The following is a 117,613-nucleotide window of genomic DNA, read 5'->3' as shown; positions in this document are numbered from 1 at the left end:
TATTAGGGAAAACATACAGAGGATGAGGAAAGGGGAGGTGATGAGAGAGCAAAGGAAGAGAAGGGGTGTTGAGGATTCCCAAAGTTAGTGTGGATTAAGGTGGTGTAATAATACTGTTTAGTAAGGAAGATGGCAGAGGAGGAGAGGACAAAGTTGATCAGCCCTCTTGTTCTCCCCCAGAGCTATTAAACTGAATGAGAGCATGAGTTAAGATAACAAATGGAGATGGTGAGCCAAGGCTGAGAATTAGAAGAAAGGAATAATTCATTGCAAGAGTGGGTTAAACAACTCAAGAGTTGAGGATAGGACATGTTGAAGATAGAAATGACACAAAGGAGTAGGCAGAAGCAGAAAGAATGGAATGGGCAATGTTTCTGAAAAAGCTTCTGCATCAAGTATCTGCAAGACACAGAGAGAACAAAAACCAAAGTATATATTCAGGGGGCTTCCAAATTCGCTATTTTGGGGTGGGATTCAATCACATACCAGCAAATTGAGGCTGCACAGTTATAGCTGAATGAGAGGTCTTGCAAAACCTACTTCCCTGAAAGATTGTACTTTCTGCAATAAGCAACCAACAAGAAAATGCACTGGAAGTGTGGGATAACACTTGCTTGGATGCAACACCATCTAACCTTCCCACAAACAAATCAGAATCAGGATGAATGCTCAATAAATGGTTAAAGAGGTATGATGATGCTCAGGCAGGGAATCCAGCAGCAAAGAGGTTAGATACAGAGCAGTTATTAATGAATACAAGATTTTGAGTGAATCTCTACTAAAGACAGAGACTGAAGGAGGAGGTTAGGGAGGGGAAAGGAGAGGAGAGATGGATTAGAGTGATTATCACCAAGTAAGATGTTGTTTGTTTGTTTATTAAGAGCATTTCATAAAATGTACCATGGCTTATCACAATAAACAGTAAAATACAGTATATGGATTGTAAACAGGTAAAATACAATTAACAAATTAAATCATTTTCAGGAAACTACACATTCCCAAACTATGCTGAAACTCTTAAGATAAAAACGGAAAGGGAAATTATGTGCATATGTAATCAGCAACACTGAGATACAAAGGCACTGACATTGGTATGAATGAACAAGTCTGAGAAGCAGTGGGATGAGCGGTATGGAATCAAAGCCGCAGGTCAACACCTGTGGAAGGAAGTGTGTGGAAGAAGAGACTTCCAAAATGTAAAACACCAAGAGTAGGAGTGTTGGTGAGGAGAAAAGGGAAATCAGAGATTCAGTGAGTACAAGTAACTGATAAGACTGAGAGACAAAAGGTCATGGGGCATGACTGCTTTTTCTGGGTGAGGGAGCAGCAGATCAAGAGGAAACAGGAGAAGACAACAACAGTAGGAGAGAAGCAGCAAGTGGGGATGAAACTGAGAAAGAGAGGGTAGGTACTTGTAATTATGCCAGAGGCATCCAGCAGCAGGTATGCACTACCTATTATTTTATGAGTAGTGGACTCTGAAACTTGCTCTGTGTTTCATTTATGGATCACATCAGAGCTTGTTTCTGTCTTGGGGGAAAAAGTCAAGGCTACATTGTTTATTGGGAAAGAGTCAAGGCCATGAGCCACAATACTAGGCTGCTGCCATTGTCTGGCAGTGCAATGACAAGAGCTACGGAACTGGGCTGATGTGGCACACCAATCCAACAGAGGTAGCTCTGTTATCTATTATTCTCTGTTTCTATCTGAGTCTGCATATTTGGATGGAGAGGAAAAGTAAATTCATATCTGCATGGAGAGGGCAAGTAAATTGCAGGTAAGCATTTGGCGGTCAAAATGACACCCCTAACTCCCCCCCAAACTAACTCGGGCTGTAAATAACTGCCACCAGAACTTTTAGAATGTGAAGTAAAAGCTGCTCTGAAAATACTTGGAAGAAACAAATAACCAGGAACAGATGGCATACCAATAGAGTTGCTACAAGCTACTGAGACTGAATTTGTCCAAATTTTGACTAAAATTTGTCAAGAAATATGGAAAACTAAACAATGGCCCACAGACTGGAAGCGTTCAATATATATTCCAATTCCAAAGAAAGGGGATCCCAGAGAATGCAGTAATTATCAAACTATTGCCATAACATCCCATGCAAATAAAGTAATGCTCAAGATTCTACAACAAAGGCTCTTACCATATATGGAGCAAGAAATGCCAGATGCCCAAACTGGATTTAGAAAGGGAAGAGGCACCAAAGATCATATTGCAAACATAAGTTGGATAATGGAACAGACCAAGGAATTTCAGAAGAAAATCACCCTGTGCTTTATAGATTACGGCAAAGCCTTTGACTGTGTAGATCATGAAAAACTATGGAATGGTTTAAAAGAAATGGGGGTGCCACAGCATCCGAATGTCCTGATGCTCAACATATACTCTGGACAAGAGGCTACTGTAAGGACAGAATATGGAGAAACCGATTGGTTCTCCATCGGAAAGGGTGTGAGACAGGGGTGCATTTTATCACCCTATTTGTTTAATCTGTATGCAGAACATATCATATGGAAAGCGGGATTGGACCAAGATGAAGGAGGTGTGAAAATTGGAGGGAGAAATATCAATAATTTAAGATATGCAGATGATACTAAACTACTAGCAGAAACCAGTAATGATTTGAAACGAATGCTGATGAAAGTTAAAGAGGAAAGCACAAAAGCAGGACTACAGCTGAATGTCAAAAAGACTAAAGTAATGACAACAGAAGATTTATGTAACTTTACAGTTGACAACGAGGACATTGAACTTGTCAAAGATTATCAATACCTCAGCACAGTCCTTAACCAAAATAGAGACAATAGTCAAGAAATCAGAAGAAGGCTAGGACTGGGGAGGGCAGGTATGGGAGAAATGGATAAGGTCCTCAAATGCAAAATTGTATCACTGAACACCAGACTCAGGATCATTCAGACCATGGTATTCCTGATCTCTATGTATGGATGTGAAAGCTGGACAGCGAAAAAAGCGGATAAGAGAAAAATCAACTCATTTGAAATGTGATGTTGGAGGAAAACTTTGCACATACCATGGACTGCGAAAAAGACAAATAATTGGGTGTTAGAACAAATTAAACCAGAACTGTCTCTAGAAGCTAAAATGATGAAACTGAGGTTATCATACTTTGGATACATCATGAGAAGACATGATTCACTAGAAAAGACAATAATGCTGGGGAAAACAGAAGGGAGTAGAAAAAGAGGAAGGCCAAACAAGAGATGGATTGATTCCATAAAGGAAGCCACAGACCTGAACTTACAAGATCTGAACAGGGTAGTTCATGACAGATGCTCTTGGAGGTCACTGATTCCTAGGGTCGCCATAAGTCGTAATCGATTTGAAGGCACATAACAACAAAACAAAACCATCCCCCCAAAATCTCTGAAATATCCCTAGCAGCAAAGGCCAGCACAAAGCTGAAGGGATTACATGTGTTGATTGAGAAAAACAGGTGCAAGATGCTGCTTTTCACCAACAGAAGAAGCTACAAATCCTTCTCCCCAACAATTGCATCTGGAGGAACGAAAGTTGAACCCTCCCATCCCCTTTGAAAGGGATTTCCCCTGAAGCTCATATCCCACTATGAATTTTGAGGGATCCCCATTATTTGTATATCACATTGCACCCTCCTTTGAAAGAGCCCGAGGTGGCATACCTATGTTTATCCAATTTTTTGCAAGGTAGACTAGGCCTTTCTTTGCATTTCAGATCTCCTTAAATTTGAGTAATAAACTTGACCCACTAAAACATCCAGGATCATTTGGGAATGAGTGAGGAGCAGAAATGAAGTCCCATAATTCGATTCTTTCTGAAATACTGTATAAGGTGAAAATACTTCAAAAATTCCTTGTGGACTAAGGAGCATAAACCATATTTGATCTTAAAAGGTCAATTGCTTAATGACTAGTCTTATGGTAAATGCTAATCGGAGTGCATTTTATCAGTTACACAATCTAAAGTACTGACACTTCTTTATCACTGAACAATGACTGATAGCAAACTTTGGTTTATTGTTATATGGCCTTTAAGAAAGCTACATTCTTAATATGAGATATGCTTTGATTAGTAAATTGTAGCAGCAGGGATGATCAGCAGGGCTGGCCCAAGACATTTTGCCGCCTGAGGTGGAACAGCAAATTGCACTCCCCTCCCCCCAAGTTAAATTACGTAGTATGCAAGGCCAGCCAAGTTATTTTGATACTTGTGGCAGAAAATCCCACAAGCACCTCTCCTCCTCCGTTAGTAAAAATACAACAATAATCAATCAAGTAACTATTTCTTGCCCTTTCATGACACCCCAAATCTGCCACCTGAGACATCAGATTCACTCTGCCTAATGATAGGACCAATCCTGATGATCAGTCAGTAAATGAAAAATCAGAATATTCTGAAAGGCATCTAATCACCAGTGCTGATGACCTCTAACTTCCTTATGAATATGCTTCTACCTCTCCTCTTGTGGTAATGCAGCAGAGGGAATGCCCTCTGCCAAGGAGGGAGTGGTGACAGGCCAGAAAATGGCGTTCCTAGAGATGCTTGAGGATTTTGTCCTATCCACATTTTTAAAATAACCAACCTCATTCAAATGTTCTGGACTAATACAGAGATCAGACCACAGGTAGCCTTGCTTCTTTGCAATTCTCTGAATGGTGCAATACAGTTCCCAGCTCAAAATATATATCACAATGCATATAAAATACATATTTTAGGATAAAATGTGTGCAAAGCAACATATTTTAAGGCAGAATGAGTGAAGGAGAGGAAATGAGGTTACATTTGACTCTTTCTGAAGTATAAAGGTGAAAGTCAGTCAGTACTTCAGAAATTCTTTGTGGACTGAGGAGTGCAAACATATTGTTATAAACTATATTTAAAATAAAATGCATGCAAAAATAAGATGAATGCTCATGTACTTTTTCAAAACATTGCAGACTGATGCAGAAACGGGTCAGAACTGGGGACAGGTTATGGTCTGAAGCCACATGAAGCCACTGCCTTGCTGAAACTAAGCAGGTCTGCATCTGGTTCCTGAATGGGAGACTGTGTAGAACCACATGTACACTGCCCTAATATAGTAATACCTCAGTTAACAAAGGAGATGCATTACTTCTTTAACAGAAACTTTGGTACCAGAGGTAGGAATAACATGGAAAGAATAGAGATAGGTTCCTACACCCGCTCATAGATGATGGGGGCAGCTTCAACAGGGGCTTTAAACGGTGACAATCTGGCACCCACCCTTCCCCCTCCCCTCCTTCCCCCTCCCCTCCTTCCCCTTCCCCCTCCTTCCCCCTCCCCTCCTTCCCCTTCCCCCTCCTCTCCTTCTCCTCCTCTGAATTGTATTGGATCCTTCCCTCCCCACCCCTGGGAGAAGGCAAGAGATTTCTTAATGCAAAGCAAACACACAGGCTTATCAGTTTCACCCTAGCAAAGCAAAGGCACAGGCTTGAAAGTTTATCCATAGCAAAGCAAAGACACCTGGTGGTCAGTTTCACTTTAAACTTGTATAATGACCAGATGGGACAGAAATACATAAACATCATCTTCAAATGAAGAAAGTATGGCCTTTCTTCTGCAAAACTATCATTTTAATCATATGAAAAATTATGCAGCTTTGGATTAATCAAATTAGTGAAACATAAGCAAAAGAATGTAAAAACAAAATAATGGATCAAAGCGAAGCCCATCTAGTTAGGCATATTGTTTCTAGAAGACTTGGGAAGCTCACAAGCCACTTGTGAAGGGAGAGTTCTGTCCTATTAATTGCCCCCCAGGAACAGATATACAGCCTTTGTAAATGAAGAGCTATTCAGCTATCATGTCTAATAGCATTGATTCAGATTTATTATTACATTTGTATTATATCTTTTGTCCTTACAACAGCCCTGTGAGGTAGGTAGGTTGAGAGATGGTGACTGACCCAAGGTCTAGTGAGCTTCAAGGCTGAGCGAAGATTTGAACCTGAGTCTGACATTCTAACCACTACCACACTAACCTATCCTCCATGAATGTAACCCTTTTAAAAAGCTATCTATGTTTCTGGTGGGGAACTCCATTAGTTAATTAAAGGTTGTGTGAAGAAGAAGTCGATTATGAAGCAACACACATGAAAGAAAGAATCAAATGATGCAGTAAAGGCAGCAGACTGGAATACCCTAACCAGAGTTAGCAAGGCAGAGATAGCAAGACAATGTACAATAAGAATAAAAATGAAATTAATGGGGAAAATACAGGAAGAAACAAAGATAACACACATATCTACCAAATTGGAAAGAAGTCATAGAAGGCCCTGAGTGGAACAAAGAAGCATGACATTGTTGGGGTTAAATTGAAATCCCCAGTGCTTGTAAAACTATAGTTCACTTGTCCTATCTAAACCAGCTTGGGCTTTATGGGAAATAGAACCAAAGTGGCCTTTATTTGACTTTTGATATAAAATGTCGGTTTATTTCCTGGTGACCTGACCCTTACCTACATTCCAGTGGCTCGCATAATAAAAGCCGGTTTAAGCTGGAAACTTCCCTACTATGCATTTCTGTATCTCATGTATGCTTGTGGCCTTGCTTATTGCTGCTAATGTGCCTTACATAGAAATGTCAAATGCTGTTCCATTGCCCCTCATATCCTTGAGTTGTACTACTCCCTTTTGATATGTAAGTAAGAATGATGCCATGTCTGTGTTTGGTTTAGGGGGCGCCCGGTTGCAACTGGGCCTCCTCTTCTCATCTGCCTTTGTCTGTTCCTGCATAGTGCTTATCTCAAGGACATGCGAAATATGAGGACAAAGAGTCTAAGAGATAGTCTTGATGTTTCCACTTTGTCCTTCCCCCTGTACCCCTTTACCTCCTTACATATGCCCTAAAGCTATGGCAGTTAGCAATTGTTTCTTTTATATTTTATGACGTGAACCCAATATTGTAAACTTCGGGGTAAGCCTATATAAACCCTTGACCACCAATAAACGAGGTTCCCATGCTCGCCTGCTTCGGCTTGTAAGTATTGGGTCCCCTTTGCAAAGGCTTTGTTTCGTGTTATTTGATCTCTGATAGTGGGTTCATTTGCACTCAGCTCCGCACTCTTCCCGGGTGTAATAAGCGAGTTGGGGAGACAGGGTGGCTTGCGTGTTGGGTTTGGACCTAACAATTGGGGGCTCGTCCGGGATCCCTTGTGCGGACCCCCTTTTTGCCATTGCACCCCTTAATTTGATAACAGGCGCCACGAGAGAATTTTCTCGGTTATCAATAAAAGCGGGCGGCTTTGACATTTTGGGGATAAAGCACAGTTGAGGAAAACCCGCTATCAGACGTCATGGGAAATAAAGGGAGTGTGCCGGTAAAGGACAGCCCTTTGGGAATAATGTGTATGCTGTGGCAAGAGGAGGACTTGCCTGTGCGTAAGAGAGGCCTGAAAAAGAGAAAGATGATTGAGCTCTGTGCGGTAGCGAGACCGCGGGTAACTGCAGTATTGGCACCAGGTGAACGGTAGCCAAAGAGTGGCTCCTTTAAATCCGTTCCTTTAAGAGGAGTAGGGGAGCGGATTGAGGTAAAACATTCAGATTAATTGCATTTCTGGCTCCTATGGCAGATGGGAGTGCAGAGATTGCAGGGTTTTTACAATGCTGAAAGACAGATCTTTGACCGGTGAGGCCCCCCCTCCAAGTTATTTTTCTGAGGATGACTCAGATAGAAGAATGATTTTAAGTCGTTCTATTATGCTTTCCGCGCCAGCACCGCCTTCCAGCCCCGAAGGCGGGGCTCCTCGGCCGGCGCGGAAACAAGTCTCTTCCGATTCAAGTGCTGAGACGGAAGAGAAGGATCCAGGAGAGGGGCCCTCAGGGGGGAACGGTCACGCGCTTGCGAAAAGGAGAAAAAGAGAAAAAGAGAAACGGTTATTGACTAAGGAAACGCCATTGATTGTGCGAGACCAGCCGTACCTGGACGCCCAGGGACGGGTCAGACTCCTAGGTGTGTAAGGCTTGTGTTTTCCCGGGAAGTAAGAACGTAAGAATGGTAATAGGAAGGATTTGCATAAAAGAAATGTGTATGAGTTGGGTACCCAAGTGAGAGGTTGTATGCGTATAGCTTTTTTTGAGTGTATGTATGAAAGTTTTTCTGTGGGTTTGCTTTCAAGGGAACTTTCCTTCCATTACTGTCGTTCATAAATCATGCTGATTTTACCTTTTCCTCTTTTAACTGCTTGGATCAGCTGCGCTGCCCACCTGTTCTCTTAGTAGTTCTTAGCATTTTTTTTTATAGAAAGTATAGGATTTGAACTAAGCGATTCCTTTTAGAATGTCGGGGTTTCTTTTTCTTTTGTTCCTGTACTGGGTTAACTCCTTCTTCCCTTCCTCCTTATTTGATATGAATTTAGATTATTAAGGCTTTTTTGTGTTTGTCTGTCTTGCTTGCTACAGATTACTTGTGTGCATCTTCCTTCCTGATGTAATGTTTTATATCTTCCTTATCTCAGTCCTTGCCATTGAGGAACGTTTTATTTCTTTGGAGCTCCCTTCCTTTTCAAGCTTCTTAAAATTGTTTTCTCCAGTCTGTTTAAACAGTGGGATGATTGTTTTCTCTGCAGCAGTTTTATGCTTTAAGTCTAACGTGATCCCTATGGTTTACTATGTTTTATATAAAGACGGATTGGCTGTGTTTTCCTAATTATTGTGCTGTCTGTTATGTGATTGTAACTTATTAAATATAATTTCTTATTTCAGCCCTTGCCGTTTGACATTAATCCCAATAGCAGATGTTCACAGAGGGGGGGATATTTGTCTAGAATAAGTTTTGCTTTTCATTATTTGTCAGTTATTTCTTATCTTGTAAATGTTACGTTTCTTTTGACGTGGTTCTGTTTTTTTGTTTGTTTGTTTGTTTGTTTTGTTACTGCATGTTGAGCCAGAATTACAGAAAAGGGAAAGAGATTGGTTCCCCCCCCCTTGTTCTCTAGATCTAGCACAAACGTATTAAGCATACATCTTGAAATCAGGGGAAGATACTAGAGTTCCTTTTGTTTAGATTAGACCTGAACCTTTGGCTGTTGCTTGTAGATAAAAGCCTGGCACAGTTAGTTTTTCTGTCAGTGGCCAAAGGGGCAAAAATAACAAAATTACTTTTGAAACTACTCTACCCATTTACCTGTATATAAAGGGAGGCAATTGTAAGTGCCAACTAAATTTGTATGTAGTGCCTTGTGGGTAGAAATGTTTTCCTCCCCCCATACACTTTGACAGGGAAGAGATACCCATGAATTAGAAAGGTTGTAAGTAAAATGAAGGATTCTAGGAAATAAGTTATTTTGATGGTAGAGGAAGAATAGTTTGAGAAATAGTTATTGATGGTAATAAGAAAAGGGAAAAATGACAGGAAAAGGGAAAAATGACAGGAAACAACAAAATGTTGTATGTGGGTTTTTTTCTCTCTCTTCTTCATCATTGTTGCTAGATTGTGGATTAGAACCTATACCTGTTTAAACTTTTGAACTTGAGTAAAATATATATATATATATATATATTTGGAAGTCAACAACAAAACTTCTTGAAGGTTCTTTCTTCCATAAGGAAAATAAAACCTCTTCTTGAGGTACTCGATCCCAGGTAATTGTTTTAAATTTGTCTGTGAAATGTATGATTTGCCCATTTCCTAGATAGGCAAAACTGAGGCCACCTTGCTGTTTAAACCTAATGTGATGCCCTCTTGTGACTAGGTAAATTCATTAGCAAAAGGGGACCAAAATGCAGAGCTTCCAGCCACAGTAATTGTCTACCTCATATTAGAATTCATATTGGGAATCAATATTACTTTGCTTCCAAAACAGAAACTCATCCCCAGTTGCTCTTTGACTGAAGATGGACCCGGACTTTCAACAGGAAAATGCTTTCCTCATTGTCATACCTTGTGCATATAAATCACACTATTACTAATGAACTTTTTTCTTTTAAAATGATGTTCACAATTATAACGCATGTTAGTGCATTTATTCCTTGACAGGCACTTAGAGCAACTGCTCTACATACAGGATGAGCACCATTGGAACACCCTGCTGATTTGGAACAGAACTTAATCTATTTGTGCCACTAACATCTCTTTGTTTTGCATTCATAGCAAGAGGTATAAATCCTTTTTCTCTGCTTTCCGTGGCTACTTTTCATGAGCAAGGCTCTACATAGCCAGAGGATGGGGAAACTCAGGAGTTTAGAATATGTTGTACTGTTGTGTGTTTTGTCTGTCTGTTGCAAAAACAATATTTTGGTTTTGTCCACTTTGATCAGAAGTCTCATCTGTGGCCATGGATGTTTTATTTTTATATTTTCCTTCCTGTACTGAAGTGTTTTCTCCCCAAGGAACATTTTCCTTTTGCGTGTGTATCACAGAAGATTTTTATTTTGAGACATTTTGGACTCTATCTTTGAAGTGCTCCAGGACCAGAACACGATATGCAACTGGCATGCTATTTTCCTGTATTGCTGCAATAACAGCATAGAGGCCTGCTTCATTCTACCTAACCACAGAACTATTTTGGGGCCTATTTTGGCCAGCAACCTGAAATGGGCACCTTGTGCAAGTTTGCAATCTTTTCATACAGTCCTTTCTCTGCCTAGCATCAGCAAAAGACACACATGTTCAGTGGAAGCTGTAACTGAACATGAACAGGAACAGGATGAACTTTGTGCAAGCCATCCCACAGTGTGTTTATTTGTTTTATTTACTTGTTTTCTTTGTAATATTTCCATTGTAATATTGAATGTAACTGTTTATGCATTGTGCTTTAAGAATGTGTTGTTGTTATTGTTTTCCCTCCATAATTTATATGTTATGGCTGTTTTGTTCTTTAGATGTTTTTACTTTTCAAATCCTTCTGAGTGATTCTGTAATAGGGGTTTACTGAATTTGGCTACTTCAGATGTGAGGTTCATCAATGTGAAGTTTTGACCCATTTGTTTATTTTCTCACTCTGTCATTACAATGGCTAGGAATAGGTAACAATTAATGTGAATGGATGTCAACACCATAAGAATCTAGGAAGATGATAGTTTGGAATTCCATCAAGATTGCTTTTCTCTCAAAATGATTAATGTATCTTATGGCTTTTTCATGCTAAGAAATGAATTAAGTTCAACTATTGTATATTCTGGACATGGGTGCATGTGCCTTAGAACATTTTGTGATTATGATGTTATTGATAAGTACTATACACAACCTATGCTAACATTTAAATAGATGCCTTTGTGGTATTAAGGAAATGGTAGGATGTGATTTTCCATTTAAAGTCCCTATATGGATCATCCAGAGAATATTAGTTAATCCAGATTTGTTTCAACACCTCAAACCCATCACATTAGGTTATGACCTAGCTGATCTTCAGACACTACTTTCTCATCCTATGTACAGAAACAATTAGAAGCAGTTAAACAAATGGGGGAGCAAGTACACTCTAGATAGCACATGATTGCCATACAGTCATTTACATTATAGATAAGCACTCACAGATATAGTAACATGGATGCATTTGGAATTCCCTGTTTGGCTGGGATAAGGATGCCAAAGAAGGTTTAACCCTTATAATGCACCCCATTGTGGTGATTTGAATTCTGATCTTTGTCTAATTAGCCCTTGTAATGTGTATCCATCTCATATGGCACAGTCACACCCTGGAAGTCAGTATTGGAGCCAGGGGGCAGAACGGTGCTTGCTAATATGTGAAAGGTCATCTGTGTACATCTGCCTTTCACATAAAAGGAGGGAGTGGTACGGCTTGGCTAACCCCGTTTTGGTTCAAGTGGAATCTAGGAGGTGCAAAAGCCAAGAGCTATAACTTCCACCCCAACTCACACATACCCCCACGGCTGGTAATGCGTTCCAGAGGTTTTGTGCATAGAAAAACAAGGGCAGAGTTAAACGCTGTCGCATAAATGTTATCTTAATCCTTGGCGGATACACCCCTATCCACAGGGAATCCCATTGCTCGTTAGAAATAGCATTAGTTTTCCTTTTTTCTTGACTAGAAGCACACATATCGGAAAATATATACAGACATAGGGGGTCTTCTTATATTGAGACCCCCCCACTGGCCTGGACTTTACAGGAGACAGGGACAACCAAAACAAGGAACACACACTTCACCACATGGATAAGTGGGAGTTCCCTTTGTTACTTAAGGAGTACAGTCTCCTTTGCTTCCTGCTACAGCTTAAAGGAGGTAGAGGAGGGCTGGGTGATAAGAGGTTTAGTAAGAGGTGAGCTCTGTGTGACCAATACATGTGATATACCCACTTGAAAATGGCAATTGGACTTTGAAGAATGGGACATAAAACAGTGGGTAAGGTAATATTACTGTTGAGATGGTAGCATTTGTTGCATTTGATTTTCCTTTGGTCACTGACTTGTTCTTTTCCTATGGGGCTTAACGGGTCGCCAAATGCCTGCTGGCCCTTGGTGGCTCTGTGAATTTTGGTCTAGCTGGCAGAAGATATTGTTTTATGTGATTATAGTAATAGTTTTTTTTATTATTATTATTACTGGATGTTGTTACTTGCAATGTATTTCTAATGTTATTCAGTTAATGTCTATAGGTCTCTGAGTTTAGTTTTAGGGACCAAAACCAAGCAAACGGGCCATTCTAGTAGTATCAAAAGGTCCAGTCATACTTGACAGTTCCTTGGTCGATGTACTGAAAAGGAAGTTGAGCAGACTGATGCAAGATTGTGTTTTATGTTGTAATAGTTATAGTATTATTAATAGCTGTTTGTTGCTGTATACAATGCATCCCAAATTTAATCCAGCTTGCTTCCGCCTGCCTGCATAGGCTGATTTCTTCATTTTCTCGAAAGCCTCAATCTGCTATTCCAAATTTAATGCAATTGGCCTCAGTCTGTATAAACAAGCTCACACTGTCATTTTTCCGAAAACCGCAACCAACTTACATGGAAATGGCTTTGAGACCGATTTGGCAACCCAAGCAAGGTAATACAGCTACCTGAGAGACTAGTTAGTCTCTCAGGGCTGAAAGGGGGGACTGTTGGGGTTAAATTGAAATCCCCAGTGCTTGTAAAACTATAGTTCACTTGTCCTATCTAAACCAGCTTGGGCTTTATGGGAAATAGAACCAAAGTGGCCTTTATTTGACTTTTGATATAAAATGTCGGTTTATTTCCTGGTGACCTGACCCTTACCTACATTCCAGTGGCTCGCATAATAAAAGCCGGTTTAAGCTGGAAACTTCCCTACTATGCATTTCTGTATCTCATGTATGCTTGTGGCCTTGCTTATTGCTGCTAATGTGCCTTACATAGAAATGTCAAATGCTGTTCCATTGCCCCTCATATCCTTGAGTTGTACTACTCCCTTTTGATATGTAAGTAAGAATGATGCCATGTCTGTGTTTGGTTTAGGGGGCGCCCGGTTGCAACTGGGCCTCCTCTTCTCATCTGCCTTTGTCTGTTCCTGCATAGTGCTTATCTCAAGGACATGCGAAATATGAGGACAAAGAGTCTAAGAGATAGTCTTGATGTTTCCACTTTGTCCTTCCCCCTGTACCCCTTTACCTCCTTACATATGCCCTAAAGCTATGGCAGTTAGCAATTGTTTCTTTTATATTTTATGACGTGAACCCAATATTGTAAACTTCGGGGTAAGCCTATATAAACCCTTGACCACCAATAAACGAGGTTCCCATGCTCGCCTGCTTCGGCTTGTAAGTATTGGGTCCCCTTTGCAAAGGCTTTGTTTCGTGTTATTTGATCTCTGATAGTGGGTTCATTTGCACTCAGCTCCGCACTCTTCCCGGGTGTAATAAGCGAGTTGGGGAGACAGGGTGGCTTGCGTGTTGGGTTTGGACCTAACAACATCATGTGAAATGAAACATGTCTCATGTAAAAGTAAAAGAGGCTTAAATATGGTTAATTCCTGGAATTAGCAAAAACTTTCCAAATCAGATTCTTTCTAATACAGTGGGCATTACTGGCAGTCTGTTCAAAGGTTTCTCATTTTTAGGATAGTTGCGTAACATCTTATGCAGCAGTGAGTGACAAAGGTTTTATTTATTTCACATCATTTTCTGTTGACTTTAAAGGCCTAAGTACCAAAAAATGAAGCAACACTTAGTAAATGATTAAACTGATAAAATAAGCATGTATACAGTACAGTGTTTGAAAGAGGTTTTCAAAAATGCATAAATGTTCTGCTGCATGTGGGCCTACCCACTAATAACTACTGAACACAATTACACACACACAGATTTCAGTGCATATTCCCATCTTACCACTGTCATATTTAATTAACCTGAATAATTATTTATATAAAATTATGATTCTGATTTTATACTGTAAATTTATTCTTCAGTCAGGTTTACAGCATTGAGGAATTCAGAAACTGACAGAGACCCCAAGCATTTGCAGATGAGCAAGGCAAAAGCAAAGGAAAACTATGATTGGATCGGTACTTCTTTGGTAGACTCTGCATGAAGCTAACCTATCAGGAAAGGAAATAGCACAATGGGAACTGCAGCGTATGTAGAGAGCCTTGAAAAAACTAAATATAGGCCCTCAGCAATCTTATGAGAAAGGAAAGGACACAGTGTAATAGGATGTATAATCTGCAGCAAGTAAAGCAGAGGGTGGCTTAGAAATGAGGAAAAACAGGGCTGGGTCTGAGGAAAATGTATTTTTGGTGTGCATATCTGTTTGGGATTTTGGCCCAGTGGAGATTTCCCTCTCAATAAAAAAATATCAGATTAGGGAAAGGGAAAATGTGCACATTGATTTCAGTTATGGAACTAATATCATGCCTAGTTTGACCCCTTTGATTTCACTGGGTTGTGAACAACCAACTAATGTGCTATCTGAGCATAGGACTTGTTTGGGGCATTAAACTGATATTTGTACATGCAATAGACATAATATTGTCTGTAGACACACCACTGCACTTCATGTTGACACAACACATTTTAAAAACATACAATATAAGACACATTTTAAAAATTATAATATACACCATGTGGTGAGTTCAACGCCTCTAAATTATGGTGGTTTTGGGTATAGATGCCAAAATTATTTGATTAGTTCTTTAAAATAATTAAGAACTAAATGACAAGTTATGTGATATCAGCATTTCTCCTCACTAATATTTCATAATTCTATTGCTCTCCAAATATGTAAACTAATCAACATCTGCACAACATAAAAATGTCAGAACGTGGGAGTTGATTACAAAGAAGACACTGGCAAAACTAGTTATCACTTAGTAAGACTGTAATCCTAGACTCCCTTACCTGGGAGAAAGCCCCACTGAATAGCTTCACTCAGGCTTCTGAGTAGCCATATATAGAATTATGCTGTAATGTATTAATGTTAGTGGCACAAAAGCAATTATTTCTTTAGAAGTTCTTACATTCTCTATGATCTTTGAGGAAAGAACTTCCCTAAAGATATATTGATTTCAGCTTATAGCGACACATAGTGGGAAAATATCCCGATACACAAATGTTTTGCTCACTGACCTTATGAACCAATGAAGAGCTGTGCCAGTACAGGACACATGTGACTCACTTAGTCACAATGCACAACAATGCTTTCAACTCATAGTTTGTTGCCATTGTATTTATACACAATAACAGGCTGTTGGTATACACTACCTGAAATTCCACCATTCTTGTCTTGTATAGATTTCCAAGGATGCAGCCTTATCTGTTAAGATTACATGGCTATCTACATTTTATAACATTTACAGTTAGTTGGCAATAATTTGTCTAATGTAAAAAAAAAAAGAATGTCTTTCTTTCAGAGAATGTTTTACAATGATATTTTCATCGGTGCCCAATCTTCAGACAAGATTGCAGAAAGATCTTAGGACACAATCTAATTTGCATTTACGCTAGGCTGAGGGGAGTTGGATGTGGCAAGTCTCCAGCTGAGCTAGCTAGGTCCCTCAGTCCGGCTCAGCTGAGACTGGGACAAGTGCAGCTGGCATAAGCCAGTGTAAGGCCCAAAACAGGGTATGTCGGGGGAGAGGCCAAGGTGATGGGACTTAGGCCACATCCAACTTGTGTTCAGCGCACTCCTGCAGGTCCCAATCCAGGAGAAAGTTATGTCAGGAAAAAGGTCAGTCTAAGAAAATAATTGCAATAGAAGTCAATGGAGAGGCTTACTCCCTGGTAGGGATATTTCATAGAATCATAGAATAGTAGAGTGGGAAGAGGCCTATAAGACCATTGAGTCCAACCCCCTGTTCAATGCAGGAATACCTCCAGTGTTGGAGAGTCCACCACTTCCCTATGTAATTGGTTCCATTGTTGTACTGCTCTAACAATTCAGAAGTTTTTCCTGATGTTCAGTCGAAATCTAGCTTTCTGCAGCTTGAGCCCATTATTTTGTGTCCTGCACTCTGGGATTTGCAGGCTATTACTTTCTGGTCCCTCTGCGCAGCTCTCAGCTAAACTGTCATTCAGCCAACCCAGAGGCTCCTGAATGGCAATTGGATGTAGCTTGGGTTGCCAGGCTCAGGGCCTGAGAATGATCCTGTATCTTTAGGAGAAGAGAAAGTCAGCCAAGTGCAGGTGTTCTTGCAACACTGTAATGAGAAAAACCACAAGGTGGAATTATTCCTTCCCCCTGCACAACTTTTAAAGATACAGAAGACCTCTTGGTGGCACAACTTACGCCAGCTTCCCCTAAGCTGGATTGCTCTGGCCATGCTTTTTTGGGTGGGAGGTAAATTTTGTATGTTGAATGCTTCACAGGCCATTTTAAAATAAGTTTTACCTGGATGTCCACAATGCAGCCATATTTTCTGTTTTTCTCCTAAAATCATAAGCTCCGCCCCTTGATGCAGACTTCAGATTTTCATATTCCCTGGCCTGCTGAGGTACTCTGGGAGGCAAAGGAGCTATGTAAGTTTAATTGCATAGTTATATGGATGAACCCCTGTAGTGCCCGTGGAACGTCTTAAGGATTCAATAATAACCTATAAATAAAATGTTATGTAAGTAAAAAACAAACAACCCTCCCACTGACTAGGGATGGGGGAGAAATTTGATTCAGTTCACATTCAAAACCAAATTTATCAAATTTGCACTTTTTTAACACTATGAGAATCAAAACACAGCCATCCTTGAAATTTACACTTATCCGAATTTTGCAATGCAATTTTGCAATTGTTCCAACCAGGCAATGAAAGTGTGCCCAAAATGAATATATTGGTGAAAATAGCATAGAAAAATGCATTATTAGGACAAATTCTTGCAAAAATGTGTGCGTTAGTCAAAACTGCATACAAAAATGTATTTATTAGGAGAAATTAGCATTAAATGCGGAAGAATTTTATGTGTTTTTTTAAAAAAATTGCAAATTGCTGAGGATTGTGGAGAACTGAATTTAAGATTAGAAAAATGAAAAACGGAGAGAACCAAAATTGACAGATCCTTCCAGCACTACCACTGACTTAAATAGACTAAGGGCTCATTCACACAGGAGCTGAATACTGTTTTAAAGACAAAGCTTTTTCCATCGCGATGGGAGTTTTAAAATCACACTTCCTACCTTCCAATTGCTGTTTTCCATTCATACTGAAGGGAAAGAGTCAATCATGCAGCTTCCTAATGACCACATCCTTTTAAGGTCAAACTTTCACTTTTGCTGGTTACATTGGCAACTGAGCATGTTCAGTTTGTTCCACAATAATTTTATTAAAAAAAAGAAAAAATCCTCAAGTTTGATTATTTGTATTTTCAGAATCCAGCAGAAATACAAATATTTGTTTGAACAATGTTATGCTTTTTTACACAAGTTAGAGGGGAAAGAAAAAAAATCACTGTTTGCGGCAGGCTTGCATAACGGGAACCAGCAGGACATGACATAACAATGGGTGGAGGAGGGAGTGCGTGTGGACTCACAAAAGCATTGAAGCTAAGCTTCTACAAGCCCCTAGAGATATGAAGTACAGACAGCTTCCTTCCCTTTTTGGATTAAACTTGGATTGATTTGCTGCAGATTAAAACCTAAAAGCAGCAGGACTCCTTCCCTTTGCCTCCTACGTCATGTGATCACTGCAAATTAAATGGGCATGCAAGTAGAACCCATCAAAAATTAAATCGCCATGTGAACTGGCCCTAAGAGTGTAATCCAACTTCATTTTGTGCCAGGCTGGGAATAGTTGGATGAGGCAGACCCCCAGTTGAGTTGGCAGGCTCCCAGTGCTGCTAAACTCTGTCAGCTTCCACCAGCAAAAGCCCCCCATGCCGGCTGAGCCATGGCACCACCAGGACTCTGTCAGCACCACCAGAGGTCTGCCGGGGATTGCTAGCCTAGCAGACAGAGAGCCGGTGGAAGCCAGGGGTAGCTCCAAAAAAGGGGCATTCCAGAGGCATGGCAGGGGAGGAGCTGCAGGAGGGATTTAAAGTGAGATCCAAGTCCCCCTTGGAGAGCTCCCCTGGGTCCTGCTCCACACAACAATTCCACTGGCAAAAAGGCCGGTGGAGTCAAACAATTACAATGTTGGTCTGTGTGATGTTCCTATATTAATGTATATATGGTAAGTGTTGGTTGTTTAGAAGATACATGGTAAGTGGAGTGAAAGAGGAGGGGGAGTGAATGGGCAGTAGAATGCTAGATGATTGGCTGAGTGTTTAAAATGTCTGAACGTATAAAAGGAAGAGTGAGAGTGGAATCTGGGGGGAGAAGAGAGGGTTGCTTGGTGGGGTTTGAGAGAGTTGTTTGCCAGGAGAGAGTGGAGAAGGAGGGGGGTGGAGTTCAGATTAGTATTGAGTAAAACCATATGCTTATGTGCCTTAAGAAGAAATCTTGTTAATCTTGTTAGCTTTGTTATCTTTAATAAATATTTAATTTGGTTTACCAAAGGCCTGATCCTTGGCTGGGGTTTCACAGACCAGAAGGGAGGGTAAGGTAATGACCAAGGCTGAAGGGGAACTGTAACAAATGGTGGCAGCGGTGAAGAGAATAACAATATCAGTATTCAGAGTCTCTGGGAATATTAGTATTAGGACGTGACTGGTGGTTGCCTAGCAGGGGGATCTGTTGAGATCTGTGCTAGAGCGGGGAGAGAAAAAATAAAATAAAGGGCAGTCCGGACTGGTGGAGTCCCTGGTGGTGCCTAGAGACAGGCAGTAACCACGAGCAGGTAGGAACCTGACAGGGAGAGCCAGGGAAGGACGCCTCACAGTCTGCGGGGAGCACTTATTTCCCAGTAGGTCTATTTGTGGGAGCTGTCCCTTCCCGTCCAGCTCCTGCATGGGGCTCCTAACAGAGCTTTTGTTCAGCCAGGCCGGCAGCTCCTGAGCGGCAAGTGGATGCAGCAGAGCTTCCCACCAGCTCATTCATATCTGCCCCTCCTGTCAGCTGCTGTCACTCAGTGTAGATACTGAACTAGACAGATGAATGATCCGACTCAGTATATTATTTTACTATAAGGTAACTTCCTATGTTCTTAGTAACGGAGTCTTTACTGCTTCCATAATGTTATCACGTGTAGATTAGCTCAAGCAAAGTCGCCTCCTTTATCAGAATTACACATATTATTTATTTATTTACATTGGGGTCATTGTGTGGGTAAATACCCCGCCTCCTGCACTCATGATCCCATCTGTGCTCCAGTTTAGGGAGAAAGGAGCAAAACAGTTATAAAAGCAAAACCTTTTAGCAAGGGGAGGGTTAAAGTGACAGAGCTGAATCCTAGAAAGGACAGACTGACCATAGAGAAGAAAACAGCTAGAGCACAATCTATACAATGGCTATATAGTCCATAACGTGATCAGAATAGTCAGGATTTGGGTCACAGAGAAAGTGCACACCTATTCCATTAAGGTAAATAAAGCTGGACTTTCTGAGCTATGAAAAAAAGCCAAAAAACAAAAATGGAACAGAGGAAAAATGAGAGGGGGATGCTTTGTTAATTATATTCTGCAAATGCCCTATAAAAAGTGAGTGAACAAAGCATGGCTGTTCCTTAGTAAGTGCCCAGTGTGGAAGCAGCCTTGAACTGGAGAAATTAGCCATGCTTTGAGCCAAATCAAACACAGTAAGAAATATCGTGCCCTTAAATGAAAGCATAGATCAGCCTTTCCCAACCAGTGTGCCTCCAGATGTTGTTGGACCACAACTCCCATCTTCCTGACCATTGGCAATGCTGGCTGAGGCTGATGGGAGTTGTGGTCCAACAACATCTGGAGGCACACTGGTTGGGAAAGGCTGGCATAGGTTGTCTCAGGCCCACTGGTGTTAATGTATGGATTTCTTGCACACTTTGCTACAATGGTAGATGAAGTGGCTTGATGATTCCCTTTTCCTATTGGTATTTTAAGATTTTTGTCTGTGATTTTGTCATATGGAGAGCTCGTCTACAGGACCATCATGTGACTCAGAAAGTGGTTAACTGGCTCATGGAAGCTTCACATAACCTAGTCACCCTGAGGAAGAATAATGTTGGTATGATACATGGACAGGGCAGGATATGTGACATAGAAGGGGGAATTACCACATAAAAACTCTGTTGAGTCAAGGAAGCGTGCCAAGTCTGGGCACAAGGCTTAAACATTCAGTTAGACTAGGAGGCAGATAATACTGCAGTTACAAACCTGCAGCCCTAGCCATGTTTACTCAATAAATCCGGTGAAATTCAATGGGGTATACTCCCAGGTAAGTGGGATTAGAATTGCAACCTAAATTTTCATTCTGTGGTCTTTTGCTAACACCTCTTGAAAGAGGTGAGACTTGTAAACAAAGAAATTCTCAAGAGCCACAGTTTGTCAATTTGGGGGGGAGCATATTTGCTAGACAAATATAAATACTAAATGACCATTATCATTTTTAGTTAGAATTTGGCCTTAGTATTCTGTTTCAGCAATATTATTGTAACGAGTTTGTTTTCAGAAGGTTAGGGTTAAAGTGCTTCATTGACCTTGTGCTGTAGAAACGGAAACTTCTCTGCTTCTTTCGGTACGAAACTCCCCTTAGCTCTGCGTTCATACAAGCCACTGTTTCATTCAAGAGAAGCAGGAGCTGGTACTTGACCAATGTGCTTTTTGTTGTCTAGTGTGAAGTATCTCCCATCCAGGATTGTGCTCTCTCTAGTTTTTATAAAGTTCCAGTACTTCAAGTCTGTTTAGATAGTTCAGCAAAGAAAGAACAGTTAATGAGTAATCTTTGTCCACTACAGTGCTGAGCCAATGAAGAGAGAACTAAACCTAAAGTTAGCCTGTTATCGCTGAAGGCTTCTGCAAAAGCGAGAAAAGCAACACAAAAATGTTCTTGTTTTGAACATCATTAGGAGTTTGAACTGAGTACAGAACCACTGAGTCACACAGTGTGTACCAGACTCCAGGACACTGAGCGTAAGTTGCTGGTCACTAATTTTAGTGGATACTATATTTTGGATAATGTGAATATATAGTTTCTTTGATATGTTACATTCAACTATGTGTGTGTTCTCCCCTGTTTGTACTATTTTATTGATTGACTGTATATTTTTATTGTTTTATTGGTATTGTGCCCTGCTTTGGGGTTAATTTATAATGAAAAATGGGCAACAATGTTATAAATAAACAAATAAATTTATCATGTCACATCTCTTTAACTAGTGAAGGAATTTAATGAAGAGCTTCAAAAGCAAATCCTCAAGAGGCTAAGGCTGCAGTCCTAACCCCACTTACCTGGGACTGGAGTAAGTTGCATTGAGTTCAATAGAACTTCCTTCTGAGTAGACATGGTTGGGATTGTACTGTTAGTTTCTAAAATATGGTGTTTCATAATAAGCAGTCTCTTCTGCCATTAGTATGTTCATAGAAATAGATGCAATAAGGCAAAGAAAAAATAATTACTGGTGATTTAGCATAGCATTTCCTGGAAACTCACTCTTGGGATTTCAGCCGATATTAATCTGTAGGGATCAACTGTTTTTCCCCCATTGTCAGAATATACCATTGTAAAATATTGATTAAATAATTACTATACAGGCAATTTATAGTTTACAAATATTAAACTTTCTAATTGGCTTATTGTAATTACTTTTCAATTACAGTTAAAGATAACAAGCACGTAAGTACATGTTTCATATCTGTTTTATAACAGTAAAATGTGCAGATTTGCCAATGTACCCAATTTTTTTTAAAAAAAGTATGGATGAATAATTCATTATTAATATTACTGTGGTACCTGAGTGATACAGCCCCTAATGTGGTGGCACTGATGACATGTACTATACAAGTGCCTGCTTTGAGTGGGGAGAAAAGGAAGACACAAACAAATGCACTTGTCCAAATTTATATTTTTATTTATAAATGTATTTTATATATATACTGCCATATCATAAAACATCAGAGTAGTGTACAATGACAAAATTTTAAATACCATTTAAAACAATACAAAATACTAATTAAAGTGATTGGCTAATAAAGAATATCATTAAGCATTAAGGTTACCAGCAAAACTAGAATGGGTTCTCATTGCTATAAACCTTCAAAAACATGAACAACTGAAAGTTGTTGTGTGTAAGCCACTCTGGGAGCCTCTTTGTCTGAAGAATGGGGTACAAATACAATAAATAAATAAAATAAAAATCCCTGAGTTATATTAACTAAGTCCTACTTAGAGTATATCCATTTAAATTAGTGAAGTTAGTCAAGCCTATTAACTTTAATGAGTCTACTCTGAGTAGGAATAGCACTGCATACCACCTAATTACTTCAATGAAAAATATTCTTGATTAGAATTGGGAGTCAATGACTTGACTGAATTCTGTTTACTTGCTCTTTTTTGCTTAAACAAACTTAGGGTTTAAATTAATTACGCTGTCTTACTTCCTCCCAAAGATCTTTCATAGCATTCTGCTGGACTAGTAGGTCTCCTAATAGCTCTCAGCACCCTTAACAAACTATAGTTCCCAGGATTGGGGCAGGGAAGCCATGACTGTTTAAAGTGGTATGATACTGCTTTAAATATATAGTAAAGATGAGACATTAACTGGGTGCATTAAAAGTCTAAGACAACCAATCTATCTCTAATTCTATTCTCTAGTTAACATTCTTGATACTTACTGAGAACATATCCTCTCTTCAAGGTTGGATGAAAATATTTTGTTGCCTCAGGCAGAGCAGATAATGGTGCCCCTACTAGGGTTGCCAGGTTCAGGGCCTGAGACTGATCCTGTATCTTTAGGAGAAGAGAAGGTCAGCCAAGTGCAGGTGTTCTTGCAACCCTGTAATGGGAAAAACCACAAGGTGGAATTCTACCTTCCTCCTGCACAAGTTTTAAAAGACACAGAAGACCTCTTGGAGGCCGGGCCTGGCAACCAAGAGGTCTTCTGTATCTTTAAAAGTTATGCAGGGGGAAGGGAGAATTCCACCTTGTGGTTTTTCTCATTACAGTGTTGCAAGAACACCTGCACTTGGCTGACTTTCTCTTCTCCTAAAGATACAGGATCAGTCTCAGGCCTTGAACCTGGCAACCCTAGCCCCTACCCATAAATTGAGGTACATAGTACCCAAGACCTGTCAAGTTGTTTTAGCACCCAAGGAAGAAAATCTCATAAGCACCCCCCCACACCTGTGCCTGGCAGTAAAAATACAACAATAAATAACAAACAAACAATAAATAAGAAATTGCTGGCCTTTAATGACATCCCAAATCAGCTACCTAAAGCCTTGTTCTAGTAGAGTTGGTCCTGTTCACTTTTGCTAGCTGTCAGGTTATAGAGATGTTATTACACTTTCTGTAGGAAGGTGAAAAATGCCCCATATATTCTAGTACATAACTCTACAAGGCAGAATCCTAGAGTATTTTCATAAGCATTGGACAGGAAGCTAGACGTGGCCATGCCAAGGAGGCTGTTTGGGACATCTACACCTTAGCAGGTAATTGTGTGATCATGCATCTCTGAAGTTTAATCTGACAATTTTCTTTTCACATTGTTTGCCAACTGAAGGGGCCCCATTAGTATCTAGTGCATGAGACATCCTACAAATATGTTCAACATTTTAAAATAAATTGTTTGTTTTATCCATGCATGGTTAACCTCAACTATATTTTAATTAGGGAGCCTGGGGTTACATTAAGAGCAAAAAGCATAATCCCAGTGAATGACTCTTTCAACTTTTTCTCATATCTAGCATAAACTACTCACCGATTACCATTAACAACTGGAATTTCCAACATGTTGACAATTGTCATGATAATTATCTTGTGAGACATACAACAGAGCAAGGCAAGTTATATAGTATTGGTCTGGTTGATGCATTATAACAAATATTAGGTAAGATACTGACCCAGAATATGTATTAGTAAATGAATGATAATTCATTACCTGACATTACCAAGGGAATAATTATATAATATAATTCTATGGATGCACATGTAAACATATAACTATCAGTAGCAGCTGGATGCATAATAGGAATGGGTGACCACTTGAAGTGGATGGTGGATGTCCAACCTGTTCTGGATGGGGTTGCACTCCTCCTGAAGGAGCAGGTTTGTAGCTTGGGGGTTCTCCTAGAACCATCTCTGTCACTTGAGGCTCAGGTAGCCTCGGTGGCATGGAGTGCCTTCTACCAACTTCGGTTGGTGGCCCAACTATGTCCCTATCTGGACAGGGATAACCTGGCTTCAGTTGTCCATGCTCTGGTAACCTCCAAATTAGATTACTGCAATGCACTCTACGTGGGGCTGCCTTTGAAGACGGTTCAGAAACTGCAGCTTGTGCAAAATGCAGCGGCCAGATTGGTAACAGGGACCAGATGGTCCAAACATATAAAACCAATTCTGGCCCGCTTGCATTGGCTGCCTGTATGATTCCGAGCTCGATTCAAGGTGCTGGTTTTGACCTATAAAGCCTTACATGGCTTGGGACCACAATACCTGATGGAACGCCTCTCCTGATATGAACCCACCTGTACACTACGTTCAAGATCAAAGGCCCTCCTCCAGGTGCCTACTCCAAGGGAAGCTCAGAGGGTGGCAACAAGGGAGAGGGCCTTCTCAGTGGTGGCCCCCAAATTATGGAATGATCTTATTGATGAGGTGCGCCTGGTGCCAACACTGTTATCTTTTTGGCGCCAGGTCAAGACTTTCCTCTTCTCCCAGGCATTTTAGCATGTGTTTTAAATTGTTTTTATATTGTTTTAAATTTTAAAATTGTGTTTAAAATTGTTTTTAAAATATGTGTTTTAAATTGTATATTTGTTTTAATGTTTTTGATTGCTGTAAACCGCCCAGAGAGCTTCAGCTATGGGGCGGTATACAAGTGCAGTAAATAAATAAGTAAATAAATAAGTTGTTTGCAGTGTAATTGTCAACACTTGTTGCCACCACCCAATCTATTTTATGGGTATTTTTGTTTATTCCCCCCCTTCTTTTCCCTGAAGAAGATAGCTTGCATGACCTCAGTGTATGAATGCTCTGAAGCCACTTGAGGCTGCCAGGTCAAGGCCTGGGATCTTCTGGGAGCCTAATGTATGCCATCTTAGTTTCCATGATGAAAGGAAGGTGGGATATAAATGTAAGAAAATTAAAATATGTATGCTGCTAAACTAGCAGATGTGTATCAGGCTGATAACAGCATATAAATGCCAAATATATTTAGCACAATGCATACTGACCGCTTTAATCAACTTCACACATTTCATGTAGGGGCAAAGTGTGTATAAAGGAACTGTTGCTGCCCCCTTTGATCCTGCCCCATTGAAGTACAGCAACTCCTGCCCCACATCCACACATTAGCATGGGTATCTGAGGCACAGAGGTTTACCTGTGTAGACCTCTATGTGCAGGTCCTGGAACCCTGGAGGGATAGGAGGTAAATACCATGAGGGCATAGATAAAGGCAGAGCCCCTTTTTACATGCTTTGCCTCTACACACAAGTAATGGCCCTCCACCTACCAGTTAGGGTTCCAGGATCCTTGCAGAGATCTATGTGCATAGGTTTTCCTTCTTCAAGGGCCCACACTGACCTGTGGATGACTGAGATGGATCCACGTGTTGGCAGAAGCTGTGCAATGGGCATCCCCCCCCGTGCCTTTCTACATACTTTTACACAATTAATGTGTGAAAGGGGCTTATTTTGGTGCATTATCACAGACTTTGCCCTGATTAAGACATTCCAATGTCCTCCACACAGAGTGTCTCTGTGGATGCAGCCACTTTGGGTGCAGCAGAGGAGAGAAAGTTTGACTTAGTACAACTATGTTGATAGGGGCTTTCACGTGTAAGTATGCCAGCTTTAAAAAAAGGTTGCTCTGCTGCTCACATGAATCACAACTGAGAAGCAGGCCTCTCAACATGGAAATAATCACACATTTCTTCCTCATGACAGCTGCATCAGTGAGGATGCTCTATATAGAATATTTCAGAAAATTTGGACAGGCCATTTAAAACGACTGTTGCAAGCAGATGTACCTACTTGTTTTTCTTTATCTTCTTAGGTTTCCATCAACACTTGGCTTAAATTGTTTCAAGTCATCATATTAAAGACTCTATGGCATCGGAGATGAACCCAGTAGGGCATTCCCAGCTACCGTCAGCTGATGGATTTTCTCTTTCTGAAGCTCCTCATTTATTTGGTAAATTTAAAAAATGCACTACAAGCAAAATGATAATTCAACCCATAATGTGAAAATAAATGCTGGCATTTTCCTAATAAACTCCTATAAGCGACTTGCTATTTCTAGAAAATACTCAGCTTTGCTAATTCCCCACAATACATTTTTATGTTACAATTTGTAACACATCTACTTGTGATAACATTCTAAATGGCATAATAAAGTCAAAATGTAGCAGCAAACAAAGGGCCATAGCTCAACAACAGAGCACATGGTTGACATGCAAAAGCTCCCAGGTTCAGTCCCCAGGACCTCTAGGTAGGGTAGGAAAGACTCCTGTCAAACCCTGGAGAGGCTCGGTATAGACAGTACTGAGTTAGATGGACCAATGATTGGCTGTGATATGTCAGTTTGTTACTACTAAGCAAACCTACTAATTGAAACCAAATGAGAATAAAGTCCTTTATAAGTATAGGACTTCCAGAGGGGCAGCTGTGTAGTCTATTGCAGCAAAAATGACAGTCTTGTAGTATAATATATTTGAGTGGACTCTAGCCCACAAAACCTTATGCCAAAATAAATGTCTTGGGCTACAATCCACTACCCCCAATTTGCCAGCCTATGCGAGGGGGTTAGATTGAATGGAGGCAACTCTCCATTTGCTTCTGCCAGCCTCTTGCTGACACTCTGCCAGCAGAAGGCCCTCTGGTGGTATTCCTGTCAGCCCAGCCCAGTGGAAAGCCCAGAAATGGGGCATTCTGAGGGGAGGCATAGGGCTGAGCTAGCTTGGGATGTGCTGGAACCCAAACTGCTCTCACAGCAGGACTGCCTGATATTGGGCACCCAGGACCTGGTGTGAGATGTAAGCATTGTTGAGCCATTTGGGAGCAGTGACTACAGTGCTATTAAATTAAACATACATGGAAATGGCCAATTGCCAAGAAAATCCAACATAGTCACTTTTGACTTCATAAAAGGAAACTACCCAAAAATGAGGGGACTAAAACACAATATTGAAAGCTCTACTGAAGTCTACACTACAGATGAGGAAAGATACCAACAAGGCCAAGAGGATGGTGTGGTTAACGAGCAGAGTCAAAGAAGCTACTAGAGACAAGAAGGCTTCCTTCCAAGAAATGGAAGTGTTGTCTGAATGAGGAGAATAAAAAGGAACAGAAACTCTGGCAAAAGAAATGCAAGAAGACAATAAGAGATGCTAAAAAAGACTTTGAGGAGCACATTGCTAAAAGCATAAAAACCAGCAAAAATTATTTTAAATACATTCAGAGCAGTAAAACTTCTAGGGAGGCAGTTGGACCCTTGGATGAGAAGGAAGTCAAAGATGTGCTAAAGCAGGATAAGGAGATTGCAGAGAAGCTGAATGAATTCCTTGCATCTGCCCTCACAGAGGAGGATATAGGGCAGATCCCTGTGCCCGAACCAACTTTTGCATGAAGAGAGTGTGGGGAACTGAAGCAAATAATTGTGATGAGGAACCAAGTTCTAGGCTTAATAGATGAAATAAAAACCGACAAATTCACCTGAGAGTTCTCAAATAACTCAAATGTGAAATTGCTGATCTAACAAAAATATGTAACGTCCCTCAGATCCTCCTCCATACCCGAGGACTGGAAATTAGTCAATGTAACACCAATCTTTAGAAAGGGATCCAGGAGGAATCCCAGAAATTATAGGCCTGTAAGCTTAACGTCTGTCCTGGGAAAACTGTTAGAAAGTATTGTTAAAGATAAAATAACTAAGCATATAGAACAGTGGGCCTTGCCGAAGCAGAACCAGCATCAAGCATATTGATAGAGGTGATCTGGTAGACATAGCGTACTTGGACTTTCAAAAGGCATTTGATAAGGTACCTCACCGAAGACTGCTGGGTAAGCTTAGCAGTCATGGAATAAGATCTTGTGGTTCAGGAACTGGTTAAGTAGCAGGAAGGAAAGAGTAGGAATAAATGGACAGTTCTCCAAATGGAAGGCTGTAGAAAGTGGAGTCCCACAAGGATTGGAAAGTACTTATTCACACAGAGCAAAGTTAAACTATGGAATTCATTCCCACAAGAGGTAATGATGGCCACCAACTTGGATGGCTTTAAAAGAGGATTAGACAAATTCAGGGAGGATAAGGCTATCAATGGCTACTAGCCATGATGGCTATGCTCTGCCTCTATAGTCAGAGGCAGTATGCTTCCAAATACCAATTGCAGGAAACTGTAGGAGGGGAGAGTGCTCTTGCACTCAGGTCCTGCTTGCAGCATCTGGTTGGCCTCTTTGAGAACAGGATGTTGGGCTAAATGGGCCACTGGCCTGATCCAGCAGGCTTTTCTTATGTTCTTATGGGCTTGATCCAGCCCCAACCACTGCACAAGCCTGAAACTGGTGCAGGGATCGAACCTGATCTGCCTTCCTCCCCTTCTGCTGCTGCCACTGTGGATGGCTGGGCTGTGGTTGTGGCAGTACCTCCACTGCTCTATAAGCGGAAGCAGCAATCACTTTCAACTGCTGTGCTGTCATTAAGGTGCTATAATTCCCTCCATTGCATTAGTACAACAGAAAGGCAATTAGAAGAATCCAGAGATGTTCAAACATGTTTTCATTAAATGCTTGGGAAATTGTTTTTAAAGGGTTTATTATTTTTTCTCCCCTCCCCCAGCATCCCACCTTCCAAAATATTGTAGGGATGGATCTCAATGGTTCTCTTTCAGCTATTACATTCCAGAGCAGTGGGGTTATCACCCCAAATGCCTTGCATCCACTTTCTCACAGTGGAAACTTTAAGGAGAATTCTCATTCAAGAAGATGTGACCTGGCTACTGAAAGAATTGCACTGGCTACCTATTAGCTACCGGGCTAAGTTCAAGGTTCTAGTTTTGGTATACAAAGCCCTATACAGCTTGGGACCAGGATACCTGAAAGACTGTCTTACCCCTTGTATACCCAGTCAATCACTGTGCTCTGCAGGTGAGGGCCTCCTGCAGATACCATCTTATCAGGAGGCCCGTTCTGCACAACATAGGACACGGACCTTTAGTGTAGTGGCACCTACCCTTTGGAATTCCCTCCCCTTAAATATTAGACAGGCACCATCTCTGTTATCTTTTTGGTGACTACTGAAGACCTTCCTCTTTCAACAAGCCCTTTAAGGTGAGACCTTATCCCAGTCTGCATCTGTGTTGGAATTGCTTTTTAATAAGTTTTTAAACCTTTTTTTAAAAAAATAAATGTTTTTAAACCTTTTTTAAAGATGTTTAAATTTTTTTAAAGGTTTTAAAGATGTTTTGTTTTAATATATTTTAAAGTCTGTTTTTATGATGTTTCAAAGTGTTTTTCGTGCTTTTGTTTGCCGCGCTGGGCTCCTACTGGGAGGAAGAGCAGGATATACATCAAATAAATAAATAAATAAATAAGAAGATATTGAAGGTTCTCCTAGAATCTGGTTAGACATCCCACAGTGGTCTTCATGTTTAGCCCTTGTGCATAGATAAGGTCACTGAGTTTATCAGTGTTGCATAGAAATTCTGTAAGGCTTAAGCTTTTGAGAACTTTATAGCCTCTGAATTTTGCCTAGATGACTACTGAAGACAGAACTTAAAGTGGTAGTGTAATGTGGCACTTTGTGGATTACTCTGTCAGGAGGCACACAGCTACACTTTGCAGTAGCTGCAAATTCAGAACATTTTCCAAGAACAGTCTTATATAAAGTTCCTGGTAATAGACCAGAGGTGTAGAACTATTTTTTCTGTTGAGGGTCTTATTGCTTTTGGAGTAATCTGTTGAAGGCTGTTAGCCAGTGGTAGGTAGGGCTAGGCCCCAAAGTGGACATGATTACCCTTTTCTCTCTTCCACTCCTTTCTCCCTCTCAGTCTTTCACACCTTTCAATCAGTTGCTAGAGGAGGGACAGATTGTTCTTGCTAGAGGGCTGAACTGAGAGCAATCACTTCCAGAATGGATCAACTTGCTGAGGATAAACTCACACATGAAAAAATCAGGAGCAGAGCTGCCCCACTGATACTGTCATCACTTATCTGGACAGTTTGTAGGCAGGCTGATGGCGAGGTCAGGGCTGTGTGGATATACCAATAGGAGTGCTGGATTGGCTCTGCTGCTGTGGCCACAACCCTCTCACCTTGTTGCCAATCTGCTCCAGCCTTGTGCCATTTAGGCAAGTAGCAACATCGGTAGTCGGAGAGCGGCTGTACAGCATCACCCCACCATGCTGGCCACTCTTGGCAAAAATAGCTTGATTCTCCATAGAAATCTGTCCTTGTGTATGGAACTTATTGTGTGCATCGGTGATTCCTGCAATTTTGACTGCACTTTTTGGATGATATTTGGAAATATTTGATATTCTTGATTTTACAAAAGGCAAAACAAAAAGAGCCACAGAAAACAGACCTTTCAAATAATCCTTTTAATATCCTTTCTCTACTATACTGATCATACTTGTGTGTGTTGCTGTATTTGTGTTCATAGGCAGGTCTTGCAATGCCTACCCCCCCAGTGTTACATGTAATTTGAATATGTTCCTACAAACCCTGTGGCAAACTGCAGATTTTAATGAGCAGCTGTTGGGTTATATCAGCATATGTGTACTGCTAAAATGGTGCGTTCTTTTTCTGTTTTGTTTTAATAACAGGAGAGGTCCTCTTGTGGATTAGGAGCTGGCTAGGAAACAGGAAACAGAGAGGAGGAATGAATGGAGAGTTCTCTCAGTGAAGGGCTGTAGAAAGCAGAGTCCCCCAAGGATCAGTATTAGGACCTGCGCTTTTTAACTTGGTCATAAACAAGCTAGAGTTAGGGGTGAGCAGCAAGGAGGCCAGGTTTGCTGATGACACTAAATTGTTCAGGGTCATCAAAATAAAAAGGGATTGTAAAGAACTCCAAAAGAATCTCTCTAAACTGAGTGAATAGCAGTGAAATGGCAAATGCAATCAAATGCAAACAAGTGAAAAGTTATGCATGTTGGGGCAAAAAAACCCTTAATTTCACATTTACATTCATATGATCTGAACTGACGATGACTGATCGGGAGGATGTAATTTCTCAAAGGTCAAAAGTGATTAAACAAGAACATTGCAAGGCGGGCTAGCTAACCACTTGGTATCAAGCTGCATCTGGCAGAAAATTCAACATCTGGCTTTTTTTTTCATAGCAAGTTAAAGAGGCTAGAAAGGGACATCAAGATCAAAGGAATAAAAAACAACACCTAGATTATGGCTAAATACTGAACGTAAAATAATTACAGAGAAGATGTAAACTTCCACCAGCGGAAAATCCCAAAACAGGACATTTGGGGGCTGTCTGGATCCAAAGCCCCATGGATCCTCTTAGGGGCTAATTCTTGGGCCCCCAGCAATGCCAGCCTGGAGCTGGCATTGTGAAAACAGAGGAAGAATCACCCCTCTCCCCCAACCTATTGCCCTGGCTGACACAAGCCAGTAGGGCTATGAATGCAGTAGAGAACCTACTGTTCTGCATCTCCCCAGCCACTTGTTGAGATTGCTCTGCCCATGAATTAGACTGATTAGGCTGCAATCCTAACCCCACTTACACTTGGGAGTAAGCCCCATTGAATTCATTGGGACTTATGTCTAAATATCAAGGTCAGGATTGCAGCCTAAGATATTTCCTCATAGCCAAAATAGTGAGGACAGGCAACTTGAAACTTCAGCTGCTCAATGCTTAGCATAAATAAATGCATGTTCAGCTGTCCTTCCAAAGTATCTAGGTCCAATAAACTTGCTAGATGTCTCCTAGCTTGACAAAGGCCATACTCTGGTTCAACAATTTTCCTCAGGTAAGAACGGTACCATTCTATATTATCTGGCTTGGATCTTGGCATGTGCTCAAAGATGTATACTCCCCCTTTCCCACCATTTTAGGTCTTCAAAATGGCTTGTAAACTAAAGTTATTTCCAGTGTCAACGGGGGTGTACTTCCACTGTAGATCTTCCACCATAGAAAAAAGGAACAGACTCCCTCACCCTATACCTGATTTCCTCCTGGATTTGGGGTGCCTTAGCTCTGATGATGAGACAAAGCACCCCTTGCAAGCACCCCCACTCTAGTCCAAATTCAGGAGCAGAGCAGGTAACATGGTTGGGAAGCCAGGGGTGTTTCTGCCTAACAGTTATTTGCACAGGCAGCTGGCTAGATGGCTGGCAGTCAGAATCTTTACAGGAGAGGACCTGATGGAATTGCCCTCCTTCCTTACCAATGGCAGTGTCGGCTGTAGCTGTCCTAGCCTCAGTCCTTGGACAAAGAGTTTATATAGACTTGCCATTGTGAATTACACAATACCTGATTGCTGTTTTAGTCAGATAAGTATTGCATGATATAATATAAAATATGTTTCTTCATAATAAACAATACAATCAGTGAACCTGAATGGTTGTACATGTTAATGGGATTATCAATACTCTTTTTGGGTACTCCTTCTGAGAGCAAATTTTCCAGATTTTAACAAATTATACTGGAAATTTTACATAGCAATTTTCTCAGACTTTTTCCAAACTGACTTCTCAGAATAAAGTTAATCAGTAAACTGTATAACCTCTGGCCTAGTGTTTCCTTGGCTGGTCTTAAAGGAAGTTTTAGTCTTCACTTCTAAGTAAAGTATTGGGATGTTAACAAAGCAGGAGAGAACCATACTAGAAAAGGGACTGGATTTGTAAATGGTCGGATTAACAATCTCTAAAGGTAGGATATTTTTCTAGCTCACTTGTAGTTCGTGGTTCTAAATACTATATAAAATTATTTTTGCTGTAATCAATCTATATCTAGAGAAACTGATGTTTATGACCTGAAGCACCCAACATTTTTGAAGTCATACAGCATCTCTTTTGCGTACAAAAGATCTCAGGTTCAGTCCCTGGCATCTTCAGGTGGGGATGGGAGGGACCCTTGTCTAAAATCCTGGAGAGTTGCTGCCAGTCTGTGTCAACAAGACTGAGCTGGATGGATCAAGAGCCTGACTCAGTATAAGAGAGCTTCCTAATACTGTATTGTTATTTTGGGCAAACTGCTATCTGTATGCTGTGTGACACTGCTTGCTTGCTTGCTAGCACAGTCCATTTTGCTTTAGTTTATTAAGTTCTTTCCTTGCCCTGCACTTTATTTTTCTATTATGGATTATTTTTGTCCCTCTTGCTCTGTTTTTGTGGTAGATATGCTAGCAGCTCTTTTATTTTTTTATTGGAATAATCATGGTTCACTCATATAAGTTAAAATGATATAGGAAGAATACATACTCAGGATATTGTATAATTAGGCAAAACGAATCTGTGTTTACATTTTCCTGAGTATGCTCTCTTGCTTAAGAACATAAGATAGTACATTGCTGGATCAGGTTAAAGTCTATCTAGTCCAGCATTCCTTTAATTAATCCCAGCAACTAGCATTATTGGAAAGGCCTATGGAAAACATGTAGACCTTACTCTGTCTTGGCCTGTTATAGAGCATCCTTTGTTTGTGTATGCAGAAGATCTACTTAAAATCTCTAGCCTGGAATAGGTTATTTCCAGACAAGGGCATGGCTGAGCTGCACGAGCTCCCCCCCCCCCTCGGTAAAGGGCAGCAATGCACAGTGTTAGGAAGCCAGGAGAACAACTTAGCCTCACCAGCCATTCCTGCCCTCAGAAATCACTCCCGTCTGGGGATAGAGCGTGCTAAGAGGGTGTTGCGGCAACCACGCAAGGAAGGGAGTAAAACATCTCTGCTTCCCCTTACGTTATAGGCTCTTATGTTCTTATATTAGATAAAGCATAGTTCTGCTAAAATATCCAAATGTTAAAACAGTTATAGTTTGCACACAAATGTTTCATTCTATAAATATGTAAATTAGCCTAATAGTAATGTTGAACAATAACCTTTTGTTGTTGTCGACTTATGGCGACCCTATAAATCAGTGACCTCCAAGAGCATCTGTCATGAACCACCCTGTTCAGATCTTGTAAGTTCAGGTCTGTGGCTTCCTTTATGGAATCAATCTATCTCTTGTTTGGCCTTCCTCTATTTCTACTCCCTTCTGTTTTCCCCAGCATTATGGTCTTTTCTAGTGAATCAGGTCTTCTCATGATGTATCCAAAGTAGGATAACCTCAGTTTCATCATTTTAGCTTCTAGTGACAGTTCCAGTTTAATTTGTTCTAACACTCAATTATTTGTCTTTTTCGCAGTCCATGGTATGCACAAAGCTCTCCTCCAGCACCACATTTCAAATGAGTTGATTTTCCTCTTATCTGCTTTTTTCACTGTCCAACTCTCACATCCATACATAGAGATCGGGAATACCATGATCTGAATGATCCTGACTTTAGTGTTCAGTGATCTTTGCATTTGAGGACCTTTTCTAGTTCTCTCATAGCTGCCCTCGCCAGTCCTAGACTTCTTCTGATTTCTTGACTATTGTCTCCATTTTCCATAGGAAGTGGGCCATCACTGTGGGTAACAGTTCCACCTATCGTGCGAAGGCAAGAATGTTTTTGAAGTCAAGACTAGGGACGTCATGCCCCTCCCACTCTCCAGTTCATTCTTGCCTTCGTACGAACAAGATTGGAATTTCACGTAGCATTTAGCTAAGTCTATCTCTCTTTAAAACCTTTTTTCCTTTTTTCCGTTTTTTGTGTCTAGCCTACTGAGGATCCCCTCAGAGACCGCGGCTGCGGCTCTCTTCCCCCTTTCCTCAAGGCTATTTAATTTCTTTTATTTCCTTGACTGGGGGCTCCCTCTGAGACCGCGGCTGCGGCTCTCTTTGTTTTGGCAGTTTCAAGCCCCCTCCCCCCCCCCGGCTCTGCCGTATCCGTAGCCAGGGGGCTCCCTCAGTGACCGCGGCTGCGGTTCTCTTTTTGATCGCTTTTGATCGCTTGTGAGGGAAGGGGAATCCCCCTCCCTCCCCCCCCATCGTTACCACGGCTGCGGCTGATCCGATCTCTTGATCGCTTGTGAGGGAAGGGGAATCCACCCTCCTTCCCCCCCCCGATCGTTGCCGCGGCTGCGGCTGATCCGATCTCAGCGGGAGCTTGCAGCTGCGGCTCCCGCTCTTACTCCTTACCGCAGATCGCCCTCGCTACGTGGCTTAAATCCCACTGCGAAGGGCTTTACAGACCGCTATTGCGGCTCTCTCTGCGGCGGCTGCCGTTTTTTGCCTCTACCTGCCCTTCCAGAGTTTTTCCAGAGCCGCTACTGCGGCTTTCGGCGAGTCCGTGCTGGGCAGCCCTTCTCCCAGTTCGCTTCCGACGGCCGCCATTGCTCCTTCTTCCTCAGCTCCCTTTTGATCGTTTTTTTCCCGCCCGTTTTTCTGGGCACCATTTTTTGAAATTCAAAATTCCCGCCTTTTTCGTTACCATTTTTTAAGCATCGGATACCTCCCCTGCAGGCTATCTATCTGTATGTTTGTGTATATGTGCTGCTGACAAATTTACACAAGGCTGATTTACACACATTTTTACTGTGGCTGTAATCATAGTGGCTGAATTGTATTATTAAGGCTGGAGCTCCAATCCTAGTGGGCTGGATTGTATTATCAAGGCTGGAGCTTTAATCCTAGTGGCTGGATTACATTATCAAGGCTGGAGTTTTAATCCTAGTGGCTGGATTACATTATCAAGGCTGGAGCTTTAATCCTAGTGGCTGGATTACATTATCAAGGCTGGAGCTTTAATATCAGTGGCTGACTTGTACTAAATCTGATTTACATTACATATCCTGCCCCCTATGGGGCCGTGAACAAGCCAAAAACCCAGCCTACAGCACTAATCTGAGTGTGCCAACTCTAAAACAGCCTATATTATATTAACGTTGATACCTCTGTGCATTCTGCCCCCTCTGTGGCAGTGCATTCGCCATCTGCCAGTGTATCCTACCCCCTCCGTGGTAGTACGCTGTGCCAGTTCGGGTCTTTACATCCTGCCCCCTCCGTGGCAGTGTACTGCACCCAGGTTCATATAAGATGGCAGAACAGCCAGGCATGTCACCATCAACACACATGGTGCCAGATCAGCCAGACATGCCACAATCAGCCAAGCCACAACATACTAACACGTCTAAGACCAGACATGCCAAAGCACTGGCTAAGACAAAACATCTTTCCAGCCATAGTAAACCAAAGCGCCCTCGTTATGTCTCTGTGCCAACAACCACCACAGCACAGACACACATAAGTGATATTTTCCATTCTCCTGCTCCTGCCTCTGACGAGGAAGAGTTTGTTGGCTTTCCCCCTCACGGTTCGCCTAACGAACCTACCTCTGGCTTACCGCCTCAGACATCTGTTCCAATAGCCCACCAGGCACATACATCTCACACATCTGGTCTGCAGCTGTCTCCTGATTTCCTCTCCCAACTCCAAGCCATGCTGGCTTATTTCACACAAATGCAGTCACTACCACAGGTTCCTGCCAGACCCCCACTCAACATGGACCAACGCGCGTTCCATGCTGCTCATCCTTCCTGCTCGCCAGATCCCTTCGATTTAGCCAGAGGCAGATGTACGGACGAAGCCTCGTATGCGGAGGAGTTAACTTTCACTGACCATGTTGAAGGAGACGACTGGAGCGACTATTCAGATCATGAGGAGGATACATCGTATCGCTTGTTCAATACCTCAGATTACCAACCGCTCGCACGTAGGGTACTTCATACCCTTGGTCTCCAGACTGCGCCCTCAACTTCGTCCGCTCCAACTCTCAAAGGGGCCAAGGTCCTCAAATCCCCTGCACCTACTGAACACTACATCCCGGTGCCGGACCCAATTGCCAAATTAGCTTCCGAAGAATGGGCCCACCCGCTCAAAGCTCGACGCTTCAAGAACATGGCTGACAGACTTTACGCCCTAGCCCCAGACTTCGCCACCAAGTTAGATGTCCCTGGCATAGATGAACTGATCGCTCGCCTCGTTTCATGATCTATCTTGCCCAGGGAAGGGGAATCCCACCTAAAAGATACTACTGAACGTCGAATAGACTTCGCCCTCCGCAAGAACCACGAGGCCACTGCCCTAGCCATGCGTGCCTCTGCCTCAGCCTCCATCTTCTCCAGAGCATCTATGATGTGGCTGGATGACCTTCTAGAGGACGATAACCCTGATCCTGTCGCCTTCAAAAGAGCACTATTGAAGTTACGTAAGACAGCAGCCTTTGTGGCCGATGCCACTTTGGATGCCACCCAATTAGGGGCACGAGCCATGACGACTCAAATAGTCGCTCGTCGCACCCTCTGGCTTCGCCACTGGCAAGCTGATTCAGCGGCTAGATTGAACCTGTCCAAGGCTCCTTACTCCGGATCTCTACTCTTCGGTGAGGAAGCTCTAAAGGCAGTTCTGGTTGATCCAAAAGACGCCCACAAACCGGTTCTAGCCACAATCAAGAACATCGACCACAGGCCCCTCAGGCGATTTCCCTCCTTTCGTTCTAACCAGCCCTTTCGAGGAACGCGACCAGGAGGACGAGGCCGCGATTTCAGACCCTATGATTCCAATGCATTCAGGGGCTCCTGGAACCGACGCCCCCAGGGCAGAGGTCAGTACCAAGGGCGCAGGGGCAACTCATCGTCCTCATATAGGGGAGGTCCTCGCCTACACAAGTAGTATTAACGCCATCCCCATAGGTGGCAGATTACTTAATTTTGGAGATCAATGGCTGCGCCTTACTACGGTCCCCTGGATCAGGGACCTCTTCACTTATGGCTATACCATAGAGTTCTGGGCAACCCCGTCAGACAGATTCCACCCATCTCCTTGCCCAAGGGCACCAGCCAGGCACAACATCATGCAGACAGCTATACATCACCTCTTGCACATAGCGGCAATAGAGCCAGTTCCCACAACTGAGAGATCGGAAGGGGTGTACTCCCTCCTATTTGCTGTGCCAAAACGAGATTTATCTTGGAGGGCGGTATTGGACCTCAAGTTTGTCAACCGTTTTGTAACATACCGCAGGTTCAAAATGGAATCTCTCCATTCCATTACCGAGAGTCTGCATGAAGGAGACTTCCTGGCTTCTATCGACCTTAAGGAAGCGTATCTCCATGTACCCATTTGCATAGCCCACAGAAAGTTTCTTCGGTTTGCCTTTGGCCACCAACATTTTCAATACAGAGCGATGCCATTTGGCCTCTCCTCTGCTCCAAGAGTATTTTCCAAGGTGCTACTCATCCTAGTGGCTTACCTTCGGACCCAAGGGGTTCATATCTACCCATATTTGGACGATCTGCTTATACGGGCCAAATCTGAAGAGCTGGCTCATCATCATTTAATGATCACCCTCAATGTTTTGCAGACCTACGGCTGGCTTGTCAACTTCGACAAAAGCCATCTCCAACCAACCCAACGCCTACTACATCTTGGGGCAATGTTGGACACCCTGCAGGCAATGGTCTTCCTGTCTCCAGATCGCATCACTGCCATCACAAGCATCGCAAGGTCCCTGATGCAACAAACATCCGCAGACGTCATGCTTCTCGCCAGAGCGCTCGGGATGTTTATCTCCACAATCCACATTGTACCCTGGGCTCGAGCTCACACTCGGCCCCTTCAGTGGACTCTGTTGCCTTTTCAAAAAGACATTGCCAGCTCCAACCATCGCAAAGTTCGTTTGAGCCCCGCTCTGCGCCTCTCCTTCCGCTGGTGGACCAAGGTTCAACACCTCTCCAAGGGCACGTCGTTCAGAGAACCCCGCAGAACCGTCGTGACCATAGACGCCAGCCTCATAGGTTGGGGAGCCCACTGCAACTCCCAGTATGTTCAGGGGGTTTGGCCCAACGCAGAGCGAGCTCGAAGCATCAACTGGCTGGAACTAAAGGCTGTCCACTTGGCTCTATGTCATTTTCAGTCTCTGTTCCCTTTGCATCATGTGCTCATTCGAACAGACAACACGTGTGTAAAATCACATTTGAACAGACAAGGGGGCACCAGGTCTCGTCCTCTGCAGGACTTAGCCTCCCTCATCTTTGTCTGGGCAGAACAACATCTACAATCCCTGAAAGCAGAGCACCTCAAAGGGATTTTGAATGTGACAGCAGACTGGCTCAGCAGACAACAGGTCTTCCCGGGAGAATGGAAACTTCATCCAGCCATTTTCCATCGTCTCCAGTGTCGGTTCGGCGCCCTCTCAGTCGACCTGTTTGCTTCCAGTCACAATTGCCAGCTTCCCAGGTACTTTGCCCGATACCTGGACTCAACAGCAGAAGCAGTGGATGCTCTGACAACACCGTGGCCAGACGGTCTGTTGTACGCCTTTCCTCCCATACCATTGTTAGCCAAAACCTTGAGGAAGGCGCGAACCGAAAGGGCACAGCTGGTTCTGATAGCACCATTTTGGCCACGCCGTCCGTGGTTCTCAGATCTTCTGGCAATGTCAATGATGGACCCTTGGACACTTCCAGTAACGCCAGACCTCTTATCCCAGGGTCCAGTACTGCACCAGGACCCTACTTGGCTCAATCTAACAGCGTGGCGTTTGAACGGAGACACTTGAGGTCAGCTGGACTGTCTGACGCTGTGATTGATATTATTTTGGCCTCGAGAAGACCATCTACCACTCGCATTTATCAACATACCTGGGTGGCTTTCTCCAAGTGGTGTCAGTCCCACCACCACGATCCATCCCAGGCTAATGTGCACCAGGTGCTCCAATTTCTCCATAGTGGCTTTATGATGGGACTTCGACCCAACACTCTACGTCGACATGCGTCTACTCTGTCATCCATTCTCTCAGTGTCCTCTCCTGGAGATCATATTTCCTCACATCCGTTCATCAAACGTTTTTTGAGGGGAGTCGCCCTACGCTCTCCGGCTGTTGTCCATCGGTTCCCCTCATGGAGTTTGCCGAAAGTTCTGCAGGCTTTGCAACGCCCTCCGTTTGAACCCATCAGAACTGTGCCCCTACGTATTCTGTCCTTCAAGGTCCTGTTTCTGATTGCAATCACATCTGCCAGACGCGTTTCGGAGTTGGGCGCATTATCTTCCGCTAGACACCTCTGCGTCTTCCATAAGGACTCTGTTGTGCTGAAGACTGACCCTTCCTTTCGTCCCAAGGTCGATTCAGTTTTTCATTGCAACCAGGACATTGTTTTGCCTTCCTTTTGCCCGAATCCTACCCATCCTCTCGAGAAGGCTTGGCATTCGTTGGATGTCCGGAGGGCTCTCAAGACCTACCTGCCTAGGACCCAAGAGATTCGACGAACGGAGTCTCTGTTTGTATCCTTTCATCCAGGGTCTATGGGGCATAAAGTATCCAATCCTACCTTATCCCGTTGGTTAAGGGCATGCATTACCTTAGCATATGAGTCCCTGAAGCTGCCAGTTCCTGCTAGTATAACAGCTCATTCTACTAGGTCAGCTGCCACTTCGGCTGCTTTTGCTACTAATGCTCCTGTTGCCGATATTTGTAGGGCTGCAGTCTGGTCTTCCCCACACTCATTTATAAGACATTATAAAATTGATCGTTATGCCTCTGCTGATGCTTCTTTTGGCAGACGAGTGTTGCAACAGGTTCTTAATGAGGATTAACATGTGGGTGGTCCCTCCCTATATGGGTTGCTTTGGTACATCCCACAGTGATGGCCCACCTCCTATGGAAAATGTACCATTGGTCTCACCTGAAAGGTGATTTTCATAGGAGTGGGCCATCACGACCCTCCCAGTTGGAGGATGACTAGAGATTTTATCAATGGGTTACATGTTATTGTTACGCTATTATATTTAAATGTAAGAGTGAAGTCAAGACTTTTACCTCTGTTATGTTATGTAGTTATGTTAGAGTCATGTTGTTATGCATGTGACTATTATGTTATTTTCCTGGCGGGCCTGTTGGCCTTGTTCTTGTATTTTTAGATATCTCTTTTAGACTCGCTACGAATGAACTGGAGAGTGGGAGGGGCATGACGTCCCTAGTCTTGACTTCAAAAACATTCTTGCCTTCGCATGATAGGTGGAACTGTTACCCACAGTGATGGCCCCTTCCTATGAAAATCACCTTTCAGGTGAGACCAATGGTACATTTTGGTTAATGACTGTGCCGAGGTATTGATAATCCTTGACAAGTTCAATATCCTCATTGTCAACTTTAAAGTTACATAAATCTTCTGTTGTCATTATTTTAGTCTTTTTGACGTTCAGCTGTATTCCTGCTTTTGTGCTTTCCTCTTTAACTTTCATCAGCATTCATTTCAAATCATTACTGGTTTCTGCTAGTAGTATGGTATTGTCTGCTATCTTAAATTATTTATATTTCTCCCTCCAGTTTTCACACCTCCTTCATATTGGTTCAATCCCGCTTTCTGTATGATATGTTCTGCATATAGATTAATAAGAGCCTAACAATAACATTAAAGTGATAGCTCCCTCTCGAGTTTGTTCATCTCTTATGCAAATAGAAGTTTGGTTTAGAAAAGTTTTCTAGCATTGGCATTGGCAAATCAGGGCTACACACTTACTAGCCTGGTATTGGGCATGAAAACAAAAGAAAAAAGTAACAGAATTGCTCAGAAGAATAAACTGATGATGAAACCGAATGTAGTGTTTGAACATCAATATTACATACGTACGGGTGCTAAAATTATTAACAGAATACATTCAAATGTGCAGGAACATTCCGGAATTGCAGATGAATATACTGACAAAATGCTTAGCACTGAGATGTAACATTACATTTCTAAATGCAATTTAACTATAATATTCTGATCACTTGTTTTTGGGTGATGTCGTCTCTGTTCATGTAATTACTGCAGAATAAGCAACTAGATCATTTTATTTTAACTGCCTTCTAGATTTTGAGCCTTAGGACAAATTCACATCACAATTTTTCTGCCTTCTAAAAAAATTGCATTGATTTTGAACTGCTTGTGATTAAATAGTTCAAAAGATTGTTCGCAAGTCAACCCATATTTGATCAATTCAGATTCAGAAGACTTCATAAAAATTAGTTGATCTGTGACCAAGACATATATTGAAAGTATTTTTGTAATTTCTTATAATATGTTAATTTAATCATTATCACAGTAGACCATGTAAGAAATTGCAAGTTAATCAGCCAAACAGACTTCTGGGAAAATGGGCTTTTAAAAAGTGTTGGAATAAGTATCAAGATAATGTACAACCGTATGATGCATTTAGTTTATTGTAATATTATATATATATGTAAAGTTTACATACTGTTCTATGTTAACAACAACAGCAACAACAATAGTTTATGTGTCAGTTCAGAAGGACATTCATACTTATATAGCTTCATCTCCTAGCTAGACTGTCTTCAGAATTGCATGGATGCACCAAAGTCTTAACAGAACAGTAAGTAGCCTTTGTTCCAAAACACAGCTTCGAACTTGGCTAACAGAGAGACACATCCAGAGAGATCCAGGAAATATGGGAAATGGATTGCTTAAAGGTACACTTAAACATCACAGTTCCATTCATGGGAACCATTCATCTCACTCATATTGACTGGATGTAAACAGAGGTTGAGAGGGGAGGAGAAAATTATAATGAGCAGCCCTTTAATGTAGGTGGAGGGCTGTTCCAATGAGAGGAAGTTACTTATAATAAGAGAAGTTGTTTTTGTGTTATTTTCTAGGTTTACTTCCAGAGGCAATGACTTCTCCAGTGCAAGATTCTGATGTGTCACCCTATTCACAGTACAACGCTGTGCACTTTTCTCCAGTACAGCCTCCAATTTCTTCGCCACCTTATTACTCCAGCCTTAGCATCTGTCCGCAGCAGCCTGAAGAATGGTTTTCACCTGTAATGTATGAGCTCAGAAAAATGCCCTCTGATAACTTTTTCACAAAGGAGCCAGACCTCGGGGGGATGCCTGTGGTCAAGAAGTCTCGGATGGGCCCTTCCTCTGGAAGAATGAAAGGAGAGGAGCTGTGTGTTGTCTGTGGTGACAAGGCCTCTGGGTACCATTACAATGCCCTTACTTGTGAAGGCTGCAAAGGTAGTACAAATAAAATGGCTGGAAGTACAACAGGCTATTTATATGTGATAGTTCATTTACTTGGCCAAAAGTAGAAACTTGGTCTAAATATGAAATTCTGTTGCACTTGCCATAAGAAGATTTTTTTTTGAATGCAGACAGGTCAGCTGAAGGGACTCTGTGGTAGAGCCATTCATTATTTTGCAAAGGATTAACAAATGAGGCAAGGACTGACTGGACTTTAAAGCAAAGCCTCTCTGGCAAATTGTGCTGGCAAAAAGCTTCACTTTTCCCCATGCAGACACTTAGATCCAGAACTTGGAAAAGTTACTTTTTTGAATTACAACTCCCATCAGCCCAATCCAGTGGCCATGCTGGCTGGGGATGATGGGAGTTTTAGTTCAAAAAAGTAACTTTTCCAAGCTCTACTTAGATCATAGAATCATAGAATAGTAAGAGTTGGAAGGGACCTATAAGGCCATCAAGTCCAACTCCCTGCTCAATGCAGGAATCCAAGTTAAAGCATCCTATAATTAGGATCCTATAATTGGGATTTCTAATATATTCCCTTGTCTGGAATGGCTTCCCCATTAACTTCAAGGGAGTGAGTGAATTTTCCTGCCTATTCCTTTGTTTACACAGATCAAAGAATGGTGTTCCCTCCTCACATGACTGAGAGATCTCTGTGTGTACAGAGGATCACTGCTTGAGGTAGTTGGCAGTGATCCATCAGAATGGAATTGCAGGGGACCCAGTATTGCTAAGAGGGAGACAAATACACATGCGGTTCCTAGGAGGTTTAGAGGAGCCTTGCTTGATAAACCAAATGATCAGAGATCCAGTGTAGTATAGTATTGTGTTTAGAGTTTTGGCTTTAGATCAAGGAGACCTGAGTTCAAATCCCTGCTCAGCCACGAAGGATATTGTTTCGTAGCCTGTTTTGCCACACAGGTTTTGTGTCACAATAAAAGAGGAAAAAATGTATACAAGTGGAGAACTACCAAAGTTGGACACCAACTCCCATCATCCCTGACCATTGGTCATACTGTCTGGGGCTGATTGGAGTTGAGCTTAACAATATGTAGCAGGCCACACATTCCCTGTTCCTGAGGTACACTGACCTGACCTCTTTGGAGGAAAGGTGGAATGAAAGTTTAAATAATAAATAAATTATCCTGGCACTTGTTTTTTTTAGATGTGTTTTCAGCTCTACTATATCATTTCTGGTATTTTGTGTTACATGCACAAATAATACATATACTTTTAAAATCAACCTTCCAGGTTACCTTTCTTGGTTCCCACTGAAGTAGATAAGACAACAATTTTCACAGAGAAATTTCTACATCAAAGATAAAGCTAGAAATGAGAATAATAATTCTTCATTATTACCAGCATCAGGATTCAAGGGATGTAAATAAAATAATAAAAGTCTTGAAACTATTTATTCTGCAATAATCATGCCAAAGTTGAAGAGGCAACTCTAAAATAAGTGTTACAGTAGCCCTCCCTAGTAGACCATGCTAAGCTGGTACCCTCTAGATGTTTTAGACAAGTCCCATCAGTCTCAGCCAGCTAGGTTGGTGAAGACTGATTTAAGTATACACTATCAGTTAAGAGTGCAACCCAATAATGATTCTCCAACCTCAGCATATTTTGTTTGAGGGTTAAGAGGAGATGTTTGGAAGCAAGCAGATTCTCAGTAGGGCTATCCAATCTAAATGTAGAGAAGTAAGGGACATTTTGGAATTGTGGCATCTATTCAATAAAGTGCTATAGGCCAGAAACATATAGGGATACCACAGTGTCCTAAGTACATTGATATTTGAGCATAAGAGTAATTATTCTTTAACACTGGGGTATCTTATAAACATACCTTTCAGTAGCATACTATTACATATCTGAAATCTGTTGGCTTATGAATGCTAATAACATTTGCATGTCCAAATGGTTTTTCAATAAGACACATTTTCTATGGGTTTTGTATTTCATTTCTTACTTCAGTAGAATACTAGAGACCTCTCTATTTCACCCTTAACATTATCAAAATGTTTACTGCCAATGACAATGTCTGCATACAGGTTTTTAGTATGATTTTTTTTATAAAACGTGGATTTAAAATATCTGTTTAAGATAAAACTGGATTATGATTTATTTATTTATTTAAAGTAGGAAAATGTTTTCTACAGGCACTGAAAAACTCAGCTTTAAATCTAACCTCTTCTTTCCCTTCCTTAATCTCCATATGGAAATGAACTAAACTCTAGGGAATTATGGAACAGCAACTATGTGGCTCTGAGTGAAAGCGCCAAATAATTTGCATTTCAAAAGTGGTCTGTGTCAGTCAAATATATTTCAGTGGAAACTATACACAAGACATTTTGGATGCAATGTCAAATGGACATAGTGAAGTACCAGGGTTTTTTTTAAGATGCAGTTTTATTATTCTATAACAAAAACTGTGACTGGCTACTGAGAGGCATGCCTGAGCCAGGAATGATAAACTCCATCCACTTTAGAGGTGGGATACTTCTGTTTTACAAACGGTGATATCCAATGTCACACGAGTGGATGTCTACTCACACAATAAGACTTCCCCTTCTTCCCCCCCCAGACTGCTCTGAAAGGTCCCCCAGACCTCTGGAGCATATTTGGGGGGCATATGGGGGGCAGAGGGAGGAGAGGAAGAGGAAGTCCTGTTGTGCAAGCATATTTCAAGATAGGTCATGAGTTTGCTTATTTATAAATATACATACTTTTCTTTATAAAACAAACTCAAAGGAACTTACAGAAAGGTCATGAAATGCATAAAGCACAGTAATAGCAGTTCAAATCACTAAAATGTAATTTCATTCAATAAAATTAAGAGCAGAATGAAGCAGTTCAGCATAAAAATAAGCAGATAAAACAGGCTTTTGAGATGGGTTAGGTTCTGTTGGTTCTGTAGAGATTGGTTGTGATTTTAATCTGTTAATGTTTTTATGTTACTGCTTAATGTAATTGTATATTTTTGGCTGTACGTCGCCCAGAGTGGTTGGACAACCTCCCACATGGGCGACTAATAAATTCAATAAATAAATAAATAAATCCACACTAAAAGCTCAGCAAAATAAAAAGGCACTAGGAGCTTGCCTAAAGCTTAACAGAGAAATTGTCAACTAAACCTCTCTAGGGTGGGGGTTCTGCAACCTGGGTGCCACAATAGAAAAGGCCCTGACTCATTTCCCAGCTAATTGTACTTCTGAAAGTGGTGGGACACATACCAGGATTTCCTTGGTTGAATGCTACCAATCTGACTGGATTTCATTTACAGCTAGCTATTCAGTCATTAAAGGTTCTGCATCATATGGAGGAGTGCAGAAGGATGCTCTAGAGTCAACGCCATGATTCATGAGCGTGATCTACTCCTCTGGAAACACTGATATTATGTCTTCAGTCCACCAAGGAAATACAGGAAATTATTTATCTATTGTGTTCCTTTGATTGAGATCCCTTTCTTAATGGTGCCCAGTTCTTTACCTCCATTTTATGAAAACATTCCAGATTGTTAGGCTTTTACATACATTTCTGGTATACACTCATGTCATGATCCAGAGCACCATGTACTTGGGTAGGGGGTATATGAGATAATTCTTCCTGCATTAGCATAAGTGATGGAAATATATATCTATTAATGAAAGACACTTTCTGCTGGGTAAAAAAGGAACTTGAGCTACTGAAGATCTGATAATACATTTATAGCATTTTAAAAAAAAGAAAACTAGCTTCAAATTGAGATCTTATTCTGCACATGTCCTTGTTCATTCATCAGGTTTCTTCAGAAGAAGTATCACCAAAAATGCTGTATACAAGTGTAAAAATGGAGGGAACTGTGAGATGGACATGTATATGAGAAGAAAGTGTCAGAAGTGCCGTTTGCAGAAGTGCAAAGAAGTAGGAATGCTAGCTGAATGTATGTATATAGATATTTGTATCTCATAAAAAATGTCTGTTGACTGTATTGGGTTTACTTTGAGTATGGCTGACACTGGATATCATCCTATGTGATTGTATTCACAAAAATGGTGCTGGGAAAGGCCAGTACAATTTAAGATGGTCTTCAGGGTATGGTTGAATAGAGCTCAAGGTACTATCTCAGGTACATGAAAGAGTGTAATAAAAACAAATAATCAAACTGAGAAACCAAAACCAAGGTGATCTATTTAGTGAAGTGAACAACTCCCCTTAGCTTCCTGTAAAAATGTTACGGTTGTCCAAAGGAAACCCAAGTCAAGACAATCGGTCCATCTAACTTGGCATTGTTTATCCTCACTGGCAGCAGTTCTCTGGGGTTTCAGACATAACTACGTGCAGATGTTAGGGACTGAAACTATGACCTTTTGCATGATTTCTACTGCTAAGCAGTAGCCTTTCCCAAAGGGCATTGTATATATGAGAAATAAAACTGAAAAAGATGGTAGGACTATGCCATACCTGAATAATGTCGAAAAGCAGATTGGGAGTAACAGAAGACATTGCACTTATTGAGGAACATATCATAAAAGCTTTCTTAAATGAGCATAGCATATCATGTGGCCTGAAAAGGGACTTATGTATTGACACAAGTACTGATCAAAGCTGCACTTCAGGAAAATAGCAGGAAGTAGCTATTCAGGAAGTAGCAGGCTCAGATGAAATACTTTCAACTGTAGTCAAAAGCTTTTTGAGTAAAAGGTTTATCAGCCTTTATTTTCCTAAAATTAACCAGGTACCCTATAATGTGAACTCATATTTTCAGTCCACTGCATCTTCTGTTTTTTATATATGATAATGAGAGAGCCATGCCTTTCAAAGCATGAACCACGGCCTGTCTTTTGGATTTACATTTGCTTGGTAAGGGCTGGCCAATTTACTAATCTCTTACTGGAATCCTCTAATATAGGCCTCATCAATGTGGCACATATAGGTGCCAGTGTTCCCCCAGTACCTTGGTTTTAGTAAATATTCCCTCAAAAATCCACATTGCACAGGAGGAGACTGTTCGTTCTTTCTGATCAGTTCCTGTTTTGCACTGGCTCAGCCTCTCCTACTTTGAACACCCCCCTTAAACATACCCACATTTCATTGGATGTCAGGATTGGACATACACACTCCCATCCATTCTGAACAGAGGTGAGGTGCAAAGAGCGTCTGATTGATGGGGTGGCTGATTGGAGAGGCATGCATGTACCATTTTGTGGTCCTGTCTCTTTTTCTTCTTTTAGATGAGGAAGCCATTTTGTGTTATGCCACACCGAACAACACCCATTTTGTTTTATGCCAGCAGTTCCCAAATGTTTTCCCTCATAGACCACTTGAAAATTGCAGAGGTTCTTGAACAGATTTTTCTGCCTGTGTAATGCACTGTGCCAGATGCTATATTGTTTTTCTGGTTTCTAATCCTCTCTCCACATGTCATGGACCACCTGAATTAAGCTTGTGGACCATCCATGGTCATGGATCACCTGTTTTATGTCATGTTCCTACATCAGCCATTTTTTGACTAGTGCTCAAATGTGCCCACTGGCCCAAAATGGTTGGCAGCCCCTGCTCTAATAAAACCTTTGGTCTTTATTTTCATCACATGTTAAATTTCTGCAATATAGAAATGCTGGCATTTAGGCATTTTCGTGATCTAAATAGGTGTCACACCCCAGTGCTGTTTGCTCCTGAGTGGGATGGCGAAGGGGAATACAAGTAGCTGCAACTCAGTGAAGGAGAAGAGAGTTAGAGGTCCAATTGCAGATCTCCCACATTATGTGTAGTTTGATCCTTTAGACACTTCCCATTAGCTTAACTGGCATAGGAGCTATAGCAGTACTTTCTTTAAACTTCACTAAGTTGCTTTTTTATAAATACAAGGATGGGATTAAGGCTGCATTTTGCACATCCTAGTGATGGCTCCAATCATCTTGGCACAGCTGTGGTGCCAAACCAATTTAGGTCCATACCGGAAATTAATCTACTCTGGGTTTTTAATATATTCCTATCCTCCAATCTGATCATGAGATGCTATATTAACTGTTAGGCTTTGTGGAAAACAACACCCTCTGTCAGCATTTGGAATTCATGCAAGAATTATAATATAATTAATCTTTCATTCTGTTAATTTAACGAACCACAGAGATCTTGAGAGATGCCCTATTTCCACCCAGTGCATAACACACACACACACACACACACACACACACACACAAGTGCTCCCAGTGTGATGGGGACACTTAGTGAATCTGTGAGTGAAGCATAAAAATAAAATGCTACAGTGTTGAATCCAGAACCAGCTGGGGGAGGGGGGGGGGAGAGGGAGAGAGACTGCTGCCTAATAATAGAAAAATAGGCCAGTGTAAATAATATTGGCTAAGATACTGGAAATGGAAACTTGTAAATCAGCTGATCATTTTCTCAGATTGTCTTGTGTGAAACAAAGGCCAACAGTAGGTACTGCCACTTGAATCTTCCTCTGCAATGGAAACCTGTACTTTGTTACACTGAGGTTCATATAACTTATAACTTAAACATAAGGATGTTCTTTTAAAGTACAGCAGTGAGGATATTTTGCAAACTATTTACCGAACAACCCTCAAATAAGGAGTGATGGTGTACTTTTTTATTATTCAAAGGTTGGCCAGCAGGTTTAAACTTGAAATTCCTATTTGTCAATTGACTTTATGTGAAATGGTTTCCTTGAAATTAATGTTACCTTGGACTTTGCTTCATTTACTGAGACTACAGTGCTGCAATTATTCCTGTGGAATTTTGCTATAGTGCAAAAGAGAGAGAGGGAGGGAGGGAGAAGGAGATGAAGTAATCTAACCAATATTTATGGCCTTGGTCATGTGCTCCTGGTCATGTATCACATCAATATGTAATCATGCCATTATGTGTGTGTGAAATGCAGCTATAAAGTCTATACCTAATTCAAAAAAGCAGAATTTGAAAACTATCTTCCCTCAGGTCCACTTACACACTATTGCACAGATGGGAAAACCTGAGGCCATCCAGATGTTGGTGGACTGCAATTGGAGTCCAACATTATCTGGAGGGCCACAGATTCTTCATCCTTGCATTGCAGAAAATACAAGATTGTCTCGGAAAGCCTTCTCTTGGTGCCCTCACCTGTGGAAGTTAGGAAGGTGGCTACTGGAGAGAGGATTTTTTCCCCCTGTTGCATCTCAATTGTGCAACTCCCTCTGAAGTGAGATTCTTGTGACACTTTTATTATTGTCCTTAAGCACCAGGTAAGCCTGTCCTATTAGTTAGGCTTTCGGTGGGTAAACTGAGTTTGTTTTTGTCTTGGGTGGTATGTCAGCTGTTGACTAACTGCTACTTTTATTGTTTTTTATGTATAATAAGTATGCTGATTTTTTATTGGTTATTTTCTATTTTTCTGTTATACTGATTTATGATATTTTATTAAGCAGCCTTGAATGGCATCTATGGCAGAAAGGTAGCATACACATCTTAATATAAAAAAGCGAAACAAATAAAACAAGTTCCAGTTTGTTCATTGTATGTCACTGTGGTGTAGAGGGAGAAAGATGGATATCTGACAAGATGAAATACACAAACAGTTGTCTAAGGGCTCTGTACTTGTGTTTGCCATGTGTTTGCCGATATATCTGCCCTCCAAGACATTCCAGTGTTCACTGCAGTGGCAAGTGATGGACATATAGGTACATTGGTGAAAAAAACACAAACACTATACAACCAGAAGTGAAACAATGGAAGTCAATGCTAAATCTAGATCCTGCATCATTACCATAAATACTATTTTGCTCCTTCAAGATATTAGGAGGAACTGTTATTTTAATTCTTTAAATTTCCTCTTCTTTCAGTGATAGAGAAAGCTTGCTTTCTATGCTGCATAACTTTATAATATACAGGATATTAAAAGCATTCACCACTGAATTAGGTATTTTCATTGATATCTTCCTTAACAATATCTAGTCTCTGAAAGAGATTGTCATCCCCAAAAGTAGGGAACTCAGGTGACCCTATTTTTTTTTAAAAAAACTACTTTAATTTAAATTGTTGTGATGGCTGTGTCCTCGGATTAACATTTACCTGCTGCTGTGTTGCCGTAGGATGTATTCTGAAGTTAAGGTAAATCTTATTAACATGATATAGTGAAAGATGCAACATTCCATTTTAAAGAAAGTCTAAAGTTTCATGCCATTAAGTATTTCTGAATGGTAAAAGCATTTTGTCATACATTAATTGTGCTTGCAGATGATCCCTTGAAAAATTTGTGGGGGTATCCGGACTTGGCTCACAGGATCTCTTAGGAATACAATGCATGGATGACTTACTGTTGTGCTACCAATTTTTTCCCCCATTTCATTCTTCACTATACAATACTGAGTTGTATCCAATGCAACCCTTCTGTTAATGGAAGCTCTTTCATCCAACAGAGAATTTCATGTATGCAAAGGGGGGAGAGGTGATTTTTGGAGTTCCAGTATTTTTAAGCAAGTAAAACAGATGTGGAGTGATTATTTCATCAGAAGTGATTACCAACCTGACACAGTTTAATATTTTATTTATTTAAGCAATTTTTACTGCCCTTCATCCAAAAAGTTCCCAAAGCAGTTTTCATAATATTAAAACATAAAATTAAATCAACATTAAAAAAAATGGAACAAAACACTAATCAATACAGTAGAGTAGAGATAGAAAGGGCTGGGAGAATTTAAAAAAAAGGTCATCTCAAGCATAGCACAAAAGACACCCAGGTAGGCCTCTCTGGAGAGGAGTTCCACAAGCTGGAATAGTCAAAAGTACCATTTACTTGGTCACCTCCTGCCTCACTTTTAATAGGAGACAGACCTGAAGAAAAGCACCAGCAGATTGCCTTAACTTCCAGGCAGGTTGATAGGGAGTTGCCTTGGACTTCAGGACTGTAAAAAGTCAGTATCAGCACCTTGAATTGGACTCAAAACTGAATTGGTAAAAAATGAAGTTCTTTTAATATATGTTTCCAGCAAGCTGTTCCAGCTACAAGCCTTGCATTTTATACTAGCTGCAGTTTCCGAACCATCTTGAAGGACAGCCTCATGTACACCACACTGCAGTAGTCTAACTGGGAAATTACTAGAGCGTAGATAGAAGAGGTTGTAGCTGGTATACAAACTTTTGCTAGTAAAATGAATGAACGAATACTCAGGGAATATATTAAACACATGTGCCAGATGTTTCTGTGTAATTTGGTTTACACACATGCTGAAGTGTCAGATGTACATATTCTTTATGCACAATGTTTCAGGTTTGTTAACAGAAATACAGTGCAAGTCAAAACGGCTAAGAAAAAATATATCCCAGCCTCTAAACCAGACAACTGGTGAAGATACTGAGGGGCCTGACTTGAAGCAAGTGTCATCTACGACCAAACTCTACAAGGTAATAAAATGATTGTATCTTGCAAATGATATAATTGAGTAGTTTGATACAACTAGTAAACATAGAAGATTACAGGATGATTATTGAATATTAGTAACATACAGACTTTTCATAGATTAGTCAATGAGTTTGTAACAATTTCTGAAGATAATTAGATATGCTGTTTGGCATGTAACACCAAAGATGTGATCTGTGTTCAGTCTTGAGGATCACATTGGAGTAATATTGTGAACTCTAACTCTGTCTCTTATTTTCATACTTTATATAAGTATGTGATTTGCATTTAATTTGCATGATTATGCCCCAAAAGTCTTGTTAATGGTCAGATGAGATATCCAATTACAGAAGTATAATTCCATCAGTTTCATGTTGTGGTTTGTGATTGGCCTAAACCATTGGGATTCTGTAGTCCCAGAGAGGTGACAGCTCAGGCAAGAGGGTGCAAGGTAAGGTGGTTAGCTGGAGCAGGACGGATTCAGAACCTTGGACTACAGTACTACAGGTATTGGCCCAGAAATTGTTGACATGAGTTCAGGACCACAGCTAGCACTCCTGCAGCTGAAGTAGGAGACAAGTCATCTCAGCACCAACCTGGGGTAACTGCCAGGGCTGTATAGCCTGACCAGGAGAGTATTTCTGGAAGCTCCAGCCCCCCAAGGGCTGTATCTTTAGGGCACACATCTTGTTTTGCAGCTGCTCGCTTGTTCTCAGGCATGAAGTTCAGAGGAGTGGTGACCTAAACTGGTTGGGCCTTCCTGCTCACCGGAGGACTCTGAGGTCCACTTTTCAGAGTCTGAATACAGTGGTACTTCTCCAAACTTTACCAGAAGGGGTGCAAAGTCCAAGGCAGAGGGCCCTACTTGGGAAGGATGGGGAGTAGGTGTGACTCCTCCTCTGAGCTATGGCTGCTAGAGAGGTCAGTCGCTGAAGGCTCTCAGTTGAGGGCCATAACAGTGATGTTGCAGTATGACCCATCAAAGTATTCATTCATTGGTGAAAGTTGTCTTACCATAAGCATAATAGGGTTTTAACAGTTCCCCACCCAATATCATTGAATATAATATCTAGTGCTGGCTTGGAAAGATGGTTGTCATCTCAAGTTCATGAACCCCTTGTAAAATGCATCCATGACAAATTCAGTATATGAAAACATTTTATTGTATCATTTTCAGGTTTAAGAATAACTGCTTCTGTTGAAAATTGCTCAAATCTGTACAGTACATTATACTTAAAATATGAGATAGAAAATCATACCCAGTTACGAATGCTTATGGTTTTTTATTGCCAGTGTAGGAGAAAGTAGAACTAACCCCAGAACAGCAGAATCTTCTTCACTATATCATGGATTCATATAATAAACAACGAATTCCTCCTGAAGTGTCCAGAAAGCTTGTAAGTATGCTATTTAACACAATAAATACATAAGCATTTCAGCATTCAAAAATGGCTCATAGCATTTCCACATGAAATTCTAGTTGTTCTAGAAAAAGTCTTCCATTGCAAAATAGTTTTTCCAGTGAGGATTAGAGATATCGGACACAATCCTGTTCTCCAAATCTAGAGAGCAGGGTGTGGAGGCTCTGTATGCAGGTAAAGAAATGCATGCAGCTGGGGAGAAAAGGATGGGCCAGTTCTCTTCACTTCCCTGCTCCCTTTCACCTGCCATTCAGCAGTGGTGAGAGCCACACACAGAGACCACTGTCATTGAACAGGAAATACAGGACAGGTAAGGAGGAGAAAGGAATAGGCCATCTGAATCTACTCCTTTTCCTGCCCCAATCCAGCTTGATGGTTTTCTCTTCTCCTCTGAAAGTAAAGAGTGGTGCGAGTTCCACCATGTTCAGCTCTCATGCCTGCTTCCATAATGTACATCTGTATGGCCTGGGTTGGTACATGACCTTAGAGGTCCTCTTCACCTCCTATAGTTGCTCTGTATAGTCTGATGTGGCAAAAACCATGCTCTACCCACAAACAGCAGGACTGCTATTACTATTTTCTTGGCCTTATGTGACAAGTGGTCCCCATCTGCTTTTAAAAGGACGTTTAAATTACTTTTTAAATACTATCTGACCATTTAACTTTCTCATGGTGAGGTCTAGCATAATCGATTTTCTCATCCTTTCATAATCTATATAATCTAGAGTTGTTCAGTTAAATTGAGCCACCCAATTCTAAATTCTCTTTAGCTACCATTGAACAAATAATGGCTTACTACTGGTATTTCTACTAATACTAGCACTATTATTAATAACAACACAATTCTGTTTTAATGTTCAGTTGCAAGAAGAATTCAGTGCTGAGGAAAATTTTCTCATCTTAACAGAAATGGCCACCAGTCATGTACAGGTCCTTGTGGAATTCACCAAAAGATTACCAGGTAAAATATGTTAAATACATTTGGTCAAACACTTTCCATCTAAGTTTCAGTTACAGAGGTACACCGTTCTATGTTTATATGTTGGTGTGCTTGTCCTGTATACATAGGACTATCCTCTTGATCACCAAAGGGGGGAGGAGGACCAGGTCAAATTAAATCAATCAACAACTGGAAGCTTTCTTCAAAATCTAGAATCGTACTAACCTTTTTAGAGCAGTTTAAGATCTAAGTCTCTGCCTCTATTACCATTTGTTTAATTTTGCTTAATTATATAGCACCATCAACATTCATGGTGGTACTGCTTTACAGTTTATAATACCATATGATCTTTTACCAAGCAATTTACAATCTGATTTTGTTATATTCAGTGTTGATAAATTATTTATTTATTTATTTTAAAATAGTAAATTATATCCTGCCCTTTCTCCCAAAGAAGTCCAGGGCAGCAAACAAAATAGATCTGTGATATCCTTCACCTTTTAATGTACTTTGTGTCCACGTTTCCCACAATATGGTTCCATGTGGCTCTTGCATTGCAAGTGGGCTGCAAAAACTCATTTTCCAGTGGAGAAAATAGCCAACAATTCCAGCTTTTGTCATACCAAACTGTAAATGTTCTTTTAGACTCTCAAACATATAGTCATGTCTTTTTAAAAGTATTGCGAGAAGCTAGCTTGCCTTGGCTGGATCAGTAATGATTAACAGAAAGTGCCTTAAAATTAGGACTTGACTTTCATCTCAGCAATGGATTTTAAGGGATATTGTAGGCATCAATTGAAAGCACCCTCCCTGTCTTAAGGCCAATTTGACCAATGACATATCATAACTTAGTACTTAGAGGGCAAGCATGAAAAGTGGTACTCTTCAATCTACTACAGTGTTCTGCAACTTTGGGTCCCCAGATGGTGTTGGACCGCAAGTCCCATCATTGCTGATCTTTGGCTAAGATGGCTGGAGGTGATGGAAGTTATAGTCCAATAAGGCTGAAGAACACTGATTATTACCCATATTTAAATGAGTAGCCTTTAGCTGGTCCAGCTCCATATCAGCCAATGACTGTTTGTTTGTTTTTTATTAGAAAATATGTAGATAAACTAAGGCACATTGTCCTGACCTTTCTGAGTCATGTTGACATCTGTATCAGCTGGATGCAGACAAGGAAATAGATCATTATTAGAAAACCCTTATTAAAAAATATGAAACCTATTACCAGCTCCCTTTAAAAAAAATGTATATAGATCATATCATGTTTATTCTCTCATCTACATGCTGCTCTGTTTTTAATTTCTTTTAAAAGTTCCAATTCCTTTCTGTAATGTAAATGAAACACTGGAGGAGGGGCAAGGTCAGTGGACAAATGAAAGAGTTGGAAACTACTCAATTGAGTACTGAAAGACAATAATGCAACCAGCTCTCCTTTAACATCGAAGCAGGAATTTAATTTATAATATGCTAATCAAGTTGAAAGTAATCATCCTGTGATTTTAAATAAAATTACAAGCATGTGCACACATGAGAAACCTGGATAGGTTATTGCCTGGTGGTTTAAGAAAGAAAACAGAATACACTCTTCAAACACAATTGCCTGTAATGAGACAGTCAGCTGGTCTTGTGCCAAACCTGCAGACATGCCAACCATCTTTAGCTGCCACCCTCTACAATATTCTTTGCTGGCAGAAAGATGCTGACTACTAGCGTGATATTTTCACATTTAATTACAGGTTTTCAAACCCTTAACCACGAGGATCAGATTGCTTTGCTAAAGGGTTCCGCAGTGGAAGCCATGTTTCTTCGGTCAGCTGAGATTTTCAACAGGAAACTTCCTATTGGGCATGCTGACCTCCTAGAAGAAAGAATTCGCAACAGTGGTAGGTGCCTCTGATGGATAGCAAAAGGAACCACACTAGTCTTTGAAATGCCAGGCAAAAATGCACCCATTTCATAAACGGCACTTTTCAGTGTTCAGTAGCAAGCCACTCAGTCAGCCTTGTGTCCAAAGGTTATCAAGTAAATGTTTAATCATAAAAATATAAGTCCTGAGAATAAAACTGCATCGTTATAACCAACTTCATTTGTTCAAGGATATGCATAAATAAATTAGGGCAATGAAACATACTTCTAGCACATTTATTCCAATAAAACAATCTCACCAATTTCAGTTATTACAAATATACAATTATAGTACAAGGTCTACCTAACGTGTATCTTTGGGAGGGACATCTGGGTTAGCAGGGTAAAAGAGTTCATTTGGAATAAACTACACTGTAATATGACAGATTATATATTTGGCTTCATAAGGATCATTATATTTCTAGTTTTGGTATGCAGGGGTTGTTATAATTTTACAACTTTCTATGCACAGAATGCTTTTTCATTCTCATAACAACTGTTTGTGGCAACTTAAGTCACAGAGTTAGTGACTTTCTCAAGGCCATCCAGTAATCTTCATGGCAGTGTTGGGATTTGAAACCATTTCCAACCTAAACATTCTATCACTTGCACTATAATGTCATAACTACTAGATGCACAGAATTATATGTTCAGTGAGGGGAGGGGAGTGTTAAGGTGAGTCAGTCAGATATTCATACTGACACATGCTGCCTATTTTGCTGTCATGGGCCCACAGAGAAAATAACTCTTTCTTTGCTGCTCTCTCTGAGTCCCAGCCTACCAAACGCCACTGGGATGAGGCGTAATTATGTCTTCTAGAGCTGCAGTCCTATGCACACTAATCTAGAATAAGCCCCACTGAACACAGCGATATCTGTGGAGGTTTCTTCAGCTGATGTCTTTTCTAGTATTTTATAGTCAATGCACTGAAAGAGAATTATTTAGATTTTTTTTACTGTGCTGTAGATTCCCACGCTGAAATGACATGCTGCCTGCTGTCATTGTGATGATCTATATAGCTTATCTGTTGAAACAGAAATACTTCTCTGTTTAGAAGTTTATTTGGAGTTAATAAATAAGCACAGCTTTAAGAATATCTGATAACCCTACTTTTGTGGTATATTTCTTTCTTCTGGGAATTTGTCCTAAATTCTCCAAAAGCATCAAGGATATAACTGATTGGATCATGTTTCTGGAGAAGTAGGGATACTTCCACATAAAAAACAAGAGCATACAAGTGCATTAAATGAGCTCAGTTAGTGCATAGTAGCCTACATTTCCCAATTGTTTCTTTTTTGAAGTTGTTCTTTGAAATACAATGGTGACAAATGTTTTCTGGATATTGCTCTGGTTCTTTCCCAAACTTTGTCAAGTCATCTTTGAACACATAAAGAGGATACATGAAGACTTCACAGGGCAAATGTGCTTATGTGGGAGCTCTTACTTTTGAACCAGCTCTCCCTTGGAGGCATGTTTTTAAACTATGAATAGCCTGTTTCCAACTCAGCTGGTTTTTATAAAAGCCTTCTAACATTAAGAATTTGGAGCCTGATTTTCCTTGTTTTCCTCTTCCCTCCTTATGCCCTTTTTCTTTGGTGTTATGTCTTTTAGCTTGTAACCTGAGGGCAGGGACAGTGTAATTTCTATTAATTTGGGAGGCTTTCTTACTGAAGAGTGTGTATAAATGCTGGAAATCAAGGGTAGGGAACTTGAGGTCCATGACCCTCATTCAGCCCACCAGTCCTCCTCATTTGGCCCACTAGGTCATTTCAGCCAAGCCACAGCAACCTGCCCTACCCAGACATCATTTTTTAATTATTATGTGTTTGTATTGAACTGTATTGTTTGCTGAATTTATTTGTTTTTGCCTTATTTGTATGCGGTTGTGTCCTTTGATATGATTACATTGATAGTGTCCCGGCCAGAGCCGGAACTACGAGGCTGAGACGTGGGTGCAATTAAATCTCATTTTATTAAAGTAATGCATACATCAAAGGCATTGCACTTCATAGAAAAACCTGCACTAACTCACTAAAATCCCTAACTACACTCTAGACAGGCTCTGCGGCGTATGAAGGAAGTTGACACAGCAGCTCTCCACTGTAAGCGGCAAGCTTAAGTAGGGAACGTTTTCGATTGTAATCTCTGACTGCTTCGCAAGTCCTGTCTCTGCCCTGTCCGTTTCTCGTGGCGGCGGGAGCGAGGTGACGGGGGGCGTGTCTCTAACAGCTCGTCGGAAGACACCTGCTCCTGAGTAACGGACTCGAGGTCAGGGGGCTGCGTCACGCTGGTGGCATCCTGGGAACTGCTTGGTAAGGGAGGAGTTGGCACTTTTGCTGGAGCTTCCCCGAACAGGTCCTCAGCAGCAACTGGGGGTGGCGCGCTCTCCTCCTCGGAGATCGCGCCATCCATGGGAACTGGCTGGAATTCAGGCTCGCTTCCCCCCCAAGGTCTCGCTCAGACTCAACAACTCCCAAGTCTTCTGTGTCTCCTGGCAGTGGAGGCGCCTGAAACTCATGCCTCCCCCCTTCCTGTCCCTTCTGGGAGAGCTGAGGCTCAACTGATAGGAATGTTTGCTTATTTTTAATGATTTTGTTATCATTGTTGAGCTGCTTTGTGGAATCCAATATTAAATCAAATGCATGATGTCAGGTGTGGAACAGGGAAAAGCTGGTCAAAAGGGGTTTTGCAGGCACAGTCTATCAACTGATCGGCAGTGCCTGCAAAACCCTATGCAAAGTGCTGGGCAAGATAGTCCTTTGAAAGGAGCTTCTAAAAGCCCCTTGTGGGTGCAAAAAAACACCTGACATCATTATGACATCAGATAACTAACAGGCGGGTAAAGCAGTCCACCTGTCGAACTTGGTCCACAAGGGGTGGTGGAGAAAATCTGGCCCATCAGCCAAATCCAGTTCCCCACCCGTGCTCTAGACAAACCAACTAACAGTTGCAATCCAGGAGTTAGATATATATTCAAGAATGAATCAAGGTTCAATATGCTTTAACTCTAACAGGATGTTCCACATCTTTTACTGTAAGCAAGAGCTAATGTTAATTATAAATACTGTAACTGTAGAATATATTTTCAATTTCCACCTAAACTTTGTGGAGATGTATTGCTTGTTTTGTTTTAAACCAGTACATGAAATTCATTTTCCTATTTCCTTGGAATCAGATTGATCGTATTATTTTATAAAATACAGCAGACTCTATAATACATAATACATACATTCCAGTATATTCATAACTTGATATATAGGATGACTATATTCATTTAAAATGTGTAATCGAATAATTTCCAAACTTCAAACAAAAATATATAAAGGTGCTTTACTAGTTTGTGTGAAGATGGTTTTAATGTGAAGATGAGTGTCAAGATGTCAGCTTGGTTTTATTGTCAGGCTTCGAGAAATGCAACCACAAAAGCTGAAAATATGGAAATTCTTGGGAATCACAGAGCTGTTTATGGTTTTGTCACCTGCCACAACGATGAATCTGAACCTTCTGCCATCTCTTAACATTTCTTTATAGCCACTAACCTGACTATTTTGCATTACAATTTTGCATGTGATAAAGAAACCAGACTGCTTTCAGAGTAATGATAACATTTCAGCACCTTTATCCTTATGATGATGCCATTTGTTTTATTATTAATGGAAGGCTATTGGCTAAATAGCTTGTGAGGTGCAATCCTATCTTGTTTATAGCCTTGAATTCTTTTGTGTAAATTATTAGAAAAATATGTTTCTATCTAACATCAATATTCTCCCCCACACTAGCAAACTATTGTTACCTAATTTTAGCATGTATTACATTATTTTCACTAATTAAAGCATGTATTGTTCAGTTTCACTAGAATTTGCAAAACAGACTACATCTTCTTGATGGGAATATTTAGTATATCAGTAACTTAATTCCTAATTTAATTTTTCAGTAACTCTATTTAATTGCTTTGCATACATTCCAGAAGCAAAAACAACAAAAAGATGGTAAAAAAATTCAAAAACTTTTTAAAAAAGTTAAAGCATTTCAAAAGCAAGTCTTCTGGAAATAATAAGACATGTCTGCAAGGAATTTTATTTATTTATTTATTTAACATTTTCTATTCTGCCTCCAATTACAAATATTTTCAAGGTGGCTTAAAAGAGTTTAGTAAATAAATAACAATATTAAAATGTGTTCCATAAGATATTAAATAGCAGCAGGAGTCATAAAAACCCAGAAATAATATTTTTTAAAAAGAAACAGTATATAGGGTTGGATCCAGACTTGGACACACTTAAGAGTAAATCCACTGATTTCAGTGGCTCTGCTCCAAGTATGACCAGGTTAGATCCAAATCAAAATGCTTTGATTGCAAAAAGCCTGGGTAAATATGAAAGTCTTAGCCTGGCACCTAAACTAATTAAAATGGGTACTTGGTGGAGAGCCCTGATAAAGAGTTTTTAAAGGTGCGGCCTCACAACAAAGAAAGACTCTCTTATCACCACCCACCTGATGGAGGGAGGCATACCCAGAGAAGATGACCTTAACAACCTAGCAACAGATTCATATGGGAGCATTTGGTATCTAGGGCCTTAACGTTTAAAACTAGCACTTGTGAAATGGGCAGGGAATAGATTCTTGTTTATTTTAAGAATTTGTAAGCTGCTCTTCATCCAATGGATCACAGGATGGTATACAATAATAACAATAACATACAATATAAGCAAGACAATCTACCAGAAGACAATAAAAACTAAAATAACAGCCAAAACTGCAGATAATGTAACCCTTTGGAAAAGTCTGGTCAAACAAAGTCTTAACCTAGCACCAAAAATAAGATAATGTTGACCCTAATGGAGCCTCTCTTGGAAGGGTATTCCAAAGTTAAAATATCTTCTCCTTTGTATTATTTATTTATTTCATTTCTGTGCTGGCCTTCCTCTCAGATGGAGCCAAGGGTGGCAAACAAGGGACAAAACACTAAAAGCATCTTAAAACATCTCAAAAACAAAACAATTTAAAAGTAAATTTTCTTTTTTAAAAAAACTTTTAAAACATCTTAAAAAGCCATTCCAAAACAGACACAGACTGGGATAAAATCTCTACTTAAAAGGCTTCTTGAAAGAGGAAGGTCTTCAGTAGGTGCCAAAAAGATAAGAGAGATGGTGCCTGTCTAATATTGAAGGGGAGGGAATTCCAAAGGGTAGGTGCCACCACACTAAAGGTCTGCTTCCTATGTTGTGCAGATAAGATGGTATCTGCAAGAGGCCCTTACCTGCAGACCATAGTGATCAACTGGGTGTATAAGATGATCTTTCCAGTATCTTGGTCCCAAGGTGCATAGGGCTTTATAGACTAAAACCAGAACCTTGAACTTGGCCCGGTAGCTAATGGGCAGCCCGTGCAATTCTTTCAGCAGTGAGGTAACACATTGGCAATCTCCTTCCCCAGTGAGCAGTTGCTCCACCACATTTTGCACCAGCTGCAGCTTCTGGACCAACCTCAAGGTTTTTACAATGTTTGTACAAACATAACATGCTGCATCAAGTGACTCAGTTGGAAAGGGACTCAGTTTAATGTATCAGCAGGATAATATGGGAGGAGGCACTCCTTCAGGTATCTGGATCCCAAGTCATTTAGGGCTTTAAGGTAAGCACCACCATCTTTAATTGGGCATGGAAGTGAATGTACAGCTTTTCTTTGTGGGAAGTAGAGTTTTTGTGTGTGTGTGTGTGAATAGTGTTTTATTGAGATTTCTAGTAAATGTAACAACCAACCAGTAAAACAATAAACATGCAATAAATATGTCACTCCATATAAAATAGAAAAAGAGTACACTCAGCAACAGAAGATTTATATATAAAATAAAAAGAATACCAGAAAGCAGAATAATAGAATTAAAAAGCAGGGTACACATCCCACCAAAAGGCAGTTAATGATGAGGGTGCCGTTGCGTCTGCCCCATCTTCGGTAGCATAACATAAAAAGGGATACCATACTGGAGTAAATTTATTGGAGGATGTCTTCCCCCAAGCTTTTTTTTACTCTTGGGTTAATTTTTCATCTAGTACAAGTTGCCAAAGTCTGGTAAACCAATTTTGTATTGATAAATATTCTGCCCCCTTCAAGTTTTTGGCTATTTCAAGCCTCACTGCAAGTAGGAATCTGAATAGGAGAGACATCTGAGTTTTAGGAACAATGGAACCCCCTTTAAGGAAAAGAAGTGCCAAGGCAGGATCCGGGATAATTGTAGCTTTAAGACCTTTACTAGCAATTTGAAAAACATCACTCCAGAATTGTCTCACTTTATTGCAGTCCTACAATAAATGTAGGAAAGAGCCACGGATCGGGCCTTCCCTCAATCACAGGGGAGAGGGAGGAGTTGACATAGTTGTTTGACTAGAGTGAGGTGCCACCGATGTATAACTTTCGAAGCATTTTCTTTAATGAGGGCTGAGGTGGCTGTTGAGTGTGGGCCTACCCATATATCACTCCATTCCTCTTCCGTGATTTCCCTCCCTAGATCTTTGTGTTATGTGCCTTCAAGTTGATTATGACTTATGGCAACCCTATGAATCAGCTACCTCCAATACCATCTTTTGTAAGCCACCCCGTTCAGATCTTGTAAGTTCAGATGTGGCTTCCTTTATGGAGTCAATCCATCTTTGTTTGGTCTTCCTCTTTTTCTACTCCCTTCCGTTTTCCCCAGCATTATTGTCTTTTCTAGTGAATCATTTCTTCTCATTGTATGTCCAAAATATGATAACCTCAGTTTCATCATTTTAGCTTCTAGTGATAGTTCTGGTTTAATTTGTTCTAACAGCCAATTATTTGTCTTTCTCGGTCCGTGGTATCTGCAAATCTCTCCTCCAACACCACATTTCAAATGAGTTGATTCTTCTCTTATCCACTTTTTTCACTGTCCAACTTTCACATCCGTACACAGAGACTGGGAATGTACCGAATTTTCTTTTCCATATTTAAACTCTAATAGGAGGCTATAAATTATAGAGATAGTGCCTTTTTGGCTAGAAGTTCCTTATTTACACAGGGCTTCATAGGACGTCAAAGAACGTGGCAAACCTGGTTTGTAAATTGTGTTTATAAAGGAGGATACTTGTAAGATTCTATACTAGTTGACTCTTAACCCAGAGAGTTGTTTTTCTAATCGAGAAATTTGTAAAGGATGTCATTGATCAAACAGATCGCAGCGTTAGCAATCCCCTCTGCTCCCAACCTTCAAATTGTCTGATGAAATTTGGGGTGATCTAGGCATGGAAGAAGAGGGGATGGCCAAGGCACTAGTTTGTGGACCCATCAAGTCCAGGTTTTCAAGGTGGTGTTCAAGAAAGGGTGTGTGATTGAGGAAAGAGCACAGTGGTAACAAAGGGAGTGATCGTGCTGATGGGCATTTCACTTCCGAAGTAATTTCCATTGAAATCCACTTAGATCAAAAAGAATCATTTGAGCTAGTTGTTTAATCTGCGATGCTTTGTAATATAGTTGCAGATTTGGCATGCCAAAACCTCCCTTATTACTCGAGCAATACAGGACTGTTTTACTTCAGCGTGAATGTTTACCGCCGTTACAGTAAGAGTCAAGCATTTGTTGCCATTTCTGTAGGACTGTCTCAGGGAAATAAATGGGGAGAGTTTGGAAGAGGAAGAGAAACTTGGGCAGAATGACCATTTTCATTGCAGCCACTCTGCCAAGCCAAGAAAGGGAAAGGTTTTTCCAAGAATAAAGCTCAGTTTTAATACTCATATTAATGGATTGAAGTTATGATTTTTTAATTGTTTTAAGTCTTTGGTAACAGTTACCCTAAATATTTAAAGCCACCAAACACCAGCAGGAGACCAAATACATCACTCAAGTGAGCCTGTGCTCATCAGGAGAAATTCATGCAAAAATGTTCCAACTTTCTGTAGCTGATTTCTAACCCCACCACTTCTTTAAAATTAGCTAAATAGGTTTGTGTAATAAAACAGATGCTTGACCTATCGTTGAAGCTGTATAAAAATTGTCTCCTTGATGAGCCATAAGCTTGAAAGGGTAACCCCAGTGGTAGGGGATGTTATCTTTTTGCAGAATCACAGTGAACAGTCTGAAACCCTTGCGGCGCAGCAGGGTATCGGGGCACACATCTTGAAAAATCTGTAATTCAGCATTTTCATAGGAGATCTGTTTAAGCTTTTGCAATATAACATAGATTAATTCTTGTTTGCAAACTAGCTCAAAGTGAATAACAATGTCCCTAAGGGAGCCACCATCCTATGATTTACAGTGCAGATCACAGTGAGCCCTTTTAATATCAGCTGCTGCTACAGGTTCTGTGAGGCACAGTTGCATAAGTAATTTAACAATAAAAGAAATCATATCTCCTTTTTCAGTCCCTTCCAGGACGCCACATATGCACAGATTCTGTCTGCGATTGCTATCCTGCAGATCTTCCAGTTTAATTTGGAGATCCGTTCTGATCTTTTGTCTTAAAGCCAGCTCAAAAGCTTCATCAGCAGTTGTAGCGATTTCTGCAACTTGGGTGGTCAAATCCTTAAATTCAAGGGGTTTGAGAGCAGCTTGCCAACTCTCCATAAAGTTAATTTGCATTTGTTGCATTTGTTCAGCAAAATCTGCCAGAGAAAGTTCAGCAGTGGCCTTTGACAGTTTTCCCCCCTTCACTTTGTTAGTCACCATTTTGAGCATCTCAGTTTCACCCCCCACTGAGCTATCAAAAGTTGCAATGTAATAGAACAAGGATGTTAAAAGCTATGAGAACTAAATTTAGAGCATTTGTGATCTCCTCTAAGTCCCCCAAGTGTAGCTACTCACAGGCCATGAAAACTATAGACAATCATCCATTTGCAGTAAAGAAGAAATGAGGGATATCACCAAGATCCAGGGTTAAGCAGCCATCTTGGCAGCGGGCTAGCCACACCCCTGGAAGTAAAGAGAGTTATTAAAACAAACGTTCCCCTCATGAAGAGCTGTCAGCTTTAAATGTGTAGGAACTTGTTGTATAGGTATTCAATAAAAAGTGTTCCTTCACTTTTTAAAATAATTTTGTTTGAATCATTTTGTGCTAAATGTAAATCTGTATCAGCCTTGTGCTGGGTTCATCAGGACCAACAGGAATGTTTGACTCACTGGACTAAGTGATAAACAAAAGCTTGTCAGGGCTTGGTGCAGGATTTATAAAGATCTTTTTGGAATGTATTTCAGGATAAAATCTAAATAAATAATAAGTAAATTTTCTAATAAAGGGTTTGGAATTGTGAAAAAGACTTTTATTTAAACAAAAGATTGTGCCATAAACTATAATATAATGACTATTTAACATGTTTATTTCCCAGTAAAACAAGAGCTCATTTATTCTTTGATTTAATATCCACTGGCAACTTCAAACCTATCCAGATGAAAGATCTCTTCATCCATATTAACAAGAGTCTTAGTCATAATTAATTAGCACAAAACATTTTCCCTCACAGCTGTTTTTCTTCTTTTCTTTTAATTTAAATATCTAGCTGTAATAAGTACTCCCTCTTCAAGTACATAAATCTAGAACTTATTACTGAAGAAGGGAAATTAAAATAGTCATGTATAATAAAGAGAATTAGCCTGAAAGCAGAGATAAAATTTGACTGGTATCACGGAAAGAAATAAAAAACTAATCTACCATTCATTTAAGGCCTCAAACTACAGTAACTAGACAGTACTTTCACTGGACAGCATAATCATGAAGATCATATGCATTACTTGGAGTAGTACAGATTTCCCTGTATATCCCCCATATGTACCTTGCATATGCTGTTTTACACATGTGGAAGAACATTTTTTTCTCTTGAGGGCGCATTCACTCACAAGTTAAGTGGGCAAGGCCAGAGTGGGCGCTGAAAAGGGCCAAAGCCTAAAGTGGGTAAAGCCACATTCATTGTTTCTCTGCCACTGTTCTGTCTTTTCCTGACACCCCATTCTCTCTTTCCCTCCCTGCCCAGTGGCCAACCGGGCTAAGGATAGATTGCTCTTGCCAGAGATCTGAACTGGTCCCTTGCAGAAGGCTTTCCCCTGCTCCTCCTTCCATCACTCCACACATCCGGCTCCTGCCCCTTATTTTCTCATTCCCCTCCAGGCTCCCCCATTCAAGTGAAATTAGGCTGAGGGTTGTAGGTGGGCCTTGTAGGGCACAGGTTGTCTACCCCTGCTTTCTAGGAAGGGAACAGATTCTTTAGGATGAGGATTTATTTAGTTTAGAAGCATAAGATCAGGCCATTCAAAATACAACAAAACATTTGAAACAGTAGAAAGAGCCTACTGCTTATAGACAAGAGGCAGCTGGACAGCCATCTGTCGGGAATGCTTTGATTTGGATTCCTGCATTGAGCAGGGGGTTGGACTTGATGGCCTTACAGGCGCCTTCTAACTCTTCTATGATTCTATGACTCTTGACAATATCCAGGAGAGGTCATATAATTATATATATTTATTTGATTATGGGATGAATCTGTGCAAAAACATGTCTCTTTAGTTCAAATGTAACTAAATGCAGACAGACAAAATAATGAGCAGAGAACAGGACATGGTCCTTATAAGTGGGAAAATATGAAGAATTATAAAACAGAATAAACAGGCACTGATTTTATAGTAGGTGCCTGTACTGACTTAAGCTAGAGTGTTCAGATTTAAGCCAACTTCCACCTCAACTTCAAAACATTTCTGTCTGTACTTGCAATATCACAATAACATGCTGTGTTTTTTAAGCTGCTGTAGCACAACAGATGGTACACACCATTCCAGTGACTTGTTTCTGATGAAGCAAGTTTTTTAGGGCCAGTCTCCATGGGTCTTGAAACAGCCTCAAAATTGCCTTTCCACCCCTGTAACATTGCAGCACTCCATGTGCTCCTGACATGTTGTACAGACACAGAGTTTCCTCACCAGCTCAAGTTGCTGTAAGGAACATGGAACACTGGTGCTTGGACTCTTGAAGCAATGTATCAAACCCATGTGGACAGTGATGTTGTATGTTGCAGGAACAGAGAAGAGACAAGCCTTGACAGAAAGAGATGCCATGTAGACAGCTTACAATTAAGGAACCATTTTGGATGCTTTTTTCTTTGAGTCTTTCCACTCTTCTACTTCCCCCATTCATGGACAGAATGTGAGCATAGAATCATGCGAATCAGTCACCATGAACACAGATTGCCACCTTGTACACACCACATGAGCTGAGTGAGAAAATCTATAATGCTCATTATGCAGATGAAGTGATCAGAGCAGATCCATACAATTAATTCACCATATAATTCATTCAAAAAGTGAGGGTAAGCCCCCAAGTAGCTGTGTGAATGGATCCTAAATCCAAATATTTTTTCTAAAGTAGTTTGTTTATGAGGGTATTAGGAAACAAAGTATTAAGCAACAAATTATGTTTATATGGGGTGTGGGTGGGTGGGTAGATCATTATATGAAAAAAAATTCCACTTTAAAATAAAATAGTCATATTCTGCTCATACATGAGGCTTTCAGTGCTCTCCCAGTCAGGGGAGTGATCCACACTTGTTTAGCTTTAAAAGTGCTGTGGCATCAGATGCTCCCAGACCTTTTACTGAGTCCTAATAAAATCTCTCTTTTAGGCTGTAATCCAGTACACACTTATCTGGGAGTAAGTTTCATTGAACCCAATGGAGTTTACTGAGCAGACGTGTATTGGATTGCAGTTTTAGTAAAAATACAGCTACTCAATCACCAAATACCCAAAAAAGATGTATAAGCTACTATAAATTGATAATTTCTGGAAGGTATTTAATGATAGGAACATAATAATGGAAATCAGCTTGATCTTTCAATTTTGCAACTTAAGTCCATTGAGATGAGGAAAATAAGCCTGAAATATCTCTCCCACCCACCCGAATTTATGAGGCTGAACAGGCAGGGGGTTACATGGGAAAATAGCCCCCTCTTGTGTTCAAAAAGAGCATAGAGTATGAGGAAATCAGGAAACATCTGTGAGGAAGGATGAATAAAACACAAGTGGTGTGTGTGCATACTTTCCCACTGTTTGAGCTTTAAGTTTCAGGCTCTTGCTCAATTTGGGTGTTGAATCAGGTTCCGTTTCTATTGTTTTGGATTGCAACATAATTCTAATATAGTGTTTGTGCTATACTCTGTTTCACTCTTCATTCTCTGTCCCCCTCTAGAATAATGATTAATAGTTGATATAAGAGGCCTCTTACTGTCATAGGTCATTTAGGCTTAACATGAAATATGATCTCTTTCTCACAAGTCTTTCAGCTTTTGTACTACTTTCACACATGATTTATTATTAGAAAATACATCAATTTTGGTCTTAAAATGAATTGGGAAATCACTACGCATTTGAAATTTGAATTGGGAAATCACTTGATGGGATCATGCAGATAAAGTTCTCTCCACCATGGCCCCAATCTAGAGGAAGTCAGTTCCAATTAACTCCTACTGAAATCAGTAGAAGTTGCCATGAACTTAAAATTTTAATGAAATGTGCTGCAGGATTGCAAAATTTGGAGAACTGTGAATTTCAAAAGACAGCTGTGCTTTGCTTCATGTATTGTTTTAAGCAGTGCATATTAGGTAGGTTCACAGTAAAATGTGAACAAAATAAATTTTCTGCCCTTTCCCTACCTTCAGGTATTCCTTTCCCAAGCTGTCAAGTAGATAATCATTGCACCTTTCTGTTCCTGCCTGATTCTTTACATTCTTAAAAGGCCCCAAATATACCAGAGAACTGCACCTATGTGTTGAAACCTGACCATAACAATATAGTATTATGATCTAATATTCTGCTGCCAGGGATCCTAAGATGCTGAAATGTATAGGATGAAATTTCAGCTCACAACTGATACACTTGCATGAGAGCCTAACTTCAGCTCCACTAAATCAGAGTAGAGAGCTTTGCACATACCATGGACTGTGAAAAAGACAAATAATTGGGTGTTAGAACAAATTAAACCAGAACTATCACTAGAAGCTAAAATGATGAAACTGAGGTTGTCATACTTTGGACATAAAATGAGAAGACATGGTTCACTAGAAAAAACAATAATGCTGGGGAAAACAGAAGGGAGTAAAAAAGAGGAAGACCAAACAAGAGATGGATTGATTCCATAAAGGAAGCCACAGACCTGAACTGACAAGATCTGAACAGGGTGGTTCACGACAGATGCTATTGGAGGTTGCTGATTCATAGGGTCACCATAAGTTGTAACCGACTTGAAGGCACATAACAACAACAACAACAACAATCAGAGTAGTGTGAGGAACCTATGGCTCTCCAGGTGTTGTTGGGACACACATCATTCCTAACCATTGGTCATGCCAGTGTGGAAACGTGACCCAAGCATTTGGACCTCTTTGCTCAGCTATGGACTCCAAGGTGGCCTTGGAGATTTCACTGCAGCAGGGGGGGAACCTCTGGCCCACAGGCCTAAGTAGGCCTACCAGGCCTCCCTATTTGGCCCATGAGGCTGTTTCACCCAACCCACAACCAACTGCCCTACCCCTGATATATTTACAATGTTACCTGTAAGACAGGTAAACACATGGCTGGACTAAAGGGGGGTTTGAGTGTGCCTTTCCCATTGTGCATCAGTCAGGTGATCATTGGCACCTTTGCCCCTATAGGCAAAAAAATGAGTCATCTGATGTCATTGTGACTGCAGGTAATTGACAGTTAGGCAACCCCACTCAAACGTTACCTGCAGGGCCCTTCACTGTGTCTCAGATGCATTTCCATATCTGCCAGATGGGAATAACTGTGGCCTCAAAAACTGATGTGAAGTTGAAACATGATAAAGCACTTAACATACCAAACAGGCTAAATATATCAAAATAAATGATACTCAATTCAATTTCATGATATTTGACCAGGGATGTGCTAGAATTCTGCACAAGTCGGATTTGGTACTGAATTTTCAATTAATTTACTTATTGTCCATTGTTGTAGATTGTATTTTTATGTAACGATTTTCCATGGCTATTATATATATATAAATCTACCTCTAAAATATTGGTATTAAGAACAATAATTTTATTGTATTTCCTTTCATTTATCAATATTTCCTTTAAAAATATCAGTTGGGATTGGACTGGTAGCAGACAAAGAATGAACTCTAACTGATACCAGCCTGTTAGGTTGATGGAATGCTTTCGAACTGGCATCAGCCAATGGACCCCATCCCTATACTTGACTATATATTTGTAGAACTATAGTTTTAATTATATTTATTATTATATTATATTTAATTATATTTATTCTCAATATTTTGTATTATAGGTATCTCAGATGAATACATAACACCCATGTTCCATTTCTATAAAAGTGTTGGGGAACTGCAGATGAGTCAAGAAGAATATGCTCTACTCACAGCAATAGTTATCTTATCTCCAGGTAATTTTCAGTCTTTTAGATCAGTGTGAGAGGAAGAAAACAAAAAGTCAGGCGAATGACAAAAGGATATGATTTTGATGTCTCATACAAAAAAAGCAATTGAAAAATGATTTTTCTAGTGCAATTTAATAATAAAAGGAACAGTTAAAATGAAAGGAAACTTCATTTGCTACTCAAGTGCAGAGGTAGGAATATTCAGCTACACGGTTTCATCTTGGATCTTACAAGTTTAGATGGTTTTATAATGCCAGTCCTAGAATTATACAAAAGTAAAATACCTTAAGGACCACCTGAGCCCTTTAATCCCAGCAAAATCACTGAGATCATTTGGAAAAGCCCTGTTAGTTGTCTGTTTTGGAAACTCATCTGGCTTCTATTAACTACATGTTAAATTAAATTTGTCTATGCGATTTTTAAATAGCAGCCAATGGGACCCTTGATCAGTGGTCCAGCTAGGTAAACCAGGACTTAATGGCCCTAGACTTCCCTCCCCCTTTAGATGACAATGAATATTGGCCATGGATGCACAAAATTAACATTTCTCTCTCCCCAATCCTCAACATCATTCCATGTTTTACAACTGCTTCTGCATTCTTGATATGTTAAAACAGCACACACAAAACTGGTCCTGATTTAAAAAAAAACTGAGCATGAGCAGTTTCGTATTTAAAAAATAACATAAATCTTAGCACCATAATAACTGCAGGAGTAAATGGCTTGCTTTGCCATTTCTTTGCTTGGGAACATAAACTGTAATGTTGTAGAAAAAGATAATATATATTTAAAGTAAAAATAATAGCATTAATATCTGTAACTATGTACATGCCTCGCTGTAAAACATTTTTTAAAAATAAAAAGAGGATTCTGTGGCAGTGGGCCTTGCAGTCAATAAAGAGGGGCACTGCTGCACACCTGGTCTCTTGGCATCTCATGGCAAAGCCAGTAAGTTTGTACGGCAGGGATGCAAAAAGCTTTTTCAGACTGACTGAGGGCCACATTCCCTTCTGGGCAACCTTTCTGGAGCCACATGCCAGTGGTCGGTGTGGTCAGAGAAGCAAACGTTGGCAGAGCAACAAACAAACGTTTTACCTTTATATAGTAGTTTAATATCTACACATGCTCACACCACCCCCATCCTCTATCCAAATAAGCAACAGGCATTATCAGAGTCCAAGGACGCATTCCAACCAGACAAAAACACGCAAGGTGGAAGGAAAGTAGGGCCAGTGAAGGGTATGGCCCAGGGACAGAGGGTGAAGAAGGAGGTGTGGTCTACAGAGAGCTCAGATAGAGAGCTTGGAGGGCCACATTTGGCCCCCAGGCCTGAGGTTTCCCACCACTGCTGTATGGACAAAAATTATTGAGGACCTACTATGTTGTTTTTCTTTCTATATTATATTGTTGTTGTTGTTATATACCAAACAATATTAATCTTACAATTTTAAGTAAATCTTTGCAAGAGGAACATTAGATAATTTTTGAGACTTGCAGGTTGTCCAACAAATTTGATGATACCTATAGAAAAAAAATCCTTGCCGTTCAATACAAGAACCAACTAGCCATATAAACCCTAACCCAGAAAAAGTCTTCTGTATTTGGTTCACCTCCAGTGCTGCATGGACCATAGGTTGTACTGGTCATATCCATATTCATATCCAATGAATAGATGGTTGTGCTTATCTTTGCAGAACTGACCACAATCAAAGCCTTCTTAACTTAACTTTCCTCAGCAAGTGATCAGCATTCTCAAAGCTGACTCTGCCATCTATTTGGTGAATGTGCACATATTATGGTTCACAGCAACTAACACACAGTCTACTGTACACAGGAATATATAGGTGGCTGGCAAGTGGTAGATTTTATGAAAGTTTCTGATGGGCTTGCTCCAGAAAATACAAAGGAAAGTAAATGGAGGAGAGGAAGCATGGGCTACTCCAGCCTTCTTCAGATGCTGCCATTAAAAGTTATGCAAACATGTGGGGAGGGGGTCAGTGGAGACTAGCACTCCAGCTTTGCCCCCTTATTTTCATTCCTGTTGTCATCCAGCTTGTGGAGGGTAACTGTGTGAAGTGGAGAGCCTCTTACACTCCTTACTGTTTCCAGGGTTCTAAAACACATGGGGAGCTTCCACAAGTTCCTCACTTCAGTCACCTTCCACAAGTTTAGAGTGATGGGGATGCATTGATCAGGGGGTTGGACTTTATGGGTTTATAGTCCCCTTCCAACTCTACTGTTCTATAATTCTGTGATAACAACATGGGTGGAGCTAGCACACCCATATCCTGCCTACTCTTGTGTGTTTTTATCCCACTGCATAGGGCGGCTCAGGATTTATGGTCTCCATGACAACCATAGCACTGTCCCAATATGCCATTGGCCCAACACATGTAGCAGGGCCTACTCTAGACTTGGTTTTTGCAACTGGACATGAAGATGGTGATCTGAATGGGGGGGTTACATCAGTCTCTCTGTCATGGACTAGGCACTTCCAGGATAAAATCTTTAGCATCCGCCAGGACTTAGACCCAAGTGAATCAAGCGAGGTATCCATAGCACAGCCTTGTCCTGATTTCTTGGATGAGTTTCAGTTGGTACATCTTGAGGACATTGACAATGTTCTCGGACAGGTTTGTGCAACCACTTCTGTGCTGGATCCTTGCCCTTCTTGGCTAATAAAAGCTAGCAGGATGGAATAGCCCGCTGAGGCTCAATCCAGACAAGACTGAGATGCTGTTGGTGGGTGGTTCTTCTGACCGGATGGTGGATGGCCAATCTGTCCTAGATGGGGTTGCACTCCCCCTGAAGGAGCAGGTTCGTAGCTTGGGGGTTCTCCTAGAACCATCTCTGTCACTTGAGGCTCAGGTAGCCTCAGTGGCATGGAGTGCCTTCTACCAGCTTCAGTTAGTGGCCCAGCAATGCCCCTATCTGGACAGGGATAACCTGGCTTCACTTGTCCATGCTCTGGTAACCTCCAAGTTAGATTACTGCAATGTGCTCTAAATGTGGCTGCCTTTGAAGATGTTTCAGAAACTGCAGCTTGTGCAAAATGCAGCAGCCAGATTGGTAACGGATCAGATGGTTCGAACATATAAAACCGATTCTGGCTCGCTTGCATTGGCTGCCTGTATGTTTCCAAGCTCGATTCAAGGTGCTGGTTTTAACCTATAAAGACTTACATGGTTTAAGACCACAATACCTGATGGAATGCCTCTCCTGACATAAACCCACCTGTACACTACGCTCAACATCAAAGGCCCTCCTCCGGGTGACTACTGCGAGGGAAACTCGGAGGATGGCAACAAGGGAGAGGTCCTTCTCAGTGGTGGCCCCCAAATTATGGAATGATGTTTCTGATGAGGTGCGCCTAGCACCAACACTGTTATCTTTTCAGCGCCAGGTTAAGGCTTTTCTCTTCTCCCAGGCATTTTAGCATGTGTTTTTAAATTGCTTTTAAAAAAATGTATCCTTAAATTTATATATTTGTTTTCAATCTTTTAATTGTTATAAACCACCCAGAGAGCTTCGGCTATGGGGCAGTATATAAATTCAATAAATAAATGCATACATACATACATACATACATACCTGAAGAGGGCTACATCTCCCCCAAAAGTGGAAAAGAATATCACTGTAGCATCGTTGAGCAGTTTTAGTATGATTTGATTTGAGTAAAATGTTCATTTATTCAGGTCCCTGATATCTGGAGTTGTATGAGCAAGTGAAGATCTGAACAGGGTGGTTCATGACAGATGCTATTGGAGGTCGCTGATTCATAGGGTTACCATAAGTCATAATCGACTTGAAGGCACATAACAAAAATGAGCAAGTGAGCTTTTTAATCTTAAAAGCTTATACATCTCATTGTCACAGCTGGAGAAAAAGCTTGTAAATATAACTTCTGTGTGCTTCAACGTTAGAAGGTAAACAAATAAAATGAATTACAATGATTTCTCACAACATTCTAGTGTAGCAGATTATTTTGGGAACTTAGGCAAATGGATTGTACTTTAAATCATTTGGAAGCACAACGTTCCTGCTCTGTATATGAAGCTAAATGATCCTATTATGTATATGGACCAAATTATCTTTTGTAACCGACGTTGGGAAATCTTTCTCCTGAAAGGCAGAGGCAGCATATAAGTACCTTAAACAGACAAAACTCAATAGGATAGGATGTATCGGTATGTACAAACTCAAAACATGCATAAGATTATACGGTTAACATGCAGTTTTCAAGGTAAATTTCAGGTAGCATGAACATTCCTGCATAAGCGCGCAATCCAACTTAAATTTATGCCAGGTTGAGGGGAGTTGGATATGGTGGACCCCCAGCTGAGCCAGCAGAGTCCTGGCTTACCTGGGCTCTGCCAGCAGAAGCCCCTCACCCTGGCTCAGCTGCGGCAGAGCACTCCTGTGGGTCCTAACCCAGGTCAAAGTTACACAAAGAAAAAGGTCTGTCTAATAAAAAGGTCTGTCTAATAAAAGGTCTGTCTAATAATTACAATGGAAGTCTATGGAGAGTGCTTACTCACAGGTACAGGCATTCATGAGAGATAGTGTTTACGTTCCATTCCCGGCTGAGCCTACGTTCAGCTGGCCCGGAGGTTCCCAAGTGGCAGTTGGATGCTGCAGACCTTTCCACTGGCTCCTCCTCCACCGGCACCCCATCCACTGGCTTCCCCTGAGCTGGATTGATGTGTAATAATTGAATTTTGAACGATAATTTTCTATTACAATAGTTGAAATTGTTATCTTTAAAAACATTCAGAAACAATGGCAATGAAACTTGCAGCAGGTTTTTACTGATGCACAACTTAGTACTACAGCTATGTACAAGTGAAGAATGTAATATGTGAAGAGATAACTCATGGATTTTGCTTGAAGTTTGAACACTGTGATCTTCTGAATTGGCAGATTTGAAGTAACTCTCATATTTGTTTCTTCCCTCACCCTCTTGGAAATATAAAACCAGACCGGCAATACGTACAGGATAGAGAGTCTGTGGAAAGGCTTCAAGAGCCACTGCTTGAAGTTCTGCAAAAATTCTGCAAACTTTATCACACAGATAATCCTCAACACTTTGCATGTCTCCTGGGTCGTCTTACAGAACTGCGGACTATTAATCACCACCACGCAGATATGTTGATGTCTTGGCGAGTTAATGACCACAAGTTTACACCTCTTCTTTGTGAAATATGGGATGTACAGTGATTTTTTTAAAAAAAAAATTTGATTGTAATCCTAAGCACATTTACTTGGAACCAATGGAACTTACTTCATGTACGTGCATTCAGGGTCAGGTCCTTTGTTTTGTAATTATTATTTTTTAAACCACAAAAAAAAACATTCATAGTAAGTTTTTCTTATTGGAGTTTACATTGATTATTATTTACCAAGCACTATTAAAATACTTTCACATGGGAAGCTGGACTAACTGACCTGGCCTCTAAGCATCTTGGAACAAAAATGAACTCCCTCCTTCATGCCTAAGCAGGTATCCTGTTGTTCCTTTTGAAATTAAACTGATTGTATCTCCATTTCTTCCTTTTAAATTCATGAGAAGATGTCCATGTTTGTTCATCACTTACTCTAAATGCTTCATTAATACACAGTGTTGTAGTTGGTGTAAGAAGTCAGTAAAAATAACTCTGCCCAAGCATCTGTGTTTGTGTGTGTGTTCAAACACTCCAGAATATTATTTTTTAAAAATATTTTTGTTAAATTTTCAAAAAAGGACAACATACAGCAGGTTATATTAACTTGTACATGCTTTTCTCAAGTAAACAACTGAACGTAAAATATAAACTTATGCAGCGTGGTTCTTTGAAAATGTAAAGTTATCAAATAAATTCATTGGAGAACATTATTCATATTGTAAGCATCTTGCTGACATCAACGTCTTTCTCATAATACATGTACATAACCTCTACACACAGTCCCATGCATACATTTATTTATTTATTTATTATTTATTTCATTAAACTTATAGACCGCCCCATAGCCGAAGCTTGTTTCTTTCTTGTTAACAAAATTGATGAAAGGAGACTATATTTTCTCAAACTTGTCATTTTGTGTTAGATCACAAGCCACCCTTCTATACACAGTCAAGTGTTCTGATAAGGCGATCTCCCACGCTCTTTCTAACTAGTCTGAATGTGAGGGACCCGTAGGATCCCTCCAATGTCTCGCTATTTCCATGCGGGCTGCAGTAAACAGTAAAGCAATCAGCTCTCTGTGATTTACCTTAGGATTCAAATCACATCCCAGTGATATCAGTGCCAAGGACAGGTCTTTAACCATATTCTAAAGTGTCATTCGGGATACTTCAGTGAATATATGTGTCCAAAACTTGGACACCACCCCACAATTCCACCATAAATGCATTATTGTTCCTTGTTCACTGCAACTCCTCCAACATAATGGTGACACTTGACCTGTAATGCGAGAGAGTCTAACTGGGGTCCAATGCCATCTTAATAAAGTTTTGATTACTGCCTCTTGTATACGAGCAGATGTAGTTTTCAGGAGGGGAGATGACCACAGATGATTCCATTTAGTTTCTTCTATTCGGAAGTTTAAGTCATCTTCCCAAGCCTGATGAAAGGCATCAGTGTTTCCCATTTTATTATCAACTAGTATCATATATAAAAGAGGCTCATCCTTTCAATGCAATGAAGTGCACTGGTGCTTGAATAAAGTGGAGCAAGTAAGAGCCCCACCCCCTAATAGCTTTTTAGTAAAAGTCATGACCTGTAGAATGCTAAACCAATTGATTCGGAGACCACATAGTTTATCTCTCAAAGAGGCTTCAGTTATTGGGTGACCCCTCTCCACTAGGTCTCTGATCCTGAACAAACCTCTCTCTTTCCAGTCTCGAAACTGTTGGTATTTTTCAGGAGAGGAAAATTCTAGGTGGTCAAGAAAGGGGATTAGGGGAGAGTCCCTTGGAGCTAATAATTTCTCCCATCTTTTCCAAACCACCAGGGTGGCATGAGTAAAGGGATTTGCTATTTTATGGATGGCCACCCAAAACAAATGTAGAAAAGGGACTGCTTGGAGAGAGGGGTGCCCTGGAGTTAATTTGATTTGGACCCACGGAATATTTCCATTTCCATTAATGATATATATCAATTGCTTTAATTGAAACGCATCGTAGTTTAGTTGTAGATTAGGCATAGCAAAGCCACCTTTATGTTTCAGTCTGTACAATGCAGACTTAATGAGCCTGCTTCGCTTTCCCCTATGGACAAATTCATTAAGTATCTTTTGCCAAGCGTTTATATTTTTAGCTTTAAGTGGATAGGTAGGGTTTGGAACAGAAATAACAATTTTGGAAGAATAGACATCTTAATAGCCACTACCCTTCCTAACCAGGAGAGATTAAGGTGTTTCCAAGAATGTAGCTCATTCATTACTAAATTGCAAAGACTGCCAAAATTTCTTCTATATAATTGGTTGAGCTCTTTTGGGATAATTACTCCCAGATAGCTAAAGCCCCCATAGCATGGAGTCCCAATTGATGATCTAAAAATTTGATCTCTCTCCTGCCTTCTGAGCAGGTATCGCGGACCTGGTTGGGGACTCGACCCACATCTCTAGGCCTCTCACAGAATGATATGGTTGCATGTTTACTTTTATTACTTTAATTAATTAATTAATTAATTTTAAAAAGAACTCAGTAAATTTCTCCCAACTATGGGACAGTTGGTATCAGCAGTTATAAATTGTCACATGAAAGCGGCATTATGATATAGATGCAATAGTCTTTCTTGCCTATGCTGGAAATAAAACAAATCAGTAAGGGACGCTATATATAGATGGGGCTATCAGTTCTCCCCCCCCCCGTTAGTTTCCTTTGAACCTGCCATGTAAGCCCATTATCTCTGTTGTCCTCATTTCCCGCCCTTGGATTAACCATTTCGGGTATAGCTACTTTTAGCTCCGTGAGCAGGCTCTCAGCTTGGGTGTTGTCTGAGGCTGATAGAAACTTTCCTTTGTGCTCGATGATCAATTTAAAGGAGAACCTCCATCTATAAGGGATTGCTGCCTCAGAGCTGCTGTGTATGGGCGGAAAGCACTATATCTTTTTAGGGTTTCCAGGCAAATGTCCTGGAATACTTCTATGGGAGTTTCCCCGTATTTAACTTCCTTTAAATTCCATAAGGCCTTAAATACTGCTTCTTTAATGCGGTATCTCTCAAATCATATTATTATGTCTCTAGGGAGGTCGTCAGGTCTTGATCTTTGTCTAGTCACACAGTGACTATTGATAGTTCAATATCTTCTAGTGATATAGTAATTCCCAAGTCAATTGAGTCAATCCATTTTACTAAGAAACTAGGCACACCCACCCCTTCCTCTTTTTTGGGGATCCCACATACCCCAAAATTCTTTCTATGCTCCCTGTTTTCCTGTTCTTCCTGACGGAACTCAGTGTCAGCCATTGCCATTTTGACAAGTTGAAGCTCAGTATGGTCGTCAAGGCCCATTTGCATTGCCTCACTTGCCGTTTTAGCAATGTCCAAAATCTGTGCAGACATAGCTTCTATGTTAGTCTCTAATGGTTGCAGAGCGCGCCCCCCAATCTGCCATTAGAGCCTGTCTGAGTTTGCTGATTTGCTCATTGACATTGTTACTGTCTGTCAAAAAGCTTGTCGGTTTCACACCTTTCTGTGTTTTAACACTGCCTTTCGCCATGTTGTCCCCATCCTTGTCTGGTGAGGAAGGCAAAAATGCAATATTTTCCCAACTCACGCTCAGCTTTGGAATTTTTGAATGCTGCCAAAGTGTGCTCTGTAGCATTCTTTATATGTGGCTTACTTTTAAATGTTCGATCACTCAATTCTGCCGCCTTTTATCACCTTTATCGTCCCATAGCTGTTGTAGCTAATCTGTCTTGCTTCCATTCAGCTCTAAACCAAGCCACGCCCCCCCAAAATACTAATTTTTAATGTTAAATATTTTTTCCTTTCTGATGGATGGCTGTAACAACAGAGCTAATCTACTATATATTTTGGAAAGTTGTCTGTCCACTATGCATTTGGAAACCTCTTGGTACTTCATTTGGTCATAGAAATGACCAGAGAGATGGCAACCCTGGATTTAATCTTTAGTGGCACTAGGACCTGGTGCGAGATGTAAGTGTTGTTGAACCGATGAGGAGCAGTGACCTTAGTAAATGGCCAATTGCCAAGGAAATCCAACACGGTTCCATTTAACTTAAAAAGAGGAAGCTTCCCAAGACTAAGGGGAATGGTAAAAGTTGAAAGGCAAGGTCCAGAGGGTCAACTCACTCAAAATCACTTGGGAGCTGTTTAAAAACACATTATTAGAAGCTCAACTGGATTTTAAACTGCAGATCGGGAAAGGTACCAACAGGGCCAAGAGGATGCCGGCACAGTTTATGAGCTGGGTCAAAGAAGCTGTTAGAGGCAAGAAGGCTTCCTTCAAAAAATAGAAGTCTTGTCCAAATGAGAAGATTGAAAAGGAATACAAATTCTGGCAAAAGAAACACAAGAAGACAATAAGGGATGCCAAAAAGGAATTTGAGGAGCACATTGCTAAAAACATAAAAACCAACAATAAAACATTGTTTAAATACATTAAAAGGAGATCATCTAGAGAGCTGGTTGGACCCTTGGATGACAAGAAGTCAAAGGTGTGCTTAAGCAAGATAAGGAGATTACAGAGAAGTTAAATTAATTCTTTGTATCTGTCTTCAGAGTGGAGGATATAGGGCAGATCCCTGTGCCTGAGCTAACTTTTGCAGGAAGGGAGTCTGAGGAACAGAGGCAAACAGTGGTGATGAGAGAACTCAAATGTGAGATTGCTGATCTTCTAACAAAAATATGTAACTTGTCCCTCAGATCCACCTCAATACCCAAGGACTGGAAAGTGGCCAATATAACGGCAATCTTTAAAATGGGTTCCAGGGGGGGGGATCCCAGAAATTACAGGCTGGTTAGCTTAACATCTGTCCCAGGAAAACTGATAGAAAGTATTGTTAATGATAAAATAACCAAACATATCGAAGAGCGAACCTTGCTGAAGCAGAACCAGCATGGCTTCTGCAAGGATAAATTCTGTCTCATCAACCTATTACAGTTCTTTGAGAGTGTCAACAAGCAATAGAGGTGATTCAGTTGACATAGTGTACTTGGACTTTCAACATTCTTTTGATAAGGTACCTTGTCATGGAATAAGAGGAGAGATCCTCTTGTGGATCAGGAATTGGCTAAGAAGCAGGAAATAGAAAGTAGTTCTCCCAAAGGAGGGTTGTAGAAAATTGAATCCCCCAAGGATCGGTACTGGGACCTGAGCTTTTTAACTTGTTCATAAATGATCTAGAGTTAGGGGTGAGCAGTAAAGTGGCCAAGTTTACTGATGATGCTAAATTGTTCAGGGTTGTTAAACCAAAAAAGGGATTGTGAAGAGCTCCAAAAGGACCTCTGTAAACTGAGTGAAGGGGCGGTAAAACGGCAAATGAAATTTAATATAAAATTATGCATATTGGAGCAAATAATCTTTATTTCACATATATGCTCATGGGGTCTGAACTGGCAGTGACTGACCAAGAATGAGACCTTGGTGTCATAGTGGATAGCTCGATGAAAATGTTGACCCAGTGTGCAGCAGTTGTAAAAAAGGCAAATTCCATGCTAGAGATCATTAAGAAAAGTATTGAAAATAAAACTGCTATCATAATGCCGTTGTATAAATCTATGGTGCAGCCACATTTGGAATACTGTTTATAGTTCTGGTCCCATCACCTCAAAAAGGATATTGCAGAGCTGGAAAGGGTTCAGAAAAGTGCAACCAAAATAATCAAGGGGATGGCGTGACTCCCCTATGAGGAAAGGTTAAAGCATCTGGGGCAAAGGCAGTATGCTTCCAAATATCAGTTGCTGGAAACCACAGGAAGGGCAAGTGCTTGTGGGTTTCCCAAGGGCAATTGGTTGGTCACTGTGAGAACAGGATGCTGGACTAGATGGGCCAGTGTGCGGCAGCTGTGAAAAAGGCAAATTCCATGCTAGCAATAATTAGGAAAGGTATTGAAAATAAAACAGCCGATATCATAATGCCATTGTATAAATCTATGGTGCAGCCGCATTTGGAATACTGTGTACAGTTCTGGTCGCCTCATCTCAAAAAGGATATTATAGAGTTGGAAAAGGTTCAGGAGAGGGCAACCAGAATGATCAAGGGGATGGAGCGACTCCCTTACGAGGAAAGGTTGCAGCATTTGGGGCTTTTTAGTTTAGAGAAAAGGCGGGTCAGAGGAGACATGATAGAAGTGTATAAAATTATGCATGGCATTGAGAAAGTGGATAGAGAAAAGTTCTTCTCCCTCTCTCATAATACTAGAACTCGTGGACATTCAAAGAAGCTGAATGTTGGAAGATTCAGGACAGACAAAAGGAAGTACTTCTTTACTCAGCGCATAGTTAAACTATGGAATTTGCTCCCACAAGATGCAGTAATGGCCACCAGCTTGGATGGCTTTAAAAGAAGATTAGACAAATTCGTGGAGGACAGGGCTATCAATGGCTACTAGCCATGATGGCTGTGCTGTGCCACCCTAGTCAGAGGCAGCATGCTTCTGAAAACCAGTTGCCGGAAGCCTCAGGAGGGGAGAGTGTTCTTGCACTCGGGTCCTGCTTGTGGGCTTCCCCCAGGCACCTGGTTGGCCACTGTGAGAACAGGATGCTGGACTAGATGGGCCACTGGCCTGATCCAGCAGGCTCTTCTTATGTTCTTATGTTCTTATTGGCTTGATCGAGAAGGATCTTCATATGTTCTTAAAGTCAAACTTTGCATGATGGTTTCTGAAATCAAAGAGCAGGTTTCTGTCTATGTTTTGATACAGTTGGATGCCATTTTGAATCAAGATGGCAGACTGAACCTTTCAGAACTGCAGATTTTAACCACTGATTTCAAAATGGCATTGATTATTTGGTTTCTTACCAAGAAATTACCAAGCAACACCAGGTACAAGACTGCTGGTTCCAAATGAATTTGGAAATAAGTCCCAATCTCATCCTGGAACTTGCTTCTAAGTAACTGTACTTGGAAGCATATTCTTTAAAAGCTGGATTTATAATTCTTACTTCATGGCTTGTTTTTATGTTTTGTATGGTTGAGGGGGCAGAAGGCAGGGGAAGGCCAGCTGGAAAGTGGATTGGACTTTCCTTTCTTCTTGTTTTTGCCCATATTTTGGTCTGTCCCCACCATATCTCCACAACCATCTATGATGGGGGATAGATTTTAATAGATCATTGAGGGATAGATTTTAATGGATCACTGTTGATGTTTGTATAAAGCCATGGACTTGAAGGGAGGGGGTCCTAAGCTAACTCCATCGCAGAAGGCCTAACCTGGAAAAATGACCAGTCAGGCCAATGGTTCAAGGTTGATAGATGGGATCAGCAGATATAACCCAAAGACAGATGACTGAACATTTGACTAGACTAGATCTTAAAGGGCCCATATACCAGATGCAACTGACTTGTGCTTAGGAACGTATCCCAAACTTCCACATGTTGCCTTAGCAGAAAACAAGTACTATATTCTCAGAAAATCAGAGTTCCAGTAGGTAATTTCATGTCAAATTCATTGATCTTGGGCAGGGCAGGAAAGCGCTACAGCCCTATCTGTAACAAATCCTTACCAAAAAGTATGGCTGATGGGGCTCAGCTCCCAGGATAAGGGGCTTAGACTACATGCCAGCTCTCCAGGTGATACACAGAGGAAAAAGGTGGCATGGAAGCAGATCTTATCCTCATAGATCAGGGGTGGGAAACCTGTGACCATCTAGGTGTTGTACTCCCATCATCCCTGACCATGGGCCACACTGGCTAGTACTGATAGGAGGTGGAATAAAAAAACATCTGGAGGTTCCCCGGTTCCCCATCCCTGCCCTAGACGAAGAATAGTAATTTATGTTCCACTGCAGTAGCACAGGAGTGGTAGACTTAGGATGTTGCATTTCTAACAGCATTTCCATGAGGGAAACATCATCAAAAATGTCTTAAGTAACAATCTTCTAAAGAAGCAAGAGCTGTGAATGGCATTTCTGAAGGAGATGCTGAACAGTAGTTTTTAAATCATTTCATTAGGATGTTGTTATGTGCCTTAAAGTTGATTATGACTTATGGTGACCCTATGAATCAGCAACCTCCAGTAGCATCTGTCATGAGCCACCCTGTTCAGATCTTGTCAGTTCAGGTCTGTGGCTTCCTTTATGAATCAATCCATCTCTTGTTTGGTCTTCCTCTTTTTTACTCCCTTCTGTTTTCCCCAGCATTATTGTTTTTTCTAGTGAATCATGTCTTCTCATTATGATAACCTCAGTTTTATCATTATAGCTTCTAGTGATAGTTCTTGTTTACTTTGTTCTGACACCCAATTATTTGTCTTTTTCATGGTCCATGGTATCCGCAAAGCTCTCCTCCAACACATTTCAAATGAGTGGATTTTTCTCTTATCCGCTTTTTTCACTGTCCAACTTTCACATCCATACATAGAGATCGGGAATACCACGGTCTGAAAGATTCTGACTTTAGTGTTCAGTGATACATCTTTGCATTTGAGGACCTTCATTCATTAGGATACCCTACACATAATTAGTACAACCTTTTACTGACTGTGAAAATCAATAGCAACCATTTATCCTATCTCTATTTTTCTAATCAGTTCCTGCTGCTTAACTGATATTATACTGCAGAGTTTTAATTAATTTCAATGTAAGGTCATCAGAAGGAAAACATTCAACTTGGGGTGTGGATAACAGGCTTTTGACATCATCAAAACATGTAGGATTCCCTGCTTTAGTTAGATGGTGGAACACTGGTTAGAATGTAAGCCTTTCCCAACGTTTGGGTCCCATATGTTGTTGGACTCCAACAACCATCAGTCCTAGCCAGCATGGCCAATGGCCAGGAATGATGGCAATTGTAGTCCAGCAACATCTGGGGACCCAATGGTTATGAAAGGCTGATGTAGGACTAAGACCAGGAAGATTCAGGTTTAAATGCCTGCTCAGCCATGAAGCTCCCTCTATAATCACCTCTAACTGCATTTGAGATTAAATCCCCTACACAGACACTGAAGAAAAGCTTGGGCAAACCACTGTCTCTCATTCTAACCTACTTCATGAGGTTGTTGTGAGAATAAATGGATGAATGAAGAGCTTGGATGCTGCCATGAACTCCTTTGAGGAAGGTTAGAATAAAATAACTAAAGATTATTTTTTAAGCAAAATGGTCCTCTGTGCACTTCACTTACAACTACTATGGTTACAGTCTTAATGCAATGCAGATAATGCAGTTACCATCTTATCAGGAGGTCCATTCTGCACAACATAGGAAACGGACCTTTAGTGTGGTGGCACCTACCCAGTGGAATTCCCTCCCCTTAAATATTAGACAGGCTCCATCTCTGTTATCTTTCCTGAGCCTATTGAAAACTTTCCTGTTTCAACAAGCCTTTTAAGTTGAGACCTATCCCATCTGTGTTGGAATTGTTTTTTAATATGTTCTTAAACCTTCTTTTAAAAAATGTTTTAATCTTAGAAGATATGTTGAAAGCTTTTTTTAAGAAACGTTTTTGAAGATGTTTTGTTTTAATGTGTTTTAAAGTTTGTTTTTATGATGTTTTAATGTTTTTAGTGCTTTCGTTTGCTGCCCTGAGCTCCTGCTGGGAGGAAGGGCAGGATATACATAAATAAATAAATGCAATGGACATATCAAACAACCTCATATGAATATCTACAATGGATAGAAAAGCAAACACAAAATTGGAAAGATCAGCCATGTAGGCCTGTTCACATACTTCCATATATTTTTTATTTAGTTTATTTAGAAATATGTACAAACTGTTTAATAAAAACAAAACTCTCTTAAGCAGTGTACTGTACATGAAACAATATACACAATTACCACTTGTACACAAGTGATGTACACACTTGATTTATTTTAACTTGATGACTAGAAGCTGAATGTGAACTAACTCCTTTAAAAATATTGTTTGATATCAGGGGATATGAAAGTTCTATCTCAAGTCTCTAACAAAATTTATGTACTGATCGATTGTGAGAAACTTCTAAGTGGTTTATAAAAACATTAAATTATAACTATCATGGCCGATTCACATGTACAAGCCATCACTGGATGTTGCTATCATCAAGTGATGCCCATGCATATGGGAACCAGCTCTACTGTGCACACAAACCTAATTCCCCATAGGGCAAATTATGAACAGCCCATGTGTAGTTCATGTGTCATGCACCTACACTGACAATTCTCTTTTCTCACTGTTAAATCAGCACAGTGAAACAAACCCATGCACATTTATCACAAGCATGCAGATGTACAGTTCTACAAACAACAGATGTACAGTTCTTACCTGAGCAATAGTCTAATCCTAACCATGTCTGCTCAGAAGTAAGTCCTATTGAATTCAATGGTGATTACTTCCAGATAAATATGGTTAGAACTGCAGCCTAAGTGTGTATGTTGAAGTGCACCTACCAGATATATCGGCCCATACCGGCAACTCCATGTTAGCTTAGCATCCCAGCGGTTGGTGGCCTGGGTTGGTGTGTATGACGATCCCACCTTTGGCTCCACCTGTCAGGTTCCCATCTGCTTGTGGCTACCACCTTTCACTAGGCACCACCTCAGGACACCACCAGTCAGGATCGTCATTTTTATTTTTTCTCACTCCGCTCTAGCACAGATCTCTCAAGATCCCACTGCTAGGCAGCACCATCAGCCACTCCCTGTAAACAATACCGCTAGAGACTTCGCCTTAGTCTCCCTATGGGTTGTTACTTTGTGTCTGGGTGCCCTTGCTGTCCACATCCCCCCTGTATCCAGAGCTTGGAAAAGTTACTTTTTTGGACTACAACTCCCATCAGCCCAATCCAGTGGCCATGCTGGGTGGGGCTGATGGGAGTTGTAGTTTTAAAAAGTAAATTTTCCAAGCTGGCTGTATCTTTGTCTATAAAGCATACAATCCCGGGTTGCTCTGGATACTTGACGATGTTACAGTATCTCCCTTCACCGCTGCCACCATATGATACAGTTTCCCTTCAGCATTGGTAATTACCCTGCCCTCCCTTCTGGTCTGTGTATTCCCAGCCAAGGATCAGGCTTTTGGTAAACCAATAAAAGTATTTATTTGATAACACCAGGAAATAACAAGATTACTTTAGGAATGTTTAACAAGCGTATGGTTTCATATAGTGTCACTATTTATGTTTCTGGTCATATATATACTGTCTAAATATCAGCCAAATATAATCCAACCCTCTCTCAGAACTCTGCCAACCAAACCATCCAAATAACTCTCCAATAACATCTCTCCAACAACTCTCACCAACTGACCCCCTCTCAACTCTCATCCTCCCATTTATATCTTCAGCCATTCAAACACTCAGCCAATCATCATCCAGCATTTTCCAGCCTTCCAACCCATGCTTTCCCCCCTCTCATTCAATTCACTTACCATATATCCCTTAATAAACCCGCACTTACCATATTTACAGGTTTTAACATATAAGGACATCATAGTGTGCACCCAGTATTCTAATTCCTCAAATGGGCCAGATCACGGGAATATCAGAGAACACCTACATGAGTGTCGTGTTTGTTTTGACGCAGGGTTTTTTGCCTGGTGCTTTTTCAAAAGTACATGAGAGAATGGGAAGGAGGAGTTAAGCAACTCCTCTCTGGTTCCAGAACCGGCTATCCGTGGGCGAAAGCTTTGCAAGGAAGCGCTTCCGTTGCGACACTCTCAGCTGATGCCTGGCTGGCAGCCAGTCAGACCCTGGATAGGAATCCATCCTTCGGACGAGACAGCCATTCACAGTGACTACCGAAGCGACAACCGCACCCAAAGAGAGGCAGGAAACCGCTGCGAAGATTTGAATGAGCGTCTTCCACCTGCACTGGACGTGAGCACCCACGAGGCGGATCACGCCGAGGGTGCAAGCTACAGTCATCCACTCCCAACCAGCCAGTCGTAGGCGCTTCCTCCTCTCAGGCCTTGGCTCCGCCTCGCGTCGCCTGATTGGACCTTTCGAACTGTGCGGGCAGACGTAGGCGAATGAATCAAGGCAGAGCTGAAGCTGCAAGGGGGTTTGTTGCTGCCGCTACTGCAATCACATTGGTGCCTGGCAGATGATGGATGGGGGAGATTGAGTCGGGGGGCTATTGCCGTGTGAGTATCTTCCTCTGTTCCTCTCCACTACTAGCGAGATGGATTGGTGATTTCCTTCGGCCGCCGCTCAGCCTTGTCTCGGGAGTGCCCAATCAACCAAGGGGCAGTTCTAATGAGAATAGCCTTCAGAGACTTCTCCATGCTGTGGGCAAGAAGTGATTGCCTTCCTTCCCCCGGGGTCTTCCAGGCATGAGTTTGTGGAGAGTGTTTTCTCCCTTCGTCTCTTAACCGGGCGGGGGGGATTTTAAAGACTGCTCTTACGGTCTACCTAGGCAAGGAAGGATGTTGGGTATTTACAGTGCCCTAGGAAAAATAAAGCATTGGCGCTTTTATTGTGTGTTAAAGTGTTATAGATGCAGTTTGGTCAAGGGTCTTTATCTTCAGAGATCTAGAACAGAGAATGTGAAATATGTATGTTCTGTAAACAAAAGGCTTGTAGGGTAACAGTGAGCAAAAGACGATCTTGACATGTCAGTATGGGACGTGGATGGTCCTCATAAGTCAGTATTGCCTCTGGCAGTCTATATCTTATTGTGCCTCTTTAAAAACGCCCCAGGGCATACAGGTTTTGAATTAGAAAATGCAAGGCCTTGTGGCAAGTAGCCTTCTAAAGGTTTTTGGCCAAACATGCATTTTTTCTTCAGTATAAACAGCAGCATGTAAGGAAGTTTGTACAGTTATGAGAGATGTAGCCAATGAGTAACTTGTTATGCATAACTTTGTACAATGCATAATATTCTGAGATTTCCCAAAATATTAATCAAGTTTTTAGGATCACAAGTTCTGACTGTGTCTCAAAATAAGAGAGAGACAACTCTATCTTTGGGAGTCTTCCAGCAAACTATATACAACATGGAGTAATTACTAGGGATGTGCAGTGTTTGAATGAAGAGCCCCTGTGAAGACCTATGCATCATTGAAAGTAGGCCCTTCAAATATCATGCATCATGTTTGATTTCTAACATGGAAAATGCACTATACTAGTCTTGATCAGCGGTTTTAAGTTTAGTAGGTTAGGTTTGATTTCCAGAGTAATATCTTCCAAGAAGCATGATATTCTGTGTAGGTTGCAACTCTAAGCATGGCTACTTCCAAGTAAGATTAATTGAAACCAATGGAACTTACTTTTGAGTAAACATGTTTTGCATCATCAGCATCTGGATTCCAGGGCTCTTCTATAAAAAGGTGTAAAAGGTTGATATTCCATGGATTGTTCATGGACAATCTGATGTTGCAGTTAAGATATTTGATAAGGCTTGTGGTTTGCTAAGGCATATATGGCCACAGTATATATTTTAAATGTAGTTTGCACCTAATTCTGCACCAGTAAGAGAGCCTTTGGAAAAAGAATACCAAGAGCAGTGCAAGCCACAGTTGGCAGCAGGATTTGTTGGTGCAGATTTTAGGATTTCGACTCAGTTGTGCTCATGATTAGATGTAATAGAAGGGAGAAATACGTTGTCTGTGATGAAATACACTTAAGAGCTCTTTAGCCTTTAGGCATGAGAGGCTTCTGAAGTATTGTGTAAAACCATACAAATAAAAATACTGCAACTTAAGAGTTGCTGCAGATTTGTCTTTTGTATTGTTTGCTTACTCTGGCTGTAAACAAGAACCCCAAGTTGTAATCGATGTACTGATGACATAAAGCCCTCAAGTGCCTGGGTCCTAAATATCTAAACACAGTTACTCGGGAGTAAGTCCCCTTGGACACAATGGGATTCACTTCTGAGTAAACATGCACAGGTTTGCACTGTTAGAGACAAGCTTCTGCACCATCTCCTATTGTGGCATTTACACTTATTTGAGGATAGAGGGCTTTGTGCTATTTTTATCTGCGTCCTGAGTATGTCCTGTTGCTTTCTTCCTACAAGAGGTTTATCAAAGCCCAGAGTTAGGAAACTGAAGAATGAGGGGCTGGATTCAAACCTTCACCTCATGTCTAGAGTGTGCAGGTGCATCAAATAGCAGCAAGGATCAAGACCTCCATCCACACAGTCCTGTTACATTTTTTTCCAGGCCATAAGAAAATTCAGTGGCTCACTGATAAGGTAAACAGGTATTTAGTGCAAATGGCTAAATAGGACACTATTCTATGCCGCAGATTAGATCTAAATAGGCTGCTGTGTTGGCACATGTCCTGAGCCTTAGCAATATAGTGTGGGTTTTCATTCAAACATGCTAGGGAGTGTGAATACAGTGATTATGCAGCCACCTGCCTATCTCCTGTGGGTGTGCTGATTACGGAAACAATACATTCAATGGTAAATAAGCCAGCTATGTTTGAATGGACTATCTCTGTGCTACTATAGAGGAGCCTTGCATTAATTAAGGGACAGCAAAAAATACTATAAATTATTTTATATATGTGACAGCCAGTGCAGTGTAGTGGTTAAAGTGTTGGCCTACAACCTGGGAGACCAGGATTCAAATCCCCACATAGCAATGAAGCTCACTGGGTGACCTTGGGCCAGTCACTGCCTCTCAGCCTCATGAAAACCCTATTCATAGGGTCGCCATAAGTTGGAATCGACTTGAAGGCAGTACATTTACATTTATTTTATATATATATAGTTTGCCCCATTCTCCTTCATTGTAAAAACTTTAATAGGCATCAGGGCAGGGATTTACAGTTGGTAGCAGTTACACCAGCATTTTGCAAATCTGGCACTTTGATTAAAATCTATGTCTGATGTATACTATAACTGTTTAAGTTGTCCAAAAAAGAAACATTTGAAAGTAAATGGGTAGTCTCCTTTATAATTGGAAAGAAATAGAGTTAATCCCACACATGAGATAACACTTATATAGAATGGTCAGTAACATTCCATATACAGACAATATTATTTTCTCATGATCTGATTGCTTCCTGTTGAAGTTTTGAGTCAGCAGCTATTCTCCTCTCTGGGGTGGGTGACCTATTAGAGATGGTCCACCCCAGAAGTCTTAAGGAATCCACAGGATTCCAGGGAGACCTTGGAGAATTTTCATTTGGCGTGGCTGGCACTCCAGTAGATGCCTTTGGTGACTTTGTGGAATGGTGACATGATCCAGGCAGTTGATATGATCACTTCCAAATACCTGCTTCTACTGAGCAGAGTCAGCTCAGCTTCCTGGTGTTCTGGGCAACTGGGAGCAACCAAGCAAGACTGCTTGAGTGCAAGTGGTGGAAGACTTGCAGTGAACTTGAGCAAATACTGATCTGAGTTAATTACTGAGCCTAATTGATGGTTGCAAAGAAAAAGTTTTTTTTTTCTGATAGCATTGGATCCCTGTATAGTTCAGCGCCTTCTGCAGTCTGACCCATCTGGTGATGTTACCAAACCTTTGGACATGTTTGCAAGCACTTTGAGGACAAAATCACTCATGTCCACCGTGAAATGGATGTGACAGTTGAATCAGGTCAATCTGTCCAAAGCTCTGTGTCATCCTCTGTTGTTGGATGGATTCCAGTTCTTGAGACCTGAGGATGTAGATGAGGTGCACTTTATCTACACTTGCCCCTTCCCCCTCTTAGTTTATTACATCAAGTGGTGAGGGATTGACTGGCTGGGTCCAGGAAGTGATAAATGCCTTCTTGAGACAGGGGGCTGGTCTCAGTGTGGTTCGGTTGTTTCTGAAGAAACTTACTCTGGACTCAGAAAGTCTTAATGTTTATTGGCTGGTTGCTAGTATTCCCTTCATGTGCAAGGTTTTTGAGCGGATGATTGCTGCATAACTTCAGGCATTTCTGGATGAGACGGAGTTTCTAGATCCATTTTAGTTGGGGTTCAGGCCTGCTTTGTTTGCCCTGATGGATCACCCATGCTGGGAGAAAAATGGAGCAGGGGGAGTATGACCCTGTTGATTTTCTTGGATCTTTCAGCGATTTTTGATAGGATTGACCATGGTATCCTTCTTGATAGGCTGGCTGTCATGGGATTTGGAGGCGTTATATTGCAGTGATTTTGTTCGTGCTTGGATGGTCAATTTGTGAAGGTGGTTCTGGGGGACATCTGCTTGGCTCCTTGTCATTTATGGTATGGAGCCCTGCAGGGTTATGTTTTGTTCCCCTAATGGCTGCTGAACTAATGCTTGTATCAATTTTGAGTTACTTTCTAATTCAGAAATGACTTGGAATGAAAAGCTGCAGCACATGGTAGTGGCATTAACTGCTAATGATTTATTGCACTAGCGAATGGGGGAAGCAGGCATTGAGTGCTTTCAGTGGGTCAGAATTCAAAGAAAGAGTCAGACATAATCCAAAATGCAGCAGCTTATACTTGACATTGGGACAGATGTGGTGGGAAGCAAGCTTCTGAGTTGCACAGATCTCTTCTTCAGGCAGGAATGTTAAAAGGCCATTTGAAGCAAAGCTCTGATCCATGCACAGCCTTTGAATCTTTTACACGCAATCTGTAAGAAAATTGTGTGCAGGCAGGGAAGGAGGGATGCAAGCCATAGATGGGGGTGGGGTGAAGATTTGTAGTAGTGACAGTGTGTGTGTGAGTCAGACAGGCATCTAACTGTATGCTCCGTGAGTGACTCAAGCTGCATCCTTCCTCAGGCCTGGATCAGCTTAATCTCTGATTTGTTGAATTGCGGCCACTTTTGCTGCTTTTGAGGAGGAATGTAGCTGCTTGGATGTTTTCTTCTCCTCTAGAGAGACAAGGGAACATTTGCCTTTGGCCAATCAAAGTAGAACCACAGACAGACAGACATACCCTGCCCACTTTCTTTAATGTCTTCTAATGGGCTTCATGCAGTTGTGCTATTATTCTGCAGCAGCTGTTGCTGTCATACTACTATTCTTAGCTGGCCTTTGTAAATTAATATAGTTTTATATCTTTATCCTGCTTTTCACACTAAAATTGCCTCCCAAAGCGGCTCACATTGATTTTAAACAAAAATGAGAGTCACAACTTGTCCCCAAGCTTACACATTAAAAACAAAGCAAAACGAAGTCAAGGAAAGAGAAGGACTATCAGCTTGACAATGCCAGACCAAAGTGGTGAGTTGTTAACATTTATTGCTGGTGTGGGCCCGGCTGATCTTCCCTTGCTCTGGAGGTTTTCCTTGGTGCTGCACTTGAGCTAGAAGCCCTTGTTGCTCTGGCTGGTGGTGGAGGCAGAGGCCAGGGTGGATTTCCCTTCTGTTCCTTTTTCCTAGGGCAAGCAACAGTTTGAGTTGAGTGTGCTCTTTCTAATAGGAAAGGGAAGCAAGTGCCTTTTGGGCTGATGAACAGGACTGGGCAGGACTACCCCTTGCTGTGATGTTCTTTCTGGGAGGTAGGAGGTGCAACCTCCTGCTGGCCCTTGATTCCCTTGCTGGTGGGATAGGCCAGAGTGTGCTTCCTTTCAGCTTTGCAGTTCTAGTTATGGCTGAAGATCCTCGTTCTTTTAGCTGAAGATTCAGGGTCAGGATTCACAGACCCTTCCGCTGCAGCTGTAGTAGCCACATCTTTGTGTGTGGCTGGTTTTCTGTAGAGAAGGGCCTGGGGGTGAAGCTTACCTTGACCTTGCAGCTGTCACATTTGGCTCGTCATTGCAGGCTGCTCACCTCACAAATGCCTCTGTGACACAGTAAGATTATGATCACTACAAGGTCCTGGCTATCTGAAACCACCCATGAAGTCCGGTCCTGTACAAGCTTACAAAGATAAATCCCCTGAATTCATTGGGTCTCCCAAGTAAATTTATTTATTTATTTGTTAAATTTTTATACCACCCCACTAGCATAGCTCTCTGGGCGGTGTACAACAAAAATACAAATACATACAATAACATACAAATAACATACAAATACATACAATACAATAAGATTCCATAATATAATACAACAAAAACATAAATAATAAATGTAAAATCAATTGCAGCAGACTTAAAAACTAAATTAAAATTAGATTAAAATGCCTTAGAAAAGAGGAAGGTTTTAACTTGGCGCTGAAAAGATAGCAATGTCGGCGCCAAGCGCACCTCATCAGGAAGACTATTCCACAGTTAGAAGACTCTTCTCAGTGGTTAACACACTCCCCTTTCATGCTGATTGGCTTATAGCATGCTGGAGATATAGGGACTCTGCTGGGACACTGCTCCTAAAAAGTAAAGGGTTTAAGACCCCCCCCAAGCCCCCAGATGACTACACCCCTGGTCCTGCTCAGATATTTTTTATGAGCACGCTCAAAGAATAATAAGGCTGTTGGAATGCACAGTATAATGTTGAAGCACTGGAAACATGGTAACTCTGTTGCTTCAGTGAGTTTCTAATCAGTGAGGTGCCTGCTCTGGTTTGCAGATTGTCAGTGCTAGGAAATCCAATTTGGCAATAAATCCATGTTACATTGTGGGTGGGTGGGGTCTTGAGGGTGAAGTGAACGAAATAATAAAGCTTCAAGAAATTGTTTATTAAGACAGAGAGAATGATCCAGGAAGCTGCCATAAATTACAGCACGAACAGCCCATACTTTAATTTATGCTTGAGGCTTGGCATATCCAGTCTTGGACACAGCAGATTATGCCTACTGAGGAATGACTGAGGCTGTAATCCTACTGAACTCAACAGAAGTTACTTATGACTAGACATGCCTAGAATGCACTATACAATGTGCAATCCTATATGTTTGCATTTATATAGGTTTTGTTGAATTTGGTAAGACTTTACTTCTGAGTAAGCGTGCCTATGATGATAATGTTGCAAGAATCCCATATCGGCTTAGATTGCATTCAGACCTCACATTCCCAGTACTCCAACCATGGTCGCGAAGATAAGAAACAAGTGACAAACTTGCATACTCCCTTTTCCTCTTCCCTCCTTCCCACATTCTCACTGTTAGAATATTTCCTCATTTACTTAAACCACAGTTTGTTGTCTTGTTCAAACCAGCAAATTGTAGTATGAGAGAAGGAGGGAGCTTGCAAGCTCATTGCTTGTTCCCTGTAGTCTAAATAAGGTGTAGGGAACCCTTGACCCTCCAGATGTTGCTCAGCTACAGCAACTCCCATGAGCTCAGCAACAATGGCCAGTGATGATGGGAATTGTAGTTCAGCAACATCTGGAGGAACAAAGGTTCCCCACACTTGTTCTAAATCATGGTTTGGAGGATTGATAATGTCTGAATGCAGGCTCAGACTGTATCTCTATAGTGCTAAGCAGCAGGAATCCCATATATACTTCCAGTTGTCAATGTATGACCAACTTCATGATTGTGTTTTAATAGATGTTTATGGCAGATTTAATGTCAAGTGAATTGATGTGAAAGAACTTGACATTTTCCTTTAAATGTACATTTCCCCCAAAAGATAAGTTTCGTGAGGCATTCCTGAAAAATGAAGGTGCTGGACATTCTTCCAATAGTTCCTTTATGAATATTTCATTTTGTTCAAGCACTGAGCGTGCCCTCCAAATTAGGCTGTCTTTTGTTCTTACTCTTGGCAGTTGGCATGTTAAAGCCCTTGTTTGATTGTGTGAGGCTCCTTATTTTAACGAGAGTAAGCCTCTTTGCTAGCTACTCCTGCCATATTCTTCCCCTTCTAAAAAGTCAATGAACTCTCTTAGGCTTGTTGTTAAAACAAAAGCCTTTTTATGCTAAAGGAAATTTATTCTCTGCGACCAACTTGTGGGAAGCATAATATGTTCATCAGCAATGCCCTTTTTAAATGCTCTGCCCTCTTTTTCTGTAGTGTAGAGAAGGAAAATATAATCAGTTACTAACATTCAAAGGAGAAGTAATGGAACTTCTACATTGACAGATATAATTAGTTCAGGATATATCTGCTCTCGTATTGGCTATGGTTGGAAACCCAAATAAATCTCTGATTTAGTCCTAAATAAACAATGTTGATAATGGCAAAGAATTGCTATAAGAAGTGATACTCCTCATCAGCAGTGTACAGATTTCTGTTTTAATTGATTTGTTATAATTTGTTGTTTTTAATGTATATATGTTTTTAGCACAGTTTTACTGTATTTTGTTTCTGTGTTTCATAAACAACCACCTGGACTTATGGGGAAGGACAAATAAGGAAATAAATAAATGACACAATGATTCTGCAGTTTGATGTGAAGGGACATTTAAAATGAAATCATGTTTGTATTCTAAACACAGTACCCCAGTTGGCAAAGCTATGAATTATGATTTGCACTCCAATACAAGAGTTTTGAGCAATTTGGATAATAATGATGTTTCAGTAGTGTTGCCTTAAGCTCTCTTTTCAACATCAGAATTATTTATTTATTTATTTATTTATTTCTGTCAGTGTCCTGTAACAGCAGGGCTGTGGAGTCAGAGTTGTGGAGTCGGAAGCAATTTTGGGTGGAGTCGGAGTCGCTAGAAATGTACTGACTCCGGCTTCAAAATAAAAACTTTCATAGCAATTTAGGAAAGTTTTCTTGTGCAGAAATTTTAATCAAATAAATATATTTTATGTTCTATCAATCTAGCCTGATGATTCACGTGGTGGTGATGAAATGCCTTGTGCTACCATTTTACTACAGTAAATTTGTTATTACTAGTTAATATACATTTGCCATTTATGAAGGAGTCGGAGTCAGACAGTAGAAAAATAGAGGAGTCGGAGTTGGAGTCAAAGGTTTGGCATACCGATTCCACAGCCCTGTGTAACAGTCTTACTGACCTGATTTGGACATCCTTTCCTGACTTCATAACCCATGGTCTAGAAAGATCATCCAAACTAGGCCATTATGTATATGTCTAGCTTGTAAATAGCCACTTGCCTGGTAGTCTGTAAAGTTACTTTCAAGTGTCTAGGAAAGAAAGCCCTATTAGTCATGACTAAGTCCCACTGAATACTTCCATATTCTTATTCTGAAATTTCTGTTCACATTTATGGGAGAAATTGAGTCAGCCTTGGAAAAGTATTGCTTATAAACTTGGAAATCCCAAATATTTATTTATTTATTTATCATAGTTTTATTACCCGTCCTTCATCCAAAGGTCTGTTGCGGGTTACAACAATTTAAAAATACAACATTAAAAACAATTTAAAAACAACGTAAAATCTGAAAGCATACTGATGGCCTTCAGATGTTGTTGGTCTACACCCCCCATCATCCCTGTCCATTGGTGATGGTGGCTTGGGCTGATGGGAGTAGGAGTCCAAAACATTTGGAGCGCACCAGGTTTGGGAGGCTGATTTACACCCTTGCTGTTAAACTGATTTTATCTTTTCCTCTTATGAGTTTTTTCATTATTGCAATTTATTTTTATGATAGTATACTTAATGTTATATCTTATTCGTCTAGAGATTGCATGTAACTGAACAGCTTATACAAATATAGCAAATATTTCTCTCTTTTTTAATTAGCTCTCCTTCTTCTAAGTCTTTGGCATCTTTTGAAACTCTGGCAGTGATGTGGCAGGAGGGTATTGCTCCAAATCAAGGTTATATCCTAACTTAAGGAAGTTCCTGAAAAGAACACTTTTCTTCCAGCAGCCCCATGCACCCTGTCCCCCACTGCTTTGGAGGATCCCAGAGAGGCTTTTGAGGGGTTGCAGTGATGAGAGAATGGCACACTTTCTGTCCATGAGGCTCTTTATGTTACCTTACCTTAGGATCTATCTGTCATATGAGGCTCTTACTGTATTTTCATATAGCAGTTTCTAAATTTATAGACACTAGAGGCGACTCCGGTTTATAATAGCTTGTGTCTCTTCTTTCCATTCCTAGGGAAGTACTATCACCATGCAGCAGCCCGTTCAGGTAGGCAAAATGAAAAATCAACATCTTTATTATTTTTTTCCTGTGTCAAACATAAGCCTTACAATATGCCTCTGAAGAAGGTAAATACCTGTGTTGATTTACAGTAGAATTCTATATGCGCCTACTCATACAGGCTGCCTAAATGTGCCACAGTTATGAAGTGTCATGTGTTTGGTTTCAGCGACTTGCTGTTCTTATAAAATGAAAATTCAAAGTTTTATAATACGGACTCCATGGTTGTATACAGGCCATACAGAAAACCAACATCTCTGACTTTTCAGCAGGGCTATTCTAAAATAAATGTGACTCATTTGTATATATATTGGATAAGGCCATTACTGACTTAATACTCTTCTGCATCACTTTTGAAAGTGCTTCATAAAGGTTAACAATAATGTTCAACTGCAATGTATCACAACGTTGTGTTGTTTAATTGTTGTTGTCCCCATTAGGTGTGGTTTGGAGAGGATCCCCCTCTAAGTCCACGAAGTCCACTGACTCCAAGGCACGGTCCAGGCTTAGCTGATGTTTTGCTCTACGACCAGTGGATATCTGTCCGACATGAGGCAACTCTGGTTCCTATGCAGGAGGATCTGTCCATCTGGCTCTCTGGCTTGTTGGGTAAAGTATTTACTTTAACAAAATGTATATACTACTTGAATGTAAAACCCTCTAAGCAGTTTACAAAAAAACATTAAAACATTAAAAATATCAATAAAGCAGTTAAAAACAAGTAATTAAGAACATATGTATAACAATTAGCTGCTAACTAAAAAGGTCGAAACAGATCACCATCTATGTGTCTGGAAAGGCTTGCCTAAACAGAAAAGTTTTAAGCAGTCGCCAAAAGGAAAACAGCTAAGGCCTGATGTCAATAAGCAGGGAGTTCCAAAAAGCTGCTACGCTAAAAGAACGATTTCTTACAAGCGCAGAACAAGTATTATGCGGCATCTGTAACAGCGCTTGTTCCACAGAGCAAAGTGCTTGAGTTGGCACATATTAAGAATATTTGTTCGTTTAAAAGAGCCATTGGCCTAATTACTGTTAACCATGAGCCCTGTGCAGAAAAATGTCTTCTCACACAATTTTATTTATTTAGAAAAATGTATAAACCACTTAATCAAGGAGCACTCTGAGCAAGATATGTCATAAAAATTGTAGATAAAACACAGCTAAAATCCATAAGACTATAAAAAGCAATAAATATAGATTAAAAATTATAATTAAGACACAGATAAAATCTGCAAAACTTTAAAAAACTAATATAGGTAACTAAATTAAATGTCTGGGTAGGCTTGCTGAAATTAAAAACCTTTTTAGCAAGCATCTAAAACAATTTATTCATTTGTTCACAGTATTTATAGCCTGCTCTTAATTAAATAATTTCAGTCCCAGAACACGAAACAAAATAATAAACAGAAAAAATATACAAAGTCATATAAACAGGCTCAATAAACAAATTAACAATTCTGTTATAAGGCAAGCAAGCAAACAATGAGGACAAAAAGTAAATTTAACTAACTACCTAGTTAAAAACACACACAGGACATTAAAACAGATTAAACAACCAATTGTCAAAGCAACAACTTACACCCTATTTTTCACCTATGCCAGCCCACTCACTCCTCCACTGTCTCTCACACAAAGAGGGCCCCACTCTGTGGCCTTTGAGCAACTTAACACCTTTCACCCCTACTCTCCAACCCATCCAGGATTGGTATGAATCATTGCCCACAAGCACTCACAGCAACAACCTCCCATAAAAGAAAAAGAAGGTGGCAATAAGCCACAGCTTGTGTTCCTTTTCCTTGTGTTCCCACTCCTGACAGAACTCGCAGGCCTCAAGCTCACTAAGGCTGCTAGGGAGGGACTTGCAGGTGGATTTGCTGGCCTCTTCCTTCTCCATTCTCTTACCAGCCTGCACAAACAGTATTTGGTGTCCTTGAGGGTGCCTGCCTAATGTCAGTAAGTAAGAACTTAAGAAGAACCCTGCTGGGTCAGGCCAGTGGCTCATCTAGTCCAGCATTCTGTTTTCACAGTGGCCAACCAGATGCCTATGGAAAGCTCTAAAGCAGGACCTGAGTACAACAGCACTCTCCCCACTTGTGACTGGCATTCAGAGGTGTACTGTCTCCAACACTGGAGGTAGAACACAGCTATCATGGCAAGGAGCCATTGATAGCCTTACCCTCCATGAACTTGTCTACGCCTCTTTTCTTTTAAGCCATGCAAGTGGGTGGCCATCACTACCTCTTCTTTTACTAGAGTTTTCCAGAGTTTTACTATGTGCTTTGTGAAGAAGTAGTACTTTCTTTTGTCTGTCCCAAATCTTCCAACATTTATCTTCATTGAATGTCCACAGGTTATGAGAGAATGAGTTTCAAAGCCCATGAGCTGCCACCCTAAAAAACAGGCACCTTGTAAATGAGGGATGGATGTGCTCGTTAGCTCGCTCCTCTGCTCCCATCTCACCCTCCACAAACTGGAAGGGAGCATGCTCTACTCAGGGAGGCTCTCTGTGGCAGCTAGACCCTGTACAATCCCTGTTGCAGATGTTTGCCTTCTGACGCCTGGCGGGCAATGGAGAGGCAGTGGAGAAGGTGGAGCTAGCGAGCACATTCCTGCTCTCTTTCCATGTGACTTTAGTCATGTGAAGGGAAGAATGTCAGCTTAGGTTTAGCACAGAGAGGAGTTCCTACTAAAATAAGTTAGAACCATTAACGTACAGAAGGAATTGCCGGCGCCTGTTCCTCTTCAGGTACTTTGTTTCCCTGATATTTCTCTGTCTGTCTGTCTCTCCCTTTCTCTCTTTCTGTGTCACTTGCTAAGAGCCTATAATAATATCTCACCACAATCTTTTTAAATGCCTGCGCATATTTCTAAAAGCATTGACTAATCTGACAAGTCACTGGGTCCCAATGTTAATTTCTAACTAGAATTGTGCAAACTGTAGCCTAAAATACAGGTTGCAATTCAAACCAGTCCTTTAAAATGCAGGAATGCAATCCTATGAAATAGGGTGAAGAGTATGAATGATGTCTGTGATGCTGTAATTTCTAATGTGTTTAGTGTGAGGTAATTTATCACTCAATTTAGAGCTTGATGTGGTTCATCTGCAACCCCAACACAACTTTTTCTGTTGTAGTGCAGAGGCTGCCACACGTAACGGCTTCCTGGCTACCTGTTAGATGACAGTATTTGCACCAGGCTTCAACACCCTGGTGTCGTCTGGATATTTTGGACTACAACTCCCATCAGCCCCAGCTGGTACAGCTGTTGTGGAAGGCTGGCATGAACTGCATGAAGCGGGGAGGGAATTTGAAAGATCAGTTGGAACTGGACAAAAGCAGATGCAATACACCCACAAAGGAGGGTTATGGAGGTTATTCTGTAGTGATTTTAGGTTGCGTTTATGTCTATGCATGTCTGAATTGTTGTTGTTGTTGTTGTTGTGTTAGTCTGAGTTTGATATTTATGACACTAATGAAGAATATGGCTATTTTACAGGGATAGAACTTACAGCAGACCAATTGTTGGAAGATCTTGATAATGGTGTGTTACTGTGTATGTTGGTTGGAGTCATTCAAAACACAATCAAGCACATTTGTGACTCAAATGATTTAAGAGTAAGTACCATGCTCATCACAACTTCTAAAAGTTCCCACAACTTTGTTTCATTGGGATTATGTTTGCTCATGTTTGCATGGAAGGTGTAGCATGTGAACTGAAAGTAGAAGTTCACCCCGTTAAATGCAGTTGTGGCACCACCAGGAAGTGCTTTTGCATTAGCAGCAATAGTGTGTAACCAGATATGACTGTGTGTCTGCTTCAGATGCTGCTGCTTCTGTATGAATGTAGGCAGGAGAAAACGTGAGTGTTCTCAAGTAAGTAATTTGGTAGTATTGCTGCATGTGTGAATCCAACACGACGACTACGATAGCTGTCACATCTTATTTTCATGTAATGCATTCAGAATATCAGCCCCTGCAATTCATGTTTATGTTCTACACACGGTAATTGGCATCCTGCTTCTGCCTCTGCTCCTTGCCATGGCTGGCACGTGTGTCGCAGCTTCTGACAGAAACTGACATTGGAAACAAAACAAGGGTACCACAAGTACCCTTGCACCTAGGTGTGTTTTGTTTTGTTTTGTGTATCTTGGGACACACAAAGGAGGTTTTAATTACTTACAGGGCTCTGGTGCATCTTCTTTCATTCTGAGCAGTACAGGTACAATGCTCTGGCCAAAGGTGCAAATGCCAGGAGTGTAGGAAAATAGGTTGTTTAGGTGGCATGTGGTGAGAATGGCAATACTGGAATTGGGTATAAATTGACAGAGGCTCTGGAAAGTGCTACAGGTGATGCATGCTTTGGGCAGAAAAGACTTTTGTAGCTGGAGAGGCAGGCAATTTGCCATAAATATCTGGGAAGAGAGAGGCTAGGTGTGAGGTGAGGGCATCAATGAGCATCCCAGGACTGTCCTGGAAGGTAGCTACAGCTGTGGGGCCAGATTAAAAAGGGGAAATGGTCTACCCAGTAGATGCGGCTGGAGATTACTGGAAGATTTAAAATGTTGCTTGGGTATGTATGTGGTGATTTAGGATGGTTCAGAATAGATAGAGGGTTATACACCTGTGAAAGGGAGAAGATAATTTGGGATGTGAGATTTAAAAAACCTTGCTGGTCATAATGTTTTAAATAGTATATGTATTGGAATTCATTAGAAACATTAGTGAATCATATGTCAAGTCTGCTGACAACCTTCTACTACTTTTAGATTACTGGAGCAGTATTATGTATACCCTTAAGGCTTTGTCCTCATCTTTTTAATGTGATACTCTATTATTCTTGTTCTGTATTTTGCTGATAAGATATTTTAAAACTGTCTTTTCAAATCCAGTTTTCAGCAGAGCAAGTAGCAAGTCAGTTAGGTAGAGGTGGCCTTCCCATTTAGAGGAAAGTGTTTCTGACAACTAAAGGCTAACCTTCACAAACAATGGTGCATGGTCTATTTACTCCTGTTTCAGCTGAGTCCTCAACAGTGCCAGTCAAAATAATTTCCATCATTAGTAATATGTATACAACAAAGATCGGTTTCTATTGCAATTTTCTTTCTTTGGAAAATCATCTAAAAGTGCTTTCCATGTGATCACAATACCTCTGTTTTCCCCCACCCTTCAGCTATAACGCATTGAGTTGGGTCTAGACTTAGGGCGTAATCCAACTTGTCGGAGGCTGGTGGAAACAGAGTTGGCACAAGGAGCCGCCACATCCAAACTCCGTTCAGGAGCCGCTGGGAGGGGAGGAGGCTGGCTGCACCGGCAGGGTATGGCAAAAGGAAATGAATGCATCTGCCACACCTCTTCACAGCATATCTGCTGCCAGGATGGAGGGCCATAGGACCAAGCTGAAAGGGTTCAGGATGTGTCCCCAACAGCCCCCAGAATGCCTCTTTTTGGGGCCTTCCGCTGCTCCACTTGTGCCAGTCTCAGCTGGGCCTGGCTGTGCCCAGGTGGCAATGGAGTTCCCTAGCTGCACTGTGGCTTTTCCCCGGGAGGGGGGGGAGACTTCTGCCAGCAGAGCCCGGTGGCACCAACACCTTTCCTCCTCCACTGCAGCTACACCACATCCTGAAGCTCCTCAGCCCAGCATATCTACCAGGGAAATTGCACCCTTAGTCATACTTTAGTCCCATTGAAATAAAATTGTATTTAGTCCTATTGAAATAAAATTAGTTATGACTAACATACCTTGAATCATTCATTTCAATGGGACTGAAGCATTACTAAGTTAGTCTGGATTCCACTGACTGCATATTCAAATAAAAGGGATTTGTGATGGCATAAAAATGTATTTTTCAGGTCTTCCCATTGTTATAGATAAAGACCTTTCTTTACACAACCTTTCACCACCATCTTCCTCTTTTCAGGATTTCCCTTTGAGAAAAGTCCCCTGTAAGAAAGATGCGCCTTCAGGATCCTTCTTTGCTAGAGATAACACAGCCAACTTTCTCAAATGGTGCCGCTCCATTGGCGTGGATGAGACTTATCTCTTTGAATCTGAAGGCTTAGGTAAATATTGCCTAATAATTTCATAGAATTCTTTTAGCACAGTTCCATGAAATTACATGACTGTTAATTTCTCATGCAGGTTGTTAATGCTTTCTAGTAAAAAAGGGTAGAAATGTTTGTAAGAATTAGTTCCTGTGAGTCTTTCACAGAGTGTCTTGAATAAACAAATGGTGCACATATATTTGTGAAAGACAGAGATAAGGTAAAAAAGCGTAAAAATCCACACAAGCTTAATACAGAGCAAAATAACCTAACAGAAAGTGAGACAGGATTCCAAATTAATTTGGTGAGAAACAGAAGAACTTTCCTACTTGTTGCTTTTGGAGACTTAAAACATAACAGAAGGGAAATTCTGGAATAGAAGCTCTCAAGCAGTTACAGAATAAACTATCTTAATAATTTTAAAACTCTATAGCTTTATGGAGGGTGTTGTATCATGCTGTTTGATGGAGGAAAGACACATTTTCTAAAAATGTTGGGATTTCCTTCTCCCTCTGCAGGATTAGTACATGCTGCCATTTGCTGACTTCTTTGTTGGGATTTTAATGTGGTGACTGGTCTTGTTAATGCACTGATATGGCTCACTATGGGTTGTATCCAACTCAGTACTGCTCTGAGTAGACCCATTGAAATGAATGGGCCTAAATTAGTTGTATTCATTAATTTCAGTGGGTCTGCTTGGTGTAGGACTAGCATTGTATACAACCCTATATCCTGGAAAATTTCCAAATTCTGGGTTGAGTAAGCAAGCAGTGAGTGAGTCACACTTCTGAGATCTCTATGCACATTCACCATGGCAGCAACTGTAGTGGCTCTTCCATATTAACTGCTGCATGCATCTCTGCTATTACTGGAGACGTTGGACTGTGCTAAGAAACATTTTCTTTTGTGGAAACTTGGGTGTGTTTTATTTGCATTTTTGGGAGCTTTTAAATACAGTTTTATTTGGAAAAGGGAAGTAAGCTTTCTTGAACTCAATATTGCTTGATCATTGGTTGGTTGGTTTTGTCTTTCTGCTTGCTCTTGGGGTCCTGCACACAAAATACCAGCAGACCATAGGTGAGATTTGGGAGCTCTGTTAAACCAACTAAAAAGAGAAAAACTGCTGGAGAAAGATGGTGATTTGATTGCTTCTGACACCAAAATGGTGAAATCATGCCCTTGTGTAGAATAGTGGCACGGCAAGTCCCCAAAGGGGATAGCATTGCCTCATAAAAACTGAACTCCACAGAATGTGCTGGATGACTGAAGAAGCCTCAGGCTCTGCAAATTGACAGGGACGTGAGGCAGTAAGAATAGGCCCAGTTAGTCATGGTGGCCAGAGCTTACATATAAACCTCCTGGGCTATTAGGGCTGAGCAAAGATCTTCACTTTTCAAAGCCTGTAAAGACAGGGATTCCAACTGTCAAACTCTAGCATCTTTTAATGTCTTGAGGAGAGTTGCAGAATGCAGACCCAGATCTTGACACAAAGTGAAGGGACTTAGATGGGAAAGAGACAGTATCTGGAGTTAATACCTAATTTTTCAAGGAAAATCTCCCACTTGACGTAGGTCCAAATGGTCCACAGCTGCTTTACAGTGCTTCCCACTCTAGCTTCTGGGCACATGCTTCAGCTCTCTGGGTGTATATAAATGTGATGATCTTCACCCAGAAATTGGGAACATTTGGCCATCCTGTTGTTGGACTCCCAACTCCCATCTCAACCTCAACTAGCACTGCCAATGATCAGGGACAATAGGAGCTGTAGTCCAACAATATCAGGAGGGCCACAGGTTCCCCATCCCTAATCTATACTATTCCCTCATGGTGACAAATCATATTCTTGGTAATGAAGATACAAGTTCATGTCCAGGGACTTTTCACGTTCCTCATTCTAACAACTTGAAAAAAGATGTTGTGCCAGAGTTTATTTGTGTTCTCTTCGCATGCATATGGTGCCTATTCTGCTGATGAATCTATGGACTGTGCAGTGTGACTTTCAAGAAATGGATGTACTGAATTAATTAATATTTTCCCCTCAAAGTCAGGTATACCCTAAATGCAACTAGGATTCTCTCTCTGTTTCGCTTTCTGGATAAAATGCTTGAAGTAGTATATGCTCAACTGTTAAAAGAAGTCAGCCAAGTTAAGGACTCTTCCCCTGCAGTGGCAACAATCTGTTAGTAATTAATGTTTTATATCAGAAGCATGACACTCTTTCTACCTAGGTGGATATGGAAACTTAAACTGTCAGAAACGTTCAGGATTACCATCTTCAAAGCACTTCAACAGCATACAACTTGTCAAGTTAAAAACAGATCTTGCACTGGGTTTGTACTTGGAGGATTGCACTAACTGCCTCTAGTGTTCAGACTGAACCTTGTAACCAGAAGCTGCCAGATCAGGTTTTTTTAGATAGAGCAAAATCTCCAACTGCTCATTAAGAAGAGTAGCTGTATTGTTAATTAAGGTTTTGGTATTGTCTATTGTTTTTTAAATAGATGCACACCCATGGAAGTCCTAGCTCTGTGCAAGAAGTGCTACTTAAGTTGTTATGAAATGGCTTCTGCTTGTTGGAACGTGACTTTTACATAGGTCTGTTGCATACATTTTAGAGAGAGAGAAAAATCACTGTCACTTAGAACTGATTGGTTCTGAAATGCTTAGTAAAGTTGAATTTATAAATGCTGATTTTGCACATCAGACAACTTAATTGGCAATAGCAAGTGTTCTACACTTTGAATCCCACCAACTTTAGGCAAAAGCCGTCCTGGGCTCCTTCTGGGAAGAAGGGGAGGATATATATATATATATTTATATATAAATAAATAAACTGGGGCATATGGTGTGGGGAAGATGGGAGGCAGTCCAACAACATGCTGGCTATCCCTACTTTATTCACTTCTATTTCATTATTTTTGTCAAACATTTTACTATTGTAAAGTCAGAAATCATATGGATAAGACAGGTTGTACACGTCTAATAACTAATACTTTAATTTCCACCTAAAGATAATGATATTGGCAAAACTTATAATTGGAAACAGTTACATAATATTGCATCTTATATGTAGCTCAAAATATTTGGAAGGCTACTGACTGGTTGCATAGTAGTTGGCCTTGTGGTATAAATGCATGCTTTGTATATTTTTGGCAAAGAGCCTCTTCAGAGAGTCTGAATTCCTCTTAGCCTGCAAATGCCCTTTTGCATTCAAGCATATTTGGAAATAAAGTGGCTCCTTGTTTGGACAGTGAATTCCCATGTGTGGGCACATAGTTCTGACTCGCCATACATTTCCTTTACATTTGAACAATGCAGGAACATTAATGGCATTGTCAAGTGAACTTGAGAGAGATGGGCTAGAATCCTTCCACAGTAATGAACTTGATCTATGCAAAACACTGGATGTGATAGGATGGCACCTTTCTTCAAAGCAGGCTATATGTGTGGAGGACAGCAAGAGCAGATTTACCATCCCCACCCCCACCTGATGTACCTGGGGCTGTAACTGCTGAATGTGGCAGGTGCACTTAAAATTCATGCATGTCAGCTTCTTTCATGCCATCACTTTCCTAGATATAATCTGGTAACTGACTGTGAAATTTGGGTCTCTGCATGTAGTGCATATTCAGACTTTACAGCTTTGCATGAATGTCTGGGGGCATCACAGGCAGGGAGGGCCAGTGTGTTCTTACTCCCTCTTGCACTTGTGGCTCAGATCAGGGAGAGGTGTCATTTTCCACCCCAAAACATTTTTCTGCATCAACTTTAATGTAATATGTATAGTGAGAGACCACATTGGATATTTGAGATGTTTCTCAGTTTTGCACTCTAAGAATGCTATTAAAATTAGCGACAATTAGCCTTTCCTGTACCCTTTCCTCTTGCAACTGAGGTTCTCTGGCATTAGGAACAGTACATGTCAGAGTACAGGGATGAATGTGATTTTGATGTAGGAATCTACTTACAGGATTTCCTACCCACCCCCTTTTTCCCTTTAATCAACAGATGGTAGCTACTATAATATCTTAGTGTCAGCAAAAGCTCTGTGCAAGAGGGATTACACACAAGGAACACTTTCTGAAATGTTACAGAATGGGGTAGACTTTGTTATAACGGAGGCCCTCACCTTTCTATATGCTGGTTGGAAGTCTAGAAAACTTGAATTGTAGTCTCTGTCTGCCATCCCAAAGCCATTTAGTGTGGGCCAGCTCCATTAACCTCAAAAAGTCCTGATATGTTTGGAACATCAAAGCAACATTTTTTCCTCACCCATCTTTATTTGGCATCTTTTCAAATCTCTTGGAAAGTTCCTACCTTTTACTTTTTTTTATTTGGGGGAATATTCATTGAGAAGAGGGTCGAAATATGTGACTGCTAAGCAGGGTGTGATATGAGTAATAATTCAGAATTATCTTACATACTGGTTATTTCTATCCATCAATTGATTCCCCACTCCCTTAAATAAAAAGTAACTTAAAAGGCAAAACATTCCATTTTTAAAAATTCTCTTTACAGTTCTTCACAAGGATCCAAGACAAGTGTACCTTTGTCTACTAGAAATTGGTCGCATCGTATCAAGGTGTGTATTCATTGCAGCTCTCTAGGTATAAGCCTTGTGATTATTTAAAGCAGAAGTAGCCAACATGGTAGTCTCCAAATGTTGCTGAACTGCAACTCCTATCAGCTGCAGCCAGTGTGTACTGCCTTCAAGGCGATTCCGACTTATGGCAACCCTATGAATCAGGTTTTCATGAGGCTGAGAGGCAGTGAATGGCCCAAGGTCACCCAGTGAGCTTCATGGCTATGTGGGGATTTGAACCCTGGTCTCCCAGGTCGCAGTCCAACACCTTAACCACTAGTCAGTTATTATGGATGATGGGTGTTGTAAGCCAGCAACAAGTGGAGAGCACCATGTTGGCTATTTATTTATTTAATTTATTAGTCGCTTATCTGGCTCATTATCCAGCCACTCTGGGCGACGTACAAAATAAAACATCCAAATACATTAAAACATTTAAAATCTCAAACCAGAATAATAAAACCTAATCCACCCCAAAAGCTACCCCTGATTTAAAGATTTTCTCAAGGTTTTCTTCAAACATATAAGCTCCTAGTGACATTTGACACTTGGGGAATGAGAACCCACCAAAACCTCATTCAGTATGATCAATCAGCAAGCCAAGGCTAGAAAAGGCAGTGTCTCTCACTGGATGGGCAGACTTTTGAGATTCTGCAGGCAATGGAAGGACAGCAGTGCATCTGATTTTGAAATCAGAGGTGGATTTGTTGTGTGGTAATTCTCAACATAGGGGGGTGTCACCAATGGCATCACCACCTGGAAAACGCACATCCTATTTTCATACATTTCCTCCCCTCACTCCATCGGCTTCTAGTACTTCTGCTCCTCCTTTAAAGCTGTAACATGCTTGTATAGGAAGTTGTTTCCTAGCGAGATCTGTTCCCAAAGGCTAGGCTGGCTATGCAAGTTGCAGAATTGAACCTTCAAAGAGTACTGTCTGTATGTTTTCAAACTATTCTACACAAAACGAAGGTTCTTGGGAGGTCAAATTTATGTTCCAAGTAAATTGTACCTTGCTATATACAGTATGCAGTTAGACATGCAGAATATATGCAAAAGCAATGCTTATGCTATTTTTTATTTCCTTGTTTCAGAATTTTATTTAACCTAAACATAATATCTTTTCCACTCACTCCTCCTTTTCTTTTTTAGGTACGGAGTTGAACCTCCTGTTTTAGTAAAACTGGAGAAGGAAATTGAATTGGAAGAGACCTTGTTAATGTCTCCTGATACTGTTGCCCCCACCATTGCTCCCAAATCATGTTGCCAACATGGAGAATTACACGAGGCAGTAAGATTCGTGTATATTTTGTCTTGTGAATGTGCCTTCAAAAAGAATTCCATTTGAGAAGGTTCTTTATCTGTGTGATCTCAACAGATATCTCATTTATTCTGTGCAATATCTTGAAACTTCTGTGCAATATCTTGTAGCTATTAAATTATTTAATTATTTTAATCTTGAAACTTCGAACACTAGTTTGATTTTACAGTTGCATTTTAATATTGTTTCCAAATAGGCTGCAATTCTGCACACACTGCACACAGCTAGGCTTCTTACTGACTAAAGCTGCAATCCAATACAGGCTTACCTGGGAGTAAGTCCCATTCAACCCAATGGAGCTTACTTTTGGGTAGACATGTATTGGATTGCAGCCTAAGTAAATACACTGACTAGACAGCAAACCCCATTGAACTCTGAGGAACTTACTTTTGAGTTAGTTACAAATACTCTGAATTCCTAACCTCACCTACCTGGTAGTAAATCTTACTGAATTAAATAGGACTTATTTCTGAGTAGACATGTTTAGTATAGTCCTGTAAACCTCCTTGATTTTTTTCAGTTGGATTTAAGCAGCCTAACTGTGGAGGATTGCTGTCTAACAGCACAATCCTATGCTTGTTTATTGAGAAGTAAGTCCCACATATGTTCAATGGAGCTCTCTCCCAGATCAGAGTATGAGGATTGCTACCTAAACATCCAACTAAGTAGCAAAGGAAATTAGATCACAATACAGGAAGAAAAAATGCATGGTGTTGCAAAGTAACTATTATTCGAAACCACTAAAAATGCTCTCATTTCCTCTAAAATTGTATGAGCTTATTCTGCTCGGGAGTTTTGAGGAAGAAAGAAGAGATTTCCACATTAGGTGGTATTTTGGCTTTCTGTCATTGTAGCAAAACTGGAAGTTCACGTTCAGCTTTATTAAAATCACTTGAAGAAATTAACATGAAATCTTTACAAAATAGGTTAAGCACATCGCTGAAGACCCTCCTTGCAGCTGCTCTCATAGGTTTTCAATTGAGTACCTATCTGAAGGACGCTACAGATTGGGTGACAAAATACTATTCATACGAGTAAGTTCAGTTTCTCACATTGGTTTTGATCTGTCATTTTAGAATTGCCTGCCTTATCTGGGCTGGACACAATCCCATTTGTACAAACATTAATTTAGTCTCCTTAATGCATACAGTTCCTGCAGAAGTTATCTTCCCAGTTTCATCACCTGTCTGGAAGATTGTCCCTAGCATTCTGCAGGTGCTCAGCCTGAACACATGAGGGTAAAAAATGTGTAGGGGGCCAGAGGCATGTGCACTGGCCCTACGTCCAGTGTACCTGATGAACAGGAAGGTCTGAAGGGATTTTCTAAGTGGAATTGGCTAATAATACAGGGTTCCTGGTCACGGGAAAATGTCTAAGCCCATTCAGCTCCTTCACATCCTCATACCAAACATGTGAAGATTGATAATGGGGAGGGGGGCAGGGCTTGTTCATGTGTCCCTAGCCCCCTCTACACCTTGCCCTTTCATATTCAGCCCAAATGCCTGAGTAGGGCTTCTGGCTCTGACACCAGGGAATACTTGAGCAATAAGTCTCTGTGCAGAATACGTTTTGTGCTGTGCTACATAAGCAGATACTCTAGTATCTACTCTTTCTCCCCTTTTCTGCTAGATGCTGCATGGCAAGCATGTCATGGTACGTGTTGGTGGAGGTTGGGATACTCTTCAAGGTTTTCTACTCAAGTATGATCCTTGCCGGGTGCTGCAATTTGCCACGTTGGAACAAAAAATTTTGGCTTTCCAAAAAGGTGCATCCAGTGAGACTGTACCTGATTCATCTGCTAGAGCTCCACAGCCTCCCCTCATGAATCCCATATCTGCAGTTGATACATATCAGAAACAAAATTCAAAGCCCTCAACTCCTGTTTCAGCTCCAAAGACTCCACGTGCAGCTAACAGAAAGCAGACAATGGTTAGGTTTCCACAATCAGCTACTCTTTCTTCCCCCAAAGTAACAATGTGTCCCTCACATACAAGCCGATTTGTACCAGGCCATCCCAAATTGAAAAGCTTAGCAGTAAATAACAATCTGCCATCTTGCAAATCTTCAACAGCTGCTTCAAAAAAATCAGCAGCCCCTTCTCATAAATTAGCTTCTGTTTCAAAATTTGCACAACCTATGAATAAAGGTTCCTCATCTTCCTTGCTGAGAACTGCTGTAACTTCAGATTCACTTCAGAAGTGTATTGCATCTCCAGTCAAACTTGCACATTCCCGGAATTCTCCACCTATGTCAGATCCTGCCCTTTCTTGTTCAACAAGTACTCTTTCTGAACTACCTGGAACAACTAAAAGGGCGGCCATGAAACAAGAATTTGCTTCGCCTAACAGTAGAGCTAGGCTCAATGCCGCAGCCAAATCAAAAACGTTAGCAAACTCTACAAGGCCAAATAACAGGAATCTACATGACCCTAAGCCAACTTTCTCTCAACAGTCTTCTGCAACACCAGCAAAAACAGTTCCCCAAACTACCACTCAGACATTACCAACACAGTTCCGGTCACCCAGAGGCCTGCCAGAAATTAATCAGGCCAAAAACATCAAAACTGCTGCTAGCATCACCTTGGTTACAGCTGGTAAATCAACACAATTGACGTTAGGATCCAGGAGTAAAAATGCATTTTCGTCTGTTAACAATCAGTTGTCAGCCAAGAATCTTCTGGTCCAAAGTACCAGGGTGAGAACTCAAGTAGGATCATCTATGTCAAAACATCCTGAGCGTACTCCACTGTCTGTTGTGCGTCTTCCCCAAACATCAATCAAAGCTGAAACCAGAAGAAATAATATGCAGGATGTCAACAAAGGTCAATTGGCGGTTAAAGCCTCTCAGAATGATAAAATCCTTACAACCACTAAGAATCCTCTTTCAAAAGTTAAGACTGCAACAGTAACAACTAAGGGGACACCTAGTGGCGTAAAGGATCCAACACTGAAGGCTAAACAAGATGATAATTATTTTGTTATGAGTGGAAATAAGAAACTCAAAAAGATAAAATAACCAGGAATTTTAACTGTTGATGGTTCTCTGCTCTTCCTGTAGCTACTTCATCCATGAGAAGACTAATGTTTAAATAACAATATGGTAATCAAAATGCTAACTCGCTTTTTAAATAATGCAGTTTGGTAAGCTCTGTTAATTGGCTAAGAACATTTATCAAAACATACCAGTCTTCCCTAGTTCATTGATCAGCACAAGACATCTTACTTTTACCTGCATTAGATACATCTTGGTCCATTTCTCACATTCATGTTTGATGCAACAAAGTGCTTGCAAAATGTTTGTTCTTCTGTTTCACATGGCAGACATTTCTGAATAAGTTTCTTTCACTCTTCAGAAGAAACATTTGTGTATTGATTAATCACAAGAACATTTTGTCTGAAGATACTTTTTGTCAAAAGTGAGTGTGGGAATTCAGCCTTCTTGTATCTAAACACTACTTTCAATAAGAGTAAGATGCAAATAAGTCTTTCTTTTTTTTACTATAAACTAACTAGAAATATTCATCTTGGCTGAGTAACTTTATATTGAGAAGGGATCAGGCTGGGTTTTGTTGTTAGTTTTTTTTGCTAATTTTGAATGTCCCTGAACAGAAATTCTTAATTAGGCTATCTCCAACACTGTTGTTGTTTAAAACTATGTAAGTCCCATTTAAACTTTCAGTACTATCAGATCACCAAGAACACTTCGCAAATCTTGGCCTTAAAACATCACTTTAGTGCCTCAGTACATGATGTGCTCTGTCATATCACAGGATAGTGTAAATATTTTGGTCCAGATGTGTGTTAAAGTTTTTTTTTAATATGGGCAGTATTCAGCTCTGTGCTGATATCAGATGCACTTAAGCAAATGAAACTCTGGATATGATTGCACAGGAACCTTTTAGTGAACACTGGTGCTGTGTGACTCTTCTCCATGTTAGTCTTTCTAATATGAGGGGAGTTTGTGCAGCCACAATGCTTAATGGGTGCATGCTTCAAATGCATTAGCCAAACCTCCCTATGGGAGGAAAACACCCTCTAGAATTCTAGGAAATATGCTTGTGTCTGCAAATGCAGGGGAGCAACCTTTAGATAATATGATTTACATTTGTAAGCACAATTAAAATGCCTTTCAAATAAGCTGCCTATGTGGTTTTTTATATTTGTATTTTCACATTTTCAGTGCTAGCTATATAATTCAGTACTTGATGCATATTTTCACAACATAACCTGTCATATGTAACTAACTTTGGAGGGAAAATAGCTGGATCTAAATTCAAGCAAAATGGTGGTAATTACCTGCATGTGTATACTTGTTTGTGTACACCTGTACTTCTTAAAGCAGTATTCTAAGACATTTGTCTTTTTTAAAAAACTGTTTGCAGCTACTTGTCCATACATTTATTTTAATGTGCGAGAAAAGCATTAATTGTTAACTGTGAGACTGCAGTCTCTTGCAAAATGTCTGCCTGTTAGGCTGCTTAATATTGAATTATGTCTCTAATTGCAATGTGCATTGCCAACAAAGGTGAAAATGATCCTTCTCACTCTATGAAGTCCTGGTTTCTGCCAAAAATCACAAATTGATGCCATTGTTGAATTGAAGCTGAAATAACCAGTCATGTACCACCATCTCCTCTCTGAATCAACTCTAGTTGAACTTAACAAAGAAACTCTTGCCTGACCTGACCAGACCAGATGAGGTAGAATGTGGATGATGATTGCATGTCCTGAATGTGCATTCAAATGCATATCTCACTGAAAATAATGCCTTGTGTACAAGCAGTATATCCACAGTCAGGTTTACATTCTAATAATGCACAGCCAATTTACACCCATGGTCCTTGATTTAGCACACAGTACTTGCACAAAAACCTGCTTATGCACACACATTCCCTTAGCTGGATCAGAGTGGCTAGTTTTATAAGGCATCTATATAACTTTTACATATGGGGCAGTGGTTGAGATACAAAATAACTTGTGCCTGAAAACTGTACATTTATTTATTTGAAAACTGCACTGAAAAGGTATGCACAAATCATTGTCTAATATTTAGTGGCAATAACATGAACATTTATTTCTGCCATTCCAGTTTCAATTATTATGGATGGTTTTTTTTGAAAAGCCAATAAACTACTGCTGCAATCTATGAGAAGTGTTGTAATATATTAGAGCTTTTGGGTGCTTAATGAAGGCTTGAGGGTAGAAGTCTTTAAAGCTGCTTAGTTGCAAAAAATGTCCATGATCTAGTGAAGCATCCCTGTTTAGACAATTGGGGCCTCCGGATTCTGAGCTATGGGGTTTTGAGGCTTGTGTGTGCTCCATGGAGTTGTATCTAAACTGGGAAGCAGGATGGAAGTCCATGTCAGTCCTAATGCACACATGGGACCTCCTCCAAAAATGACCTTTCACAAACGGCCTTCTGCATTCACTTAAGTGGAGGAGGCAGATTTGTTAATTTTTCCTCTACCCTTTCCCATGGAATTCAGGGTGGCTACAAGCTTCCCCACCCGTTTATCTTCACTGCAAAGTTAGATAAAGCTGGGAGAAGGTGATTGTTCCATCATCATGTGGTATGCTTCATGGCTGAGTAGGGATTCAAGCTTGAGTGTTCTTGATTCTACTCTAACCATGCATCATACTGGCACCTCCCTCCCTTTGTGTATGTAGATAATTTGCTACTGACGATGAGAGAGGGGACATCCACTTATATTGGATGCATAATTAAGGGCAAGGGCCACAACTTAGCATCTACTTTGGATGTAGAAGGTTCCTGATCCAATCCTGGCACTTTGAGGTAGAATCAGGAGAGCACCCTGTCTGAAGGCCTGGAGAGCTGCTGCCAGTAAGTCACTGAACTGCATTGACGGATGGTTGGACTCAGTGTCAGGCAGCTTTCCTTGTTTCTACTGTAGCCTTCTGTCCTCAGGGAATACCTGAATCGGAGCAGTACTGATTTGTATAACATGAAAGAATGCAAACAGGAAACCACGCTGTTTTTCATGATGAAATGGGGGAGGGGGAAAGGCAATTTTGGATTTCTTTCGGTGTATCACAGTACTGCAGACATTTTAAGGCAGAATATTTGCTCATATTAGGAATGGAAATGGCTTGCCTTCAAGTTTATCCTGACTTCTGGCAACCCTATGAATAGAATTTTCATGGTAAGTGGTATTCAGAGGGGGTGTGAATCTGAGGCTGAGAGGCAGTGACTGGCCAAGGTCACCCAGTGAGCTTCATGGCTGTGTGGGGATTCGGACCATGGCCTCCCAGCTCATAGTCCAACACTCTCACTGAAGTTTGCTAAATATTCATCCAGGCCCAGTGTCACATAGTGATTCCTGACAGCTGGAGTGCTCAAGGCTTTACCCCAGCTTGCCACCCACCCAAATTCTTCAACATTATTTCAAGATTTCTTAATTGATTGTGATCTATCATACAAGAGAGCTGTTCTGGAAACAGTCTTGCATTCCCATCCTAAAACACAGAGTACAAAGAATTCAACATATTGTATGCTTAGTGTTGGGCAGTTAGTTTGTGACGTAAGCTTACTTTTTGTTTTGTTTTTTTACCTTTTTAAGCAAATGGGTTTTCCCTGCAAATGTATTTAGGATCAGTATGGCAGTTGAGTTCAGCAAAAAGATTCCTGTTCAAGTGATTGTGGACTGAAGCCTTGGGTTGTATTTCGTTTCTATTTATTGTTACAAATTAACTAATATGCTGGTCCTCTAGGTGCTCTAGCAGGGAATGCCTCCTTGAAATTAACAAGACGGTACTAATAAAATTACTTTGAGGAACCAATACAATAATTTTAAGACAAATAAAATAGCTATAAATGCCTTGACTCAGACTAAGAAAATGGATCCCCAAGATAGCACAAATTTATTATTTGCTGGTACCAGGCTTATATAAATGAAAATGCTGCCCTGGACTCGAAGAAGGGCAGGATATAAATCTAATAAATAATAAACTAGAAAAAATCGGTCATATTTACCTTTCTCCTTGCTGGCTGCTGTTGAAGGTGTAAGTTAAGTTGAGCTGTAAAATGCATTATACAGCAACTTCTTGAAGTTTGTGTGATTTGCAATTTTTGTTCACGTCTCCATTGTCTTTCTGCCAAGCATTACAACAACAATGGAAACCTGTCTCTGGGGTAGTGGCATGACCCCACCTTGAGCAAGAGCTT

General features: G+C 40.7%; 2 protein-coding genes across 12 annotated transcripts; both read left to right on the top strand.

Moving 5' to 3' along the window:
- The first annotated feature begins 20,563 nt into the window (after positions 1-20,563).
- On the top strand, positions 20,564-77,370 carry NR1H4 (nuclear receptor subfamily 1 group H member 4). 8 transcript variants are annotated; one of them, XM_061639485.1, is made up of 15 exons: positions 20,564-20,656; positions 21,177-21,351; positions 21,598-21,680; positions 22,038-22,054; positions 24,124-24,266; positions 25,378-25,511; positions 26,435-26,572; positions 43,131-43,493; positions 47,281-47,421; positions 52,750-52,883; positions 54,177-54,275; positions 55,161-55,260; positions 56,982-57,128; positions 71,444-71,557; positions 76,530-77,370. In XM_061639485.1, exons 7-15 carry the CDS (start codon positions 26,488-26,490, stop codon positions 76,766-76,768), a joined length of 1,422 nt encoding a protein of 473 aa, XP_061495469.1. In that variant the 5' UTR covers positions 20,564-20,656; positions 21,177-21,351; positions 21,598-21,680; positions 22,038-22,054; positions 24,124-24,266; positions 25,378-25,511; positions 26,435-26,487; the 3' UTR covers positions 76,769-77,370. The 8 variants fall into 8 exon arrangements, with proteins under 8 accessions (XP_061495469.1, XP_061495467.1, XP_061495471.1 ...); XM_061639483.1 differs by lacking the exon at positions 25,378-25,511 and having other exon boundaries at positions 24,124-24,218; XM_061639487.1 differs by lacking the exons at positions 21,598-21,680; positions 25,378-25,511 and having other exon boundaries at positions 24,124-24,218.
- Positions 77,371-88,145: 10,775 nt separating this feature from the next.
- Positions 88,146-115,576, top strand: GAS2L3 (growth arrest specific 2 like 3). Of its 4 annotated transcripts, none has more exons than XM_061639479.1 (9): positions 88,146-88,777; positions 98,443-98,475; positions 98,928-99,096; positions 101,983-102,101; positions 104,405-104,546; positions 109,047-109,110; positions 110,263-110,401; positions 111,358-111,465; positions 112,061-115,576. In XM_061639479.1, exons 1-9 carry the CDS (start codon positions 88,745-88,747, stop codon positions 113,444-113,446), a joined length of 2,193 nt encoding a protein of 730 aa, XP_061495463.1. In that variant the 5' UTR covers positions 88,146-88,744; the 3' UTR covers positions 113,447-115,576. The 4 variants fall into 4 exon arrangements, with proteins under 4 accessions (XP_061495463.1, XP_061495462.1, XP_061495465.1 ...); XM_061639478.1 differs by lacking the exon at positions 88,146-88,777 and adding an exon at positions 88,819-88,964; XM_061639481.1 differs by lacking the exon at positions 88,146-88,777 and adding an exon at positions 88,903-88,921.
- Positions 115,577-117,613: the final 2,037 nt, after the last annotated feature.

Source organism: Rhineura floridana, chromosome 8, assembly GCF_030035675.1.
Source record: "Rhineura floridana isolate rRhiFlo1 chromosome 8, rRhiFlo1.hap2, whole genome shotgun sequence".
Taxonomy (NCBI): Eukaryota; Metazoa; Chordata; class Lepidosauria; order Squamata; family Rhineuridae; genus Rhineura; species Rhineura floridana.
This window is presented reverse-complemented; position numbering and strand designations above follow the sequence as displayed.

Excerpts from the sequence above, each read along its gene's own strand:
- NR1H4 (XM_061639489.1), top strand. The coding sequence starts at position 26,488 with ATGGCATCGGAGATGAACCCAGTAGGGCATTCCCAGCTACCGTCAGCT. Across the intron at positions 26,573-43,130 it reads TGAAGCTCCTCATTTATTTG|GTTTACTTCCAGAGGCAATG; the intron begins GTAAATTTAAAA and ends GTTATTTTCTAG. Across the intron at positions 71,558-76,529 it reads AATAGTTATCTTATCTCCAG|ACCGGCAATACGTACAGGAT; the intron begins GTAATTTTCAGT and ends ATATAAAACCAG.
- GAS2L3 (XM_061639478.1), top strand. The coding sequence starts at position 88,890 with ATGAGAATAGCCTTCAGAGACTTCTCCATGCTGTGGGCAAGAAGTGAT. Across the intron at positions 110,402-111,357 it reads ATGGAGAATTACACGAGGCA|GTTAAGCACATCGCTGAAGA; the intron begins GTAAGATTCGTG and ends TTTACAAAATAG. Across the intron at positions 111,466-112,060 it reads ACAAAATACTATTCATACGA|ATGCTGCATGGCAAGCATGT; the intron begins GTAAGTTCAGTT and ends CTTTTCTGCTAG.